At 39.7% G+C, this 144,179-nt stretch overlaps 1 pseudogene; it reads left to right on the top strand.

Moving 5' to 3' along the window:
• The first annotated feature begins 41,940 nt into the window (after nt 1–41,940).
• On the top strand, nt 41,941–94,252 carry LOC136377155 (ADP/ATP translocase 2-like; annotated as a pseudogene).
• The last annotated feature ends 49,927 nt before the right edge of the window (nt 94,253–144,179 follow it).

Here is a 144,179-nt window from a genome sequence, read left to right as displayed (position 1 = left end):
GTAAATACAATCATATCTTTTGGCCAGTGTAATCTAAAAAGAAAACACACTCTTTTGCCTCCCTCTTTCAAACAGATTCACACACTTTTGTAGCACAATATTTATCAATGGAACCTACTGAATTCTGTTTTAAATATCAATGTGCTTTTTAATTATTTTTCATGTGAATATATTTTTATTTTTTATAATTTTTTCCAATTATACTTAATATTAAATATTATATTAGCATCAGGTATACAGTATAGTGGTTAGACATTTATATAAAGTGCCCCTCCCAATATTTGCAATACCCACCTGGTACCATATATAGTTATTAAAGTGTTATTGACTATATTTCCTATACCATGCTTTATATCCCTGTGACTACAATGGCTTTATAAAGAGTAATTTTGCATGCTAGTTTCCTTCTTTGTCACATGTTTATGGAATGAGTTTTGATTCACTGTAAACTTTTAGAATTTCATCATCACATTGATATTTGCTATAAATATATGCCAATTACCTCCAGGCAAGGAAACGTGCCAGAGGTCGTAGTTCTCATAATAAACTGGCCGTTTTCTTCCTCCCACATTCACAGCGTCCCTCAATTCTTAGAACTACTGAGACCCCTTACAAAGGAAGCCAGAATTCTAACTGTGCTCTTAAACCAGAGACCCTTAAAAACATCAATTACCATTTCTTAAGTGTTGTGATGGTCAATTGGCTGACCTTCTCTGATCTCTGGGCCTTGTTGACTTCTGTGGACTGCACAACTCTGCCAGGCTCTGAGCCGTTGGTTCTCAGTTCATTTTGGCCAGTGGGACTATCTAGAGGAGAGAAGAAGGCAGTGGGAGAGAGGTCAGAAATTTCTACTCTGTCCCCATCCTGCTCCAGGCAAAGACTGGCAGCAGTGCCTCCTTCCAGGGCCACAGCCTTCCCACAGTCCAAACCAGTGGTGGGATTCAAATAATTTAACAACTGGTTCTCTGCCCTAATGACCATTTTAAGTATATTAAAAAGAAGCACCAAAAGGTAGTTTATTGATTCATGCATTTAATACTTAAATAAGAACAATAAAAGAGGTACACAAAACTAGATTATAAGAAATTTTATATATATAATTTTATATATAATTTAAAAATATTAAATAATACCTGAGAAAAAACAATAAAACTGTTATTTAAGATACGTCCATATTGCTTCTTTTTTTTTTTTTTTTTTTTTTTATATATAATTTTATTTTTTTAATGGGGTGACATCAATAAATCAGGATACATATATTCAAAGATAACAAGTCCAGGTTATCTTGTCGTTCAATTATGTTGCATACCCACCACCCAAAGTCAGATTGTCCTCTGTCACCTTCTATCTTGTTTTCTTTGTGCCCCTCCCCACCCCCTTTCCCTCTCCCATTCCCCCCTACCCCCCGTAACGACCACACTCTTATCAATGTCTCTTAGTTTCACTATTATGTCCCACCTACGTATGGAATAATACAGTTCCTGGTTTTTTCTGATTTACTTATTTCGCTTCGTATCATGTTATCAAGATCCCACCATTTTGCTGTAAATGTTCCGATGTCATCATTTCTTATGGCTGAGTAGTATTCCATAGTGTATATGTGCCACATCTTCTTTATCCAGTCATCTATTGATGGGCTTTTTGGTTGTTTCCATGTCCTGGCCACTGTGAACAATGCTGCAATAAACATGGGGCTGCATGTGTCTTTACGTATCAATGTTTCTGAGTTTTTGGGATATATACCCAGTAGAGGGATTGCTGGGTCATAAGGTAGTTCTATTTTCAGTTTTTTGAGGAACCACCATACTTTCTTCCATAATGGTTGTACTACTTTACATTCCCACCAACAGTGTATGAGGGTTCCTTTTTCTCCACAGCCTCTCCAACATTTGCTATTACCTGACTTGCTAATAACAGCTAATCGAACAGGTGTGAGGTCGTATCTCATTGCCGTTTTGATTTGCATTTCTCTAATAGCTAAAGAAGATGAGCATCTTTTCATATATCTGTTGGCCATTTGTATTTCTTCCTGGGAGAAGTGTCTATTCATATCCTCTTCCCATTTTTTTATTGGATTGTTTGTTTGTTTGTTGTTGAGTTTTATGAGTTCTTTGTATATTTTGGATATTAGGCCCTTATCTGAGCTGTTGTTTGAAAATATCATTTCCCATTTAGTTGGCTTTCTGTTTATTTTGTTATCAGTTTCTCTTGCTGAGCAAAAACTTCTTAGTCTGATGTAGTCCCATTCATTAATTTTTGCCTTCACTTCTCTTGCCTGTGGAGTCAAATTCATAAAATGCTCTTTAAAACCCAGGTCCATGAGTTGAGTACCTATGTCTTCTTCTATGTACTTAATTGTTTCAGGTCTTATGTTTAGATCTTTGATCCATTTTGAGTTAATTTTTGTACAGGGGGAGAGACTGTAGTCCAGTTTCATTCTTTTGCATGTGGCTTTCCAGTTTTCCCAGCACCATTTATTGAAGAGGCTTTCTTTTCTCCATTGTGTGTTGTTGGCCCCTTTATCAAAAATTATTTGACTATATATATGTGGTTTTATTTCTGGACTTTCTATTCTGTTCCATTGGTCTGATTGTCTATTTTTCTGCCAATACCATGCTGTTTTCATTGTCGTGGCCCTATAATAGAGTTTGAAGTCAGGTATTGTAATGCCCCCAGCTTCATTCTTTTTCTTTAGGATTGCTTTGGCTATTCGGGGTTTTTTATAGTTCCATATAAATCTGATGATTTTTTGCTCTATTTCTTTAAAAAACGTCATTGGAAGTTTGATGGGAATTGCATTAAATTTGTATATTGCTTTGGGTAATATAGCCATCTTGATTATATTTATTCTTCCTAGCCAAGAACAAGGTATATTCTTCCATCTCATTATATCTTTTTCGATTTCCCTTAACAATGGTTTATAGTTTTCATTATATAAGTCTTTTACATTCTTTGTTATGTTTATTCCTAAGTATTTTATTTTTTTTGTTGCAATCGTGAAGGGGATTATTCTTTTGAGTTCCTTCTCAGTTGTTTCATTGTTGGCATATAGAAAGGCTATTGACTTCTGTATGTTAATTTTGTATCCTGAGACCTTACTGTATTGGCTTATTGTTTCTAGTAGTCTTTTTGTGGATTCTTTGGGGTTTTCGATGTATAGGATCATATCATCTGCAAAAAGTGATACCTTTACTTCTTCTTTTCCGATATGGATGCCTTTTATTTCTTTGTCTTGTCTGATTGCTCTGGCTAGAACTTCTAGTACCACATTAAATAAGAGTGGAGAGAGTGGACAACCCTGTCTTGTTCCTGATTTAAGGGGGAAAGCCTTCAGTTTAGTGCCATTTAATATGATGTTAGCTGATGGTTTATCATATATGGCCTTTATCATGTTGAGATATTTTCCTTCTATACCCATTTTGTTGAGAGTCTTAAACATAAAATTGTGTTGTATTTTATCGAAAGCCTTTTCTGCGTCTATTGATAAGATCATGTGGTTTTTGTTCTTTGTTTTGTTGATATGGTGTATTACGTTAACCGTTTTGCGTATGTTGAACCATCCTTGAGATTCTGGGATGAATCCCACTTGATCATGATGTATTATTTTTTTAATATGTTGTTGTATTCGATTGGCTAGTATTTTGTTTTGTATTTTAGCATCTGTATTCATTAGAGATATTGGTCTGTAGTTTTCTTTTTTTGTGCCATCCTTGCCTGGTTTTGGTATGAGGGTTATGTTGGCCTCATAAAATGTGTTTGGAAGTATTGCTTCTTCTTCAATTTTTTGGAAGACTTTGAGTAGAATAGGAACCAAGTCTTCTTTGAATGTTTGATAAAATTCGCTTGTATAGCCGTCAGGGCCTGGACTTTTATTTTGGGGGAGGTTTTTAATGGTTTTTTCTATTTCTTCTTTACTGATAGGTCTGTTTAGGCTTTCTGCTTCTTCTTGACTCAGTCTAGGAAGGTTGTATTGTTCTAGGAATATATCCATTTCTTCTAGGTTGTTGAATTTAGTGGCATAAAGTTTTTCATAGTATTCTACAATAATTCTTTGTATATCTACGGTGTCCGTGGTGATTTCTCCTCTCTCATTTTGGATTTTGTTTATATGAGTTCTTTCTCTTTTTTCCTTGGTAAGTCTTGCCAAGGGTTTGTCAATTTTGTTGATCTTTTCAAAGAACCAGCTCCTTGTTCTATTAATTTTTTCTATAGTTTTTCTGTTCTCTAATTCATTTATTTCTGCTCTGATTTTTATTATCTCCTTTCTTCGGCTGGTTTTGGGTTGTCTTTGTTCTTCTTTTTCTAGTTCCTTAAGGTGGGAAGTTAAGTAGTTCACTTGGGCTCTCTCTTGTTTGTTCATATATGCCTGAAGTGATATGAACTTCCCTCTTATCACTGCTTTTGCTGCATCCCATAGATTCTGATATGTCGTATTGTCATTTTCATTAGTCTGTATATATCTTTTGATCTCTGCACTTATTTCTTGTTTGACCCATTCATTTTTTAAAAGTATGTTGTTTAGTTTCCACATTTTTGTGGGATTTTTTTCCTCTTTTTTGCAGTTGAATTCTAGTTTCAAGGCTTTATGATCAGAAAATATGCTTGGTACAATTTCAATTTTTCTGAATTTGCTGATGTTGTTTTTGTGGCCCAACATATGGTCAATTCTTGAGAATGATCCATGTACACTGGAGAAAAATGTATACTCAGTCACTTTGGGATGAAATGTCCTGTAGATGTCTATCATATCCAGGTGCTCTAGTGTTTTGTTTAAGGCCACTATGTCTTTGTTGATTCTCTGTTTGGATGACCGATCTAGAGCCGTCAGCAGTGTATTGAGGTCTCCAAGTATGATTGTGTTTTTGTCAGTTTTTGTTTTAAGATCAATAAGTAGCTGTCTTATATATTTTGGTGCTCCTTGGTTTGGTGCATATATATTAAGAATTGTTATGTCTTCTTGATTCAGTGTCCCCTTAGCCATTATGAAATGGCCATTTTTGTCTCTGAGTACTTTTCCTGTCTTGTAGTCAGCATTATCCAATATGAGTATTGCTACACCTGCTTTTTTTTGGATGTTATTTGCTTGGAGTATTGTTTTCCAGCCTTTCACTTTGAATTTGTTTTTATCCTTGTTACTTAGATGAGTTTCCTGTAGGCAGCATACAGTTGGATTTTCTTTTTTAATCCATTCTGCTACTCTGTGCCTTTTTATTGGTGAGTTTAATCTGTTTACATTTAGTGTAATTATTGATACTTGTGAGTTCCCTATTGCCATTTTATATCTTCCTTTCTGTTAGTTTTGTGTCTTGTTTGATCCTTCTCTTTTGTTTTTCTATCTTTTGTTTTTATTTGGTTGTATTCCATACATCTTTCCTCTGTTGCTATCTTTTCATGTGCTTCTGTGGTGGTTTTTTCAATGGTGGTTACCTTTGAGTAATGAAAAGGGTCCCTACCCTGTTCATTGTAGCGAACTATTTTGTGAGTACTTTTGCACTCCATCGTCCTTTGCTACTGTTAATCTCCATCTTCTCCCCTTGTTTCTTTTTGTTGTTGTCACAGTTTAAATTTGGTTTTATTGTGTTCTTCTTGGAGCTTTTACTTGTGGCTCTGTTTTTTTTTTGTTCTTTGTATCTGATTGGAGAACCCCCTTTAATAATTCCTGGAGTGGGGGTTTTCTGATGATAAATTCCCTCATCTTTTCTGTATCTGTGAATGTTTTTATTTCTCCTTCATATTTGAAGGATAGCTTTGATGGGTATAGTATTCGTGGCTGAAAGTTCCTCTCTTTCAGGACTTTAAATATTGGGGTCCACTCTCTTCTAGCTTGTAGAGTTTCTGCTGAGAAATCTGATGATAATCTAATGGGCCTTCCTTTATATGTTGTATTCTTCTTTTCCCTGGCTGCCTTGGGAATTTTTTCTTTGCTGTTGGTTTGTGTCAATTTCATTATGATATGCCTTGGAGTAGGTTTGTTGGGGTTAAGAAAACTCGGAGTTCTGTTTGCTTCTTGAACTTGAGGCTTTAGTTCTTTCCACAGGCTTGGGAAATTCTCATCTATTATTTGTTTGAGTATGTTCTCCATTCCATTTTCTCTCTCTTCTCCCTCTGTTACACCTATTATTCTTATGTTATTCTTTTTGATGGAGTCAGATAATTCTTGTAGGGCTATCTCATTTTTTTTAATTTTTGAGTCTCTTTCTTCTTCTCTCTGCTGTGCCTCAAGTTGCTTGTCTTCTATTTCACTAATCCTCTCTTCTTTCTGACCGGTTCTATTAGCTAAGCTTGTTACTTCATTTTTCAGCTCGTGAATTGAGTTTTTCATCTCTGTTTGATTTGTTTTTATAGTTTCAATTTCCTTGGACATATATTCTTTGTGTTCATTGAGTTGTTTTCTGAGCTCCCTAAATTGTCTTTCTGTGTTTTCTTGTATATCTCGGAGGATTTTTAGGATTTCTATCTTGAATTCTCTGTCATTTAGCTCCAAGGTTTCCAATATATTAAATTTTTTCTCCATAGATTTTTCCTCATCTAGCTGTGTTACCTCTCTTTCTTTTGTATCCATGATATTCGATATTCTCTTCCTTAATGGCATCTGAGGGTGGTTTTGTTGATAGTATTAATGAGATTTAATAAAGAATAAAAAGTTAAAAAAAATAATAAAAAAAATAAAAAATTAAAAATAGTTGTTTTTTTTTAAAAAAATTAATAATGAAATAAAGAAAAATAAAATAAAATAAAAATTTTTTAAAAAAGGAAATTATTCCCCCCCTCCTTTTTTCCTCTCCTCTCCTCTCCCCTCTTTCTTGAGAAAATCTTGTGGTGAACTGTGAATTATAACAAACAATGCCTGTGATGAAGGGCCTGAATTGGGGAAAAGTAATAAAGGGGCAAAAAAAAAAAAAAAAAAAAAAAAAAAAAAGAAAAAGAAAAACAAAATTAAAAAAAAAAGGAAAACGAGAAAAAGAATAAAAAAAAGAAAAAAAAAGAGCGTATGGACCCACAAAAAGCAAATAAGGAAAAAATTTGGGTCAAGAATAAAATGATTTGCTTTTAGGTGTTGGTTATCTAAGAGTTATGATGAGAGGAATAAGAGGAAAACGGAAAAATGGGGAGACAAATTAAAAAATTACTATTGTATTTAGTGGAACAAGAACTAGATAAAATGGAGAGCCAGGGATGGGAGCACTGCTAGTGAGTTAAAAAGGTGAAGTAAAACCCCCCCAAAATGCCACAAACATAAGTTTGAGTCCCAGATAAGATAATTTTTTTGTTATTGAGGTTTGAATGAGAGGAGATGTAAAGGAGAAAGGAAGAAACTAATATAGAGGGAGAAATGAAAGAGAGAGAGAGAAAAAAAGAGGGAACCACTAATAGAAGAAAAAAGAAAGGAGAGAGAGAGAGAGAGAGAGTTAAGGGTTTTGGAGTGCAACCCTCAGAGAGAGAAAGGAAGAGAAGAGAAAAGATAATGGGAGATGTAACACTTATGGGTAGTGTAGTTCAAGGAGAGGAGAGAGTAAGACCGGCAGAGAGTTAATCGGCCAAATTGGAGGAGGAAAAAAAGTATCAAGAATGAAGATAAGAGAAACGAACAAATATAATAAAATGGGATAGGTTATAAAGTCTGAAGATTATTCTTGATTTTGAGAGGTTATCTTCTTGCTTTTTCTTTTCTCTCCCTCTTCCTGGTCGGTGACTCTGTACCCCGGGTTCTGCCCCTTTGGCACGCTCAGGTAGAGGTTTGCAGTTGATAAGTCTCTATGGCAATGTCATGTATTGTGCTTTAGTCTCGTTGGCAGTCGAGGCTATTAGCATTTATAGGCTCCGACAGTGAGAGAGTCCGTGTTCCTGGAGCCTTTCTCCTAGTCTTTCCTTCCTCAATTAGTAGCCTGATAATCCAGCTATGGGGTTGCTGCTGCCTCTGCCTGGATAGTAAGAGGCTCAAAGAGCTGGCAACTCCCCACTCTATTTCCACTCAGCACAGGGCTCTGGGTAAGGCTCAGTCAGTCAGAGCTGCTAGCATAATCAGGCGGGCTTTCCGCCCACTCAAAGACCTCTGGTTCTGTCTGCCACTCTGTCCGGTAACACAGGCGGGCGCCCACTTCTGGGGCGCTTGGAGGAAACTCACTCACTGGCTTCGCACGCAGACCAGGATATCCGGCCAGCAGTCTCACACTCTGAGTGAAACCCCCAACCGCAGGGAAAAGTTGCAGCGTTGGAATTGAGTCTTGCTCCGTCCCCGTGTGCGGCTTTTGCAAGGCGCTGGGGCGGCCCGAGATTCCGCTTTGGCCCACACAAAGGCCCCTGACTCTGCCCCTCTGTGCGATAACATGGGCGCGCACTGCCGAGGCACTCGGAGGAATCTCTCATTCACTATCTGCGCGCGCAATCCAGGATATGAGGCCGGCCGCGTTTCCCTCTGAGTGAAACCCCCAGCAGCACGGAAAATTTCCACCCTTGGAATTAGTTCTCACTCCCTCCCATGCGTGGCTTTCCCAGGGCACTGGGGCTGCCCAGAGACTCTGCCCTCGGCCCACAGAAAGGCCTCTGACCCTGCCTCTCCGTGGGGCAACACGGGCACCCACTCTCGGGGCCTAGGAAGAAATCTCTCGCCCACTAACTGTGCACCAACCAGGAGACTGGGTAAAATGGCCACCCCGATTGTCTTTCTTTGTTTGGGTTTGGCGTGAGTGTTAGCTTGTATTGCCCGGGTTGCCACAGGATCAGTTTTTTCTCGGCTTGGATCTCCGTGCCACAGCCTGGTTCAGCCGTTTGTGCCGTGGCCTGAATCTATTCACCCCCTTTGCCCGCCTCAGTTTCTATATTCACAGTTACCAGAGAAAGCCGCCCTGTTTAGGTTAGTGAGGAAGGCGGAGCATTTCTTACTCCCTATTTCCTTCGGGGTTTGGTTATATATTTAGCCAATTTTTCACTCGACCATACCTTTGGGTGTATTGCGAAGCATCTGGAGGCTCCAAGTATAGGTTTTTCTGTTTCTGGTTGAAGATCTTGTTGAGTTTTGGGGGAGATTTATTGGAATCGCTTCCTACCCCGCCATTACTCTGACGTCATCCCATTTCTATTTTTTTTTTTGACAGAGACAGAGAGAGAGTCAGAGAGAGTGACAGACAGACAGAAAGGGAGAGAGATGAGAAGCATCAATTCTTTGTTGCGGCACCTTAGTTGTTCATTAATTGCTTTCTCATAGGTGCCTTGACTGGGGGACTACAGCAGAGTGAGTGACCTCTAGCTCAAGCCATTAACCTTGGGCTTCAAACCAGCCACATTTGGGCTTAATCTAGCGACCATGAGATCACGTCTATGATCCCACACTCAAGCCAGCAACCTCTGAGTTTCAAACCTGGATCCTCCTTGTACCAGTCCAATGCTCTATCCACTGCACCACTGCCTGGTGAGGCTCCATATTGCTCTTGATTGGTATCTACATTTGCAACTTTTTTTACCTATAGATAGAATGAACATTACTCTGGGTGCTTAAAATACGCTGTTGTGCAGATGAAAGTTAATAAAGAATAAGGAATGTGAATTTGTGATTTTCACATTGGGCAGCTGCCCAGGCACCCACCTTAGAGAATCCTAATTACAAGTGTCATTTTAACAACTGGTTCACCGCTCTCAACAAAAAGTTAGGTATTGGTTCTGGCAAACCAGTATGAACCGGCTAAATCCCACCACTGGTCCAAATCTCTGTAAGATTCTGATCATAACACCCTACTGTTGCTAGTTTCTAATTGCTTCTTTGCTCTCTTCACTCTGCCTACATGTCTGCACACAGTCTCTTTATGATCATCTATTCATTGAAATAAGTATGGTAGGCATAATTCTAAGCTGGCCAGCTATTGTGTACATTGTATATAATCCTGTCTTCTTGAGCATGGGTGGAGTCTAGCCTAATCCAGAGGGCCTTTCAAAAGAAAAGAGGGTGTAGGGCAGTGGTCCCCAACCTTTTTTGGGCCATGGAGTGGTTTAATGTCAGAAAATATTTTCACGGACCGGCCTTTAGGGTGGGACAGATAAATGTATCACATGACTGAGACAAGTGTCAAGAGTGAGTCTTAGACAGATGTAACAGAGGGAATCTGGTCATTTAAAAAAAATAAAACATCGTTCAGACTTAAATATAAATAAAACGAAAATAATGTAAGTTATTTATTCTTTCTCTGCAGACTGGTACCAAGTGACCCACTGACTGGTACTGGTCTGCGGCCGGGGGTTGGGGACCACTGGTATAGGGGCCAGAAGGAGTCAGAGAGATTCAAAGCTTCAGCAGATACTCTCCTGAGGGCCTTGAAGGACCAATCTGGCATATTACAGAAAAGACCACATGGCAGGGAACAGAAGGGGATGGCAGGCAGGCTTGAGAAGCTGATGGTGGCCCTGGCTATCAGCCAGCAGCAAAATGAAGACCCCAGTCCAACACCCACAGAGAGGAGAAGCTTGAGGGAGGTTGGTTCTTCAGCTCCAAATGGCCAATGTCATAAGTTTAGCTTTGTGAAACCTTGAGCCATAGACCTAGCTAATGCATACTCAGACTTCTGTCCTACAAAAACTAAGATAATAAATGGGTGTTTATGCCATTATTATATGAATATGTCACACCAGTTTTTAAATTAAAATGCTAATGCTTTGCTTTAATAGAGTAACTTCCTGTACTTAAAAAAAAAAATCCCTTTTCTTTTTCATACCCATTCTCATTCCAAGAAAAGATTTAAAGTTGCTAATCTAACTTTCCCCATATATTTAGTTCAAACTTTTCAAAGCTATGCACTTTTAAAGTTTGTCCACATTAGGGTACTTGTATTGTCTTGAAAACTGATTTCTTAACTTTGTTGAAATGAATTATGACTCTAAATGTTAGAAAATCTTTGTCTTCCTTAGGCACCTTGATAACTTGCAAGTTGTACTGTTCTGGTTCAATATCTTCTTTTTTTCCCCTCCTATTCCTGTCACTGTTTCAAAATTAGGTAAATGGCTGGCTAACTCCTTTCATAAATCAAATAGCATTCTTCCTGTGATTTCAATGGGGTAAGTCAAGCTTCAGAAACCAGCACAGATACTTATATAGAACCACTGTGCTGGGGACCATAAGAAATGAAAGATGTTATGAAATAGTGTTTTAAAGTACCCCAGATTTTGAAAAGTACTGTACCTCAATTAGGTGGGTTCTTGTAGAGACACCAAGTCCAAAAGTGAATTTTGAGGAGTTTTATTGATTAAGCCAGCGGCATACACAGGGGATTCTTTAGACCCAAATTTTGCAGCCCCAAGTATATTTCAGAGACTGGTTATATACCCTTTGACTAAATACAGGTTGGGGGGGGGGCATGACAGCATGACATAATCATTAACAAGATTAACATTTAACAAGATTTACATTACATTTAATAAAATTAACATTTATCTAGGGGATTTATAGAAGAAAACATTAAAACTTTCAAAGTAATACAATCAAAGACATTCACAAATCCTTTCAGTATCTACCTCTCCTTTTTTGCCTAGAGGTACATGTTAATCTCAGGATTCTAGAAGGGAGGGAGAGCTAAAACAAGTGTAGGGTGGTATGTAGATTCTGTCTCTTATTGAAAGTGAAAGGGAGTTCCTCAGGTAACCTTAATCCTTTCAGAGAACTTAAAACCAAATGACCCTAGTCATCCTTATAAGTCAGGAGATTTCTATATTCTTTTCCCTCCATTTTCCAAAGAAAGGACAAACAGAAAGCCTGAATTTTCCTTCCAAAAGGCATTGCCAATACTAAGTTTTATAGTTCTCTGGCACTTTACCACCATAGGTCTATAAAAGTCACATCCCCACTGTTGGTCAAATATGTTTGTAAATATGATATATATGTTTGCTCGCTTATAGTTTGTATTGGGTGTGGGGGACAGGCTGTAAGCAAGCCGGGTCATTATAGCCTAAGGCAGTGGTAGTCAACCTGGTTCCTACCGCCCACTAGTCGGTGTTCCTGATTTCATGGTGGGTGGTAGTAGAGCAACCAAAGTATAAATAAAAAGATAGATTTAACTATAGTAAGTTGTTTTATAAAGATTTATTCTGCCAAACTTAGCAAAAATATGACATAAAGTACTTGCTAAGTAATTATTATTATATGCTTTAACTTGCTGTAACTCTGCTTTATAAATTTTATAAAGTAAAGATACTTCCTTACTTTATAAATCACCATTACTGTGGAACCAGTGAGTAGTTAGAAAATTTTACTACTAGCAGAGATACAAAAGTGGGTGGTAGATATAAAAAGGTTGACTACCCCTGGCCTAAGGCTTAGTTTTAAGACTAAGCTTTTCCCCCGCACCCTTGACTGTTACATAATATAGCAGGGGTCCCCAAACTACAGCCTGCGGGCTGCATGCGGCCCCTTGAGGCCATTTATCCGGCCCCCACCACACTTCCAGAAGGGGCACCTCTTTCATTGGTGGTCGGTGAGAGGAGCACAAGATGTGGCGGCACCACAAAGCGTGGTGGCGGCACTTATGTACAGTACTACTTCCAGTGACGCGGGACGCACACGTCACGGCTCCGGAAGCGTGTCATATGACTTGTTATGGCTAGCAGTGACAAATATGGAACCGGACATTGACCATCTCATTAGCCAAAAGCAGGCCCATAGTTCCCATTGAAATACTGGTTAGTTTGTTGATTTAAATTTACTTGTTCTTTATTTTAAATATTGTATTTGTTCCCGTTTTGTTTTTTTACTTTAAAATAAGATATGCACACTGCACACAGGGATTTGTTCATAGTTTTTTTTATAGTTCAGCCCTCTGATGGTCTGAGGGACAGTGAACTGGCCCCCTGTGTAAAAAGTTTGGGGACCCCTTAATATAGCATGGTGCACTTTCATAAGGAATTCCATTATGCCTCAGATAAGTGACTTTGTATTAGAGACTTCCATATTTGTATATTGTATTAAGGTTTTGATTTCTACACTATAAAATGGGGCAGACTGGGAGCTTGCTCTCTCTCAGTTCCTGAGATTAGCATTGGAGAGCAGAGAGCAGATTAAGTCCACATGAAGGAGAGGAGAAGCAGCCAAGATGGCAGAGTGCTGAAAAAGAAGCCAGTTTGTGCAGAGTTTGTGCAAAGAGAAGGAGATGGAGAACTGTAAAGCCAGTATACAAGGCCACCATCACAGCTGCCTGGTCCATGCAGGTTCACATTGGATTCAGACAGTCAGTAAAGAAACAACAGAGTCAAAAACTGGTGGGCCATCTACTTTAATCCTAGCTTGCACCCAGCAGGCAAGTAAAAACCCACACTGGGCTCCAAAACCCACTCATTCAGTGCTCACAAAGCTACTTACTTATCCGAGTTTCCTAGAATCAAAGGTTTCTAGCTCACCAGACTTATTCACCTCTGTTCCCAATCTCCTTCCTTCTACCTGCACAAACTATGCACAAATTGGCCTTTCCTTCAGCACTCCACCATCTTGGCTGCTTCTCCAGGCCTCCTTCACATGGCCTTTCTCTGTTCTCCTCTCTAATGGTAATCTCAGGAACCGAGAGTGCAAGCTCCCGGTCTGCCCCACTTTATAGTGTAGAAATCAAAACCTTTAATCCAATATACAAATAAGGAAGTCTCTGATACAAAGTCACTTATCTGAGGCATAATGGGATTCCTCATGAGAGTGCACCACCCCACATCAAAAAGAGTGGGAAAGGTTTAGTCCTAAAACAAAGCCCCAGGCTACAAGGATCCTGCCTGCCCACAGCCCAACCCAACACACAATATAATCATGCCCATTTCAAGCAAGAAGGGCTTGGGTGATGGACTTCAATGTGAGCAGTGCCATCTTTAACACAGTGAGCATAATATATTTTATCTGCCCAACAAAAACAAAGGTGAATGAGACTGGTGAGGTTAGAAACCTTTGACTCTAGGAAACTCGGATAAGTCAGTAGCTTTGTGAGCACTGAATGAGTGGGTTTTGGAGCCCAGTGTGTGTTTTTACTTGCCTGCTGAATGCAAGCCAGGATTAAAGATGATGGCCCACCAGTTCTTGGCTCCATTGTTTCATTACTGTCTGTTAGAATCTAATGCGAACCCACATGGGCCAGGCGGCTGTGATGGTGGCTGTGGCCACTGGCTTTACACTCTCTCAACATAACCACCAGCTCTGCTGCAGTGGTAATCAATGGAATGTTTGAATTCTAAATTAGTCCTTCAATTATTAGAGCTGTGGTTCCTTTCCTTGATATTTTCGCTGCCCCAGAAAAATCACAGTCACTAAGGCTATTTCTTCAAAGTTCTTAAATTCTTACCATCAAAGTATTCCAGAGAACAGAAAGTTTTCATAAAGCAATGACTATTGGTGAATGCTGAGGTAAGGAATCACCTCTCTCTCTCTATGTAGTATATTCAGTTATCTCTACCCACCCCTATCATATCTTTCTCCATACAAATTTAAGCATGCTCATGTTGCTATGTTGCTTCAGTTTAAAAAAATAAATCCTCCCTCCCATCGATATAGACCTTTATCTCTTTATCATTTTACCCTTGACCCATAAATTTTGGCTCCTGCCACCATTGTTTTACTAAAAGAGTACTTGGTAAGTGTTGGGCAGATAAAACATATTATGCTCACTTTGTTAAAGATGGTGCTGCCCATATGGAAGCCTGTTGCCCAGGTGATATTAATATGTGTTGGGGGCAGGCTGTGGGCAGGCAGGATCCTTGTAGCCTGGGGCTTGGTTTTAAGACTAAGCCTTTCCCACCCTTTTTGATGTGGGGTGGTACAATCTCATCATGCCTCAGATAAGTGACTGTGTTAGAGACTTCCCTATTTTGTATATTGGATTAAAGGTTTTGATTTTTACACTATAAAATGGGGGCAGAATGGAAGCTTGCTCTCTTGGTTCCTGAGATAAGTATTAGAGAGCAGAGAGCAGAGAAAGGCCATGCTCATGTGGAGGAGGCCTGGAGAAACAGCCAAGATGGCAGAGTGCTGAAGGAAAAGCCAGTTTGTGCAGAGTTTGTGCAGGGAGAAGGAAGGAGATGGGGAACAGAGATGAATAAGTCTGGTGAGCTAGAAACCTTTGCTTCTAGGAAACTCGGATAAGTCAGTAGCTTTGTGAGCACTGAATGTGATTGGGTTTTGGAGCCCAGTGTATGTTTTTACTTGCCCACCGGGTGCAAGCTAGGATTAAAGATGAAGGCCCATCAGTTCTTGGCTCCGTTGTTTCTTTACCGACTGTCTGAATCCAATGCGAACCTGCATGGGCCAGGCTGCTGTGATGGTGGCCCTGGCCCTGGATACTGGCCTTACACTACCATTCCAGAAATATTTTTGAAATCCTCTGTTTTTGGGCTCTGAATCATTTTCTTCTGATTCTCTTCTTCCCCTTCAGTTGTAGGGTCATCTGGTCTACTATTGACAAAGTGAGAAGACTTAGACCTGATCTTTAAGACTCATCTTCAGAATCTCCCTCTTCAAGTTTTTGCTTTCCAAATAGTTTCAAATCCATCTATTCTTCCCCATCTCCATTATCATTACTTCTCATCTAACCTATAGTCATCTTTCCCTGTACTATGACAACAGTCTCTTAACTGGTCCCTCTCTAATGGACTCTTTACAATGAGACCAAAGGGATCCTTTAAATATGCAAATATGACCATGTTATCTTTTACATAAGCATTTTCATGACTTACTACTGCTTTTAAGATAAAGATCATTAAATTACCTCCACATTCCTTAAATGATCCGCATATTCACCTACTACCTATCCACTATTATCCTTCATCACCATTCTGTCTCTCCTCCTTATTTGCAATCTTATAGTTCCTTAAACAGCCAATATCTCTCCATAATCATAGTAATAGGTGAGTCCCCTGTGATGAAACTCTCCCCTCTAATCATATTCAATAATCACTTCTTCTGTGAAGCCTTCTCTGATCTGTCAGTCTAGGTCAGATTCTTTAATTATGCCTTCTGTAATTACATGCATTATCATGTATTACCTTAATTTGTATAATCTTTTGATTATTTATTTAAAAGTCTGCCTCCCCTACTGGGCTACAAGGTCCCTGGTTAAAGAAGCTGCATCCATTTAATCTGTGGTTGTGGGATCTGCAATTTGTACAGTATCTGAAATATGCTCAATAAATTTTTGAATAAATAAAAGAATAATAGTGAAGCCATGCATGGGAATTGTCAGGGCTTGACCCTACCTACTTGTTCCTCTCCTTTTAAGAAAACCATAAGAAATGATAAGGAGTTTAGTAAAATTAAGAGGCTGCTTTCTCCATCTTAAAAAGTATAATAAATAATTTACAACATCACTTTTTGCCTACTTTGCTGAATACAGTAAGGTGACCAACTTTTTTACAATGAAAAGAAGGACAAAAATAAAATGAAGAAAACAATATTGTAAATAAAAGAAACAATTTATTCATTGCAACAATAATACACTATAAAATAATAAATGCATATTAAAAACATTTGTAAAATTTTATATTGTAATTATGCTTACATGCCTATTAATTTTTAATAATAACTGTAAGACAAAAGTACTCATTTAGATACAAATACATCATATCACACGCAATGGATCGACTCTGCATCGATCAAATACGGACATTTTCAGATTAGTCTTCCAATATCAAAAAGGAGGACATGTAGGTGTAAAGCCAGGAGTCACGGCCAGGGCCACCATCAGAGCAGCCCGGCCCATGCAGGTTCACATTGGATTCGGACAGTCGGTAAAGAAACAACGGAGCCACAAACTGGTGGGCCATTGTCTTTAATCCTAGCTTGCACCCGGCAGGCAAGTAAAAATACACACTGGGCTCCAAAAGCCACTCACATTCAGTGCTCACAAAGCCACTGACTTATCCGAGTTTCCTAGAATCAAAGGTTTCTAGCTCACCAGCCTTATTCTCCTCAGTTCCCCATCTCCTTCCTTATCCCAGATACAAACACTACACAAACTGGCATCTCACTCAGCACTCCGCCATCTTGGCTGCTTCTCTTGACCTACTCCACGTGGCCTCCTTCTGCTGCTGGCTCTACTCTCTCCTCTAATGATAATCTCAGGAACCAAGCGCGCAAGCTCCCGCTCCATCCCCATTTTATATTGTAGCTTCACAACCTCTAATCCAATATATAAAATAGGGAAGTCTCTAATACAAAGTCACTTCTCTGAGGCATGATTGGATTGTACTGCCCCACATCAAAAAGGGTAGGAAAGGCTTAATCCCAAAACCAAGCCCCAGGCTACAAGGATTCTGCCTGCCTTTAGCCCACCCCAACACACATTAATATCACCTGGGCGAAGGCCTCCTCGTGTTATCTTTAATAAAGTGAGCATAATACATTTTATCTGCCCAACAGTAGAAGAACACTTTTCAAGGAAGGATGAAACTTACAAAAGAAGGAGTGTCCTCCCTAAAGGAGGACAATTGGTCACCTTAGAATACAGACCTCTTGCAAACCATCAAAACCCTACACCATAGAGCACCAACCTACACAGTCTCTATATCTGCTGAAAATTCTTTCCTTCTATCAATCCTATTCACACACTGTTAGGTAGAAAAGATATATTTTCCTCACTTTGTTAAAGATGGTACTGCCGAAGTGGATGAGCATTGCCTAGGTGATAATATTAATTGCTTTCTTGCTTGGGAAGGGGCGTGGTTATGCTAATATGTGTTGGGGGAGGGCTTTCATGCCAAAGGGTTTTAAAAAGTGGAGCTAGGAGGCCATTTGGGGAGAGTGGCTACATTCTTGTAGGGAGGAGGAGCCCAGGCTGGAGCAGGGCAGGGAGGCTGTTGGTCAAATATGTTTGTAAATATGATATATATGTTTACTCACTTTGAGTGTGGGAGATAGGTTTTAAGCTGGCAAAGTCATTATAGCGTAAGGCTTAGTTTTAAGACTAAGCCTTTCCCACCCTTTTAATACTAACATCTTTTCAAAACTAAGCTTTCCCCCACACCCTTGACTGTTACATGATGTGGGGTGGTGCACTCTTATGAGGAATCCCATTTATACCTCAGATAAGTGACTTTGTATCAGAGACTTTCTTATTTGTATATTGGCTTAAAGGTTTTGATTTCTATACTATAAAATGGGGTGGACCAGGGGCTCACTCTCTCTCAGTTCCTGCTATTAGCATTGCAGAGGAGAAGCAGCCAAGATGGCAGAGTGCTGAAGGAGAAGCCAGTTTGTTCAGAGAGAAGAAAATGGGGAACAGAGGTGAATAAGGCTGGTGAAGTAGAAACCTTTCATTCTAGAAATACTCAGGTAAGTCAGTGGCTTTGGGAGTCCTGAATAAAAAGGGAAGTGTTTTCCCACTGTGTGTATTTTCTTGCCCACTGGGTGTGAGCTAGGATTAAAGGTAATGGCCCACCAGTTCTTGGCTCTGTTGTTTCATTACTGTTGGTCAAATAAGTTTGTAAATAATGATACATATATATGTTTGCTTACTTATAGTTTGCATTGGATGTGGGGGGACAGGCTGTAAGCAGGCAGAATTCTTATAGCCTAAGGCTTTTTGATGTAGGGTGGTGCACTCTCATGAGGAGTCCCATTATGCCTCAGATAAGTGGCTTTGTATCAGAGACTTCCTTGTTTGTATATTGGATTAAAGGTTTTGATTTCTACACTATAAAGTGGGGAAGACCAGGAGCTTGCTCTCTCTCGGTTCCTGAGATTAGCATTAGAGGAGAGAGCAGAGAAAGGCCACGTGGAGGAGGCCAGGAGAAGCAGCCAAGATGGTATAGTGCTGAGGGAGAAGCCAGTTTGTGCAGAGTTTGTGTAGAGAGAAGGAGATGGGAAACAAATGAATAAGGCTGGTGAGCTACAAACCTTTGATTCTAGGAAACTCGGATAAGTCAGTGACTTTGGAAGCCCAGAATGAAAAGGGAAGTATCTTCCCACTGTGTATTTCTTGCTCGCCGGGTGCAAGCTAGGATTAAAGTAGATGGCCCACCAGTTTTTGGCTCCGTTGTTTCATTACTGTCTGTCTCAATCTTATGAGAACCTGCACAGGCCAGGGGGCTGTGATGGTGTCCGTGGCTACTGGCTTTACAATTACTGTCTGTCTAAATCAAATGAGAACTTGCATGAGCCAGGTGGCTGCATGGTGGTCGTGACTACTACACTTACAGATGCCACGTGGAGGAGGCAGACAAAATGGCAGAATGGGGAAGGAGAAGCCAGTTCGTGGAGGTGAAGGAGATGGAGAACAGAGTTGAATAAGACTAGTGAGGTAGGAATCTTTGCTTCTAGGAAACTCAGATGAGTCAGTAGCTTTATGAGTGCTGAATGAGTGGGTTTTAGAGCCCCAGGTGTGTTTTTACTTGCTTGCTGAATGCGAGTCTGGAATAAAGAAAAATGGACCACCAGTTTTCAGCTCTGTTGATTCCTTACCATCTGCCCAAATTTAATGAGAATCTGCATGTGAATGGCCATAATGGTGGTGGAGGCCCCTGGCTTTACACACACGCACACACACACATACACATACACATACACATGCCATTCACATTTCTGACTCTGAGCTTTCACTTTTGCTGCTCTCTCTCTCTTAATTGCAATCACCAACCTACCAAGATGTGGGTAGCTGAAATACTTAGCTCTTAATAGACTTGTCAACAGGCAAACCATGAAAACACCTTTGGATTCTTCTTTTCTTGAAACAGAATGTATATACAGTATATGTATATATAGTATATACGCACCCACACACACAAATGCTGTTTTAATAAATGTTTCCTGCCATGCTATCTGCTAAGTTTTTTAGTGTTTATGTAACAGATCACTCATTGACAAGTGTACCTGATAGTTTATAACAACTAATAAGGAAAATCCATAACTTACAAAATCACAGGGGTAGAAAATAAATAAATAAACACTATTAATTCCACTACTGTAGAGGAAAAACTTTTTTTGGAGGGGGAGGGATGTTTATCCATCACTATCCATCTGGTACCTTAAGCATATCTCAGCTTTCTGAACTGTGATTGTCTGAGTCACAGTCAAAAGAAAAATAATAAGTAAAGAAAAACTCTCCTAAAAAATATGAACAAAATTTTTTCTCATATTTGTACTTTATTATGAAATAAGGAAATAATAGTATATTAAAAGCTATATTTTATATCCTATTCGGATAAAAGTTTGGCTCTGTTTCTTAGAGCCAGGGACTGTACGGCAAGCAGGAAAGGAGACCCTGCAGTAAGAATTTGCCAGTTTCCACAGTGGCCCAGGAATAGAGGGCACTCTTTTTATAGCCAAACATATTCCTGGTGTATAGAGCAGCAATCTATCCTACTGGCCTAAATCTTTGTAGAGCTGCATTACCATCATCTGATCCCTTCAGTTTAAAATCCTCCATTCACTCAACAGCTCTCTATTAAGTGTTGACTTTGCATAAGACACTGTAGTACATGTAAGGTTAGGGAAGTGGGTATGAGGAATAAAATGTTCGAGGATGGTCCCTTCTAGTGGGAGAAAGAGATTCGTACACAGACAATTACAAAATGATATGATAATTTTGTTCACTGAGCCATTTGTTGATGTATAGTCTTTCTACTGAGACCCTATCAATGTGGTCCTGGTTCTTGAGCCAGGCATAACTTCTCTCACAAATTAATGAAACCATGTTCTCATTTATCAGTAAGTCTCCTGTAAATTTATCAGCATGAGTCAAGCTCCCTGTCAGGCAGATAAATTATATTTTGCTCACTTCGTTAAAGATGGCTGCTGCTTTCACATGGTGATGTTCTCACGTGATAGAGCTAGTTGCCCTTCTTGCTCAGGATGGGCTTGGTTATGCTAATGTGTGCTGGAGGAAGGGGTTGTCCCGGGGAAAAGTTTTAAAAGGGGGAGTTAGGAGGCCATTTTAGAGAGACCATGTTGTTCCAGGGAAGAGAGGAAGGCCATGTGGAGGAGAGGAGGCAGCCAAAATGGAGGCAAAGAGGTGGGAGCTTTTGATTCTAGGAAAACTCAGATGAGTTAGTGACTTTGGTAGCTCTGAATGGAAAGGGACATATTTCCTGCTGTGTGTATTTACTTGCTTCTGGGTGCAAGCTAGAATTAAAGGAAAATGGCCCACTAGATTTTGGCTCAGTTGTTTCATGACAATCGATCTGAATCAAACCTGAACCTGCATTGGGCAGGCGGCTTTGATGGCAGCAGCGAATACTGGCTTTACCCTCCCTACAGTATAGGCAAATATATCCAATTTAGTTTCTGCATATGCAAAGCAAAGTTGAGGTCCAGGCCCCAGACTCATAAAGCCTCCATTCCATAAGTCTCTGCCTGAAGCAGCCAACTGGTTATCTTTTTGACAATTAGATGCAAGGAAAATTTATAAGCAATACTTGAACCTTGCATGACGGGGCTTCTATTACACAATAACATTTCTCTAAGACATTTTCATTATAAATGTGCATGGGCTGTCAGCTTATTCTATACCTGTGATTCTCAAACTTTATTAAGTATAAGAATCCCCTAGGGAGATTATTTAAAATGCAGATTCCTGGTCCTACCTTAAGAGAATCTGTTCCAAAAAGTTTGAATAAGGGCCCAGAAATATGTTTTTTCCACCCAAACACGCTATGTGGTGCTGGTATGGTTGTATATAAGATTAAACTTTAAGAAACAATCTTCAAAAGGAAACTAAAAATGGTGTCCATAAATTTAAGGTATATGCTTTATTGTGGAAGCATTAAGTGACCTCCATAATCTTATTTTTAACAGTAATGAGAGACTCATTCTATTACAGTTTTAAAATTCAACTCAGAGCATTACAGGATAGGACCTGTTTAGTCCCACTGCTTTGCTCAGGTATTCCCCACACCTGTCATGCTCTGACACTGTGCATCCTAAGTCACACACTTACACTCCAAGAAGCCTTTCTCAAACATTCTAAACTCACAATGGCTTTTTCTTATCCTGTTCATCTCTAGCCCCTAGTGTAGTTGCATAGATTATTCCACAGAATACATGTTTGCATAAACGTTGTTTTGTTGTTGTTTTACCGTTATGCCTGATGTAGATGTTAGAAATAATATGCAAAATTATATGACAATTTTAAAATCCAAGTGCTGGTTGAGCACAGACAGAAGTGACCCGGCTCTCCCTCTGGCACGGGGTCAGAGCGGCGTCTCCACCACCGCCTCACCAGCGCTTCTCCTGCACAGCTAAACTGATCCCATGCGCATCTGCTCTGCCGCTGGTCTGGACAAAAGCAACTCTGACACCGCGAAGGGATCCCGTGACAAGATGAAGTAGTGGAACATAAAGAAGCTACCAGGTCTGAAAACTATGGAAACGTATGAGTAAGTAGTTCAGTAGAAATTATAGGAAACCTCGAGCTTCTGGATAGGAAATGTGAGAGAGAACTAAGGCTGCTGCCTCAGAAATGGTAGCATGAAGACAAAGCAGAGGACAGAGGCATCAAATTCTTCACCTTATAAAGAAATCTACAGAAAATTGCGGGCCACACACCCCGTCCATGGCTTACCAGGAGAAAACCAAACCAGTAGTGTAACCACCCCCTCCACTGATCACTCCAGCCGCCAGTCCTTCTTCCCAGCCCGACGGCAGAAGCAGAACACCACGGAAGAAGGTGGAGAACAGTCACGGTCACACTTGTGAGGAAGGGCTCCAGCTTCCCAACACCTCACTTATGAACTGACTTCCTATTTGCCCTTTGTAGGCTGCATGGTACTTGATAGTTCAGTTGAAGACATTTCCAGACATTGTACAAGGATGCTCCCCAAAAGCCAACAGTTTAATTTCAACAGGGTTTCTATCTTTGCCAGCACAGCATAGCACAGACTCAATGTTAACTCCCATAGCCTGAAATATGGTTTTCTTTTACACAGATTCTGTATCCCTGTGACTAAGTCAGACATTTAGAAGTTATTTTTACTCCTCTCTGATTCATTTAAAAAAACAAAACAAAAAACCAAGCCATATCCTGGTAAGGGTTAGTTCTGAGAGTCAAAATACCCGACATGCTTAGTACATAAATGGTGGGTCTGGTGCCATCACTCTATTGACAAACAGAGCACTGCACAGCATACCCCTTTCCCAATGTGTTGGCATAGTGATTCTTGAGGTTGGTGTAACGTCACCCCTTGAGTGAAATAAAAAAAGAATCCAATGCTTTCACTATTGCCCACAAGTAATTCAAGATAAGAGTAGAAAAGAAGCCCTGTATTTCTTCTTTGAGGTACTGGGTGGAGAAAAAGTACCCCAGATTTACTAGCCTGGCTGCTCAGAAGGAGCCTGATGAGTCAATGATTCATTCTGGATCTATCATCCATTGAATGAAAATGATGACAGTGCCATTCTGTCATCATCATCTACACATGCTGAGATGACAGGGAGACACCATTTATTTCCAGAGTTTGGAAATAAGCTGCAGCGTGTGACACAGAGTGCGCTGATGTACCAGTTCACAACTGACTGTGATTGCCATGAAAAATATGAAACTTCAAACAATGTAAAATGGAAGTGAATCTTCACCACAAAATAAAGGACGATCACTCACCTGAGCACGTCTCTGCCTTCCCACTTTCAGTAACCCAGTATGTGGACATGCCCACCACACGTTCCGTTCCCAGGCAGACCGTGATCTAGACCATGTTAGACCCCCTACCTGTCCGTATGGCAGCTGCAACACAAGGGAAAACTGCATCACACATTGGATAATCTAGATTGGGTTCATAACCGTTTTGTCACTTACCAGCTGGGTTTAAAAACTCTCCTATAGTTTTAAAAAAAAACTGTGAAAGCCTTAATTTCCTTACCTATAAAATTTGAACAATGTTTGAACTCTTTGGATTTTTAGGGAGTCTTTCTATTGAATGTGCTGGGGTGACATTGGTTAATAAAATTATTATTAATTTTATAATATATCATCTGTATATTGTATTGTGTGTTCACCACCCCAAGTCAAATCTCCTCCCATCAACATTTACCCCTTCTTTACTCTCTTCTACCTCCTCTCATCCCCTCTCCCTCTGGTAGTCACCATACTGTATCTATGAGGTTTTGCTTTTTTTAAATTCCCTTCACTGTTTTCACCAAGCCACCCAAACCACTCCCCTCTGCCAGCTGCCAGTCTGTTCTCAGTATCTGTGTTAGGGAGTTTTAAGTTAGAAAATATTCGTGGAAACATCTAGCACTGATGTTTCTGAGCACAGATGCTCAGTAATTAGTCTTCTTAAAAATCTATTTAACAGTGGTATCTTTCTAAGTTATCCTCCAGGTTGCTTGTGCTTCTTCCTCTCCACTACCTGTTGTAGCCGGGGCAAAATTTCCAGGTACAAACAAAGTGACCCTCGTCAAACAATAGAGAAACAAATCCTCTAACAGCCATTTCCTGTCTGACAATTGGTATGCATATGCTTCACCAACTTTATTATGTAGCCATGAAACCTTCATCACAAGTGTCATTTGGCTTTCACTTTGCAATAAGGTAATTATAGTACCGGGCTTATTAAACACAGACTCCATCACAGGAGACATTGACAGATGTTGGTGGAAGTTCCAACTTGACAGGCGAGCGGATGAGCAAGTGCATGGCAGAGCTCAAGACATTATATTGCAAAAGCTGTTTATTCTCTGGCAGCTATAAACTCTGCAGCAAATAACAGATTATAAAAGAGATCCAGAAATAACATTAAGCTAAAATGGAACCATCAATTATTCTCCCCTCTGTAGCTTCCAGAAGAGTTTTCCCCCCTTCACTATTGGTACGTTTTTTCTTTATCCGTTAATTGCTTTTTTTCCCCTGACTCCTCTGTTCTGCTCCAGTGCCTATAAATCATTGTAAAAAAAAAAAAAGACAAAAAAGAAAAAGAAAAGATAAAATGTTACTGTTATGAAACGAGTGTAAATGGTATTTAAATAAATTTGCTTTTACCATTGAGCTAACTTTCTCTAACCTTTAAGCGAAAGTCTAAACTTTGACTGAGACTGCTGTAAACTCTTTTCAGCAAAGTGCATGTATTCTTAGCCCTCACACTATTTTAGGTACTGGGCAGAGTCCAGATTGAAGCAGCCACTTCACAGTGAGTTTTGAGATGTAAATTTAAAATATGCTTCGGGAGGAAGTTCAAGGTTTTCCTGTAAGGAGCAATTTCGAAACATATTCATTTATGGCATTGAATCACAAAGGATGGCAGATTAGCTAGCTGCAACAGCAGAATGATAACAAATGGAGCTTAATGGAAAGAAGGAGCAGGAGAGAAGAGTGTGTAAGAACTGATTTACACCAGTTCGGTAGAACTGATACGGAACTTTTTGTTGAGTTCTGTGAACTGGTTGTTAAAATGGCACTTGTAATCAGGGTTCGCTCTAAGGTGGAACAGCCGCCCAATGTGGAAATCACAAAATTACATTCCTTACTCTTTTTAAACTTTAATTTGCACAACAGTGTATTTTCTAAGTGCCCAGAGTAATGTTCATTCCATCCATAGGTGAAAAAAATTGCAAGTGAGGACACCAATCAAGAAGCAATATGGAAATATCTTAAATAACAGTTTTATTATTTTTTCTCAGGTATTATTTAATATTTTTCATTAATATTTAAAAATTTTTTATAACAGTCTAGTTTTGTGTACCTTTTACTGTTTTATTTAAGTATTAAATACATGAAATAATAAACTACCTTTTGGTATATCTTTTTTTATACTTAAAATGGTCATTAGGGCAGAGAACCAGTTGTTAAGTTATTTGAATCCTGCCACTGGTCCCTCCCCCATATGAGGGCCCAAAGTTCACATCTACATCAACAAGTAGTTTCTGAAACTCTACACATGCCCAACATCAGGATGAACACTGCTCTTACAAATGAGTAATTCATTCAAACATTTGAAGTACCTTATATAGGTCATACATTGGAACCCAACTGTGGATAAGACAGAAATGGCCCCTGTTCTCAAGATGCTTACATTTCCTGTCAATATCTGCTCTCTAATATTCAGACTTAATCGTGAAACTCTTTTATTCTTTCCAGGATAATGGCCATTGGATATACCTATATTGCCCTTATATTGGTAATTTATTGGCAAATAACCCTTTTATTACAAAATCATTGATAAGCATATTATTGTTACAGGTAAAATAATATGGCAGAAAAAAGCCTTCAGTTACTCCAATTAAACACATCCATTCATGTGGGTCAAAGCAGAAAACTAAATGGAGTTGAATGGAGTGAGCTCACGTACACAGCTCAGCCTCATCAATGGGTTATGGAATTACTACTTAGTCGTTAACTTTATGCACAGCAGAAATCCACAAATACAAGCATACATACTACAGAACCTCTGGAGTGCAGTCCTGTATTTCAGATTCTCTAAAATTTCAAGTTTTGACTAAAAATATGACTCAGCAGTGCAAATGGCAATGGGCACTTTGCATAGTGGCCAATGTTAATCATAATCAAAGCAAAAAAGACTATCCGTCCCTCATTTACTTGCACAGCCATACACAGATCATTCATACCATGTTAAAAATAATAAACACATTTTAATGTGTTTTATTAGAGAATTTTTTTTTTTCAGAGCAAGGGATAGATAGGGACAGACAGGAACGCAGAGAGATGAGAAGCATCAATCATCAGTTTTTTGTTGCAACACTTTAGTTGTTCATTGATTGCTTTCTCATATGTGCCTTGACCATGGGCCTTCAGTAGACTGAGTAACCCCTTGCTCGAGCCAGCGACCTTGGGTCTAAGCTGGCGAGCTTTTTGCTCAAGCCAGATGAGCCCACGCTCAAGCTGGCGACCTCAGGGTCTCGAACCTAGGTCCTTCACATCCCAGTCCAATGCTCTATCCACTGTGCCACTGCCTGGTCAGGCTTATTAGAGAATTTTAAATTCCTTGCACTCTGCAGATAGCTGGAGCTCATCTCAGATGTAGCAAAACACCATGACTGGGAATCATTGCCCGCTTATCCAAGAGTGCTATGAATTACCAGGCAGTGGGAAAGGATGTGTGTTTTTTGGCTGGCTAAAGTGCCAAGGGAATGACTGGAAAGTATTTGAAACCACTGCCCATTTTCACAGTCTGTACAAATAAGATACAAGAACAGAAAACCTGGTGTACATCCATAATAGGATGAAGCCTCATTGACAAAGTACCACAAAGAAATCCCCACCAAACCAGGCCAGCACAGAGACATATCGCCATTTTTTTAACCCTGTTCACTAAAATTTTCTAAGACCATCAAATAAATTTTTGATAATTCCATTTAAATATTCTGTGGCAAGGAAAGTGAGCCTTACTAGTATAAAGCAGATGTTTCTGTTCACAGAAGGAAGGCATAGGAAAGTATTGTGTGGCATTAAGATGCAAGCTGCAGTCACTGAGTTCTCCTCAATTGTGAAAGTCTCCTAACACATCACCCCTCTAGAATGTCTACATTGGCTGCTTGCTGGCTTTGCCACTTTTCTAGAAGCGCATTTTGTCACAGATGTCTCTCCTACATCTTGAAATAAAAGTTTATTTATGACACATATTGCTGATGTGGGAAGAACACATGGACAATCCAAATCAGAAGGCTCAGATAACAATGTCACTAAGACTAAGCGGGTTTTTTGTTGTTGTTTTTTCATTTGGGATGGTTTGGGGTCTTCAACTATGAAATGAGGATAATGTCAGAATCTTCTGCCTCGGCATGTTATAAGGAATAAATGAGATATCCATGCATGGTGCCTGGCATGGCAGTTGCTATAATTACTATAACTGGTGCTGCTGAAATGTTGATCATATCTTTCCCAATAGTATAACTGATATGTATATATCAGCATATATTGTGTGTTATATTGTCTTATATTTAATACATGTGTGTTTGTGTGTGTGTACATATATGCAGAATGGGTAGGAAACAGGCTTGAAAGATGGTGAATTTTTGAAATAACCAAAGGCTGTTTTTTTAGACCCCAAATTACTTCAGAATAATTCTAAACAATCACTATCTATTCCTGCAGGTCTCCAGTGTATAGTATCCCACCCAAGCTTCCCAGGAATCCCTGGCAACCTCTTCCTTCTCCATTGGGCCAATCTAGCTGTCTTTCAAGATCTTTGTTCCTGCAGTGTTTGCGCATATCCCTGTCCACACTGTGCTGAAATGACCTCTTCCCACAGAAATTGCCCACCAAACTTTCTACTCTTGAGGACTGACCCCATGCATCCGTGAGTCCTGCAGTCCTAACACAGTGCCTTATTCCAAATTTGAAGAAAGAGGCAAGAAGAAAAGAGAGCAGAGAAAAGGGACAAGGAAAAAAAAAGGTAGGTGTAGAAGAGGCAGAATGTACACTATGACATCTCCATTACACATTTCTCGATTTTCTTCCCAGATGCCTTTGCCACCGACTGCCAGAGCCTCCTGGGGAATGCTTTGGCTCTCGGCTCTGGTCTAAATCTGAACTCTGGGACATGGTGAGTGCTACTTGTTCAACAAGTGAGAACCATGAAACCACACACACACAAAAAAAAAATCAGTGGGAAAGGAAAGCCTTCATTTAAATATCTAGATATTATCCCACTGTGTAGGGCAAGAATTTAAGAAATTATGAAATCTTGTACATTTTTAGAAACTGCTGTTTTTTCATGAAGTCTTATCATTGTTTGTTACATTTTAATTAAGCCAGGTTACTTCACTCATTTGACAAAGATTTACTGAGCACATAGTGTGCCGAGCCTTCTTCTGAGGACTAGAAATGCGTATGAAGCTTACATGCCCCAAGGGCAGAGGTGAACAAAAAAATCAATAATAAGTGATTAGGTGATAGATTGGGAGGGGGTAGGGAGAGGAGGAATAGAGGAATCAGAGTGTCTGGTCCAATTTTAAATACGCTAGTCAGGTTAGGTGACTGAAAAGGTGACATTTGAATAAAGCATACAGACAGTTGTCAAGGAGCATTGCACACAAGGAAAGCCTATGCAAGCACTCCTGGAATCCTTAAAGGGCACTGAGGAGGCCAGTGTGGACGAGTGCAGTGTGTGGGCAGGAATGAGAAAGGGATAGATGAGGGTGGGGAGGTCACAGGACAAAGAGGTGCAGATCACGTACAGCCTTGTAGCCACTGCAAAGACTATGATTTATTCTGAGCCACAGGGCAACCCACTGGAGAGCAGGACTTGGTTTACTTTTCTCTTCCTACAAGCAGCTTATTTAGGTCACCATCCTTTCACCTCACTGGACAAGGAGCTTTTTTTAATTTTTATTTTTTTAAATTCTTATTTATTTATTTATTTTTACAGAGATAGAGAGACAGTCAGAGAGAGGGATAGATAGGAACAGATAGACAGGAATGGAGAGAGATGAGAAGCATCAATCATCAGTTTTTTGTTGTGGCACTTTAGTTGTTCATTGACTGCCCTCTCACAAGTGCCCTGACCATGGGCCTTCAGCAGACCAAGCAACCCCTTGCTCGAGCCAGCGAACTCGGGTCCAAGCTGGTGAGCTTTGCTCAAACCAGATGAGCCCACGCTCAAGCTGGTGATCCTGGGGTCTCAAACCTGGGTCCTCCGCATCCCAGTCTGATGCTCTATTCACTGTGCCACCACCTGGTCAGGCTGGACAAGGATCTTTTACAGTTAACCTGCCTGCTTGTGCTTCTAATATTTTTAAAGATTTAACTACCAAGTTCAAAGTCAGTTTGATATCAAATATACTGCCCTTTGACCTGGAACCAGGCTTCTTGTCCCGGCTACAAATGTCAGTGACTTGCCCCACTCTGCCTCTCCCTGTTGCACCTTTGTTTACATGTTGAGGAGGTCATGAGGTAAGGGTTCCTGCTCACCTAGACTTGCCTCCTTTCTTCCAGAACACATTTCCCAGCCCAGGAACTTTCTGCCCAAACAAAAGACTCTAATCCCCAGGGCCTGCTCAGCCTTCATTTCCTGCCCTGCCCTCTGTAACCAGATCACAAACCCTTAGGCCAAAGATGGTCAGAGGCAGCTGTTTGCAGAAGGGCTAGAGCTTGGTCTTTCATCCTGGGAGGGGGGGCCCCAGTATTGACTCAAGAACCCCTGAGGTGTGGATGGAGTTAGATGAGGTGGGCTGGGACAGTGATCTAGTCACACTCCAGCCCCATCCCTGCAAGTGTCTAGTAGACCAGGTATTGAAGCCCTTCACCTAGAATACTGAAACTCTCCTGCCAAAAAAGTAAGAGGGAAAACTCTCCTACACCTGGTTCCCACTGCAACCAGAGGCTGTTTTGCCTTGTGGCTCCACTGTTCCTGCTCCCCTGGTTTATTTACATTATCAAAATGTATTTTCAGATCAGGGGGAGATGTGGCTTTCCACTGATCATGTCTCTCCTGGGTCCCCTTGTTTCTAGGCTGCAGTTTTCTATGAAATAAGAATCGCCTGATCAGCCCGAGGTCCTCTTTTCAGCCACAGGTTATCAGACACACCATGAAAATTGATTCTCATATTCACTCTACCTCTGAGAAAATACTGTCTATCAAAATGGTTATTGCCAGCAGCGATCACTTTCCAAGATGACTAAGCACAATGTTAACTTGAACATAACATTTTCAATAGTTAAACAGTAGCTTTCTCCATGGAAGAGTACTTCTTGTTAGATGCGCTCTCGAGAATCTATTATCTCCTTTTATTATCTTAACATCTCTGTGATGTAGGTAAGTAGTTGGAGGAAGAGAATCCCAGAGAGAGAGAGGGATTTGATCATGGCCACTGAAAAAGGTGATGCTCTTACCAAGTCTAAATCTCAATCTTAGACCAGACTCCAACAGCCCTTCCATTATACCATGCAAGTCCGGACCACTGTCTGCCTTCTGAGTGACTCCTCCCACTCACACATCTCCCGTACCTCGGCCATCTCCAACTCTCACGTGCCACTGCTTCTCTTCCAGATCTGCCCGGTGAGCGTCAGCTACTTTAGAATGAATCAGTGGAACAGGCTCTTATGTTTTCCAGTGAAACTTCATGAGTCTCTTCATTCACTCAAGGACTATTTGTTGAGTGTCCATTTTGTTCCAGGCACCATGTGTAGGGAACTCGAAATAGTCAATTCACCTGCTCTGATGGAGCATACGTACGTTCTAGTGCAGGGAAAGTCAATAAGCGGGGACACACACAAATGCAGGAGAGAGCAGCAGATGCTGTCCCTGCCTGGTTCTTCCCCTTTGCACTCACTGTTCTCGTGCACACCAGTCTAACAGCTTCCTCCTGCAAGCACCTAGGACTTCTCACCTGACATTTTCTCTGGCCTGCCTTGCCCTCATGCAGCACGGGTCTGATGTGCTATGGGCCTGTTAGCACTTAGCCAATAACAGATTCGAGTTAGTGAATAAGTTTTCAGGCAGGATAACTCTGAAGCATGCTCTTCTACACTATCACACTGGTTCCTCAGGGGCAAGGAGCTCCAATTTCCCACAACAGTCACCTGCTCACTACAGTCCCCTGCACTGGCTTCTTTTGCCTCCCATACTTACTTCTATGCTCCCCCACTTGTACCTCCAGAGATCACTTCCCAGAAAAACTGCTTAAACTCAAATTCTTGTCTGGGGTTACGTTCAATAGTGATAAATACTATGAATAAAATAAATCTGTGTAATATAAAATGGACGGAGGGAAAAACGGTGTTAGAGCAGGTGTTCAGGGAAGACTAGAGTATGAGTTAAGGCTTGAGCTGGGAAGATAGTTGAGCTGAGACTTGAGTGGCAAGGAGGAACCTGCTATTGAACCTGGGGACCTGAGGGACAGGGCAGCATTCCAAGGAGAGAGAACAGTAGGCGAGAAGACCTGGAGGCTGAACAAAGCTGGACACCCCAGGCTGGAGTGGTTGGATCAGATGAGGTCAGAGAAGGCAGGAGCAGGTCCCAGAGCCCACTGGGGCCATGATGAGGATTTCTGGATTTCACTCTACACACAACAAGAAGCTTCTAGACCACTGAGCCACATGGTAAGTGATCTCAACCACTTTTGGGAAAGGTCATTCTGGCTTGTTAGACTTTGTGTCCTCCATCCCAACACCACACAGTATGCACAAGCAGCCCCCTGCAATGGCTGAATTAGACCACACATGAAGCATACTTACAGTGAACTTCAGGGGGAAAATATCGCAATTTTAGAATTTCCCTATGGTTAGCAGAGAATTTCCCAAATCTCTAGCCCTGCACCCCACATGCCAATAGTGTGTTTATCAAGCCCCTTGTGAAGAAAGTCCTGGGGAGTACAACTGGGGAGAGACATTGTCACTCCCAAATATGTGTCAAGTAGCAATGTGCTCCAGAAATCTGCATCTCATACATAAAAGTTTAAAAATTCAATCAGTTTTCTGGTAAGTCCTTTTGAGTTAAAAAGAAAAAAATATATCTTTTGCTAATCGGAGAGAAATGAAGGTCAATATATCTGACCACTTGACCCCTGATTTGAAAAGATCATTGCTTTTAAGTACTTCCTGTTCTTAATGGTGCTGTACTAATGAATATTCCTCCTGACAGAAACAGCTTTGCCATTTTATTATTTAGTGCAGATGCTATAGGAGCAAAGGTTAGCATCTTGCACCTTTTAGGGCAGAAAGATGAGGCTAGTTAGGTTGATGCTTGACAAGCAGTCAGAATAAATTAGTTTTTCCTCCTTGCAATGGTCCTTTGTCAGTTTTAGGGATGGGGTTAGGGGAGATCAGAAACTATTTTAGCTCAGATAATGCTACTAAGAGCAAAATATCATATGAGATGCCAAGGAGTTTATTTCAAAATCTCTGCTGTGAGCTAAAGCCTCTTGTTGTCTCTCCATGTGGCTTCTGCTGGTCCATCACCCTGCCCTCCAGGGCTGATGATGCTTCTCACCACTGTTCCCAGCAGTTTTACTGGGAGGCAGATCATTTTATGGGAGAATGTCCCACTAAATTTCTTAAATCTGGGTGCCCTTGGAAAGAATTACACAGGGAAAACTTCTCTCACAATTAAGCAATAGAAAGCAATTTCTTACATGCTTTAAAGGGAAATTTTTTAAAGAGCATGAAAAATAGCAGTGCTATTCACCTTTAATTTCTGGATATTTTAGGACATTTTATATCACAGAAAAGTCACTTCTGGATTAAAATCTCTTTTGCAATTTTAACTCTTGCATCATTTTCCTCTGCAATTTGAATGTGATGTCACTAGGTAATGGCAGAAAGTCATGCACCTGAAACCTAAGAAGCAGTTGTTTTGCCACAGAGTTAAGATAGCATGTCTGTATTCCACACGAAGGTTTGAAGATGAGAACCAGTACAGTAACAAGGAAAGTTTTCTGTGAACCCTACTGCATTCAAAGTCATTGTTAGAAGACAGAGGTAACGCTTTTTAATAGATTCTGATCCCATAGCAGCAAAGCCAGAAGCTAAATTTTGATTTTGAACTTCTGCTTTTGTGTCTCATTGTATCACTATTTTTTTTCATTCTCAGAGTAGTTGTCAATGTTGCAATATTTATGTAAATAAATATTCAAATTTGTTAAGTCCATTTGTGGAATCAATTCCAGTAAAATTATTTGTTTTAATTTACCCATGTGAATAAAATAAAAACAATATTGAGCTATAATTTATACATTATTAATATACATAGGTATATTATGAACAATATGTGATATTCATTTATTCCATCATTAATTCAACAAACTTTGTGGGGTGTCTTTTTTGTACCAGGAGCTGTTCTTGGTCCTGAAAAGCAGCAGAGAACAGAAAACCCTTCACCTGTTACGTTTATATTCTAGTGAAGAAAAAGCAAACCAATCAAAAAGCCAGACATATGTATGATTATGCCAATAGCAATAAATGCTCAAGAGAAAACTAAAGCTGAGATGACAAACAGGGATGTCCACAGGAGTGGAATAGCTATTTTAAAAATTGAGGGCCATGGAAGTTTCACTGATGAGGTTACATTTCATCAGAAACTTTAAAGAGAGAAAGGAATGATTCTTAAATCCAGAAGGAAGGCTACAGGTTAAAATAATGGCAAATGCAAAGGCCTTAAAGTGAGAGAAAGCTCAAGGTGTATAAGGAGTATGAAGTAAAATGTGGCTGATACTCAGTAAGAAAGAGGAGAAACAATAGGAAATGAGGATAGAGAGATAGTAGCAGAGTCCTGGGGCAGATTAAGTAGGGCTTTGCAGGTGGTTGTATGGAACCAAGAAGTGTCTGCTACAAGCCAGGGACTGAGGTTGTGAAAGTGAATAAGACAGCTGAGGTTTCTACTATACAGAATTTATTTCTAGTAGACACATGCACAGTTAATAGGGCCCTGATTCTACCTACTTGACTAACCAATAGTTTTTACAATTTCATGCTCTGTTTTATTCCCTTCGGGGATCTTCTCTTCATAAGTGTTCTGAGTTCATTATTCTCTGCCTCTCCATCTTCCTCCCTTACTGATGCCTAGCTGATGGCTACTATTTTTATGCTAGAAGGAAGGGCAGGAATTGGGTTGAAGCCAGGTTGTTCTTCACAGCTCCTCAAGAGCAGCAGAGCACCCTCACCCTGCCCACTTGCTTTCAAGCCAGGACTCCATTGTATACAGTGACAGAGGTTAATTAATTATTGTCTCTGCCTAGTTGCCCCTTGCAGCTGGCTTTAGCTCATAACTAAATCCCAATTTTGTTAACTTATACTAGAAGAGAGATTTGATAAGAATTTAGTGCAGAAAATTAACTGGTTGTAAGACAAATTTTTTTGTTCATTAAAAACTGTAAATCCCCATCTTCTAACAGTGGTTATGTCCTCATTACTCAAGGTCACAATCGAAAAGCCCCTGATTACACCCTGTTCTCCTGTTCTATCAAATTAAAGAAGCAAACATCCAGTGGCCTTTAAACCAATCATAAGCCCCTCCTCGCAGGGCCCTGGAACAACAATCTGAACACAGACAGGAACTACATCAGGGACCTGGAGGGGGTGACAAGGCAGCTTCAGCCACTGCAGTTGTTCCTGAAACCCCCCAGCCAGCCCTCCTCCCCTTCATCCTTGGCACCAGGAAATGACGCCATGCCACTGTGAAAACCGCTGTGTCTTTTTCAGCCCATTGATTCCTCTGTATTTAAGAAAAATGGCATTTCCATCTCTGATTAAATTTTGTTCATTAAACTCTCATCTCACCTCCCAACCTGCCAAATTTTCATCAGTAGAGATCTGAGACTCAGACATCACAACCCATTAAGCACAACATCTTGAAATTTATAATTTTGCTTTGCGAAACCCTCTACAGACGATCTATCTCATATATATTAACCTAGTGAATGTTTAAATATAAATAGATGTTTTCTAGAGCATTTTGAATGTATTATTAATTGGCTTAACACTTCACAGACCAGCCTTTTTCATTTCACAGAATATTGTTAATCATAGGCAGTACACAGACTGAAGAATTCAAGTTCTTGTGTGATCTTTATTTTATTATAACTACCTAACATAACCATTTGTTAACTCTCTTTTAAATCTTTCTTAAATTTTTAACTAGTGAGGGAGGGAAATATACATGCTGTTTGAGAGCATGTTACTTAAAAGGCTTTACGTAGAACATTTGGAAAACCAAATCCTATTATGTCAGAAAACAAGAAAAGCCAGAACCCATAGGAGACAGGGCAGCCTCCTTCATCCATCAGTTCAGTTTCCTTGGTATGACCTCTATGATCAAACTAGTCTTGTCATAGAGGCAGTATTAAATAGTTCTAGGAGATAGCTGGGCAACATCAAGCCTTATAGGTCAGTCTTCACCCTTTCTTATGTAAGGTATCACCGGCAAAGTACTGGGCCAGGGAGACCATGTAGGACTACCCTGCCTCAGATGCCAGAAGTAGGATAGACCTCCTCACCCCCTCTCCCACTTCTTTGTGAGAAAAGCAAGCAAGTCAGGAGAATAAAGTTCTGCCCCCAGAGACAGGAAGACGCCCAGAGGTAGGGGAGCAGAGAAAGGTCCTAAGCCTAGAAACCTCGATCCAAACAAAGAAGGGTTTAACAGTGGGAAGAAGCAGATTTAGCAGTTATACAATAATCTCTAAGCCTCAAGAGCCTAATGCAGGGCCGTCCTCTGAAGGAAGGCATACAAGAGTTTAAATATTTAAGACTTACATTCTAATGTAGGAGTTACTCACATCAAAGATTTAAAAAAAAAAAATCCAGCAACAATTTCTCAACATTCCTTGACCAGGTTGTTCTACAATGTGATTAGCACTGTGATCACAATAAAAATGTTTTATTTAGTGAATAATTCTCTGTACTGGTGTCTACCATTTCCAAATGTCTCCTTTTATTATCCTTGTTCAAGAAAGTCTTAATATTTAGGTGATTTACTGATCACTTAAAATGCCAGCCTCATCATTAGGAGGTATACTCACTATACATTGCTTAATTTTATAGTACATTATTTCTTTATAAACAGATACATTTCTGTAAAACATTAATTAAACCTTTTCCCTGTTATGCATTACATTTTGAGGACAACAGTGTTACCAAGTGTTGGCTTGATTGATGTGCCTATGACTTTGTTTCTTGGCTCATAAGGAAGCATGCTCCCCAAGAAGTTATGCTACTGGGACTCCAGGATTAGGCAAGAGACAGCTCTGATTTGTGAAAGACGTTCTTCATGAATAATGCATGGCAGATGCGCTTCAACAACCCAATTTGCTAAACTATTTAGCATCAATAACCTAGCTATAATAGAAACAGAAGGCCTTTTAGAGCTAGGTTATGAGAAGAGTTTTAATAAAATGATATCACTCTAATCATATGCATCACATTTGCATTTAGTAGAACCTGGTGTTTGGATTGGTATAAAAGGCAAACTTTTGGAGTCATTTTTTTTTGTAAGCTCTCACTCAGAAATATGTTGGCATATGGGTGCTGTGCCAGGACCAGCCACTGGGGACGGATTTGAAGAAACACACAGCAAGGTCTTCTCCCTCCAAATCAAACAGTAGTAAAACGGCTAAACTCTGATTTCAGAAAACCTTTCTGGTTATGAAATAATTGTAGTAAGAAGTGCAAAACTACAAGCAAATGTCTTATTTGCTTTGAAACCGAATGACAGGTATCATATTAAGATTTTCTATGGAATAACATATTTTCTTTTTCTTTCTTTCTTTCTTTTTTTTTTTTATTCAGTGAGAGGAGAGGAGGCAGAGAGACAGACACCTGCATGTGCCCCAAATGGGATCCACTCCACAAGATCACTAGAGAATGATGCTTTGCCCATCTGGGGTGTTGCTCCATTGCTCAGCAACTGAACTCTTCTTAGCACCTAAGGCCAAGACTATGAAGCCATCCTCAGTGCCCAGGGCCAATTCACTCTAATAGAGCCATAGCTGTAGGAGGGAAAGAGAGAAAAAAAACGAGAGAGGGAAGGGTGGATAAGCAGATGGGCACTTCTCCTGTGTGCACTGACTGAGAATGAACCTGGGATATCCACATGCTGGGCCAATGCTCTACCACTGAACAAACTGGCCAGGGCACCAGAATAACAGATTTCCTAACACCAATGGAAAATGGCAAGAGCAGTGTCAAGCAACTCATCTTTAGCCAATAGTTTTATATTTCCCCAATGACCCCTCATCTTCAAAATCAAGAAGAAAGAACAAAGTCCCATGATCTAATACTTGAGAAACCATAAAAATGCTGTGTGCAAGGTATCCAGTTAGAATTATTTAAATGTAAATGTATTACTTAGTACCTTCTTACAGGATAAAGTAAGAAAGGTACCACCATGTCAAATTTCCCAGCACTAACAATATACATAAGAACAGAACTAAACTTGTCAATAGGGTTTTACTGTTGCATAAGCAGCATTTATTGAGTGAACAGAGGTGAGGTCAACATTTAGTGTTAGTAGTTACATGAAAACTAAAAGAAATTTTCTAGAGAAAAAAGCTAGGATGGAGCCCATGCTGCATACAGAATGACCTAAACCATCTTCTAAAAAAAAAATACATTAAAATCCCCCCAAACTAGCTTTGTGTCCCTGGAAGTCTTGAAATTTAGTGACATCTCTTTAAGCCTAGGGGATACCAGCCTTCAAGCAGAATCTCACCTTGTTCAAGATCATTGACCATCTATGAGGCATCTCACACCAATGTCAGACCAAATGTGAAAGAAAAGTTCTGCTTCCCTAGGTGACTTAAGGAAGCACTGTTGATCACATGTGAACAGCTGAGGTCTTAGAAAAAGTCATTATAAATAAAAGAGATCAGGCTTCTTCTGAGAAGGAAACTGAGGCTTGTTGAGTCTTTGTGCTAGGTGATCCAGGCACCATCAGTAATAATTAGAAAGGACAAACATTGGAATTGACAAAAAATAAATAAAAATGAAGGTAAGTGAATGGGAGAACCAAAGTATACCATTTTGTGATGTAGTTTTGGGAGAAAGGAAGATAAACTGAAGCAAAATAAGACAGAGAAAGGCCCTACGGGGACTACATTTTGGTCTGTCTTGGAGACAGTGCTAAAGGAGCAGGTTGACAGACTCAACTCCATCCTAGTCTGGAACATTCCCGGCAGCATAAAGTCATATATTTCTGCAGAATGAAGAAGAGAATGGAAAACAGTCCACAGGCATATTTCTCCTTAGCATCCCAGACCACAGTGAGTTTTTTAAAAGACCCCAAAATTTCTCCTAAGCCAAGCATACAAATTGTTCTGCCTCATAGATGAGGCACGCTGCCATAGAAATTAATACATATTTTATCTCAATGAGTTTTGCACTTTATAGGAGACAAAACCAAGGTTTAAAAATATAAATTGTTTGTGTCATAGACTGGCTTGTGTACCAGATCTGGTTGACCCCAAAGCCCTGGAATCTCATCTCTCTGATCTGAAAAAGCTGAACATTCTGGATGCAAATTCAACAGAATTCGAACACTGTGACTGAGTCAAAGATGCTTAACTGTGCTGTGAATTAATTTTAAATTCCATCTAAAGGAGGAGGAGGAAATGCAAACATCTCTCATAGTCAACATATCCAAGAAGCAATTCATGATTTTCTCTCCCCAAAATAGCTGTTCCTATCCTGTGTTTTCTCTCTCAGTGAGTAGTACCAACACTCATCTAGTTATGTCAGCCAAGCATGTAGAAACCATTCTATACCTTTTCATTATCTCCAGACATACACACACACACACACTATCAGACCCAGCTAGTCTCCAAGATCTGCCCATTTTAGCTTCTAAATACTTGTAAGATCTATCTAATTTCCTCTGTGCCTGCTGCTACCACTCTAATCTGGGCTACCATCACCTCCCCTGGACAGGGGCAGCAGCTTCTCAACACCACTGCCTACGTCAACCATACCCTCACCCAGCTTCTTTGACTTCTGCGTATTGCGCCAGAACATTGTTTTTGGAATGTAAACCTGATGACATACCCACTCTACTTCCCCTTTCCCAGTTCTCAGAATATACTAGTAGCTTCTCATTGTTAACAAGACAGAGAACAAAACCTTACCATGACCCTGCATGGATTGACTTCCTATTCATCTCTCCCAACTCGTGTCAAATTGTTCTCCTTTCTTCTGTGTGTACCAATCCCTTATAATATTATTTGTAAAACACAGTATTATTTTTAGTCTTCAAACACTTTATGCTTCTTCTCTTCCTAAAATCTTAACTGGCACATAGAATCCACCCAGAGTATTTATCCCCACTCCCAACCAACTGGAAACTCCCATCCAACCTTCAAACCTCAGTTCAAATGCTGAATTCTGAGAGAAGCTCTTCTTAAGCTGCCAAACTAAGACAGAACCTCTTATTAGACACTCACAGAGCATCCTGTACTTTCTTTTTATGGCACTTATCAAAGTTTATAATTATACATGTATTGGCCCTGGCCAGTGGTTCAGTGGATAGAGCATCAGCCTAGCATATAAACATTCCAGGTTCGATTTCCAGTCAGTGCACACAGGAGAAGTGACCATCTAGTTCTAGTCCCTTCCCTCTCCCCCTTCTCTACCTCTTCTCCTCCCATAGCCAGTGGCTCCATTGGTTCAAGCATGGCCCTGAGCACTGAGGATAGCTCCTTTGTAGTGTATCAGCTTCAGGTGCTAAAAATAGCTCAGTTACTCAAGCATTGGCCCAAGACAAGGGTTGCCGAGTGGATCCCAGTCAGGGCGCATGTGGGAGTCTGTCTCACTATCTTCCCTTCTCTAACCTAAAAAAATAAAAATAAAAAATAAAAAATGTTTAAATAAAATAAATAATTGTACGTGTATTATATGATCATTTGATTCTGTCTCCTCCTCTCTCAGTTGCAAGCTCCCTGAAGGCAGGGCCTACTTCTGTCTATCTGCATTCTCTCCCTGGAATCCCTAATACCAAACACAATTCCATACACCTATTGGGTGCTTAGTAACTATTTGCAATGACAGAAGAAAAGATTAAAGGAAAGGAATAAAGCAGAAAAGAATGAGCATGTGAAGACAAACAACTTGAAGCCTAAGTCTCAGGGCAGACTTGAGAACTGGGCTGGGGTGATCCAGCCCAGCTGCTAAGAGCAGAAGAACTAAGAGTTTCTCCACATTCCCAGGCAATCACCTGCTTGGCCACCTTTGAGGCTGCCCCATCCAAGCCAGACTCCCCCTGATAGGATTTCTTCTAGCATTTGTGTTATTTTTATTTGAGGTGAAATCAGAGAATATGTAGGAGCTAAGAAAACGTTACTACCTGGCACTGACCTAAAACTAAAACTCTCACCACATTTATGTAAGCTGTATCTATCCAAGAAAGGTTACTGCAAAGTCAAGTCAGTGTTGTATGGCTTTTTCCCACTGAGCTGTTCAGGATTGGCATTTTCTGTATTTCTGCAACACCTGGTTACTTATACAATGTGTCACTCCTGCCTTAGAATTTCTCCTGGAGGTATTTCTTTTCCTCTTCCCTTATTTCTTATGGTGTTGGCTGTGAGCTCACTGCATCTGGCTTCACTCCTCATGCCCCATGAGCTGCGTGCGTCCTAGTGGACACCTCTTCCTCTGTGAAGCTAGCACCTGGTGGTGATTTTAGAAGTGGTGACTTGTGTAAAAGGCATAACAAGCCTCTGGGCTGCTATGTTTGCACTATGTCAATCCTGTTTATGTGCTCAAAGGAGTCCTATTGGGTTAGTTACAGTCCCAAAGCTGAAATCCTGTGTGCACCACAGACAGAAAGGGATGTCCTGGTCATGCTCAGCATCAGGTGCCCCCGAGTTCTCAGCCCTGCCTTTTTTAGGGGACCACTTGAAAAGCTACTGCCAGTGGCTACCTTGCCAGTGTGACTGTGAAGCACATTTTAGAGACTCCAAAACCCTCACGCCATTGGCACAAAGATGGTCTTTCTAGGAATCAAAGAGCAAAAGGCTTGAGTGGTGCTTGCTGTACCCACAGCCCATCACTTATCTGCGGAAAGCAGGACAAATCAGGGCTTAAAAGAGAGAAGAATGCATGCTGGTAGGGTCTATTTGATCCACCCTTTAAAGTGAAAATGAAACCTCTCATATCAAGCAGAGGTGAAGCACTCAGCCCATAAGATTATAGCACCAGTTTCCAACACCCACCAGTATGAGTTGCAGGTAGATTCCTAAGAATGAGGAGACCACCTTCAAAACTGAGCTCCCATTCCAGAAGCATTGGTTTGAACAGACAGAAAGGGAAATCGCAGATGCAGCAGCTGGAAAGATTAATGTTCCTCTTGTACCACAGGCTTTAGTATTTCCATCAGAAAGAAGACCAGATCGGAGAACTCTCAGGTGTGATTTGGGCGGGCCCCTGCTCAGTTCTGGAGGTGAAGCTGCCAGGAGAACACTGACCAAGTAAATGTGTTTCTATTCTACATTGGCTTGTAGCCTAGTGTGTACTGCATGTGGCCCCGAGAAGCAAGACTATCACAAAAAGGCAGAAGCCACACGGACAGATGTGAGTTCAATATAAGTAGGAATTAGGAGCAGCCTAAAGAGGGTGTCAGCGCCCCCTTGTGGCCATGAATTCTCTGTCAGCAGATGTCCAATCACAGGGGAGTGAGGAACGTCAAGGAAACTCTGTGGGGTGTAGCACCTTGAGTCACTCCTCCGCTGGAAGTACATCTGGAGGCAGCACCTTAGCAGAGTCACAATCAGAAAGCCATAACCAAATTGTCCAAGAGAGAAGAAAAGGAAAACACATAGAGTCAAAAGAAACAGACTCAGGGAAAGAACCGTATTCGAAGACAAAGGAAAAAGAAGCAAAAGCCAAGATACGAAGGGCAGGACGAGAAGTGAAGCCTTGTGGAAGCTCCACGGTGACCAGCAAAGGGAGGCGGCCATCTTGCTCAGGGTTCCTAAGGCCAAAGTCGGGCCATGCCCTGGAGATTCCAAGTCTAAAATGGACAACTTCTTACTGGGGTATCATAAAAGATACTCAAGCTCTGGGTACGTAGGCGGACTTCATAGGTTTCCAGCTTGAATTACTACATCCCCAAATTACATGTCATATTTTGTGACTGTGCATCCTGTGGTTTTTTCTAGAGGGTTGACTACTTTTATCAGATCACACACCACTGTTTTAAATAAACTTTAAAAGCATCTTCAAATTCTATCAGTATGTTTCATATCAAATATTTGAGTATTTAGAAATATTTACTTTCTTACTTAGTATTAGATAAGGAAAAGTTTCAAGTTGTGTTTAATATTAATTCTCGCTGTTTGGAGGCCCAATAGGAAAACAACTGACAGATGATTCTTTTACTAAATGATACTTCAGGTGGTATCTAGGCTTTGAAGTTATATGAAGACTAAGAATGAAAATGTAATGTAGCTTAATGCCTTTATATTGAGTCCAGTCTAAGAAAGGATTCATAGGGTGTATATACTGGGCATTTTCCCTTTGCCTCCCCAAACTGCTTTCCCACTTCTGAGAATTGCCTCGCTTTTTGGAGGGGATCTATCACCTCCCTGTCTCAAATAATATGATCTAGGTTGGCTCCTTCCTCAGTTGTGTGGGTGAACATCCTTTAGTCAGAGTCAGACCTTCTCTGGCTACAGTGATTAGGGTAAGGTTGGCAGGTCACCTAATCCAGTCAAGTCCTAGTGACTCTGAAGACATTTCCTGGGAATACTTGGACAAAGACCCTTGCTGTTTTACCCTAGATTTAAACCTCTGAGTTGCTGACAGGCACCTCTTAACTATGTATTTGAGGTCCCAAGATAGAGCCAACACTGAGAAGCAGATCCAAGATATCAATAAGAGGAACTAGTTCCTGGTAATGTAGCTAAAGCCACAAATCAAGGCACACACGAGGTTTTTATTACATCTCATTCATGTGTGCCAATAAATTCCCTCTTTTAAACAACCCAAGCCAGTTTGGGTTGGTTTTCTGTCACTTACAACTGAAAGAATTCTGATTGCAAGTGAAAATGCAAAACTACAGTCTGGGAGTTGCCATTGAGAGTCCCAGTAAAACAAGTCTCCATCAATTTGTATGGCTTTTTTGGAGCACATCTAAAGGTGAAAGCGTGTTTTTACCTGCTTTCCCTCTCTGTGTCTTTGCTTCCCATCCCCTCTTCTAAAGCACCACTGACATAACACAAGTTCCCCTGTGGGCTCATATTTTCATTTAAAACAAGCTCTGAAATGCAATCAGCTCTTAAAATCATTTCACAGGAACCTTAACAAGGCAAAGCGGCAAAGGGAATGGAAGATGTAATATGGCTATGGTGTGTGAACAGGGGGTGCTATCGCATAATGAGGAAACAGAGCTCCTTCCATTTTCATTTATCCCAGAAGCTAAAATCAGTGCGAAAGGTAATGTCACCTTTTTCACAGAAATAAGTTCATTTTTTTCATGGGGGAAAAATGGACTTCAAACCCTGAGACCTAATCCTCTGTTTATCATTTGTGAAATTATAATTACAATGGCAATCAGCAGATTACCAAAAACCAAACCTTGACCCCAGGAGTCTTGAAATCTCTGTATAGCTGGGGCAGAAATGAAGTCAGATAAATGGACAACTCCTTGCGTGGTGTGCTTAATGAGCTCATGGGAACTTGGTAAACCACTATGTAGCACAGGCCCTTCTGAAGTTATTTAAACCACGGACAACATCACAGTGGTAAGCCAGACACACATAGTCACACCTAATTTGAAATTAGACAACTAACCAATCAGTGAAACTACTTGCCTAGTGGAAAACCTTTTATTATAAACAATTGAAATAGCAGCAAAAGAAGCTCCGAACTGGTAAGGTACAGATTTCTGCATATTGTGAAGCTGAAATAGAAGAGAGAGTATTTGATAAACTAGCTATAAATACTGAGGAGCTCAAACACTCCTTCCAAGATGTCTTCAGCCTGAACATAATAGTTCATCAAAAATAAATGTAAGTAAACTTCTAGATGTATAAGAATTTGCCTGAGTTGAAATATTTTCCCAAACTAACTTACATACTGTCTTTCTAGAAGTAAGTAGAAATATATCTGTTCAATGGTTTGGGTTTTTTTTTTATAAATTTTATCTAGAGGCACTTATTCAGATGAAATAAAGAGTTAATTCACCCAAGTAAATTAAACTCAAAACACAGTTTTTTAAATTTCTCCAGTTCTAAAGGTTTTCTTTTGTACTATACTTAATAGCTAAACTTTTGCCTCATAAAATCAACTCACCATCCCTTTAGAAAGACTACCTGAGAGGAATACTGGGAAAACCCAGTGGCTCAAAGCCCAAAGACTTGATCAATCATAGTATTAGATTTTGCAACATCCTTGCTCTTTCCATTTCCTGTGAATTCTGAAGCATTCAAACTAATTTAATTTTAAAACTTTTTTGTGTATGTTTTTCTGAAGTGAGAAGCAGAGGGGCAGAGAGACAGACTCCCACATGCACCTGACCGAGATCCACCAGGCATGCTCACCAGGGGGCAATGCTCTGCCCATCTGGGGCATTGCTCTGTTGCAACCAGAGTCATTCTAGTGCATGAGACAGAGTCCATGGAGCCATCCTTAGTGCCCAGGCCAACTTTTGTTCCAGTGGAGCCTTGGCTGCGGGGGGGGGGGGGGGAAGAGAGAGATAGAAAGAAAGTAGAGGGGGAAGGGTGGAGAAGCAGATGGGCACTTCTCCTGTGTGCCCTGGCTGGGAATCGAACCTGGGGCTTCCACACGCCAGGCTGACGCTCTATCGCTGAGCTAGCAGGCCAGGGCCTTAAAACATTTTTATGACAGCTTTTATGATAATTGGATAGCCATACCTTGTGATCAGGAGGAGATCAATATGAGCACAAGCTTGTCAAAGCAGCTCCAATGTGCCCCACAGAGAGGCATGGTTGAGTTTGGTCTTGGGGCAAGTTCTGCCTTATTGAATGGCCAATACACTTAGAGTCAACTAATATCAAGGTATGATGGCTGAAAATAATTACTTCAAGTTTTTAAAAGATATTTAATTGTGTTTAGACTAAGTACGAAAGCTTATGAAATATTAGACAAAAAAACAAGCAGCTCTTCATATGACTCACAAATTTGCATTCCATAAGAGAATATAAAACCAACCTCTTTGTGATTTAATATGGTAATGGAAACAGGATGCTGGGAAAGAGCAACGAAAAAGCCAAATGAAAAATACAATAAACATTTAAAGCACAGAGATATGCTAATATACAAAAATGATATTTTATAAATAAGCTTTCAAACCTAAAATAAAATTGGAATGCCATGAAGAATACATTTTGAGCCTAAAACATAGTTCAGATAAAATTATTTCATAGTTCAGATAAAATTATTATTCCTTAAGTAGTTTGTTCCATGAAATAACACTCATAAAAGAAACTATCTTTTCTGGAAAACACTAATAGCTAATTAAAGCTACCAATTTACACAGCTGGAGCCTGAATTATTAATGAACGTAAGGGCTGGTAATAAGAAAGCATAAGAGGCAGCTTAGCACTCTAAAATACCACAGAAATGGGAGGACCAGGGAGGGAAAACCAGCTCTGTTGAGGAAGAGAAATAAAGCAATCTCTACACTTGCATTCAGATATTCATAAAGCAAGAAAAATGGAGATTCCTGGTGAAAGTAAGAACTGATTATATAAAAATTCTATTAATAAACAGTACTAATGAAGTTAACCAGTGTTTTAATTATTCTGCAGTCAGCACAGCAGATACAGACTTTTTAAAAAATCATTATGGCCAAATACTCATTAAAAATGTACGTGTGAAAGACTCTTTTTTAAAAGCACCATGCAAGGGTAAGCAGCAAGTGAGCCAAAAATATTAAAGCTAGCACTGAGTTACAGTTTCTTAACCCCAAAATTCCCATCTGGAACATTTTCTTTTCTTTTTTTTTTAGAAATCAGCACTCCCCAAAAGAAATTGACCAGTAGCAGCACAGAAATGGATACATAAAAAGCAAGCCAAGCCAAAAGTATAGTCAAACAGTACAGCCTGGAATCACCAAGCAAAAAAAAAAAAAAAAAGAAAGAAAGAAAGAAAGAAAGAAAAGAGAAAAGCACGAACAAAACAATAACAAAAAAATGACTGTCTTTCATCACTGTGCCACCTTCCAGAAAGTTCTCATTTGTAGAGATTTATCAGCAGTTTCCATTCATCAACTCAGCGGGGCAAAAGAAGCCAAATTTATCATCCAGGTTCTGACATCTAGTCTGTCTCCAATGTTTGACTAGAGTGTGCTTCTGTGGATCACTTAGTTGAAAATTTTAAATGAGAAAATTGGGACAGTTGACTACAGTTAGACCTTCAAGCAGGTAATTCACGAAAGCACCAGCAGGAAAGAACTAAGGTTTAATACTGCTGCATTTCTATCCTGAAATACAGAGAGTCAGTCTTCTTGAAGAGTCTTGTCTGAGAGCCTTCACTCAGTCAATTGTTACCTGCTGTAGACCTATCTTTACCCCACTCATTCTGTGAGCGTTAAAATAAGGGATGTGAACTTTGGTGGGATTCAGCTGGTTTGCACTGGTTCGGCAGAACTGATACTTAATTTTTTGTTGAGTTCAGTAAACCAGTTATTAAAATGGCATTTGTAATCAGAGTTCTCATTAAGGTGGGTGCCTGGGCAGCCACCCAATGTGGAAATCATAAATTTACATTCCTTACACTTTTTTAATATTCATCTGCACAAAAGTGTATTCTAAGCACCTGGAGTAATTTTTATTCCATCCACAGTTGAAAAAAATTGCAAGTGAGGATGCCAATCAAGAAGCAATGTGGGAGTATCTTAAATAACATTTTTATTGTTTTTTGTCAGGTATCATTTAATATTTTAAAAGTCTTATAATCTAGTTTTATGTACCTCTTTTATTGTTCTTATTTAAGTATTAAATGCATAAAATAATAAACCACCTTTTGGTATATATATTTTTATATTTAAAATGGTCATTAGGGCAGAGAACTGGTTGTTAAATTATCTGAATTCCAGCACTAACTGTAACTTTTCCCTTCCATTGTGTGTTTATAAATTTCCTAATTATTGTAGATCTTAAAATTTCATAATCCGTGGAACTGAAAAACTCAGATATCCTTGAAAAAACAATTATCTGCCTATATGGAAGTAATGTTTGACTGTGGTAATTCAATTAACATTTCATTAGTGCTTACTATGTCACATACCATGTTAACATAATGAAAGAGGACATAGAACATTTCACTCCAAGCAGCAGAATACACATTTTTTTCAAGTGCTCATGATACATTTTCTAGAATAGATCACATGTTAGGAAACAAAATAAGTCTCAGTAAATTTAAGAAGATTGAAATCATATCAAGCATGTTCTCTAATCACAATGGCATGAGACTAGACCTCAACTATGATAAAACAAAACAACTGAAAAACATCCAAATACTTAGAGGTTAAATAGCATGTTATTAAATGAAAAGTTGGTTAACAATGAGTTCAAGGAAGAAATCAAAAATGTTCTTGAAACAAATGAAAATGAACATACAACAACCCTAAATCTATGGGACACAGCAAAAGCAGTCCTGAGAGGGAAGCTCATAGCATTATAGGCATACCATAAAAAGCAAGAGCTCAAATAAACAATCTAACCCTGTATTTAAAAGAACTAGAAAGAGAACAACAAATAAACCCCAGAGGAAGTAGAAGGAAGGAAATAATAAAGATCAGAGCAAAAGTAAATGATATAGAGGCTAAAATTAAAAAATACAAAAAATCAATGAAACCAAGAGCTGGTTCTTTGAAAAGGTAAACAAGATTGACAAACCCTTAACCAGACCCATCAAGTAAAAAAGAGAGAGGACCCAAATAAAATTCAAAATGAAAGATGAGAAGTAACAACTGACATCAAAGAAATGTGAAGAATTATTAAAAAAATACAATGAAGATCTATATGCCAAACAATTGGACAACCTGCGTGAAATGGGTAAATTCTAGAAACATACAATCTTCCAAAACTGAATCTGAAAGAATCAGAAAACATGAGTAGACCGATTACAACAAATGAAATTGAAACAGTAATCAAAAACTCCCAAAAAACAAGTCTTGGAACAGATGGCTTCACAGGTGAATTTTACCAAACATTCAAACAAAAATTAACATCTATCTGTTTCAACTTACTACAAAAAAATTCAAGAGGAGGGAAGACTTCCATGCTCATTTTACAAGGCATGCATTATCTTAATTCTAAAACCAGGTAAAGACACTAACTACAAAGTAAGAGAACTATGCGGCAGTATTCCTGATGAACATAGATACTAAAATTCTCAACGAAATATTAGCAAACTGAATCCAGCAATACATTAAAAAGAATATACACCATGATCAAGTGGGATTTATTCCAGGGAGACAAGGCTGGGACAATATTCGCAAATCATTTAATGTGATTTATCACATAAAAAAATGAAAAATAAAAATCACATGATCATATCAATAGATGCAGAAAAAGCATTTGATAAAGTCCAGCACCAGCCTGACCTGTGGTGGTGCAGTGGGATAAAGCGTTGACCTGGAATGCTGAGGTTGCCAGTTCGAAACCTTGGGCTTGCCTGGTCAAGGCACATATGGGAGTTGATGCTTCCTGCTCCTCCCCCTTTTCTCTCTCTCCCTCTCTCTCTCTCTCTCTCTCTCTCTCTCTCTCCCCCCTCTCTCTAAAAATCAATAAACAAAATGTTTAAAAAAAATCCAGCACCAATTTATGATCAAAACTCTTAGCAAATTGAGAAGACAGGGAACATACTCAACAAAATAAAGGCCATCTATGACAAACTGACAGCCAATATTATACTCAATGGGCAAAGGTTAAAAGCAATCCCCTTAAGATCAGGAACAAGGCAGGGGTGCCCCCATTCACCACTCTTATTCAACATGATACTGGAAGTCTTAACGACAGCTATCAGAGAAGATAAAGAAATAAAAGTCTTCCAAATTGAAAAAGAAGAAGTAAAACTGTCGTTACTGGTGGACAACATGATACTGTAAATCAAAAACCCTAAAGTGTCTGCCAAAAAACTACTAGGGCTGATAAATTAATTTGGCAAGGTGGCAGGATATAAAATTAATATTCAGAAATTAATGGCATTTTTATACACCAATAATGAACTATCAGAAAGAGAAATTAAAGAAACAATCTTATTCACTATTGCAACAATAAAAAAAAAATAAAGTACCTAGGAGTAAATTTAACCAAGGAAATAAAAGACTTGTACTCAGTAAATTATAAGATGTTGAAAAAAAATCGAGAAAGATACAAACAAGTGGAAGTATATACATTATTGTAATGTCTCACTACCCAAAGCAATCTATAAAATTCAATGCAATTACAATTTATTAATTCAATTAAAATACCAATGGCATACTTCACAGATCTAGAACTAATATTCCAAAATTTTTTATGGAACCAAAAAAGATCCCAAATAACTTCAGCACTCTGAAAAATGAAGAACCAAGTGGGAAGCATCACACTTCCTGATATTAAGTTATACTATAAAGCCACTGTAATCAAAACAGCCTGGTACTGACATAAGAACAGGCATACAGATCAATGGAACAGAACAGAGAACCCAGAAATAAACTCACACCTTTATGGTCAATTGATATTTGACAAAGGAGATGAGAGCATACAATAGAGTAAAGACAGTCTCTTTAATAAACAGTTTAGGGAAATTGGACAAGTACATGCAAAAAAATGAAATTATACCACCAACTTACACCATTTACAAAAATAAACTCAAAATGGATAAAAGACATAAATGGAAGTTGCAAAACCATAAAAACCCTAAAAGACAACATAAGTAGTAGAACCTCAGACATCTCTCAAGGAAACATTTTTACTGATATATCTCCTCAGTCAAGTGAAATAAAAGACAAAATAAACAAATATGACCACATTAAACTAAAATCTTTTGCACAGCAAAAACCACCATTAACAAAATAAAAAGACAACTCACTCAATGGGAGAACATATTTGCTGATACATCTGATAAGAGGTTAATAACCAAAATTTATAAAGAACTTCTAGAACTCAACACCAGGAAGGTAAACAATCTAATTTAAAAACAGACAAAGGAACTCAATAGACCTTCAGATAGTCAATAGGCATATAAAAAATGCTCAATGTCACTAATCATTAGAGAAATGCAAATTAAAACCACAATGAGATATCATCTCAACCTTCCAGAATGGTGCTCATTAACAAATCAACAAACAACAAGTGCTGACTAAGGTATGGAGAAAAGGGAACCCTCCTGCACTGCTGGTGGGAATGCAGACTGGTGCAGCCACTGTGGAGAACAGTATAGCATTTCCTCAAGAAATTAAAAATGGTGCTGCCTTATGGCCCAGCTATCCCTCTTTTAGAAATATATCCTAAGAACACCAAATCACTTATTCAAAAGAAGAAATGCACCCCCATGTTTATTGCAGCATTGTTTACAATAGCCAAGATCTGGAAACAGCCTAATTGTCTGTCAGCGGATGAGTGGATAAAAAAGCTGTGGTACATATACACAATGGAATATTATGTGGCCATAAACAAAAAGAAAATCTCACCTTTTGCAACAGCATAGATGAACCTGGAGAATATTTTTATGCTAGGTAAAATAAGCCAGGTAGAAAAAGAAAAAATACTATATGGTCTACTTCTATGTGGAATCTACTGAACACAATAAACTGAGGGTCAAAACAGAAACAGAGGCAGGGTCACAGGGATCAGATGGACAGCTGTCAGAGGGAAGAGGGGAAGGGATTAAAGAAGGTGAAGGGAGTAGCCAAATTATATATACATAACACATAGATACAGAAAGCAGGGTAGCAATCCCCAGAGGGAAAGAGGGGATAGAGGCAGGGGGAATGGGGCAAAGGGGTGAAACGGGGGTGGGAAGAGACTTTGTATGGGGTATGGGGGGGCATTATGGGGTAGGTAGAGGGTGTTATATTGAGTGAGATACTTGAAAACATGTCAACTCAACAAATTAAAAATAAAAATTTAAGGAAAAAAAAGAGGCAATCACATGTTAACAGTGCTGAAACATTTTAAGTTAACATAATGAGTTATTGAAAGTATAAATTCAGGTGTCAACCAACAAATGGAAAATTTTATAAGACAATGGGCCTCTCTGCACTCCTAAAATATACTGCAGAGTAAGTCAATCTCTCTACCAAGGGATAATAATTCTCTGGAAAATATATTAAAATACTTCCTTTTCAATTGGCAATAGCGTTTGCCACACACATGTCCCCAACCTCCCTGAAACCTTCTTGCTAAGGGCTCCTGGATTTCCAAGGGGCTGAACCCTGAGACAAGTCCCCAGGAGCCTGTGAGACCTTGCTCCAGGGCCGCAGCCAGCATGCACACCAGCACATTCCCTTGTTAGGGATTGAATTGGGGCTCTAAAATAGATGTTGAAGTCCTAAACCCTAGTACCTCAGAATATGACCTTATTTGGAAACCTTGTTATAATGAAGAGGTAACGCTGTTATAATGAAATCACTATGACAGGACCTACTTTAATGACTGGTGTCCATATATTATATAAAGGGGAAATTTAAACCCAGAGACAGATACAAGGAGAAGTCATGTGCAGATGAAGGTAGAGATCAGAGTGATGCATCTATAAGCCAAAAACTCCAAAGATTGGCAGTAAAGCACCAGAGGCCAGGAGAGCAGCATGGACCAGTTCCCTCACATCCTCAGAGGGAACCAACTCTGCTGACAGCTTGGCCTCCAGAATGGGAAGACAATCACGCAGTGTTCTTTCAGCTGTCCAATTTGTGATATTTTCTTATGACTGAACTGGCAAATTAACATACCACTGCTGACTGGACCTTTCCAGGAGGTAACATCTACCTACTGGCCTTCCCATCGAACAGAAGCACAGTTCCCTCAAATCTTGGGAATATGAAAGCAAGATTGCTCTGAAGAACTCTGAATACATTCTTGCAACCCAATGAAGAGTCCAGAGCCTTTAGAAATTATGGGAAATTTCAGAATCAAAGGTTTTTTAAATAAAGAAAAACTTGGTAGCCATGGCCTCTCAAAGCCCGGGACAGTTTGATTTTCATGGTCCTGAATGAAGCCAGGTTCTATTAACAAGTATTCCTTGCAGCTTCACCTGTTCATTGTCCCTGGGTAACAGCATGGGTGACCCCTCGATTATGGGAGCAAGTCTTCTGGGACACCCAGAAAACTGGCTACAGGTAAAATAAAGATCCTCTGGAATTGTTTAAACCAAGCATGCCTCGAGGAAAATAACAAGGATGCCTCCTTTCTAAAGCTCAAGTAATGTTCACGTTCTTCAACTGGAAACCTCATGATGTAAATGAAGAATATTTGTGATAGAGCACTCAATATATCATGAATTGATCTGATACAGCCATACTTGAATTTCTCCCTTTTTTATAGGCAAAGAGGCTCAGGGGCCTTTATCCATCATGAGAAGGGTTGAAATGAGACCCTGACTTGATTTTCCATCCGTCCCCTCAACCAGTTATTAAGTACCATTATGGCCTGAGGACCCAGAGGCGAGAGCAGTGAGGAGAAGGGACATGGACATCTGAAGAATGAAGAATCAGTATAGTGAGAACATTTGGAATAGCAGCAGATGACAGAAATAGACACACAAAGAAGATGCCTTTGGGAGTGGACCTTGGAAAATAATTCAGCATTCACTAAGTCAATGTGGAGTTCAGGAAGACAGAGAGAGAAAAACCTTTCCATTCAGAACAGCAGCAAAAAAATCACAAAGTATGAAGTAAGAGATCCCAGCAGGCGAGCCTGAAGGCGCATAGGCTGCACCTGGGATGGCAGAAGACTGGGGTCTGTGTCACAGGTGGGTTGCCACTGAAGGGTTACACAGTACTTGAGCAGTTGTGTGTTTCCAAAAGCTTGCTTAGTGACAATGTTTACAATAAACTAGGACTGGAGATAGGGTGGACACAGGGACACTTATTAAATGATTATGTCAGGAGCTCAGGAGAAATAAGAGGTAGAAAATGGTGAATTGTTTCAGAAAGGGAACGGACAAACCCTAAAGTCCAATTGAACAAAAGGAAGAACTGAATGGTCGAAAATGACCCTGAAGCTCCAAGTTAAAAAAAAAGAAAAAAAAAGACAAAGACAAAGACACCAGCGGTGATGGTATTACTGGAGAAAATAAACCCAGGAGGAGCTGGTAATCCTTGGGGAACTGCGAGAAACACCAAACACTTCTCCCTGTAAGTTATTATTAGTAATGGTGTCAACAAATCAAAGGCAAATAATTCATTTTAATAAATCAGCATTTCTATTTTAAAACAAAGAAGTATAATTTAACTTCAAACAATGCATGCTTGGATGTGGGTAGGTAATCATTCAATCAATGGGAGGTCACAAGGGGAGATTTAAACATAAATGTTTAGCCTCATCCTCAAGGAACTTCTGCTCTTATTTATCATGAGTTTGAACAAAATACAGAATAACCTGACCTGTGGTGGTGCAGTGGATAAAGCGTCAACCTGGAATGCCAATGTCGCCAGTTCAAAACCTTGCCCAGTCAAGGCACATACAGGAAGCAACTTCTACAAGTTGATGTTTCCCCCTTCTCCTCTCTCTCTCTCTCTCTTCTCTCCCTCTCTCTCTCTCTCTATCATATATATCAATTTCATATATATATAATCTCAATTAAATTTTTTTAATACAGAATATACATGGGTTTATGTCCAGTAGCACTTTAAAATGTATATCAAGAGCTCTGTGAGACCAGTCATAAATACAGATTTTGAAAGTATTCACAGAAATGTCTTCATCTTTTTATTTTACACACTATCTTTAGGCCATCTCTTCTATGCAGTTGTTGTCTGATGATTCCAAATACAAGCTTGTCTCTGGCTCTAACTCTTCTTCAGCAGGGTGCCAGACCTCTCAACTCAAACTTAATATTATATAACCAAAAATGAAGTCAAATCTTTTGTCACCCTGAATCTGCTGGCATCTTCTTTCTCAAATGGAATTGTCATAAATTTACATTCCCTATATCTGTAGCTTAAAAGTCATCTAGGATTACTCATTGTAAACAGTTCAGTCTCCACATACATTTTCTAGCTTAGTCTAGCCTCTCCCCTTTCAAACACACTGCCAAGGCCATGTTTCAGGAGCCTATAGTTCTTGTTTGGACATTTGCAATATCCTTCTAATTTTTTACCCTGCCTCAAATATATAAATTTCCCACAAAGTGGTTTTTCTGAATTATAAATCTCTAGGCCCCGGCTGGTTGGCTCAGCAGTAGAGCACTGCATGGCATATAGCTGTCCCGGGTTTGATTCCCAGTCAGAGCACACAGAAGAAGTGACCATCTGCTTCTCCACCCCTACCCTCCCTCTCCTTCTTCTCTCTCTGTCTCTGTCTCTCTCTCTTCCTTTTCCACAGCCATGGCTCGATTGGTTTGAGCATAACAGTCACAAGCACTGAGGATAGCTCCATGGAGCCTCTACCTCAGGTGCTAACAATAGCTCGGTTGTAAGCATGGCCATAGCTGGGAAGAACATCATCCACAGATGGGGGTTGCTGGGTGGATCTTGTTTGGAATGCATGCAGGAGTCTTTCTCTTTGCCTCCCTGCCTCTCACTAGAAAAAAAAAAAAACTTTTATATTTTTAAATCTCTAATGTATCACCATATTTTGGGCTAAATGTGTGTTAATAACTTCTCCTTGCCTTCGGGATGACTCCAAACACATTATGCAGTAAGCAAAATAATGGTCCTCTAAAGATGCCCATGTCTTAATCCTCAGAACTAGTGATTCAGCCACAAACCACAGAATGCAGGCAATCTTTAGAAGCTAAAATAGGCCCAGAATGGATTCTCTTCTAGAGCCTCCAAAACGAATAGAGTCCTGCCAACACCTTTTTAGCCCCATAAGACCCATTTTGGACAGTCGACCTCCAGAACAGTAGAATCAGAAGTCTGTGCTGTTTTAAGCCACTAAGTCTGTAGTAATTTGTTACAAAAACAATAGAAAACTAATACTCCTTTAAATGGCCTACAGAGCCGTTTACCAGCTGGGCCCTACCTGTCCCTGGTACCATGCTTCTCCACTGAAACTCAACACAGCCAAAACAGAAACCGTATCTTTTGTCACTCCAAATGTGCTGGTACCTCCCTCCTTATTTTCTGTTCTTGGTTGATAGAATCACTCTCTATGAGTATATCTTCCAAGGTCCTACACTTTAGTCAGACCACATTTTTCTATGCCTCTGCCCATACAGATCATCCTACTTTCCACCCTCCTCCTTCATGAATCCACTAAAGTAGCACCAGTTTTGAAACCCTTTCCTGGTTGTTGAGGGGGAGCCATATGTCCCATGCTGTATTTTTCCAGTACCCTATAACTAACCCAGCTTTGTATTTAACCCAATCTTCTCCATTGGCTGCTTTGTTTGCACTTTGCATTAGTCTATTACCTACTAGAAAACAGATACTCAGTGTCAGTTCATCTCTGCATCCCCAGTAACTAACACAGTGCCTAACTATAAAGACAAATTAAATGCCATTGATGGTAAGAATAAAAATAGAACAGTTGACAAAAAGGAAAGCCAGGTTAAAATAAAGGGATTTTAGGATGGTGAGAAAATCTTTATTGTAGATAAATGGCAAAGGAGCTACTGGAGAAAAAGGGATTAGATATGTAAATTTTAAAAAAAGGAGAGAAATTTATTTTACTAGCCTGAAAGTAGTCCAAACAAGTGAGATCACTGACAAAATGGAGGCCTGTCCTTGAAAAGGAAGAATTATTTTTCTCTAAGTAAGGAAAAAGCAAAAGATTAATACACAGATATTAATTTGTTAAAAAGTTAATGTACATAGGCACAAAGGAAAGATTTGTGCTTTCACAAGATGAGGGACTTAATTTTATTTTAAGGCATCATGTTTATGTAGTTCCCTTAAATTTTTCCAAAATCTCTCAATGTAATTTTAATAATAAATCAGATAGCCAGTAGCTCTTGGGTATCAATTAGGGCATCAGACCCTTTTTCAAGTCAAGAAAGTACCTGAATGTTCCCAGCTGCATTTTCACAAAAGAAAAACATCAGGCTGTTTCCAACCAATCCAAGTTCTGCTAAACACAGCCCATAACAGATTTCTGGTAGGCCAAGTCAAAACCAGAGTTTCTGTGCCTCGATCCCTAGACCGAAGGACCTCAGCGACATCCCCTTAAATGTATTTTTCACACGCAAAACACTCTTACATTTACTAGAAAATAAATCTCCTTCTTTTTTTTTTATTTTTTTTTTTTTTATTTTTTTCTGAAGCTGGAAACAGGGAGAGACAGTCAGACAGACTCCCGCATGCGCCCGACCGGGATCCACCCGGCACGCCCACCAGGGGCGATGCTCTGTCGCGACCAGAGCCACTCTAGCGCCTGGGGCACAGGCCAAGGAGCCATCCCCAGCGCCCGGGCCATCTTTGCTCCAATGGAGCCTTGGCTGCGGGAGGGGAAGAGAGAGACAGAGAGGAAGGAGGGGGGGTGTGGAGAAGCAAATGGGCGCTTCTCCTATGTGCCCTGGCCGGGAATCGAACCCGGGTCCCCCGCACGCCAGGCCGATGCTCTACCACTGAGCCAACCGGCCAGGGCCATAAATCTCCTTCTTACTGAAGTCAGTGGTGACAAGATAACCACCAAAATGTCCCACAGATAAAGGAATATTAAGAAACCTTTACACAGTCACCCACCTTAAAGAACAATGATGGAAGGATACTATGCTGGCTGCACTCACCAGCCCACTTTTGCAGTGAAAATAAAGCCTATAATATTGACAGATTTTTATGGCATGACAGCCTTACAAAAGACTGTGCTCCAGGGGCCACTGGGTCCTGGCAGAAAGCTGCAAAGTGAGCTCAGAGTGAGAAGGAGCCCTCCTTGATTCCAGGGATCAAAGACAGCGGCTGTCCTTCCCTGCGACCCGCAAAGCAGCCTCGCCTTAGCAGAAGTGCCACCGAGGTGGCAGCTGTCAGTCTGTTTATTTGGTTTTTATCCCCAGTCACTTTCTCCAACAATCCTCACAAAGGTTTATTTTTATTCCCAAAGGAGTCAGACTTTGAAAACCTACTAAAAAGTTAAAAACCAAACAAGCAAGCAAAAGAAAAACAATGTCAGGCTTTAGGTATGGAACTAGCAAGCTGAGAATTTCAGAGTTCCCATCCCCCGTTCAGCACTTCCCCAAGCTAGTCATCTTGTCCTTTTAAGCTGAAACGTGTTACCATCTCACTTTTGTACTTACTTTCCTGGGCCCCGTACAGCGGGCAGCCACCACACTTGACATGCCCCCCTGCAAGGTTCTCTCCATTTCAGGCAGGTTAGACGCCATTTCTATGATTTCCTTTAAGAGATTATCATCTCACCTAATTCAATTAAAAAAATAAACAAAGTGTCCAGTCACACCCCATTTGTTATCTTATTCATTCAGTGGTCCCTCATCTATCACGGGGGGTGGGGTAGGGTTCCAGAGGCCACCCCCCCACCCCACCCCGCGATAGGCAAAAATCCGTGAAGTAGCGACTTTATATTTATTTTATTATTTTTACATATTTTAAGGCTTTATAAACCCTCCCTACACTCTTATAAACCTTTCCCACACTAATATTAACCTTTCCCACACTTTTTTATAGTATTTTCAATTTTTTAGGCTAAAAAATGCTTATTTTACCACAAAAATAATTAAAATAATAAATATATTAAAATACCCATATACTGCAAAATCCCACGATATAGCGAAAAATCCGCAATACAAAATTAGATATATACAAATTAAAAATCCATGATACAGTGAGACTGCGAAAAGCCAATCACAATATGGCGAGGGAGGACTAATTTATTTTAAGCCCCTTTTGCATACAAGCCCTGGCCACTCCCAGAGAGGAAGCTGCCATAAACTGAATGTTTGTGTTCTCCTAAAATTCACCTATTGAAACCTAATCTTCAATGTTGTGGTATGTGAAGGTGAGGCCCTTGGGAAGCAATGAGGAGGGGAATAGGATTAGTGCCCTTATAAAAGAGACCCCAGAGAGCTCCCTCCTCCTCCCACCATGTACAGACATAGCAAAAAGATGAATCTGTGAACCATGAAGCAGGCTGTCACTAGGCATCAAGTCAGCTGACACATTCATCTTGGACTTCAGAGCCTTCCAGAACTGCAAGAAATAAATTTTGGTTGTGCATGAGCCACCCAGCCTCAGTCTATAATATCCTGTTGTAGCAGCTAAGCTAAGACAGAAGCCAGTGGCATAAGGGACTGAACACTGTGGCTCACACTGCGCTACAGGATCAACTGGTCTTGGGGATGTCACTCCCAATTAATAAAGGTAATTACCCGAGTATCTCCTCTGTGCTCAGCACCACAGAGCTTCAGGAGGCTTATAAAACATTGTCTTTTCTGCCACAGATTTTGTGCAACAGTTATAATATCAAAACACATAAACATAAAAGAACAAGAGAAAGAATAGGAGTCAGTGGACAGCCCCTTTCAAGGCAGAGAAGAGCTGACAAAGGGAAAGGGGAACCTCAGAGAAGGCTAAACTGGACTAGATGTAGGGGGTTCGGAAGACACGCCACCTTGAGCCAAGTCTGTTCAGAACAGTTAGGTTTTGGAGTTCAGGAAATGAAAGAACGTGAGCTGGTGCTGAGTGGAGAATTTGCATAGCATTTTGAAGGCTGCCCAAAGTATTTCCCACTTTAATTCAAGAAAGTACTAAAGACATTCCCCTTGAACTAATAAAATACAGAAACTATTCGGAGGGCCAGGGTGGAGGGGACAATATGAAAAACTATTCGTGGGGCAATTCTTGGAAAGGAAATACTGGTTTCCTTTAAAGGGAAGAAGTATTAACATTATCCACTCTCATCTCATTCCATTATTTTAAGAAAACAGAAGTTTTTTGGATTTTTACTCTACTATCCTTCCACAAACTATCATAGAAAGAGAACATTCCCTTTTTATATGAGGGTGGCCATTTAAAAAAAAATGCTCCTTTAATTGGTATTTCAAATTATATTATGTGAAAATGACAATGCAAATAAAATACTCTGGCTTTTATTGAGTTGGGGCAATAAGAGACACCAGAGATCAACAAAGGCACAAAACCCCCTGCCTCAGATTGTATGAGACTTATTTTCTGGATTTTTACAATTTATCATTTCTAGAAATAGTACATAGTCTTCATAATTCACAGAATAAAAGCAGCCCCATCAGAATCCAGTGGATGTCAACATAGCAACGCTATCCCTGCCACATTTCCAGTTGAATTTATATTTCCAAAGTTGAGACATAGTTTGGGAAAAAAAAAAAATCAAGCATAAATATCACAACAAAGAAAATGAGAAAGCAGGATTCCTGTTAAAATGGTGCTGTATTACCACCTTAAAAAATGTCCCATCTCAAGGAGAATCAAAGGGGGAGAGAAAACATTGGAAATAAAGGTAATGGTTCTAAAATTTAAACTGAAACAAGAACTACCTTTCTCCTTAGAAATGGTTTTTTTCCCCCTTTTCAGATTATTTTGGAGATCTTTTATTAATCCCCTAAACTGATTTTTACCAATCTGGAAGTAATGAATAGTTTTCAAGGAAGATACTGTGTAACAGCCAAAACAAACTTCATTTTGACAGTGATCTTTGGAAAAGAAAAATTATCTTATTCAAGAACTGAATTAAAAATACTGAAAACATCTGTACCACAGCAAAGAAAGCTTGGATATATTTTCCTTGTTAAATAAAGAGAGGGCTTCACAAGATTTGACTGTATTTTTTTTAAGATTTTTTTTTTTTTTTTTTTTTTTTTAGTGATTTATGAGGGTTGGGGGGTAGAGCGAGAAGTATCAATTCATAGTTGCTTCACTTTAGTTATTCTTTGCTTGCTTGTTGCTTGTTGTATGTGACTTGGCAGTAGTTTTAAAAGAAAAGAACTGTGTTGCTTTGTACATAGAAAGTGCTCAAAATAACAGTAATAGAATTGTTTAACTAAAAATTTTAAACTAAAAAGAAACTGAATAATCAGATCAGCCCAGCTTATGCAATGAGAACAGCTCTTTTTAGATGAAATTGTTTTTCCCTCCATCATTTCCAAATTCCCACCCCACCCTTAACTTCAACCAAGTCTAGCAGGCAATTATTGCAATCACTAAACAGGAACAATGCCTTATTTACAATGACTTGTTATTGCTTTTCCTCTACAAACAAACACAAAATTTTTAATTGAATTTATTGCAGTGACATTGGTTAATAAAATTACACAGGTTTCAAGTGTACCATTCCATAATATAATATATCATCTGCATAATGTACAGGCCCATTCATCACCAAAATGGTAGCAGTGAGTCTCGATTATTTTTCATGTTTCACTAATTGGCAGGAACCTATAAAAAAGTATATGGAGAAGTAGCAGTGATAAAAAAAAAAGGCAATACAAATGCATTCTTTTATAGTTTTTTTATAAAATTGAAACAATTCTGCATGAAAGTATTTGTCTTGGAAGACACAATGAATATTCAATAAACCTAATCAAGAAAAAGATAGACTTGATACGGTAGTATTGTCAAGTGATATCTGATTATAAGCAAGCTATACTTTTTATTGTGAAATTAAATTTAACATGGTGACATTAATCAATAAAAGTCCATAGGTTTCAGATGAACATTTTCATAGTATTTGAACTGTTGATTGCATTGTGTGCCCATCACACAAAGACAAATCATTTTTTGTCACTGTATATTTGTGCCTCTTTATTCCCCTTGCCCCTGCCCTCCTCTCCCTGGTAACCATTTTACTTTTATCCATGTCTATGTGAAATCAGATAGTTCTTAGCTTTTTCTGATTTACTTATCTCACTCAGTATAATGTTCTCAAGGTCCACCCATGTTATCGTAAATGGCACTACATAATCATTTATTATGGCTGAGTAGATTCCATTGTATATATGTACCATATTTTCTATATCCAATCCTCTATTGAAGGACACTAGTTGTTTCCATGTCTTGGCTACTGTGAATAATGCTGTGATGGACATGGGGGTGCATGTGTCTTTGCATACCAATGTTTTCGAGTTTTGGGGTTAGGTAAACAGTAAAGGGATTGCTGGGTCAACTGGTAATTCTACCCTTAATTTTTTGAGGTACCATCATACTATCTTTCATAATGGTTGCACCAGTTTACATTCCCACCAGCAGTGAATGAGTGTTACTTTTTCTCCACAGCCTCTCCAGCACTTGCTATTACCTGCTTTGTTGATAACAGCCAACCTAACAAGTGTAAAGTAATATCGCACTATAGCTTTGATTTGCATTTCTCTAACAGCTAGCAAAGATGAGCATCTTTTCATATATCTGTTGGCCATTTGTATGTCTTCTTGGGAAAAGTGTCTGTTCAGGTCCTCTCCCCATTTTCTAATTGGGTTATTTGCTTGTTTTTCCTGAGCTTTGTGAGTTCTTTATTTTTATTTTTGGATATTAGCCTTATATTTTTGGGATAATAACCCCTATTGGAGCTGTTGTTTGTAAATATTATCTTTCATTGGGTTGGCTGCCTTTTTGTTTTGCTTTTGGCTTCTTTGCTGTGCAGAAGCTTTTTAGTTTGATATAGTCACATTTATTTATTTTTGCCTTTACATACCTTGCCTTTGGTATCAAATTCATAAAATGTTCTCTGTGGCCAAGGCCCATAAGTTTAGGACCTGTGGTTTTTTTCTATGTAATTTATTGTTTTAAATCTTATATTTAGGTCTTTGATCCATTTTGAATTAATTTTTGTGCAGGGGGACAAACTGTAGTCCAAGTTCAGTCTTTTGCATGTGGCTTTCCAATTTTTGCAGCACCATTTATTGAAGAGGCTTTCTTTTTACCATTGTGTGTTTTTGTCTTCTTTGTCAAAGATGATTTGTCCATATATATATATATATATGGTTTATTTCTGGGCTCTCAATTCTGTTTCATTTGTCTGTGTGTCTGTTTTTCTGCCAATACTATCCTGTTTAGATTACCATGGCTCTGTAGTATATTCTGAAGTCAGGTAGTGTGATACTTTTGGCTTCATTCTTTTTTCCTCAGCATTGCTTTGGCCATTCAGGGTCTTTTATGGTTTCACAAAAATCTGGTGACTTTTGTGTTCTATTGTTTTAAAAAAATGATATTTGGATTTTAATGGGGGTTGCATTAAATTTGTATATCGCTTTGGGTAATATGGCCATTTTAACTATGTTGATTCTTCCAATCCATGAACATGAAATGTTTTTCCATTACATTGTGTCTTTTTCAATTTCTTTTAATAATGTTTTATAGTTTTCAGTATATAGGTCTTTCACATCCTTTGTTAAGTTTATTTCTCGGTATTTTATTTTTTGTTGCAATGTAAAAGGAATTTTTTTAAATTCATTGGTTTCATTGTTGGCATATAGGTAAGCAGTAGATTTCTGTATAATTTTGTACCTGCGACTTTACTGTATTTGTTTCCTGTTTCTAATAGTTTTTCAGTGGAGTTCTTGGGATTTTCTATATATAGGATCATATCACCTGCAAAAAGTGATACCTTTAATTCTTCTTTCACCATATGGATGCCTTGCCTGATTTTATTTCTTTGTCTTGCCTGATTACTCTAGCTAGGACTTCCAATATTATATTGAATATGAGTGAAGAAAGCATTCTTGCTTGTTCCTGATTTTAGAGAAAAAACTTTCAGTTTTTCACTATGATATTGGCTGATGGTTTCCCTTATCTGGCTTTTATTATGTTGAGGCACTTTCCTTCCACATCCATTATTTGAGTGTTTTAAACATAAACGGATGTTGTAACTTATCAAATGCCTTTTTTGCATCTACTGATAGGATCATATGATTTTTGTCCTTTGTTTTATTCTGATGTGATGTATTACGTTGACCAATCTGCGTATGTTGAATGATCTTTGTGCTACTGGAATGAATCCCACTTAATCCAATTTATTATTTTTTTATTGTATTGCTGTATTCAATTTGCTAGTATTTTGTTTGGAAATTTTGCATCTGTATTTATTAGAGATAGTTGTCTGTAGTTTTCTTTGTTGTATTGTTCTTGCCAGGTTTTAGTATCAGGGTTATATTGACCTCATAAAATGTGTTAGAGAGTATTGCTTCATCTTCAATATTTTTTGAAGACTTTGAGAAGGATAGGCATCAAATTCAAGCTATACTTTAAATACTTGAAATTTCCTAGGCCCCTAAGAAACACATTTTTGGTGAATGAAACTCATTAGGTGTTGTCCTGGTCATAGTCACATTTCTGTTCCTCCTTGAGAGATATAAAAGATGAAAACAGGTCTGTTAATGTTCACAGAGTTCCCCATCTTCCTAGAAATAACAATATATATCTGCTAAATGTTGATATGTTTTCCAGTAAAGAACTATTATGCTAAAACCCTCTTACAAAATTAAATTTTCCTCAAACTGTTGAGTAATAATTACCCTTTACAATATTTATCAAAGACTTGTTTCAAGTCCAAAAATTCAGAATATATCATTTAAGAAAACTTTTTAATCAAGAGCTTAGCTCATCATTATTACTACCATTATTATTTAAATGAAGCAAAAATATTTCCAACAAATAAAAACAATATTCAATAGGGAAAATTCAAGAAAACAAAAAATTATACATAATATAAAATAATATTTGGAAAGGATATATCTAACTTTGCAGTGCTCACCATGGTAATAACATGAATGGCAAAGAAGTTAAGCATAGGTGCTTATTTCAGTAAAGCTTTTGGACTTCTTTCTGATTTAATGTAATATTTCTTTGATTACAGGAGAGTCAATGTAAACTCCATGGCTTAAGAAGAGAGCACTAAAGCCAAAAACCTATTGAACTCAGGGTATTAGAAAACTTCAGACTACTTCATATTAGGTAAATCTTCAATTTACTTAAGTGCTGACAGAGGAAAACATTTAAAATTTGGAACCTACATGAACACACACAAATGCACACAGAAACACAAACAGACATACACAGATTTACTAATACATTGTCAAAAACTTTGGAGGTCTGAGGTTTCAGCCTACTTGCACACTAAGTTAGCCTACCATTGTGTCATGGCTGCTGACAGAAGACAAAAGACAACTAGGTCAAAGACAAGAGACATTATTACATACAGCACAGCAAGCATGACCTTCACAGTCATAATAGTTCCCCTTGCCCTCCAAGTCTCACAAGAGTAATATTAAGCATCTCAGGTGGATACTGTGCACATTTGCACACTTTGGGATTTCATCACAGCCAAGGAACACCAAGCTGAAGGGAACCCAGTCTTACAAAAGACAGCAAGCAAATCTTCCCTACCTTTGCCCCAGAGGAAATAAACCTGTCCCTTCTCCAGAGGAAGCCTCTTTCTAGGCAATTCACTATACAAATCACCTTGAAAAAAATTGCCTGCATGAAAACTGGCTTTTGCTTTCAAGAGTGCAGAAGGACAAGAGATCCATGGAGATTGTATCCCAATATGACAGATATTATTGTGTGTGTGTGTGTGTGTGTGTGTGTGTGTGTGTGTACACGTATGTATAGCTTATGACCTACAAGTCACATTTTGCCAGCTTGGAGAACCTCCTATCTCTTTAGATATTTTATTTTCATATGATTTCAAGGCCCTACCTTCATTGTGAGAGAGCCTTTTGTTTCTCAGGGGCCTGACTTCCTTAATGATTCTGAGATCCCCAAAGGTCTAGACAACACAAAAGCCAATTACGGTTGTTCTCACATCTTTCCTGAATCTAGAATTCTGATTCATCCCATTAGTGCTAGATGGTTTCATGTTCTCCCCTAGGTGCTAAATACCCTAGATCACCTTATGTATTAGTTTTTTATTGCTGCCATAACACATTATCTCAAATTAAGCCTTAAACTAGTGCCCTATCTAATAGCTCACAGGTTCCATGGCTTATAATTCTGAGCAAGAATAGTTCATCTGGGCTTTGCCTAGGGTCTCACAGGACCCAAATTATGGTGTCGACAGGGCTGCATTTCTTACTGGATTCTCTGGAGGGAAAGAACACTTTCAAGCACATTCAGGAAGTTGGCAATTTTAGTTCCTTCTCATTCTTTCCACGTGGCCTTCCAGCTTCAAACCAGAAATGAAAGGCTAAGTCTTTCTCATACATGGAGTCTGACGTCTTCTTCTCTGCTCTCTGCTTTTAAGGACTCATGTACTTACATTGCAGTCACTCAGATAACCCAGGATAATCCTTTTATTTTAAAATCAATGGATTAGTAAACTTAATTATACCTGCAAAGTCTGTTGCCATGAAAAGTAACATATGCATAGTCCCAGAGATTAGGGAAGCCACAAATCTATCACACTCTGCTACACAAAGTGTTGTCCTTAGACTGGAAGCATTAACATCACCTGAGAATTCATTAGAAATTTAGAATTTCAGGATTTATCCCATACCCAATGAAATCAATGCTTATGTTTTAACAAGATCCTTAGATGATTTGAATACACGCTGAAGTCTGAGAAGCACTGGACATTTATAGGTCTAGAACCTACTTGCCAGACGCTACATGAAAGACACTTAACCCTTTGAGTAGCACAAACATTCATGTACATCTTCGTGCTTCCTGACCATCCAGAGTACAATCATACATGTGTAAGGCAACATTAAAAAAAAGGCACATGTATGTTCTTGTTTCCATAAATTGGTTATGAAACTAACATGCTTTTAAGTTAATACAACTATAACTGGAACTAATTTTAATTTAAAAAAAAACTTACTCCCAGGGGTCAGCAAGCATAAAAAAACTCACTACTCAAAGGGTTAAAATTTGGGTAGTCCATTTCTCCCTACTAATGTCAATTGTTCTAGTCCTCACTTGACAAAAATGAAAAGCTGAAGATTGATGAAAGGGGCTAAGATTCTTGTCCTGCTTATTACCACCTGCTGCTGATTAGACTCTGCTCAGGCAACAGTTTCCTCAGGTTGCAAAAGGAGGCCACTTCTTCCCTTAATGTTATCATCTTTCACGGCAAATATGCACAGTCAGTTTTCTCCACGTGCGCAGTGAAATAGTTGGTAAGAAAAAAGGTTCTCATTCTTTTCCTCATAGAACACCTGACACCATCTCTCCTTCTTAATCCCCAAGGATCTAGTAGAGCTCTCCCATCACTAGTCCAGAACTGCCTGTACATTAAAACGAGCTTTTCCTTAGGAGCCAGTACCTTCTTACAGATGATCTGGGTTGGGGCTACTTTCATTCATCAAAGATATTTTTATGCCCTGGCCAGTTGGCTCAGTGGTGGAGCATCGGCCTGGCATGCAGAGGTCCTGGGTTCGATTCCCAGCCAGGGCACACAGGAGAGGCACCTATCTGCCTCTCCACCCCTCCCCCTCTCCTTCCTCTCTGTCTCTCTCTTCCCCTCCTGCAGCCGAAGCTCCATTGGAGCAAAGATGGCCCGGGCGCTGGGGATGGCCCCTTGGCCTCTGCCCCAGGTGCTAGAGTGGCTCCAGTTGCTGCAGAGCGACGCCCTAGGGGGGCAGAGCATCACCCCCTGGTGGGCAGAGCGTCGCCCCATGGTGGGCGTGCCGGGTGGATCCCGGTTGGGCGCATGCAGGAGTCTGTCTGACTGTCTCTCCCCATTTCCAGCTTAAGAAAAATACAAAAAAAAAAAAAAAAGATATTTTTATAATTTTGAATTTCAAAAGGAATATTCGTAGCCCCTATGCAAATTTGCAAAAATAAATCTGGTTCTAATAAATCCAAGTTCCTCATTTAATGTAACTTTGTATCACTCAGTATTAATGCAGACAAGAACTAAATTAGAGTTTAGAGTCCAGGCCCCACGTCACTTTTGATTAGAATCAAAATGGCTTTGTTAACTAGTAATATTATAATGATCCTCATTTTTCAATATACAGAGAGCTAGAAGTTGCATTTAAATTAAAACTTAAAAGAGTGAAGTCATTATCATGGCAGAATAAGCACTTCCTATTCTCTTCCTTACCCCACCCCAACAAAACACTGACTTAGACAATCACCCAAGGACAGGACAGTCTTATGCAAGTCCAGGAGTCCAGCAGAGAAGTTTTAGCCCTCCAATGGAAGAAACAAAACAAAACAAAAAAAATGTGAGACTGGAAACACTGAAGAAACTGAAAAGAACAGTTTCACTTCCCCTTTATCACTCCTCCATCAAGGCTGCATAGCTGAGTGCTGAGAAGGTTTTCCTTGGCCCATAATTTTTCCCAAGGGAGAAAGTAGCACAATGGTGAGTACCTGGCTTCCCCAACTGTACAGGACACAGTCAAAGCAACCAAATGCTTTCTCGCTCCATCCAGAATACTGACTCATGAACTGTAGGACTACAGGGCAGAGAGCTGCTGGGAGAACAGCTGCCAGGGGTCAGAATAGAACAAATCAAAAGTGCATGGCCCCTATGTGAAGCGTTGTGGTGCTCATCAGCCAGATGGGGGATGAGCAGATGAGACAGCCTCAGAGGCTTGTGGACAGGCTTTCTGATGGAGTCTGTGAAGCATCCAGTAGAAGACTTGTACCTCTGCTCTGTTCTGAAAGAGAGAAGGACAGTTGAAATGGTTCTCTGTCACATACTAAAGGAAAGGACATTAAAAAGCAACCTCAACAATTGTAAATTTTTACAAAGAGTTCAAGGGCAATAAGAAAAGCTTATTTTGGAATTTATTCTAGAAGTCTATTGGAGACTATTAAGAGAGAATTGTCAGTGAAATTGTGGGTGAGCTCAGGTCACAGGCAGGGATCAGGATAACCCAAATCCTATATTTTCTGAAACAATCCCAATTGCAATTTATTCTATCTCATCATGAACTGTGTTTTGACTTTCCATGTAAAATTATAGAAACATCATGGTAAAGAGTAAGAAATAGTGTGGTTAAAACTTTCAAGATGCTTGTCATTGAAAGGAAAGTGAGCTGCAAGAACTCATACTTGGAAGGAGAGGCAAGAGAAGGTGTTTTCGGAGTGGGAGTTCTCAACCTATGTGTAAACAGTAGACAGCTGAGCATCTAGGGAAGTACGAAGCTACAGATTTGACATTAAAAAGGGGAATTATTGGCAGCACTGAGTTCCAGAAGAAGGAAGGAGGTGAGATCAATAGCACAGATGGATGGGGAAAGGTATCTCTTTAAACAGAAACAATAAAGAAGAGCCGAAGATGTGAGCTGACAGCTGTGTTCACTAGATGGAGGGATCCCTCCATGACTAATACGTGTATCAGATCATCACATTGTATCTCAAAAAGTCTGGGGGAATAAATAAAGATGAAGATATTTTTAAGAAGAAAGGAAGTGGATAAGGATGCTAGAATGTGACATCACTAAAATATAAACTCCAGGAGGTCAGGATTATAGGATCATTCTGTTTGACTGGCTTTCCATAAAGATTAGCAGAATAAAATCCATGCTCAAGGAAGCATCTTGAGCTCATAAAGGTAATGACATAGCAGAAGCTTAAAGAGAGGGACTTGGGAAAGTCTGCAGCACAAGACACTGACATAAGATAAGCATTGCCCACTGAAGGGGCCCGATGGAGATTATAGCCATAGTCGGCTTTTTGCCACCTCCAACTCTAGTCACAAGCCACCTTTACAGTAAGATCTTCCCTGGAAATTCTGTCTAAAGCTGAAAATTCTTCTCCATCTGTCTCAATCTCTTATTATTGCTCTCTCCTTAGTATTTATACTCTCTGTTGTGCTACTATGTTACTTTATTGTAATTTTATTTGTTATTGATTTCCCCTCCCCTGAATGTAAGCAAAGGCAGGGATTTTGTCTGCTTACTCAATGCTCTCTGTCCCACTCCTAGAACCAAGTACACTGAATGAACGCTGCCTCTGGATGAGAGAGTCATCAAAGTTAAGTGATTTTTTTTTTTAACAGCAGTAGCTATTGGATGATGAGGGAGAAAAAAGCAGAAAAAAAACAGAGGTAATGGCGCTCATTAACAAATCAACACACAATAAGTGCTGGCAAGGCTGTGGAGAAAAGAGAACCCTCCTGCACTGCTGGTGGGAATGCAGACTGGTGCAGCCACTGTGGAAAAACAGTATGGAAATTCCTCAAAAAATTAAAAATGGAACTGCCTTTTGACCCAGGTATCCTACATTTAGAAATATATCCTAAGAATACCAAATCACTGATTCAAAAGAAGATATGCACTGTCATGTTTATTGCAGCATTGCTTACAATAGCCAAGATCTGTAAACAGCCAAAGTGTCATCAGTGGATGAGTGGATTAAAAACCTGTGGTACAGAGACCTGAAGATAACAGCGGAGTAGGCAGATGCACAGACTCCCAGCTCACACCACCAAACTGGATTACAAACTAATTTAGGAACAATCAGCATGAAAAACCAACTCTGGACTACAAGAACAGCTCTAAAAAACCAAGGAGCAAAGAAGAAGCCACAACAAACCTGGTAGGGTGTGCCTGAATCTCCCAAACTTACAGGAACAGAGGGGGTGAGGCTGAGAGTCCAGAAGAGCTCTCACTCCAAGGAAAAGAGCAGAAAATACTGCTCACAGCCACTTGCCTGGCGACCAGGGAATGAGGTATGTTGAAAGGGCCAGCTTGTCTTCCAAAAAGAAAGGGGAGAAAGAGATACAGATGGTGAGGGGCAGAACAATGCAGGGGATGACCTGAGAAGCTGACTCATCCAGTGCTAGAGGCAGCCACAGCTGGGGGAGGGGCTGATCCTTCCACAAAACAAAAGAATAAAGTGCTTCCGGGTAACAGATCTCCAGACATCTCTCCAGCTCCAATCAGCACAACAAGACACAGTTGAAAACAAGAAGTGGGGAGGAGTGACAGTCACTGAGGTCTCCATGGAGATATGAGATACACCTCCCCCTACTGAAGCTGAGGAAACACCCTGCCCCCAGAGAGACAAACTGGCAGAAGAGGCCTTCAGAGTCTCAGGTTACACCCACCGCATTCCTAGATACAGTTTAAAATAAGCCCCCCGCTGAGATCAGTAAACAAGACTATCACCTGTTAAGAAAACAAACAAGTCAAGACTTCAAAGAAGCCCAAATCCCAAAGTGGATTACAAATAATAGATGATGCCAACCCAAGAAGACCTAGAAATAACACAATTGAAAACTGGAGGCAGACAACACCAAGGCTAGATTCAACCAGCTCTACAAACAAAACACCCACACACACAGACATAATGAGAAGACAGAGAAGTGCAATCCAAATGGAACCACAAGAGAAACCTCTAAGAAATGAACTGAGTGATATGGAAATAACCAAACTTCCGGATGCGGAGTTCAAAATAATGATTGTAAGAATGCTTAGGGATCTTAGAACAACAATGGATGGTCATTACGAATACCTAAATAAAGAAATAGCAAGTATAAAAAAGGATATTGAAATATTAAAAAAGAATCAATCGGAGATGACAAATACAATATCAGAAATGAAGACCACAATGGAAGGAATTAAAAACAGGATGTATGGAGCTGAGGATCAAATTAGCGAGTTGGAAGACAAGTGGAATGAAGGCATGAAAGCAGAGAAGAAAAAAGAAAAGAGACTCAAAAAGTCTGAGGAAACTCTTAGAGAGCTCTGTGACAACATGAAGAGAAATAACATTCGCATCATAGGGGTTCCTGAAGAAGAAGAGAAAGAATGAGGGATAGAGACCTTGTTCAATCAAATCATAGCTGAAAACTTTCCTAAATTAATGCAGGAGATACTCTCACAAGTTCAAGAAGCACAGAGAACTCCATTAAAGAGAAACCCAAAGAAACCTACACCAAGACACATCATAATTAAAATACCAAAGCTAAGTGATAAAAAGAAAATATTAAAAGCTGCTAGACAAAAAAAAAGGCTATCACCTACAAAGGAGCCTCCATAAGAAAGACATCAGACTTTCCAACAGAAACATTTGAGGCTGGAAGGGAATGGCAAGAAATATTCAAAGTAATGCAGAACAAGAACCTACAACCAAGACTACTTTATCCAGCAAAGCTATCATTTAAAATCAAAAAAGAAATAAAAAGCTTCCCAGACAAAAAAAACCTGAAGGAATTCATTACAACCAAACCAATGCTGCAGGAAATGTAAAGGGGCCTGTTGTAAACAGATCAGGGAGGGAAAAGACTATAGCAAAAGAGGAATACAGCTTTAAAGAATAAAATGGCAATAAACAACTACATATCAATAATAACCTTAAATGTAAATGGATTAAATGATCCAACCAAAAGACATAGGCTAGCTGCATGGAAAAGACAACAGGACCTGTACATATGCTGTCTACAAGAGACAAACCTTAAAACAAAAGATGCACATAGACTGAAGGTAAAGGATGAAAAAAACATTTCATGCAAATGGAAATGAAAAAAAAAGCTGGAGTAGCAATACTTATATCAGACAAAATGGACTTTAAAACAAAGGATATAGTAAGAGATAAAGAAGGCCACTACATAATGATAAAGGGAGCAATCCAACAGGAAGATATAACTATTATAAATATCTGCGCACTTAATACAGGAGCAGCTAAATATATAAAGCAGACTTTGATGGATATAAAGGGTCAGATCAACAGCAATACTATAATAGTAGGAGATTTCAATACCCCACTAACATCACTAGATAGATCCTCAAGAAAGAAAATTAACAAAGAAACAGCAGACTTAAAGGACACACTAGGTCAACTCGATTTAATTAATATCTTCAGAATATTTCACCCTAAAGTAGCAGAATATACATTCTTTTCAAGTGCACATAGTACATTCTCTAGGATAGACCACATGTTAGGGCACAAAAGTGGTCTCAATAAATTTAAGAAGATTGAAATCATATCAAGCACTATCTCTGATCATGATGGCATGAAACTAGAAATCAACCACAACAGAAAAACTCAAAAATTCTCAGCACATGGATACTAAATAGCAGATTGTTAAATACCAAATGGATTAAAAATGAGATCAAAGAAGAAATAAAAAAATGCCTAGAAACAAATGATAATGAGCATACAACAACTCAAAATTTATGGGACACAGCAAAAGCAGTACTGACAGGGAAGTTCATTGCACTACAGGCACACTTTAAGAAGCTAGAGAAAGCTCAAATAACAACTTAACCCCACATCTAAAAGAACTAGAAAAAGAACAGCAAGTAAAGACCAAATGTAGTAGAAGGAAGGAAATAATAAATATCAGAGTGGAAATAAATGACATAGAGGCTAAAGAAACAATACAGAGGATCAATGAAACTAGTAGCTGGTTCTTTGAAAAGGCAAACAAGATTGATGAACCTTTTTTTTTTTAACTTTTTTTAAAAATATTTTATTCATTATAGAGAGGAGAGAGAGAGAGAGAGAGAGAGAGAGAGAGAGAAGGGGGGGAGGAGCAGGAAGCATCAACTCCCATATGTGCCTTGACCAGGCAAGCCCAGGGTTTTGAACTGGCAACCTCAGCATTTCCAGGTTGACGCTTTATCCACTGCGCCACCACAGGTCAGGCTTAAATCAAAAAATTTTTTTTTCAGAGAGAGAGAGAGGGATAGACAGGGACAGACAGACAGGAACGGAGAGAGATGAGAAGCATCAATCATTAGTTTTTCATTGCACATTGCAACACCTTAGTTGTCCATTGATTGCTTTCTCATATGTGCCTTGACCGCGGGCCTTCAGCAGACTGAGTAACCCCTTGCTGGAGGCAGCAACCTTGGGTTCAAGGTGGTAGGCTTTTTGCTCAAACCAGATGAGCCCACGCTCAATCTGTCGACCTTGGGGTCTCGAACCTGGGTCCTCTGAATCCCAGTCCAATGCTCTATCCACTGCATCACCGCCTGGTCAGGCAAGATTGATGAACCTTTAACTAGACTCACCAAGGAAAAAGAAAGAGGACTCAAATAAATAAAATTAGAAATGAGAGTGGAAATAACAACTGACACAACAGAAATACAAAATATTATAAGAAAACACTATGAAGAACTGTATGCCAAAAAACTAGACAACCTAGATGAAATGGAAAAATTCTTTACACCATACAATCTTCCAAAAATCAATCTGGATGAATCAGAAAACCTAAACAAACTAATTACACTGAATGAGATAGAAACAGTTATCAACAAAACTCCCAACAAAGAAAAGTCCTGGGCCTGATGGCTTCACAAGTGAATTCTACCAAATATTCAAAGAAGAACTCCATTCTCAAGCTATTTCAAAAAATCCAAGAGGAAGGAAGACTTCCAAGCTCCTTTTATGAGGGGAGCATAATTCTGATTCCAAAACCAGGCAAAGACAACATAAAGAAAGAAAATTATAGGCCAATATCCCTGATGAATATAGATGCTAAAATCCTCAACAAAATATTAGCAATCCGGATCCATCAATATATGGAAAAAATCATACACCATGATCAAGTGGGATTTATTCTGGGGAGGCAAGGCTGGTACAATATTTGCAAATCAATCAATGTGATTCATTACATTAAAAAAAGGAAGGAAAAAAAATCACATGATAACTTTAATAGATGCAGAAAAAGCCTTTAATAAAATCCAGCACCCATTTATGATCAAAACTCTCAGCAAAGTGGGAATACAGGGAATATACCTCAACATGATAAAAGCCATCTATGACAAATCCACAGCCAACATCGTACTCAATGGGCAAAAATTAAAAGCAATCCCCTTAAGATCAGGAACAAAGCAGGGGTGCCCCTTTTCACCACTCTTATTCAACATAGTCCTGGAAGTCCTAGCCACGGCAATGAGACAAGAAGAAGAAATAAAAGTTACTCAAGTTGAAAGGAAGAAGAAAAACTATCATTATTTGCAGATGATATAATATTGTATATAGAAAACCCTAAAGTCTCAGTTAAAAAACTACTGGACCTTATAAATGATTTCAGCAAAGTGGCAGGATATAAAATTAATACTCAGAAATCAGAGGCATTTTTATACACCAACAATAAACAATCAGAAAGAGAAATTAAGGAAACAATTCCCTTTACTATTACAACCAAAAATATAAAGTACCTATGTATAAATTTAACCAAGGAGACTAAAGACTTGTACTCAGAAAATTATAAAACATTGATAAAAGAAATAAAGAAAGATACAAACAAGTGGAAGCATATACCATGCTCATGGTTAGAAAGAATAAACATCATTAAAATGTGTATATCACCCAAAGCAATTTATAAATTCAATGCAATACCAATTAAAATACCAATGACATACTCTAAAGATATAGATCACATATTCCAAAAATTTATATGGAACCAAAAAAGAACACGAATAGCCTCAGCAATTTTAAAAAAGAAGAATAAAGTGAGAGGTATCACACTTCCTGTTATCAAGTTATACTACAAGGCCATTGTACTCAAATAAGCTTGGTACTGGCATTAGAACAGGCATGTAGATCAATGGAACAGAACAGAGAACCCAGAAATAATCCCACATCTTATGGACAATTAATATTTTACAAAGGAAGTAAGAGCATACAATGGAGTAAAGACAAACTCTTTAATAAATGGTGTTGGGAAAACTGAACAGCTACCTGCAAAAAAAATGAAATTAGACCACCACCTTATACCTTTCACAAAAGTAAACTCAAAATAGATAAAAGACTTAAATGTAAGCCTTGAAACCATAAGCATCTTAGAAGAAAACATAGGCAGTAAGCTCTCTGATATCTCTCGAAACAATATATTTGCTGATTTATCTCCATGGGCAAGTGAAATAAAAGACAGGGATACAGCCCTGGCCGGTAGGCTCAGTGGTAGAGCGTCAGCCTAGCGTGCGGGACTCCCAGGTTCGATTCCCGGCCGGGGCACACAGGAGAGGCACCCATCTGCTTCTCCACCCCTCCCCTTCTCCTTCCTCTCTGTCTCTCTCTTCCCCTCCCGCAGCTGAGGCTCCATTGTAGCAAAGTTTGCCCGAGCGCTGAGGATGGCTCTGTGACCTCTGCCTCAGGCGCTAGAGTGACTCTGGTAGCAAGAGAGCAACACCCTAGATGGGCAGAGAATCGCCCCCTGGTGGGCGTGCTGGGTGGATCCCAGTCGGGCACATGCGGGAGTCTGTCTGACTGCCTCCCTGTTTCTGGCTTCGGAAAAATACAAAAAAAAAAAAAAAAAAAAAAGGACAGGATAAACAAATGGGACTATATCAAACTAAAAAGCTTTTGCACAGCTAAAGACAATAAGAACAGAATAAAAAGACAAACTACATAATGGGAGAACATATTTGACAATACATCTGATAAGGGGTAAATAACCAAAATTTATAAAGAGCTTGTAGATATCAACACCAGGAAGACAAAGAATCCAATCAAAAAATGGGCAAAAGAAATGAATAGACACTTCTCCAAAGAGAACATACAGATGACCAATAGGCATATGAAAAAATGCTCAACATCACTAATCATTAGAGAAATGCAATTTAAAACCACAATGAGATATCACCTCACACCAGTCAGAATGGCGCTCATCAACAAAACAACACAGAATATGTGCTGGCAAGGATGTGGAGAAAAGGGAACCCTCCTGCACTGCTAGGGAGAATGCAGACTGGTGCAGCTACTGTGGAAACAGTATGGAGATTCCTCAAGAAATTAAAAATGGAACTGCCTTATGACCCAGCTATCTCACTTTTAGGAATATACCCTAAGAACACCATAAAACTGTTCTAAAAGGAGAAATGCACCCCCATGTTTATGGCAGCATTGTTCACAATAGCGAAGATCTGGAAACAGCCCAAGTGTCTGTCAGTGGACAAGTGGATCAAAAAGCCTTGGTACATATATAGTATGGAATACTACTCAGCCATAAGAAATGATGACATCGGATTATTTACAATGACAGGGATGGACCTTGATAACATTATACGGAGTGAAATAAGTAAATCAGAAAAAACTAAGAACTATATGAATTCATACATAGATGGGAAATAAAAATGAGACTCAGAGATATGGACAAGAATGTGATGGTAATGGGGGGGCGAGGAAGGAGAGAGAGGGGGTGGGCGGAGGGGAGGGGCACAAAGAAAACCAGATAGAAGGTGACAGAAGACAATTTGACTATGGTTGAGGGGTATGCAACATAATCAAATGTCAAAATAACCTGGAGATGTTCTCTCTGAACATACGTACTCTGATTTATCAATGTCACCGCATTAAAATTAATAATAAAAAAATCATAAAATAAAAACTGTGGTACATATATGCAATGGAATAGTACACAGCCATAAAAAGAAGAAAATCTTACCTTTTGCAACAAATGGATGGACCTAGAGATTATTAGGCTAAGTGAAATAAATCAGTAGAGAAATACAAATATATCATATGTTCTCACTTATATGCAGAATCTAATGAACAAAGTGAACTGAGGAATGGAATAGAGGCAGAGTCACAGGGACTAGAGGAACAGCAGTCAGAGGGAAAGGGGGAAAGATTTAGGGGGAGGGGGGCAAAGGGGGTGTACGGGGGACATGAGGGTGTTATATTGAGTGGAATACTTGAATCCATGTTAACACAATAAAATAAAATTAGTAAGAATTTAAAATTTTAAAAAAAGTGAAATGTTCCAGAGTGAATAGTGACAGAAATCCAAAGGAAAGAGGGGTTCTGGAATGTTAACAACTCAGAAAAAGGGAGGTAACTGGGGTTGGGAAGGTGAAGTGATTAAGCATGATAATTACTACCACACCAATGTAGATAAAAATATTACTACCCTCCTAAGATGGCCACAGTGTGGTGGGGGAGTACCAAGCTTACCTATGTGAAAAATAATATTGCCTGGCATGTAGTTCAGTGCTGAGTAATGGTTAGCTGATGCTATTTTTTTTTATATTTTCCACATTGTCCTGGTCCAGTGACACTGAGGGCTAAGGCAATTTCATCATACCTAAGATTATGTCACCCTGTTGTCTGGTCAGAACGATGAGCCTACAGAAGACAGGAAAACAGTCACCTCTGCACTAATGAGGGAGTCTCAAGCACAGAATCCAATTCTACCTGGAAAATATGGATTTGCCAGGTTTGTCAAGATGTAATGAAGTCGCCCCTCTAACCATTGCTGAGTTACACTATTCTGGTCTGCACACACGCACATACACACACTCACACCCCTTTGCTAGATCAAATGTCTATTCACAACCTATAAATTATCTGACCTAAATCAGGCTCACACTCTAAAACATGCCCAACCAATGCAAAGAGGGATGAAAGGAATGCCGCTGTGCCCTTTTACACAATTCTGCTGCAGACGCACTCAGATAATAGCTGCCTCAAACCCCAAGACTGTACAACCCACTTAGCCTTTCCTTGTATCATGTTTGTATTACTGAATTATTGGCTGGTAGTTAAAACCAGGCTCTTCTGCCCCTATAGATTACCTCAATTAAGGATAGGGGAGTAGAATCATTTTTCCAACATGAAGGTCATCTGAAGTACTAAGTTAATGAATTGGCTTCCAATGCAATACATAGATCATTATTGTCATTATGCACTGAATCGTTCAAGTGAATGATGGGAGGGGTGCCAGAGATGGGAAAGCTAAGCATCAGCAAGGCTCAGTGATTTTTTCAAGGTCACATAACTTGTCAATGGTGAGACCCAAATGACTCTAACCCCAAAGCCAATGTCACCACCCAGGTTTAAGATAGATGACTCCATCAGCGTTTTCCATTACTGAATGCTGAGAATTAGATCATGGCACCACAAAATCTCAAAATGGGACAGTTTTCCTTAAAAAATTTAAGAGAAATTCTTACCCAACTCTATAAACAATATCATTCAACAGTCTGCATTCACATTTTGAAATAAGTCATATTTGTTAGTTAAAAGAAAACCTATTTCTGCACCAGATTTTTTTCAGCCAGGAGTTAATTAAAGCCTGTGTTTCAGCAAAATTTTAAGGAAAAGTACTGATTGATTAAGCAGTTTAGATCTTTTTTTTGCGCATGTTTTCAAGCTGTTGTGTATGGGATGTGAGTTTGAAATGCTATGAGATGGTTGTTACAGGTGGTTTGCTTACACACACACACACACACACACATACACTCACACACGTTTCTTCATTCTCCAGATAGGAGGAATCTTGAGCTACACAATGGAACAGAATAGAAAAAGGGAAAGACATTTGGATGTAGAAACTGCCCTCTGTTCTATCTGAGAACTTTATAAAAAATGTAGAACTTGTCATCATTGTTCATTGGCCATGGATAACATGTAGGACAGGAGGCATTGGAGGAGGACATAAAAATGTAAAAATAAGAGACCAGATGGAAAACAGAAATTAAAACATGTAGGAATAGATGTGTACATTTTCATTTGTGAAATTTTTCTTTAATTATCTCCCCAGTAACAGTTTTATGAACTATTTCTGTGTGGTAGATCCCTTTCTACCATAGCAATCTTTTGCTGCATAACAAATTATCCAAAATTTAGTGACTTAAAACAGTGAATAATTGTTTTCTTGGTTTGTAGGTCAGGAATTCGGAAGTGTCTCACCTGAGTGGTTCTGACTCCCATGGAGTTGCAAACAGGATGCTGGCAGGCGTTTCCGGCAGCTGATGGCTTGATTGGAGCTGAAGGATCCATTGCTAAGCTTGCTTGTGTGGTTGTTGGCAGGAGCTTCAGTTCTTTACTCACTGTTGGCCAGAACAACAGTTCCTTGCCACCTGGGCTGCTCCACTGGACTGCCTGAGTATCTTCTGGGCATGGCAGGTGGTCTCCCGCACAGTGAGTAAACAAAGAGTGAGTGAACCAGCAAGAGTGAACAAGGAAAAAGCTACAATGTCTTTCATGGTCTAGACTAAGAAGTTATACCAATCATTCCTGCCACACTTGATTCATCAGAAGTGGGTCATTAAGTACAGCCCACACTCAATAGGAGGGGCATTGGGCTTCACAGTTTAGAGGGAAGAATATCTGAGGGCATCTTTATTTATTTTTTTTTTATTTGAATAAATCTGACTTTTAACATTGTCTCAGTTCAAGGTATACAGCATGTTACTTAGATACATTTATGTATTATAATACAATGGCTGATGTAGTGATATTTATCACAGTACATAATTATGGTATGATATTATTGTCTATATTCATTATACTGTGCATAGATCTCTATGAATTACTTACTACTCTTCACAAGTTTTTACCCTTAAATACTATCACTCTTGCCTGACCAGGCAGTGGCACAGTGGATAGAGAATAGGACTGGGACTCAGAGGACCCAGGTTTGAAACTCCAAAGTCACCGACTTGACATGGACTCATCCGGTTTACCAGCTTAAGCACGGGATTGTTGGCTTGAGTGTGGAGTCACAGACATGAACCCATAGTCGCTGGCTAGAGTCCAAAGGTCACTGGTTTGAAGCCCACGGTGGCTGGCTTGAGCCCAAGGCCACTGACTTGAGCAAGGGGTCACTCACTCTGCTTTAGTCCCCCGGTCAAGGCACATTTGAGAAAGCAAGCAATAAACAATTAAGTGCCACAAGGAAGAACTGATGCTTCTCATCTCTCTCCCTTCCTGTCTGTCTATTCTTACCTGTCCCTCTCTCTCTCTCTCTCTCTTTCTCTCTCTCTCTCTCTCTCTCTCTCTCTCTCATACACACACACACACACACACAATCCCACACTATCACTCTGATCTCTCCCCCAACTGCCCCGGTAACCACATTTTACTCTGTTTTTTTACAGGTTGTAGGCATCTTTTTAAAACACCATCCCTCCTAACACTTATATTTTTCTGCTTCTCCCCTAACCCTTTCCCAGACTCCTGTGAATATCGGATTCCCAGGACCAGAATGAACCATATGCATATATATATGCATTTAGTTCAGAATCTATTACATGTCAGATACCATTCTACACCCAGAAATAAGTGAAACCAAAAAGTCCTTCCCTTAGAAAGCCAGGAGAAGGAAATTGACAGTTAACAGATGAATATATCTGTCAATAGTGATTTTTATCATATAAAAAAAACAATAAAACAAGCTGAGGAGCTAGAAAGTTACAAATACTCAAATAGCCCAAAACACTTAACATCCACATATCATACATTATATGGATATACTGTTTCTCAACCTTGAGAATTCAAATGACCTCAGTCATTGAAAGTCATTATCTTTGTCCTTGACACGCTTGTCCTTTTCTCCCACATTTACATAAGACCAGACATAAGATTTGCTCCTGTGATCCCTCTCCCAGTGCTGCCAGGGCTCCACGGTGGGTGTCAGGTCTTCAAAAACACCCAGAATTTCTCTCTCAGCATGTCCTCAAACAGCCATTCCTTCTTTCTTTTCCTGCTGGCTCCCCTCCATGGATACCTGGCATGCAATGCCGCCCCTTCTGGAAAAGCACAGACTGTACTGGAACCAGTGTCTGCTCCCCATCTGGGGCTCATTTATAACCAATCCTCTCCACAGCCAGGAGTGGGGAAACTGTTCTTTCTGCTGGTGGCCGCCATCTTGCCATCTTATCTCATTATCAGTTTGTCTTGCCCAGGATCCACCCCTTCTTCAAAGATCCTCAAAGCTTCCACCTCCCAACACCTCTCTAAACGATGTATAATGAAAACAGACAAAACTCCTTCAGCGTCAAGTAACACAAGGGGTCTTCTTATCATGTAACTTTGAGGTGTTTAACATATTTATAATACTTATCACCATTTGCACTTATCAGAACTCTTTTATTTGGTAAACTATGAGCTTAAGAAAGATTCTGATTGGGAGGAGACTAATTACTTGTAATGACAGATTTTAAATATTGGGCTACAGTTGAAATTTTTATTTAAAAAATAAAAGACATTGATTTCCTAAAAAGACCAAACCTCTTGCCTATGCTTTATTTATTCAGCTATGTTTTTCCTCATTCCATCAGTCCCTAAATGTTTGTTTCTATTTCATAGAACCCAAGTGGTGAAATATTGATGTAGCATATTTAGAAAACCAACCAGGTCTCTCTTTTACCCGCCCTATCACCCCAGATGGGACTGCACGTTGGCATATCACATAAGCCTTCTTGGTTACCTTCTGTTCAAAGTCACAGTGCCAGTGAAGAATATGAACATTGAAACTTTCCACCAATAGCAGAATTAGAGCATTCCAAATTTTCTGAATGGCACCAGGTTACGCTTGGCCATTTCACTGTTTTTCAGTCTGTCCTGCCGGAATCAGCCATATTGCTGTACATGAGAAAACTACTCAGCATACGTCTTGTGGAATAAAGAGAAGACGTTGCACTACCTAGCATCCCCATCAGTTTTTCCTTTTGGCATTTCCTTCCCTTGTTAAGTATATCCCAATCTTATAAGCTGTCACCACTTAGACTAGTTATAAAGGATATTGCATTGCTTAAAATAACACAGTATCTGGTAGATGACACAAATAAAACCATAAATATATGCTGATAACCATGTCCTACTTTAACCACCGACAGGAGGAAATGTAGTAATGAAATGGTCACATGAGTCTCAAAACACCTCTACCCAGAGCTCTGCCACATGACTTTTATAATGGCACCTAAACACACACACACACACACACACACAGACACACACATGCACTCATGCACGCTCAGGAAAATCCAAGCATGGCTCAATCAAGCACCAATCTTTTAGGAGTCTGAATATCTTTTCTTGGGTTTCTGTAATGAATTGTCATAGACTGAGAGCTTAAACGACAAAAAAATTTATTTCTCATAGTCCTAGATTCTGGGAAGTCTGAGATCAGGGGCAGCATGGTCGTGTTCTGCAGAAAGCTGTCTTCCTGGTTTGCAGATGCTGCCTTCTGGCTGTGTCCTCACAAGGCTGGGAGACACAGGAAGCAAGCTCCCTAAAGTCTTTTCTTATAACACTAATCCCATAATGGAGGCTCTACACCCGTAACCTACTTGCTCTCAAAGGCCCCATCTCCAAATACCGCCGCATTGTTGGTTAGGGTTTCAACACGTGAATGTGGAGGCAGACACAAACATTCTGCCCATAGTAGGTACTGAAATATCACTGGAACAAACTGAAAACATGGCACCAATTCTATCAAGTTTCCACATATAATTCTATATATAATTAATGAAATAGAAATTGGCCTCACTCTTGCCAAAATAATAACTTTAAGTGAAATTTTTTAAGTGACATTAATATGAAAAGAAACATTTCTCATTAGTATCAACTGACCTCTAACTGCGATTCCCAGTACAACCACCAGCCGCATCAGCAACCCTGAGACTGCTGACTGATGGTTACTTGAGGTCAATGTCCTCAGTCATCTAAAACCCTGAGGAAACACTACATGGCACTGTGCAGATTCCTGGAAACACTTCACTTGTCTTATTATCCAACTAATTTTAGGTGAGAGGAGGGGAGATAGTGAGGCAGCCTTCCACATGCACCCCGACTTGGATTCACCTGGCAACCCCATCTGGGGCTGATACTCAAGTACCAAGCTATTTTTAGCACATGAGGATGACACACTTGGACCATCTGAGCTATTATTACCCAAATTTTAAATGTTCACCCAATACATTGTCTTCTTTAAAAAATTATAACATAAACCTAGAAAGTAAAAAAGAATTACAGAAAAAATATTTAAAAAACCCTTTTAACACTAAATCCCCAAATAAATCATGTTTAAAATTTTTCAATGATGGCAACATTTTGGAAATTATTGATGTGCTTTTCTTCTGTTTTTTTCAGTAAGAGACCATCACTTTAATTAGCATCTGACTGAGGACAGAGGATATTTTCGCTGAAAGACTGCAAAGAGAAAAAAAATAAAATAATATTCAGCTTCTAATATGCAAAATAAAATTACACAGCCACAGATAACCTTGAATGTCAGGCATTTATTTGGAAAAACTATAATCTCTCCAGAGAACAGGTATTTTCTGGTGTGTTTACTGTTGCTTCCCTCATAAACAGAGTCCAGTATACAGCAGACCTTCAATAAATATTTAGTGGATAGATGGATGCGTTTATAAATTCCTTTATCTTCTGCTTTAACAGCAACCAAACCCTAGAGTTTTTAATTCAGCCTGGAATTGCCAAATTCAGAATTCTCCCCTCGAGTAGAAAATGTCTTTGTGATAAGGAGGGCATGTAGCTGGCTGTTCTATCAAAGGAAGGGATTGCGACGCTGGAAGGCAGGAAGGAGGTTTCACTGTTCCCTCCCCAAGGAAACTGTCAAAAAAGAGAAAAGAGGCAGCAGGATAACCTGAAGTGTATGCCCTGATTTCTGTGCATTAGGTGAGTACAGATAACACTGACAGCAGAAGAAAAATTCATTTTCTGTTTAGGGCTCCTGAGAAAGATGGTATTTGTGTGGGTCTCACACCAACCTGAAGAGCTGCCGCTGTCAGTGCAGCCTGGTCCGCTAAGGAGAGTGGCTAAAATCCAGCATTTCTGAGCAGCTTTACCTGAAAACTAGCAAGCACCCCCCACAAGACACCCCACCCCCCAGCTCCTCAACAACAGAAGTATGACTTGAGTCCTAAATCAAACAGGCTCGGCAGGTACTAATACAAAAAATCAAGGATGCACACAAGGACTCAGTTAAGCAGTAAGTAATGATAATCCAGACACCAATCCAAGACATGGCACAGGGTCACAGGACACGTACTGCTTCCTTAACAGCTATGAATAATAATATCACAACACACAGTCTTGAGTTGCTTTCAGGAACCAGATGGGAGCCTTTGACAACAACTGCAGGCAACATTTCCGCTAGCAGATTCAGATGTATCTTTTAGTTTGTCTGTGATAGAATGTCAAAAACAGATACACTTAGATGTGTTTGACCTTGTTTGGTAACCACTTAGGTACTTGATTAACTTGATTAAAAGACTAGGTATTCTCAAATTTAGCTTTTAGTTAGACTTGTTATATTAGTCCTCTAAAGAGTTGTGACTACTCTGTGAAGGGAAGCGGGATGTGCCATCCCAAGATATGCGTTTCTGAATATTCATTTTAAATTGACTATTGAGAAATAAAAGACCTAGCCCTGGCCGGTTGGCTCAGTGGTAGAGCGTCAGCCTGGCGTGCGGAAGTCCCGGGTTCGATTCCCGGCCAGGGCACACAGGAGAAGCGCCCATCTGCTTCTCCACCCCTCCCCCTCTCCTTCCTCTCTGTTTCTCTCTTCCCCTCCCACAGCCAAAGCTCCATTGGAGCAAAAGAGGGCCCGGGCGCTGGGGATGGCTCCTTGGCCTCTGCCCCAGGCACTAGAGTGGCTCTGGTCATGACAGAGCGACGCCCCGGATGGGCAGAGCATCGCCCCCTGGTGGGCGTGCCAGGTAGATCCTGGTCGGGCGCATGCGGGAGTCTGTCTGACTGCCTCCCCGTTTCCAGCTTTGGAAAAAAGACAAAAAAAAAAAAAAAAAGAAAGAAAAAGAAAGAAATAAAATACCTAGAAAAAATTTTAACCTTCTTCCCTTAACTATATAAAAGGAGGTGTTGTTCTGGGTTTTTTTTTTTGGTGGGGGGGGTTGTTTTTATTTTGTTTTATTTATTTATTTATTTTTATTTAGTGCTTAATCCCTTCATCTTTTCCATGGACCTGCTTTGGGCCATTTATATAAAGATGGCCCAGCAAACCACTATCTACCAAACATCTATTCTTCCATTGCTATGTGAATGGCTTTCGTACCCTTATAAAGTCTCAAATCACAACTCCCCTTTGTCCCTAGTTTCAGAATGGAATATAAACCTCAACTACTCAATATTTCTTTGGGTCTCTATTCTTACAGCCCCTGAGTACATACACATTTGTAAAACAGACCTTGCACATTTTCAACTGTTAATCTGTTTCTGTTCATTTGATTATTAGCCCAGCTAGGGGAACTTAAAAAAATACTTTTTCCCCCACAACTGGCTGCCATGATTTCTAGTTGAAGATTAGGAGAGAACATGGCCATGTCCAGGAGCCTGGAATCCTGTGTATAAAACAGGTTCAGGCAGTATATTGCTTGAGATAAGAAAAAGATGTAGTCTGCTAAGTATACACAACCCATGATCCTGAACCCCAGACTCATGATATTTTTCCCTTTCCCCTTCTTTTTCCCCTAAAAGACCCAGATCATAAACCATTGGGGAGTTCAGGTCTTTGATCATTCTCTGCCATTCTCAATTCAGCAGTACCTTTGAAATATGTGTTCTCCTCTCTTTCACTGCTACCTGTTGTCAGTTTATTTGGTTATCTAAGTACCAGACAAACAAATCCCACTTCAGAGTTGACAAGATAACTGGTTCTCTTGTGGCACAGGTAAGACACAGAAGCAGGTGAAGAGTAGCCAAGGAGACTGGCAGAAAGGGCAACATGGTGGGGACAACATGGTCCTGAGGCAAGGGCTGCAGAGCAGGAGGGCAGGTCCCAGCTGACTGAGAGGCAGCACTAATGTAAGAGACAGGAGACCGCTGGTGGAGAGTAGATCTTTTCATGTGTATTAGTTTTCCATTGTCACACAACAAATTACCATGGATTTAGCAGCTTAATACAATACACGTTTCATGCCCAGTTTCTGGAGTCAGGAGTTGAGGCATCACTTAACTGGTTCCTCTGTACAGGGTCTCCCAAGGCTGCCATCAAGGTGTTGACAGGTTGCTTTTTTTCATTCCAAGGCTCAAGGAATCATCTCCCCACTTCATTCAAGTTGTTGGCAAAATTTATTTCATCATGGCTGTAGGGCCCTGAATTTTTGTTGGCTATTAGCTTGAGGCCGCCTTCAGATCTAGGGACCACCCACAGTTCCTTGCTGCATGGGCATCAGCAGCATGGCTGCTTATTTCATCAAATCCACAAGGCAAGTCTCCACTGCTTGGAATCTCTGACCCCAGGGAGGGCTAGTCCTCCTTTTAAGGGCTTCTACCTGGTTAAATCAGGCTCACCCTGGATAATTTTCCTTTTGATTTACGAAAAACCAACTGACTTCAGATCTTGACAATAAAATCCCTTAACCCTTGCGATCTAATGTAATGTACCTACAGGCGTGGCATCCCATCACCTTTGCTATACTCTATTGGTTAGAAGTAACTCACAGGTCTCAGCCCAAATCAAGGGGAGGGGATTACACAAACACACAAACACTGGAATTATCGGAAGTCCCCCTAGGGTCATTAGTCCCCCCTAGGAGAACTAGTATGGAGGTCCCTCTACCCTTCAGGGGAGAAAAAACAAGTCATGTGGGGCAGACAGCATCCAGGGTGATAATGGCGATATCATCCCAGAGACCACAGTGTGTGACCACCATCCCACACATGGTCACACCTCACTTTCCTCTCCTCAAACATCCAGAAACAGTCTCTAAAGGTCACAAGGAAGGAGAAAGGGATGGAAATCTGAAAGATAAGCCACTTTTTGCACTCCCATGTTTATCACAGCACTATTCACAGTGGTCAAGATAGGAAACAACTAAAGTGTCCCTCAATAGAGGATTGGATAAAGAAGATGTGGTGCATCTATACAATGGAATACTACTCAGACATAAGAAATGATGACATAGTATCATTTATGACAACATGGATGGACCTTGATAACATTATACTAAATGAAATAAGTAAATCAGAAAAAGCTAAAAACTGTACAATTCCACACATAGGTGGGATATAAAATTGAGAGTGATGGACATAGTAAAAGTGCAGTGGTTACCAGAGGAAGAGGGATGTGGCAGAGCGGGGATGGGAAAGGGGTTGGGGAGGGAGTATATAAAGAGGGACAAATATAAGGTAACAGAGGATGATTTGACTTTGGGTGACGGATACACAACATAATCGACTATCCAAATGATGTGGAGATGTTTGCTCAAAAAATATGTACTCTTGATCAATGTCACCCTGTTAAATTTAATTTTCTAAATAAATAAAATTTTTAAAAAACATTTTTTACTTCTAAAAATGAAGCTGTACCTAAACAAACTAAATCTTGAGGGCAGAGTAGAATCATATCTAGCTAGTTTTTTTTTTTTTAACTGTTCAGGATCAGATTAACTAGAGACAAAACAAAGGGCAATACTTTCATCCCCCATCTCAGAGGCATATGTAATAAAAAATCATTTTGATTTGCTCCACACAGGGTGGGGCAAAAGTAGGTTTACAGTTATTCATATGGAAAACAATATAATAATTAATGGACAAGAATAAAGTCTGAGCGTCACGAACTCACAACTCTAAACCTACTTTTAACACCCCCTACCCCCTGTACATTCTTATGAAGATTCTGTAACCAAATGCCAGTAAGGTATCTCTGTGCTTGGTGAATATGACTAATGCTACCCACTAATAAATGATAAAACACAGAGACCATTTTTAAAAAATATATTTGTAAGACCATATTTATTCATTTTAGAGAGGAGAGAGAAAGAGAGAGAGAAGGGGGAGGACCAAATGTGCCTTGACCAAGCAAGCCCAGGGTTTCGAACCAGTGACCTCAGCATTCCAGGTCAATGCTTTATCCCCTGTTGCCACCACAGGTCAGGCCTGAGACACCATTTTAAATAAATTTAAATGTTGTATGATATTCAGTGCATATAAAAATCCTCAAATTTTGAACAGAAAAAGCAAGGTATATGATTTTTGCTAAGACACAGCCAGCTTTTGCTAACAGGAAGTCCGGTTTTCCTTTTCCCTGAGAAAGAATGCCCATTGAAATTGCTATAAAGGAACAAGCCAGTGCCACACACCTACATGGCTCAAGCCAGGCTTCCATGGCAGCATGTGCATGCAGCTGGAAGAGAAATCTCTGTCAGTCATTTGTTAGAAATTAGAATACACTTTACCACATTAACCACTAATTCAACCATTTATTATGTTAGGCACTATGCTTAGTGCTTTGTACACATAAAATTTCAGCAAATCATCAACATGCTATGAGTAATAATGTAATTGTACCCTTTCTACAGAGGCAAGAACTGAGGCATTGAAAGGTCAGTGATTTGCTCAAGGTCACACAAGGAAGAAGTGCTCCCGCAGGAACTTAAAGTCAGATCCACATAAGGTCTAAAGGCCATACGTGGAGTCCTTGTACTGTCCTATCAGACTTGTCTACAGAAGCCTATTATTCAGCTACAGAAGGTAGCTGCATACAACATTGTAGTTGTACCTACAGCTTTCAGAAATGGTACAACAGGAAACCGTGTTTCAATGCAAAAGCCCTCCTCCCTGCTCTGCAGCCCTGCAAGGGTGAGGGTGAGGGTGGCGCCTCTCCCCACACACCACAGCTCCCTGCCTCTGGGATGGAAAGGAATGTCTCCAGCTCCAAGTGCGTGCTTCTTGCCATTCTCACAAACTGAGGCAGCGAGTGATGGACACTTTCAGGGTCTAGAGCAGGTGAGCCTGACAGTGTGCAGTTTTCCATCACATTAAAGCCTCAGGTCACTCCTCAGCCTGGGCTGTCTCCTGTCACCTTTTACTTTTCCTCCTCAGGCCCCAGAGATTGGCCCATCATCTTTCTTCCCACTATTATTTGTTCCCTTTTCTAATCTGCAAAATTCAAGCTGGTTCTTGAGTCTTCTGAGTTTTTAACCTTCTTATCACAGAAAAGGAAACCAAAAGTTCCTCACTCATCCTACTCTTCCTCTGCCATGTGGAAGCTCACATTTGCATGTCATTGCCAGTGACAAGACTGAGAGACTCAGGGGAAAAGGAGGTGCACATAACCAGTTGCTATGACAACAGCAAGATGTAAAATGGCCTAGAAATTCATGGGACAAGCCTTCAAATTACATAAATTTGAATTATAAGAAATTATTCAAAACTATTCATCCAGGGTGGGGGCAAAAGTAGGTTTACAGTCATGAGTACGTGAAACACAGAGTTTATTTTGATGTCATTTATTAATTATTGTATTATTTTCCACACAAACAACTGTAAACCTACTCCTGCCTCCCTTATATAAAAATGACTGGCCAATTGAAAAAATAACGTATGCCACAGAAATAAACCTCCTTGAATAAGTCAGGCAATTAAAGTTATATATACAATTTTAATTCTCCAAAGACTATGAGATAAAGTGAAGTGGTTACCAGACGAGGGGAGTAAAAGTGGCCAAATATATGGTGATGGAAAGTGTTTTGACTTTGGGTGTTGAGTATACAGCACAATGAATAGTTTCCACACAATCGAAATGTATGCCTGAAACCTATGTGCTCCTACTGACGAGTATCAACCAGTTAAATTTCATTTCTATCCTGACCAGGTGGTGGCATACTGGATAGAGCATCAACCTGGAATGCTGAGGACTCAGGTTTGAAACCCCCAAATCGCCGGCTTGAGTGCAGGCTCATAGACATGACCCCATGGTCACTGGCTTGACCCCAAAGGTCACTGGCTTAATGCCTAGGGTCACTGGTTTGAGCCCAAAGTCACTGACTTGAGCAAAGGGTCACTCACTCTGCTGGAACCCCCCAGTTAAAGCACATATGAGAAAGCAATCATTGAACAACTAAGATGCCACAATGAAGAATTTATGCTTCTCGTCTCTTTCCCTTCCAACCTGTGTGTCCCTCCATCTCTCTTTCTCTCTCTTTTGCTAAAATAATAATAATAATAATTTATTTCTAAATATATAATTGTAATAAATTTTTTTAAAGAGAGAGACTATAAGAAAGAGGAAGGAAGGATTACTCAGAATTCTAGCAACTGTCAAAGTTACTTGTCAATCAGACTGATCCAGTTGCATTTATGTTAAAAATTTCAATGCCTATCACAATTCTAAGAATTAAGTAACAACTGAATTAAAAGCTCAACAGCATGAAAAAGAATTATGTGCTTTCATCATTTAACATTTAACATTTTCTCTCCACTGATTTTCTAACACTGCACTCGTTTACAGCTTTCCTTGTTCTCAGATTGTTCCTCTGCTCCTCTTTCTGGTTTCCCCAAGGTTTTGTAGATGGTGTTTATCCCTTTAGTAATTGTTACCTCTTGTCTGATGACTCAAATCCACACCTCTGCTCCCAAACCTACATTCTAGCTGCATGAAGAAATCTTTATTTGCATGTCCCAGCAGCATCTCAAAATCGACACTCCTATATTTAAGCTTAAAGATCATTTCTCCTACTTCTGGATTCTCCAATGAGATTAATGGCACCAACATCTTTCAGCAATTCAGGCAAAAACATTTTTTAGCCATTGTCTTTCCTTTGTCTTTAATATCCAGGCCCTCAGTCTAGTCATTCTCCTTCTGTCATAGCTCTTGAAGTTGTCTGCTCCAGTACCATAAATAAGGGTGCCCCCAAGTCTGCAACTGTCCATTATCTTTCATTCAAACTATAGCAATGGGCTCCCGACTTCCCTCCCTGCTTTCAGGCTTTCCTGATTTTAGTGTTGCCCACACAGTCCTGATCAGAAGGATCACATGAGTTGTTGTCTTTTAATACAGGTATCCAGGTCTTGCCCAGTGGTAGGATTCAGCCAGTTCACAGTGGGTCAGCAGATCCAATTACTAATTTTTTGTTGAGTTCAGCGAACCAGGTGTTAAAATGGCATTTATAATCAGGGTTCTCTTTAAGGTGGGCACCTGGGCAGCTGCCCAATATGGAAATCACAAATTCACATTCCTTACTCTCTGTTTTTTTAGTTTTTTTATTTATTCATTTTATAGAGAGATAAAAGGGGAGGGGAGCAGGAGGCATCAACTCCCATATGTGCCTTGACCAGGCAAGCCCGGGTTTTCAAACCGGTGACCTCAGTGTTTCAGGTTGCTGCTTCATCCACTGCGCCATCACAGGTCAGGCTCCTTACTCTTTTTTAATGTTCATCTGTGTAACAGCTTATTCTAAGCTCCCGGAGTAATGTTTATTCCATCCATATCTATAGGTGAAAAAAATTGCCAGTGAGGATGCCAATAAGAATCAATATGGAAATATCTTAAATAACAGTTTTATTGTTTTTTGTCGAGTATTATTTAATATTTTTTCATTAATATTTAAAAACTCTTATAACATATTCTAGTTTTATGTGCCTCTTTTATTGTTCTTATTTACATGCATGAAATAATAAACTACCTCTCAGTATATTGTTGTTTTATACTTAAAACGGTCATTAGGGCAGAGAACCGGTTGTTATTTTAATCTTACCTCTGGTCTTGCCCAAGACCTACTGAATCCGAATGCACAGCAGAGGGCCTTGCGATCTTATGTTTTCCTGAGTACTTACAGATGATTCCTCTGATCAGACAAATATAGTTTACTCAGTACTACTAGACCGAATTAATTCACAGCCCTTGACCAAAATGTTCCATGGCTCCCACTGCTGGTAAAATCAAGTCCGAATTCCAAGGAAGACATTTAAAGCCCTCCATAATCTAGTCTACACACATTCTTCCAATCATTACTGCTTTTCACATACACTGTTCAAACATCACACTATGGGTCATGGCAGACCTTTATCGGCATTTTTCCACCATATGTTTCTGTTCACATAGTTCCCTTAAGCCAGACTTCCCTAGACTCGTGTTTGTGTTCAAACCCTATCCACTCTTTGAATTTCATCTTAGCTTCATTAATGCCTCTTTTTTTTTTTTATTAATTTTACTAGGGTGACATCAATAAATTAGAGTACATAAGTTCAAAGAAAACAGGTCCAGGTTATCTTGTCAATCAGTTATGTTGCATACCCATCACCCAAAGTCAGATTGTCCTCCATCACCTTCTATCTAGTTTTTTTCTGTGCCCCTTCCCCTCCCCCTTCCCTCTCCCTCCCCCCACCCCGTAACCACCACACTCTTGTCAATGTCTCTTAGTCTCGTTTTTATGTCCCACCTACGTATGGAATAATGCAGTTCTTGTTTTTTTTCTGATTTACTTATTTCATACTATATAATGTTATTAAGATCCCACTATTTTGTTGTAAATGATTCGATGTCATCATTTCTTATGGCTGAGTAGTATTCCATAGTGTATATGTGCCACATCTTCTTTATCCAGTCCTCTATTGAAGGGCTTTTTCAATGTTTCCATGTCTTGGCCACTGTGAACAATCATGCCCCTTTTTTTGTAGACTCACCACAGATATACCTGTTGCTGGCTCTTATATTGCTGTTTTGGTATGCATGCCTGCCTCTATTAGATGGAGCTCTCCAAGGAAGATGACTATGCCATTATTCACCTTTGTGTCCTTAGAGTGCTTGTGATAAGCAACACAGAGCTGGTGATCAAATGTCTAAATAAATAAGTGAAATACAGCAATGACAATTAGAACCTACTGCTTGGGGCAAGTCAGTCATCCATTATTTCCCCTGTTTACCTACATAGTCCATATCATTGCCACTGCCTGAATGTTCTGCTCTTTTCTTCCCCTGTACTAGTCAAGTCCTACAGTCTTTAAGACACTGTCTTTCAAAGTATGGGTCACCAACTACTTACATCAGAATGTCTTGGGTTGCTTGTTAAAATGCATACTCCCAGGTTACTGCTCCCAGATTTGAATTACAACCTCTCGGAGAAGGAGCACCATGATCTGCATTTCTACCAGCACTCCCAAGTGGTTCTTTCATACAAGGTTGTTAAGAAAATGTTTTTAAACCTGGTTCAAGGCCCACTCCTTCTCGCAAATCCAGCCATTTGAGTCCTTACTCTGGGCTTGATGCCATGCCACTGCACTATAACTTTGTATACTGTTGGCTTACATTTTTATTTCATTTGATAAGCTATCAAATAATTATGAGCTTTATGAGTCACAGATACTAAACATTGCTATAGAGAAAATGTAAAACACATATAGATTAAGGGTTAAAAGTGTGCCCCTAGAATCAGCCTGCCTCCCAGTGCTACCACTTACTAGCTACATGACCTTGGGATGGTTAGTTAACCCCCATGCCTCTACTTTCCCATCTATAAAATGGAATTACAATGTAGTATAGGACACTTGTAAAGATTATATTGACAGAGCCTCAGGGTTCCAGCCAGTCTCACAGTTGCCCTCCTCTTCTTTCTTTTCAACCTGACAGCTGCCACTGCATCCTTTGCCAAGGACTTCCTGGCAGGTGGAGTGGCCAAGTAGCATCCATCCAGAGGTCAAGCTGCTGCTGCAGGTGTACACACCAGCAAGCAAATCACTGCAGATAAGCAGTACAAGGGCCTTACACACTGTGTAGTTCCTATTCCCAAGGAGCAGGAGTCCTGTCCTTCTGGCTGGTAACCCAGCAATGTCATCAGACACTTCTCCACCCAAGCTCTCAAAAGACAAATACCTCCAAATTGTCAAAAGACAATTGCCTCCAAAGACAAATACAAGCAGATCCTCCTGGGTGGTATGGACAAGACAACACAGGTTTGGAGCTACTTTGCAAGGAATCTGGCATCAGTTGTTATTGCTGGGGCCACCTCATTGTGTTTTGTGTATGCTCTTAATTTTGCCTACACTGCTCTGATGTGGGCAAAGCTGAAACTGAAAGGGAATTCAAAGGCTTTGGTGAAAGCCCGGTTCAGATCTACAAATCTCATGGGATTAAAAGCTCGTACCAAGGCTTTCCTGTGTCTGTGCAGGGTATTTCTATCTACTGAGCTGCCTTCTTCAGTATCTATGACACTGCAAAGGGAACGCATCCCATCTCAGATTACTCACCATTCACCAGCTGGATGATGGTACAGTCCCTGTCAGTGATGACTGGGTTGACTTCCTATCCATCTGACAGTATTCATCACCTGCTGATGATGCAGTCAAGGCTCAGAGGAACTGATGGCATGTACACAGGCACACTCAACGGCTGGGGGAGGATTGTGATGAAGGAGGCAAAGCTTTTTTCAAGGATGCATGGCCCAGTGTTCTCAGAGGCATGGGCGGTGCTTTTGCGCTTGTCCTGTATGATGAAATCAAGAAGTTCACATACATTATTTCCTGGTCTTCCTTTACCCCCCCCCCCATGTGCTGTGAACAGGCATGTTGTATTATGTAACATATCTTGAGCATTCTTGACAAATTGTTGGCTATTTATCAATGATAATTATATACTGGTTAGAAAGTAGGAAGTAATATTCACCTGACCAATTTCCTCTTAAAGCCATTTTCATGATGCTGATGGGACTAAATTATATTTTTTATTTCAATCACTCCTGATAAACAACAAATTTGAAGAAATAAAAATATCTGAAATATTAAAAAAAGATTATATAGAATAATTCATAGAAAATACAAGCAGAGTGCCCCAAGAAATGTCAGTCACTATTACTACATCACTTTCATTATCACTTTCCAAAAACCTTTCCATTCTACTTGGGCAAATAAGACACAAAACTAAAGAATACTAGTCATAAATTCTTTAGAGCTCTTTGTCTTTTCCATCTGTTTACCTCACAGTACAGAATGACCTTATACATAAAATAGTAATAAAAAGCTATTAGACACCCAGGAAAGGGCTCCAGATTTAGAAGGGTCCAATACCAAAACATCATACACAACTCTAATGTTTAGGACCTTATTCCAAGAAGTACAGTCTACCCTGTGCTTCTAGATCTAAACAGTATAGAAGCAATTTCTATCTAACATATGACAGTTGTCAAGAACTGAGATTCATGTTATTGTAAATGATCCGATATGGATGGACCTTGATAACATTATACTGAGTGAAAGAAGTAAATCAGAAAAAACTAAGAACTATATGATTCCATACATAGATGGGACATAAAAACGAGACTCAGAGACATGGACAAGAGTGTGATGGTTACCAAGGGGTTGGGGGGAGGTGGGAGGAAGGAGAGAGAGGGGGTGGGGGGAGGGGAGGGGCACAAAGAAAATCAGATAGAAGGTGACAGAAGACAATTTGACTTTGGGTAAGGGGTATGCAGCATAATCAAATGTCAAAATAACCTGGAGATGTTTTCTCTGAACATATGTACCCTGATTTATCAATGTCACCCCATTAAAACTAATAAAAAATGTTTAAAAAATGGTAGAAAAAAAAAAAGAACTGAGATTCGTTTTCCGTTTAGAGATTATACTAGCAAATCTCACATCCCAATGGGAGAGCAGTCACTTCTCGGCTTATGATTTCCATACTGGGATATTCTGATCTCTCTTCAGAGGTCTACCCAGGCTCGCCCTGCACCCAGTTCATTGCTTTGTCTCCCTCTTGTCCCCTCGCCTATTACTCAAATGCAGAGAACACTCGAGGAAATATATGATCAGAAAGGTCCCTTTGTGACCTTTCATGAAAGGCTTGGTGGGGATTACCTCTTCCCAGTATACTTTTTTGCTTTCTTGTGGAAAGATGAAGGAGGTAAATTATATTATACTCTTACTTGGGCCTTAAGGCTCCACTTGACCAATCATCATTGGTCAAGTGGTTTTGTCCAAAACATGATTTCTGGATTCAATTTCTTTGTCTAGTCAATATTTTAGGTCAAGACATATGCACTAACAAAGATTCTCTGGGGACCAGCACTTGCTGTGTCTAACAGTGAAAAATGCTCTCACAATTTTCTGTATTAAAAGCCAGCCCCAGCCAAGGAGGTATATTGTCTTGTAATTTATTTTTGATGGCTATATGTTTGCTTTTCTGCACATTTAAAGGGCAAGTTTTGTTTTCTGAAAGCTATTATCTTCCAATTCTAATAGTCTTTTTGTTTGTTTGTTTGTTTTTGTTTTTTTAATTAATTTTAATGGGGTGACATTGATAAATCAGGGTGTCTAATAGTCTTTTGATAACAGCTTTATTGAGGTCTAATTCACATATAATAAAATTCAACCTTCTAAAGCAGGGGTCTCAAACTCACGGCCCACGGGCCGCATGGGGCCCGCCGAACAATTTTGTGCGGCCTGCAGACTAATCTACGAAGTTCAAAATATTTTGGATAAAATTAAGTAAGCCTAGGGGCCTACTTGTATTTTTCATTTCTCTAGCATCCTAGCTAGATATTAGCTTAGTGAACAGCAGTTGTGATGCGAACTACAGTTTCTGGTCGTTTTGTGGCACTGAGTAAACTGCATGTACGATTGTGCTTGTTGTACTGATTTTTTTTTGTTTTCAACTGCAATGAGAAAAGTGTTGCGTAACAGTTGCCTTTTGTAGACCTAGTGCGGCCCGCCGAACACTGTGATCTTGCTCTGCGGCCCACATGCTGAGTTGAGTTTGAGACCCCTGTTCTAAAGGGTACAATTCAGTAGTTTTTTAATATATTATTCAGAGTCGTGAAATATATTTAATAAATATATTTAATAAATTTATTAAATTATATTTAATAAATATATTCAGAGTCGTGAAAAGATCACTAATTTTAGAGCATATTTATCACCCCCCCAAAAAAATCTGTTCTCATTAACAGCCTCTTTCCATGTCCCCTCCCCAACTGCAGCCTCTAGGAAACATTAATCTAATTTCTGTCTATGTGAATTTGCCTGTTCTGGTCATGTCATACAAATAAAAATATATAATATGTGGTTTTTTATGACAGATTTCTTCCACTCAGCATATTTTAAAATTTTATTCATATTGTAGGATGTTTCCATACTCATTATTTTTTGTTGCTGAATAATATTACACTGTATGGATATATACATTTTGTTTATCCATCAGTGGATGGACATTTGGGTGATGTTCACTTTGTCATTATTATGAATAATGCTGCTATGACAATGTGTCTATAAGTTTTTGTCCAGTTATGTTTTCATTTCTCTTGGGAATATGGCTGGGGGCGGAATTGCTGAGTCATATGGTAACATTATGTTTAACATTTTGAAAACCCACAAAACTGTTTTCCAAAATGAATGCACCACTTCACAATCCTTCCAGCAAGGAAGGTTCCAGTTTCTCCACCCTTTAACCAACACTTGTAATTTTCACTTTTTACCTTTTGGTTGTTGTTGTGATAGCTACCCTACTGGATATGAAGTGGTTTCTCATTGGGACTTTGATTTGCATATCTCTAATGACTTATAAAGTTAAGCTTCATTTTATGTGATTATTGACCATTTGTATATCATCTTTGGAGAAATGTTTATTATGGTATTATTCAAATTTTTGCCCATAGTTTAATAGCATTCTTTGTTTAAGTTTTGAGTTGTAAGTGTGTTTTATATTTTTTGGATACAAGTCTTTAATCAGATAAATGATTTGCAAATATCTTATGAAATTCTGTGCCCTGTCTTTTGCCTTTCTTTATGATGTCAAGAAAGTTTTTAATTTTAATGAAGTTTAATCTACTTATTTTTTTCTTTTGCCATTTGTCATTGCCTAACTTATGAAGTCATTGAGATGACCATGCTTTCTTCTAAGAGTTTTATACTTTTAGCTCTGACACTTAAGCCTATGATTCATTTTCAATTAATTTTTGGCTATTGTTGTTAATTAGGAGTCTAACCTTATTTTTTACTTGTGAATATCTAATTGTTCCAGGATCATATATGTATTGAAACTATTCTTTACTCATTGAATTGTCTTGGCACAACTTGTGGAAAATCACTTTGTCATAAATGTAAGGATTCAATTCTGGACTCAATCATATTCCAGCATCTTATATATTTTTATGCCAATACTAAACACTGCTTTGACTACTGTAGGTTTGCCACAATTTTTAAGTAAAGAATTATGAGTCCTTCAAATCTATCCATCTTTTTCAAATTATTTTGACTATTCTGAGTTGTTTGTATTTCAGATCAGCCTATCAATTTCTGTAATAAAGGCAGCTGGGGTTTTATAGGGATTATATTGAATCTGTAGGTCAATTTGAAAAGCATTTGCACCTTAACAGTATTGTCTACCAATCAATGAACCTAGAATGCCATTCTATTTATTTAGGTCTCCTTTATTTTTTTCTCCTTAGTGCTACAGTGTGTGTGTGTGTGTGTGTTCCTCAGAATTTTCTGTAGATAAGATTATGACACCCTTGTCATCTGCAAATAGAGACAGTTTTACTCTTTTTCAATCTGCATGCTTTTTATTTTTTTTTACTTACTTAATTGTCTTGACTAAAACCTCCAGTACAATGTGGAATAGAAATGATAAGAGTGGACATTCGTGACTTGTTCCTTAAGTAGAGGGAAATTTTTCAGTTTTTCAATATTGACAATAATGTTATCTGTTGGTTTATTCATAAACTACCTTTATAAGGCTAAAGAAGATCCCTTCTATTCTTAATTTGTTGTGTTGTTATCATGAAAGAGTGTTGAATTTTGTTGATGTGTTCCTGTGTCTACTGAGATAATAGGTAGTTTTTGTCCTTTATTCTGCTATTATATGACATTGATTGATTTTCCTTATTTACAGCTTTACTGAGGTATAATTGATATACAAAATACTGTACATATTCAATGTGTACAATTTGATGAGTTAGACATATGCATACACCAGTGATACAGTCACCATAATCGAGATAATAAATTTATTTACCACCTCCAAAAGCCTTTTTATGCTTCTTTGTTGTTTGTTTTGAGAGAGTTGTGTTTTGGGGGAAAGTTGTAGTCTCTGGTAAGAACATTTACTATGAAATATACCCTCTTAAAAAATTTTTAAGTATACAGCACTGTGTTGTTAATTGTCGGCACTGTGTTGTACAGTAGATTTCTAGAGCTTATCTTGTATAACTATCTTTTTTTTTTTTGTATTTTTCCGAAGCTGGAAACGGGGAGAGACAGTCAGACAGACTCCCGCATGCGCCCAACCGGGATCCACCCGGCATGCCCACCAGGGGGCGACGCTCTGCCCACCAGGGGGCGATGCTCTGCCCCTCCGGGGCCTCGCTCTGTTGCGACCAGAGCCACTCCAGCGCCTGGGGCAGAGGCCGAGGAGCCATCCCCAGCGCCCGGGCCATCTTTGCTCCAATGGAGCCTCGCTGTGGGAGGGGAAGAGAGAGACAGAGAGGAAGGAGAGGGGGGAGGGGTGGAGAAGCAGATGGGCGCTTCTCCTGTGTGCCCTGGCCGGGAATCGAACCCAGGACTCCTTGCACGCCAGGCCGACGCTCTACCACTGAGCCAACCGGCCAGAGCTTGTATAACTATCTTTATACTCATTGAACAACTCCCATTTCTTTCTCTCAACCCTTTGCAAAACATTATTGTTTATATAAGCATGACTGTTTTAGATACTTCATATAAATGTATGTATTGCAGTATTTGTCCTTCTGTGACTGATTTATTTAACATAGCACATTCCAAGTCCATTCAGGTTGTTGCAAATAGTAATAATTTTCTCTATTTTAAGGATGAATATTTTGTTGTATGTATGTACCATATTTTATTTATCCATCTATTTGTTGATGACATGGGTTGTTTTCATATCTTAGCTATTATAAATAATGTGATGAACATGAGAATGCAGATAACTTTTTGAAATCCTAATTCCAATTATTTTGGATATAAATTCCCAGAAATAGAATTCATGGACTATATGTTAGTTATATTTTTAATTTTTTGTGGAAACTTCATGCTTTTTTCTTAGAGCCTGTACCATTTTACATTCCCATAAACAATGTACACATGTTCAAACTTCTCCATAACTTTGCTATCTTAAAAAAAATAACCATCCCAAATAACATGATGTGATATTTCACAGTAGTTTTGATTTGCATTTCCTTGATGATTAGTGATGTTTAGTAGCTTTTCATATACCAGTCAGCCATTTGTATGTCTTCTTTGGAGAAATGTCTATTCAAATCCTTTGCACAGTTTTGATCAGGTTATTTGGGGATCTTTTGCTATTGATTTATAACAGTTCCTTACAAATTTTTGAGATATACTCTCTATCAGGTATATGGTTTGCAAATACATTCTCCCATTCTAAAGTTTGCCTTTTCATTCTGCTGACTCTTTCCTTTGAATAATTTTCATATGTTAAGCAGCTTTGCAATTCTGGAATAAATCCCACTTGGTCATGGTATATTATCCTCTTTATATGTTATTGGATTTGATTTGCTAGTATTTTGTTGAAAATTTTACATCTATATTTATAAGGGCTATTGATCTGTAGTTCTCTTTTCTTATTATATCTTTGTCTGTTACTCAGATACACAAATTGGCCTCATAGAATGAGCTGGAAAGTGATTTTCTTCTATATTTTTGGAAGAGACTATGATGTGCATATATCCTCTAACATTCATAGAACTCACCAGTGAAGCCTCTGAGTATTAATGACACCAGTTGTATGGCCTAACAAATGGACTCTCTGTAAATGTTCCTTGTACACTTGAGAAGAACTTGTATTCTACTTTTTGAGGTAGAGTATTTTGTATATCTCTCTTAGGTCTAGTTCATTTATATATAGTGTTGAATTTCTACTGACTCCTTTTTCTATGACTGGGTAGCAGTTCTCTGTTTTTTGTTTGTGTCATCTATTTTTGTTGAAAATGAGACATTTTATTTTTTCTTATAACTAGTGAAAGTTATTTTAAAAATTACTTTATTTTTCTCATGTATTCACTTTATCTCTTGCTTTACAAATGTAATATGGCAACTCTGCAAGTAAGATTCCCCAACCCTTGCCAGAGTATTTTACTTTTGCTATTTATTTTTGCTACTACGGTTTGTTTAGTGACTTCCCTGAATGGTGGATTCTATAAAGTCTGCATCTTTTGCTGTGTGCAACCACTGATGTTTCCTTTTGTTTAACTTAGTTAGTGGTCAGCTAGTAATTAAAAAAAAATTCCTTGAATGCCTTGAGTCTTCACACCTTTGCTGAAGGACTCTGTGTGTGTGTGTTGGAACATGAGTTCAATGCTCTTGCAATTTGAAAATCTACCTCAGCCTTTACTTCCTGCTTGGGCAAAGTCTCAAGGTCAAATAGAGATGAGAAATTAGGAAGTCCCCTGGTCTTTCTGGGTTACTGCAAAGCCTGGCACATGAACATAGCCTGTTACAACTCGGAATTAGGTCCAGGTCTTCCCAAGTCACAAACTATGTTACTATTAAGTTTTTTGGCCAGTTTGTTGGCCCTATTTGGTATTATTATCTCAGGCAGCTGTGCATTAAACAAGTGCTGCTGATTATTATTTTTTTGACAAGCATCCAAGGGAAAGGGCTTTTGCTTTTAAGTGAGCTCTAAGTCAATCAGAAACAACCTCTGTGAAGTGGTCTTTTCCAGTGTTTGACATGAGCTGCCAGACATGTCAACTCCTGACAATTCCCTGAGGATGGGGTTTATATGAGAGCTCCAAATAGATTCTTCCTATTCAGTGACTGGCAGGAGGCTTGTTTCACTGACTGCCACATATGCGAGGCTGTTAGTTCTAGGGCTACCGCAAAGCTTGGAAGGGGGATGGGAAGAGAGCAAGATAAAACTCCATACCTGAGACCTGTATTATTATGTTAACCAGAAACCCAATAAATTCAATTAAATAAATAAATAAAATACCACAATGCTTGCTGTTCTTCCAGAGATTGTCATTTTGCTTAAATAAATGACCCTCAGATTGTTGCAAGTCTTTGGTTGTCAGAGTTCTAAAAAGGTTGATTTTCACAATTGTCACTGTTGTTCTCATTGCTTTTATGGAAAAGAAGATTTTTGGAGGTCTTATTACACCTTTACCAAAGTGCATCGCTCTAATGGCCTATTTAGAAAAGCAGAGTCTTAAAGGATTCATACACCTATACATAAAAATAACTCTCAAACCTCAATAATTTTAAAAAATCCAATTTTTAAAAATGGGAAAGAACTTGAACAGACACTTCATCACAAAATATATAGAGAAGGCAAAAATGCACATGAAAAGGTATTCAACATCTTTAGTCACTGTGGAAATACAAATTTAAACCCCAAGGAAATACTATTACACACCTACTACAATGTCTAAAATGTAAAAAAAGAAAGGAAAAATTTTAAACTGACAATGCTAAGTGCAGGTGAGGACACAGAGCTACTAGATCCCTCAGACATTGCTGGCAGTTATAATGAATGACACAGCTTGTGTGGAAAAGTTTGGCAGTTCTTTATCAAGTTAAAAATACAGCAATCTTACTCCTAAATTTTTGCCCCAAAATAATAAAAATATATGTCCATATTAAAACTTGTATGCAATGTTTTTAACAGCTTTATTCATGATCGCTAAAAACTAGAAACAACTCAGTGTCCATCAACTGGTGAATGAAATAAAAAAGAGCAAACTACTGGCACAATGTGCAGTGATGTGGATGGATAGCAACTGTGTCAGCTACATGTACCTCGATATAGGTTAGTCTCCAACTTCCCTCTACCCTTAGGTAATTTCTAACGATTATTTATTTGGCAGACTACCCAGAGTTAAATTTATTCTTCATGAAGCATCTAACAATGTCATTACATCATAAGTTATATTCATACAAAATATGTAAGAGAATTTGATAAGAGAGAGAAAAACTTAATTTTTACAACCTATCTAGTTAAAAGGTATAACTACAAGGAGATTCAACACAGAAGTTTTATAATAACAGAAGGACAAAAACATAAATGCCAATGAATAGCTGATTGGCTAAATGGTAGTATAAAACCATACCATAGACTATGCAGCTATTCAAATAATTATATACTTGTAGATCAATATTTATAAATGTGAAAAGATATCAATAAAATTTTTAAGGTAAAGCAAGTTATTAAATACTATCCTAGTATGATACTTTGTTTTGGAAATGCCTGGGAAAATACCCACCAAAATGTAAGTTTTGGATATCTCTTGGTAGGGTGACTATAGGTAGGTTAGATTTCCCTCTTGGTTTATGATAGACATATATGGATAACTCTACTACTTGTCTCAAGACCTATCAGCCTGAGTCTGGAGTTGTCTGCATAAGTGATCCCATCCTGTTTCATAGCTCTTAATTCTGGAAAGCCAGAAATCCCAGCTGTAAGGGCCCAGGTAGCCTAAGGTGATGAATAAGCATTGAGTTCAAGCCTAAGTGTATACTTTTTAACACCATCATGAACGAGATGCACCTGGCTCAGATGAGCCTTCCCTGCTCATGACCAAACTATTTATGTAGTACTGCTCCAGCTTCAGGTATAAAAGGCTGGGCACAGAAAGAAGCACTAAGAATCCAAAAGTTTCAGTGTAACTGACAGTCACTTGACCTTCTCATCGACAACAGCGTATCTGTGGGGGGAGGTCTTTTCTAAGTGACCTGGAAACTTATACCTCCATCTCTCATTGGACAATGTTTTTATGACCTCTTTCTTTAAACTCTAGAAAAATCAACCTTGTTTGATTTACCCAAATATGACTTGTGTCTCATCAATCTGAATCTACTGTAACTACCTTTGTTAACTCAGCTAATTTCTATGTGTAAAAAAATAAAAGAAACCCTATTTAGTGACTCTGTAATATCATTCATAAAAAATAAGATGAAAAATATGGCCCTAGCAGGTTGGCTCAGTGGTAGAGTATCGGCCTGGCATGTGGAAGTCCCAGATTTGATTCCCAGTCAGGGCACACAGAAGAAGTGCCCATTTGCTTCTCCACCCTTCCCCCTCTCCTTCTTCTCTATCTCTCTCTTCCCCTCCCACAGCCAAGGCTCCATGGGAGCAAAGTTGGCTCGGGCACTGAGGATGGCTCCATGGCTTCCACCTTAGGTGCTAGAATGGCTCCAGTTGCAGTGGAGCAATGCCCCAGATAGGAAGAGCATTGACCCCTAGTGGGCATGCTGAGTGGATCCTGGTCAGGCACATGTGGGAGTATGGGAGTCTGTCTGCTGCCCCCCCGCCAGCCACTTCTCACTTTGGAAAAATACCAAAAAAAAAAAAAAGGTGAAAAATACATAATAGGAACCAATTACACTTGAATCTATGTAAGCACAAATTAAAATCATAAATAAAAAGAAAATGAGAAATACATAATAAAAGTCCATATAGTATTAAGTTAAAAATGACACTCCTCTTTGAACTATGGATTCTGAATTCCTTCAAAGCTATACCTCAGTTTATTATCTATCTGGTATAATTCATTATATTTTTAAATGGAGAATGTATTGTTATACAAAATTTGTCTAACAAAAGAACTTGTACTATATACAATAATCTTTAGAGAAAATATTTTTTCTAAGCCATTCTGAAAGAAAAGTATCACTTAAAAGTGGATGTAGAAGACTGGTTATAAAATTAGCAACCAAAAAGCCACTGAAAGGATTACCATAACTCAGTTGAGAACGGGGAGAAATCCTAGGTGTAGCAACTACCTACGTCCATACCCTGTGCCATCAGTGTAGGAAGAAAGTCATCTTCTCTTTCAGTGTCTGCTTATTCAAGTAAGTATAGGGAGGGAAACGAAAAACACACAAACATCTGCATAAAAACAAACACAAAACCCAATTATAGATGCCTACCTAATTACATTTACTAGTGGAGCTGAAGAGTAATCAACTCTAATCAAATAATTAGGAATATAGGACGTATATAAAACATGCTGAATTTGTCTGGATCTCAGATCCAGCTCCTTTTAAAATGCAGACATGATTACTTCCTCATTTGCATATTGTGAGTCATATTACGGACTGAACAGGAGCCCTGAAAAACTGAGTGATTACTCCATTGAAATTTGAGTGCATATGGTGTTTGACAAAGGCAACATGAATACCGTGCCCCTTCACATAGAGTCACACTTGAAAAGACTCTTTGTCTCAATTAAGAGTACTTTCCAGCTTTTATTTGCCTAGCATTCATCATACCTAACATTTTAGGCATGACAATGATATATCCAAGATTTTCAAAACATGTCTGATTTTGAGTTACACTATTACAAACTGTATGTCCCCATGTATAAGATGCACCCTTTTTCGAAAAAATTTTGGGTCTAAAAACTGGGTGCATCTTATACAGTGATTGTAGATTTTTTACTTGCATTTCCCACTTTTTTGCGCTTGTTTTTGCACTCATTGTTGAAGACAGTGTGATTCCTCACAAGACAGAGATGAGGACAAGCTAATGTCAGTGATGAATTTTATGATGAATAAAACTTGAGCTCAGGAGGATGACGTCAGAGTAATGGCGGGGTAGGAAGCGATACCGATAAATCTCCCCCAAAACTCAACAAGATCTTCAACCAGAAACAGAAAAACCTATACTTGGAGCTTCCAGATGCTTCGCAATACACCCAAAGGTATGATTGAGTGAAAAATTGGCTAAATATATAACCAAACCCCGAAGGAAATAGGGAGTAAGAAATGCTCCGCCTTCCTCACTAACCTAAACAGGGCAGCTTTCTCTGGTAACTGTGAATATAGAAACTGAGGCGGGCAAAGGGGGTGAATACAAACGGCCGAACCAGGCTGTGGCACGGAGATCCAAGCCGAGGAAAATCTGATCCTGTGGCAACCCGGGCAATACAAGCTAACACTCGCGCCAAACCCAAACAAAGAAAGACAAGCGGCGCGGCCATTTTACCCGGTCTCCTGGTTGGTGCGCAGTTAGTGGGCGAGAGATTTCTTCCTAGGCCCCGGGAGTCAGTACCCGTGTTGCCCCACGGAGAGGCAGGGTCAGAGGCCTTTCTGTGGGCCGAGGGCAGAGTCTCTGGGCAGCCCCAGCGCCCTGGGAAAGCCACGCACGGGAGGGAGTGAGAACTAATTCCAATGGTGGAGATTTTCCTTGCCGAGGGTGTTTCACTCAGAGGGAAAGCGGCCGGCCTCATATCCTGGTTTGCGCGCGCAGATAAGGAGTGAGTGATTCCTCCGAGTGCCTCGGCAGTGCGCGCCCGTGTCATCGCACAGAGGAGCAGAGTCAGGGGCCTTTGTGTGGGCCAAAGCGGAATCTCGGGCCGCCCCAGCGCCTTGCAAAAGCCGCGCACGGGGACGGAGCGAGACTCAATTCCAACGCTGCAACTTTTCCCTGCGATCGGGGGTTTCACTCAGAGCGTGAGACTGCTGGCCAGATATCCTGGTCTGCGCGCGCAGCCAGTGAGTGAGAGTTTTCTCCAAGCGCCCCGGAAGTGGGCACCCGCTTGTGTTACCGGACAGAGTGGCAGAGCCAGAGGTCTGTGAGTGGGTGGAAAGCCCACCTGATTATGCTAGCAGCTCTGACTGACTGAGCCTTACCCAGAGCCCTGTGCTGAGTGGAAATAGAGTGGGGAGTTGCCAGCTCTTTGAGCCTCTTACTATCCAGGCAGAGGCAGCAGCAACCCCATAGCTGGATTATCAGGCTACTAATTGAGGAAGGAAAGACTAGGAGAAAGGCTCCAGGAACACGGACTCTCTCACTGTCGGAGCCTATAAATGCTAATAGCCTCGACTGCCAACGAGACTAAAGCACAATACATGACATTGCCATAGAGACTTATCAACTGCAAACCTCCACCTGAGCATGGCAAAGGGGCAAAACCCGGGGTACAGAGTCACCGACCAGGAAGAGGGAGAGAAAAGAAAAAGCAAGAAGATAACCTCTCAAAATCAAGAATAATCTGCAGACTTTATAACCTATCCCATTTTATTATATTTGTTCGTTTGTTTCTATTATCTTCATTCTTGATACTTTTTTTTTTCCTCCTCCAATTTGGCCGATTAACTCTCTACCGGTCTTACTCTCTCCTCTCCTTGAACTACACTACCCATAAGTGTTACATCTCCCATTATCTTTTCTCTTCTCTTCCTTTCTCTCTATGAGGGTTGCACTCCAAAACCCTTAACTCTCTCTCTCTCTCTCTCCTTTCTTTTTTCTTCTTTTAGTGGTTCCCTCTTTTTTTTCTCTCTCTCTCTCTCTCTTTCTTTTCTCCCTCTATATTAGTTTCTTCCTTTTTCCTTTACATCTCCTCTCATTCAAACCTCAATAACAAACAAATTATCTTATCTGGGACTCAAACTTATGTTTGTGGCATTTTGGGGGGTTTTTACTTCACCTTTTTAACTCACTAGCAGTGCTCCCATCCCTGGCTCTCCATATTATCTAGTTCTTGTTCCACTAAATACAATAGTAATTTTTTAATTTGTCCCCCCATTTTTCCGTTTTCCTCTTAATCCTCTCATCATAACTCTTAGACAACCAACACCTAAAAGCAAATCATTTTACTCTTGACACAAATTTTTTCCTTATTTGCTTTTTGTGGGTCCATACGCTCTTTTTTTTCTTTTTTCTTTCTTTTTTTTTTTTTTTTTTTTGCCCCTTTATTACTTTTCCCCAATTCAGGCCCTCCATCACAGGCATTGTTTGTTATAATTCACAGTCCACCACAAGATTTTATCAAGAAAGAGGGGAGAGGAGAGGAGAGGAAAAAAGGAGGGGGGGAATAATTTCCTTTTTTTGTTTTTTTTTGTTTTTTTTTTTTTAAATTTTTATTTTATTTTATTTTTCTTTATTTCATTATTAATTTTTTTTTTTAAAAACAACTCTTTTCGATTTTTTTTTATTATTTTTTTAAACTTTTTTTCTTTATTAAATCTCATTAATACTATCAACAAAACCACCCTCAGATGCCATTAAGGAAGAGAAAATCGAATATCATGGATACAAAAGAAAGAGAGGTAACACAGCTAGATGAGGAAAAATCTATGGAGAAAAAATTTAATATATTGGAAACCTTGGAGCTAAATGACAGAGAATTCAAGATAGAAATCCTAAAAATCCTTCGAGATATACAAGGAAACACAGAAAGGCAATTTAGGGAGCTCAGAAAACAACTCAATGAACACAAAGAATATATGTCCAAGGAAATTGAAACTATAAAAACAAATCAAACAGAGATGAAAAACTCAATTCACGAGCTGAAAAACGAAGTAACAAGCTTAGCTAATAGAACAGGTCAGATAGAAGAGAGGATTAGTGAAATAGAAGACAAGCAACTTGAGGCACAACAGAGAGAAGAAGAAAGAGACTCAAAAATTAAAAAAAATGAGATAGCCCTACAAGAATTATCTGACTCCATCAAAAAGAATAACATAAGAATAATAGGTATATCAGAGGGAGAAGAGAGAGAAAATGGAATGGAGAACATACTCAAACAAATAATAGATGAGAACTTCCCAAGCCTGTGGAAAGAACTAAAGCCTCAAGTTCAAGAAGCAAACAGAACTCCAAGTTTTCTTAACCCCAACAAACCTACTCCAAGGCATATCATAATGAAATTGACACAAACCAACAGCAAAGAAAAAATTCTCAAGGCAGCCAGGGAAAAGAAGAATACAATATATAAAGGAAGGCCCATTAGATTATCATCAGATTTCTCAGCAGAAACTCTACAAGCTAGAAGAGAGTGGACCCCAATATTTAAAGTCCTGAAAGAGAGGAACTTTCAGCCACGAATACTATACCCATCAAAGCTATCCTTCAAATATGAAGGAGAAATAAAAACATTCACAGATACAGAAAAGATGAGGGAATTTATCATCAGAAAACCCCCACTCCAGGAATTACTAAAGGGGGTTCTCCAATCAGATACAAAGAACAAAAGAAAACAGAGCCACAAGTAAAAGCTCCAAGAAGAACACAATAAAACCAAATTTAAACTGTGACAACAACAAAAAGAAAGAGGGGGAGAAGATGGAGATTAACAGTAGCAAAGGACGATGGAGTGCAAAAGTACTCACAAAATAGTTCGCTACAATGAACAGGGTAGGGACCCTTTTCATTATTCAAAGGTAACCACCATTGAAAAAACCACCACAGAAGCACATGGGATAAAAAAGATAGCAACAGTGGAAAGATGTATGGAATACAACCAAATAAAAACAAAAGATAGAAAAACAAAAGAGAAGGATCAAACAAGACACAAAACTAACAGAAAGCAAGATATAAAATGGCAATAGGGAACTCACAAGTATCAATAATTACACTAAATGTAAACGGATTAAACTCACCAATAAAAAGGCACAGAGTAGCAGAATGGATTAAAAAAGAAAATCCAACTGTATGCTGCCTACAGGAAACTCATCTAAGTAACAAGGATAAAAACAAATTCAAAGTGAAAGGCTGGAAAACAATACTCCAAGCAAATAACATCCAAAAAAAAGCAGGTGTAGCAATACTCATATCAGATAATGCTGACTACAAGACAGGAAAAGTACTCAGAGACAAAAATGGCCATTTCATAATGGCTAAGGGGACACTGAATCAAGAAGACATAACAATTCTTAATATATATGCACCAAACCAAGGAGCACCAAAATATATAAGACAGCTACTTATTGATCTTAAAACAAAAACTGACAAAAACACAATCATACTTGGAGACCTCAATACACCGCTGACGGCTCTAGATCGGTCATCCAAACAGAGAATCAACAAAGACATAGTGGCCTTAAACAAAACACTAGAGCACCTGGATATGATAGACATCTACAGGACATTTCATCCCAAAGTGACTGAGTATACATTTTTCTCCAGTGTACATGGATCATTCTCAAGAATTGACCATATGTTGGGCCACAAAAACAACATCAGCAAATTCAGAAAAATTGAAGTTGTACCAAGCATATTTTCTGATCATAAAGCCTTGAAACTAGAATTCAACTGCAAAAAAGAGGAAAAAAATCCCACAAAAATGTGGAAACTAAACAACATACTTTTAAAAAATGAATGGGTCAAAGAAGAAATAAGTGCAGAGATCAAAAGATATATACAGACTAATGAAAATGACAATACGACATATCAGAATCTATGGGATGCAGCAAAAGCAGTGATAAGAGGGAAGTTCATATCATTTTAGGCATATATGAACAAACAAGAGAGAGCCCAAGTGAACCACTTAACTTCCCACCTTAAGGAACTAGAAAAAGAAGAACAAAGACAACCCAAAACCAGCCGAAGAAAGGAGATAATAAAAATCAGAGCAGAAATAAATGAATTAGAGAACAGAAAAACTATAGAAAAAATTAATAGAACAAGGAGCTGGTTCTTTGAAAAGATCAACAAAATTGACAAACCCTTGGCAAGACTTACCAAGGAAAAAAGAGAAAGAACTCATATAAACAAAATCCAAAATGAAAGAGGAGAAATCACCACGGACACCGTAGATATACAAAGAATTATTGTAGAATACTATGAAAAACTTTATGCTACTAAATTCAACAACCTAGAAGAAATGGATAAATTCCTAGAACAATACAACCTTCTTAGACTGAGTCAAGAAGAAGCAGAAAGCCTAAACAGACCTATCAGTAGAGAAGAAATAGAAAAAACCATTAAAAACCTCCCCAAAAATAAAAGTCCAGGCCCTGACGGCTATACCAGCGAATTTTATCAAACATTCAAAGAAGACTTGGTTCCTATTCTACTCAAAGTCTTCCAAAAAATTGAAGAAGAAGCAATACTTCCAAACACATTTTACGAAGCCAACATAACCCTCATACCAAAACCAGGCAAGGATGGCACAAAAAAAGAAAACTACAGACCAATATCTCTAATGAATACAGATGCTAAAATACTAAACAAAATACTAGCAAATCGAATACAACAACATATTAAAAAAATAATACATCATGATCAAGTGGGATTCATCCCAGAATCTCAAGGATGGTTCAACATACGTAAAACGGTTAATGTAATACACCATATCAACAAAACAAAGAACAAAAACCACATGATCTTATCAATAGACGCAGAAAAGGCTTTCGATAAAATACAACACAATTTTATGTTTAAGACTCTCAACAAAATGGGTATAGAAGGAAAATATCTCAACATGATAAAGGCCATATATGATAAACCATCAGCTAACATCATATTAAATGGCACTAAACTGAAGGCTTTCCCCCTTAAATCAGGAACAAGACAGGGTTGTCCACTCTCTCCACTCTTATTTAATGTGGTACTAGAGGTTCTAGCCAGAGCAATCAGACAAGACAAAGAAATAAAAGGCATCCATATCGGAAAAGAAGTAAAGGTATCACTTTTTGCAGATGATATGATACTATACATCGAAAACCCCAAAGAATCCACAAAAAGACTACTAGAAACAATAAGCCAATACAGTAAGGTCGCAGGATACAAAATTAACATACAGAAGTCAATAGCCTTTCTATATGCCAACAATGAAACAATTGAGAAGGAACTCAAAAGAATAATCCCCTTCACGATTGCAACAAAAAAAATAAAATACTTAGGAATAAACATAACAAAGAATGTAAAGGACTTATATAATGAAAACTATAAACCATTGTTAAGGGAAATCGAAAAAGATATAATTAGATGGAAGAATATACCTTGTTCTTGGCTAGGAAGAATAAATATAATCAAGATGGCTATATTACCCAAAGCAATATACAAATTTAATGCAATTCCCATCAAACTTCCAATGACATTTTTTAAAGAAATAGAGCAAAAAATCATCAGATTTATATGGAACTATAAAAAACCCCGAATAGCCAAAGCAATCCTAAAGAAAAAGAATGAAGCTGGGGGCATTTCAATACCTGACTTCAAACTCTATTATAGGGCCACGACAATCAAAACAGCATGGTATTGGCAGAAAAATAGACACTCAGACCAATGGAACAGAATAGAAAGTCCAGAAATAAAACCACATATATATAGTCAAATAATTTTTGATAAAGGGGCCAACAACACACAATGGAGAAAAGAAAGCCTCTTCAATAAATGGTGCTGGGAAAACTGGAAAGCCACATGCAAAAGAATGAAACTGGACTACAGTCTCTCCCCCTGTACAAAAATTAACTCAAAATGGATCAAAGATCTAAACATAAGACCTGAAACAATTAAGTACATAGAAGAAGACATAGGTACTCAACTCAGGGACCTGGGTTTTAAAGAGCATTTTATGAATTTGACTCCAATGGCAAGAGAAGTGAAGGCAAAAATTAATGAATGGGACTACATCAGACTAAGAAGTTTTTGCTCAGCAAGAGAAACTGATAACAAAATAAACAGAAAGCCAACTAAATGGGAAATGATTTTTTCAAACGACAGCTCAGATAAGGGCCTAATATCCAAAATATACAAAGAACTCATAAAACTCAACAACAAACAAACAAACAATCCAATAAAAAAATGGGAAGAGGATATGAATAGACACTTCTCCCAGGAAGAAATACAAATGGCCAACAGATATATGAAAAGATGCTCATCTTCTTTAGCTATTAGAGAAATGCAAATCAAAACGGCAATGAGATACCACCTCACACCTGTTCGATTAGCTGTTATTAGCAAGTCAGGTAACAGCAAATGTTGGAGAGGCTGTGGAGAAAAAGGAACCCTCATCCACTGTTGGTGGGAATGTAAAGTAGTACAACCATTATGGAAGAAAGTATGGTGGTTCCTCAAAAAACTGAAAATAGAACTACCTTATGACCCAGCAATCCCTCTACTGGGTATATATCCCAAAAACTCAGAAACATTGATACGTAAAGACACATGCAGCCCCATGTTTATTGCAGCATTGTTCACAGTGGCCAGGACATGGAAACAACCAAAAAGCCCATCAATAGATGACTGGATAAAGAAGATGTGGCACATATACACTATGGAATACTACTCAGCCATAAGAAATGATGACATCGGAACATTTACAGCAAAATGGTGGGATCTTGATAACATGATACGAAGCGAAATAAGTAAATCAGAAAAAAACAGGAACTGTATTATTCCATACGTAGGTGGGACATAATAGTGAAACTAAGAGACATTTATAAGAGTGTGGTGGTTACGGGGGGGAGGGGGGAATGGGAGAGGGATAGGGGGTGGGGAGGGGCACAAAGAAAACAAGATAGAAGGTGACAGAGGACAATCTGACTTTGGGTGGTGGGTATGCAACATAATTGAACGACAAGATAACCTGGACTTGTTATCTTTGAATATATGTATCCTGATTTATTGATGTCACCCCATTAAAAAAATAAAATTATATAAAAAAAAAAACACACAAAAAAAAAACTTGAGCTCAATAACTATGTAATACATTTTTTTTCAAAGTTGGGGCCCCAGAATTAAGGGGCATCTTATACATGGGAGCATCTTATACATAGGGAAATACAGTAACTTGCCCTGCTTTTTAGACTGAAAATTATTGTCTTCCTAATGATAGCAAAAAATAAAAATAAAATGCGGGGCGGAGGGAGACTGATGCTGGCAAAGGAGCCTCTTAGGAAGACCAGAATCACATAGCCGAACAGTAAAAGCAGTTAGAGAAGTAAATGTAAGTGATTCGGTACCTGGAAGCTCAGAGGAACAATAATCACCCCAGCCTCATTGTAGTCAAGGCTTCCTAACATGCTTGTAACATTCTCTAATAAAACTGAGAGTTGTAATCAAAGTATCTTAATAACTTGAAGTAGATGTTGGAAGATTGAAAAGCACGCTTGAGTATTATTGTTACAGAAATAATCAAGAGCAGTGGTCTCCAAACGTTTTAGCCACATACATATGCATCCCCTGGAGAAAAAAATTTGGAGTACTCACTCTCAATGTATATTTATTTACTTACAATATATACATGTACTACTGCTCTTCCCTATTATGATTTGGCATAATATGTACTTGGAATGAGACTGGTCATTACCAATTGTAAATTAGTAGTTTATTTTTTAAACTCTTCTTGATGGTTGCAAACTGTGATTGCTTTGTGACATGATTGAAAAAGAGTTAAAATTATGACTTAGGAGTGTCAGCTTTGTGATTTTCCTGTAATTCTCAGCATTACTAGTTTATCTTCAAACCAAAATTCTTTGGTTAGAGTCTTTTTAAACCTCAAGGACTATACTATATAGATCTTGTAACCAAGTGTATGTGGACTGCAAAACATCACATGCTGGGCATAAGCACTCACCAGACCATGGAGCCCCCATGTCTCACATATCATGGTTTGTGACACATGACATGTGACATATCTGCTGAGGAAAGAAGCCAATGCCAATCTGCATATTAACTATTAGTAAAGCTTTTCAATATTCATTCTATATGCACCCTAACAAATGGTCTTGTTTAACCACTCCCCCTCCCACAACATAACTTTCAACATAAGAATTGAAATAACCAATATACTAAAATTAATATTAACTAATTTATGTTGCATTTCATGTAAGTATTATGAAGAAAGGGCAGGTCACCACATTACCTGAGATCAAAGAACAAAACAAAAAGACTCAAGTACCTGAGAACTAGTCTCTATATGAAGTCCAAAAGACCCATCATCCTGGTGTCTACTCTTTATACTTTCCAGAACTATTCTACAGAAAACATAGTAATGACCTTCTACAGTATTGTCCTCAGTTACATCTCAATATTTTTATTTACCTTTATCACTTTTAATTTTTTCCATTGGTATCATGTTCTTCCTAAACAATGAATATTTGAAAAATCCATTTGTCAGCTAATAAAATCCTAATGTAGTACACTTTAGGACACTCTCCAAGATCACTCTTATATACTCCCCATCCAACCTCAGCCCTAGGTCATCTCGAGTCATACAAGGATCTGTCTAAAGAAGATCACTTATTACTGTCTAAATTTAGATCCATCAAATTCCTCTGACTTTTCCCATTTCCCTCAGTTCTTTATACTCTTCAGACAGGTCATCTTACTGCTTAAACAAACTAAAAGAGACACAGCCACTCAGCCTTACCTTCACATCCAATCCTGGGCATCACCACATGCCATCGGCCTCAGAAAGGATCTTTTCTCTTGCATCACTGTCTATGCACAGTATGGACTATAATTATACAGACTCCAATGCCTGCTTTGGCTAACTTTCAAACAGTTGAAGCTGTACCACAGTCACTGCTGTTTCTTATTTTTTTCCAGCATTATTGAGGTATAATTGACAAAATTTGTACATATTTCAGGTGTACAAACAATGGGATGATCTAGTATATGTATACATTGTGAAATAATCACCACAATCAAGTCGATAAACACATTCATCATCTCACACAGTTACCTTTGTGAATGTGTAGTGAGAACACTTAAGATCTACTCTCTTTTAGCCAGTTTCAAGTATACAATACAGTATTGTTAACTATAGCACCCTTCTGTACATTAGATCATCAGAATTTATTCATCTTGTAACTAAACATTTGTATCCTTTGACCAGCACCTCTCATTTCCTTCCACTCTCCAGCTCCTGGAAACCAACATTCTACACTCTGTTTCTATCAGTTCAACTTTTTTAGATTCCATCTATAAGTGAGAGCATACAGTATTTGTCTTTATCTGTCTGGGTCTTCTCACTTAACATAATATCCTCTAAATTAATTCATATTGTTGCAAATGAAAGGATTTTCTTATTTTTTATGACTGGATAATATGTGTGTGTATATATATATATTATATATTTATATACTATATTGCATTTTCTTCATCCATTCACTTATCAATGGATATTTACATTGTTTCATTCTTTGCTGCTGTGAATAATGCTGCAATAACCATAAAAGCGCAGATGTCTCTTCAAGGTATTGATTTCATTTTGTTTGCATATATGCCCAGAAGTGGGATTGCTGGATCATATGGTTGTGATATTTTAAATTTTTTGATAAAACTCCATATTGTTTTTCATAATAGCTGTACCAATTTGCATATCATACATGCTATGAAATGTTCTTGACTTTCTCTATCACTGCTACACTTTAGCTAACCCTGTGGAAGTTTCCTGAGGTTCTCCTTCCCAAAAATATGATGAATAAAAAAACAAAACAAAACAAAACAAAAAAAGAACTAATTAACACAGACAACAGTGTGGTGTTTGCCAGCATGGGGGAGGGGAAATGGTGATGGGTATAGGGGGATAAATGGTGATAAATGAAGACTTGACTGGGATGGGGGGATAAAAACACAATACAATGTACAGAGATATTTGTAGAATTAAGCAGCTGAAACCTATATAATTATGTTAACCAGTGTCACCCCAATAAAATCAATTTTTAAAAAAGAAAAACTTTATCAAAAGGCATATGTGGCCTGACCAAGCAGTGGTGCAGTGGATAAAGCATCAGCCTGGAATGCAGAGGACCCAGGTTCAAAACACTGAGGTTGCCAGCTTGAGTGCAGGCTCATCTGGCTAGAATGAAGACTTACTAGCACAGGGTCACTGGCTTGAGCATGGGATCATAGACATGACCCCATGGGCACTGGCTTTAGCCCAGGGTCGCTAGCTTGAGCAAAGGGTCATTGCCTTGGCTGTAGTCCCCCTGGCCAAGGCATATATGAGAAAGTAATCAATGAACAACTAAAGTGCCACAACAAAGAATTGATGCTTCTCATTTCTTTCCTTTCCTATCTGTCTCTCCCTATCTGTGGACAAGGCCCACCAGGGGTGAGGAAGACAGAGATGCAGAGACCTGACTCCAGGGACCAGGTTCAGGGACGCAGATCCAATTTATTCAGGAAGTAAACTAGCTTATATACACAGGTTCGGCCTATAGGGTGTTACAGTGTGTCCTTCACAGCCAATGGCTGAAAAGGTCAGGGAGCTGCTCGGTTGGCACTGAGTCACTTCCCTTATAGTGGGTGAGCTCCCTCCTGGGTGTGCCTAGGAGGGTTTCAGGTGCTAGAGTGTTCTCACAGCATTGCATCAGCCACCGTTGCTAGGAATGTGTTCTGCACTCTACCCACACCTATCTGTTCCTCTTTGTCTCTCTCTCTTTCTTAAAAAGAAAAAAAAGGAATATTTGGCTTCTAATGAATAAGGACAATTTTAACTTTAAATACCTGAAAATATGGCCCTGGCCTGTCACCCAGTGGATACAGTGTGGGCACAGTATATAAATGACCTGGGTTCAATTCCTGGTCCAGGCACACAGGAGAAGTGACATCCGTTTCTCTTGCCCTCTCTCCCTCTCTCCCTCTTCCCTTCTCATGGTCAGTGGCTCAATTGGTTCAAGTGTGGCCTTGGGCACTGAGGATAGCTTGGTGGGTCCAAGGGGATCAGCCTCAGATGCTAAAATTAGCTCGGTACTTGAGCATTGGCCCCAAATGAGGTTGCTGGGTGGATACCAGTCAGGGTGCATATAGGAGTCTGTCTTGCCATCTCCCCTCTTCTCACTTACATAGATAGATAAGTAGGTATGTAGGTAGGTAGATAGATGCCTGAAAATAACTGAGATAAATCAAATGTCATGATAAACTAAACATAAAAAATGCTGGGTACTGCTTTTTTTCACAGGAAAAAAAATACTGTTCTTTAAAGCCTGCACAATATGGAGCATGAAGCTATTATGCCATGATTTGGAGAAGTTGCTGTTGAAGTGGTGCACAAAGTGGGGTGAAGCCTTTCCTGGCCTGACTTGAGGAAGAAAATGACTGTTCTCATCCACAAAGGTTTTAATTGTCTCTCTTAGCCCCTCAGCACAGAAAACTCTTATCTTACATAAAGAAAACAAAGACATCGGAGAGAATACAGTAAGGAGGAGCCAAATCTCCCTGAGTTGTTTTCATTTACAAGTAAAGCGGTTTGGTTTTTTCATAGAAGGGAAGCAAAGTCTTCTGCAGGAATAAATTGATTAACAAATGATTCATCCATGTTTAAAGAAAGACCAGGAAATAGTGATAAGGGCCCTGAAGCAAGAGGTGGATGTCCAGGGTAGACAAGCCAGGACATTCCGGGCACAGACGGAAGCATCTGAACAACATAAAAGAAACTATATTTTTGCCCTGGCCGGTTGGCTCAGTGGTAGAGCATCGGCCTGGCGTGCAGGAGTCCCTGGTTCGATTCCTGGCCAGGGCACACAGGAGAAGTGCCCATCTGCTTCTCCACCCCTCTCCCTCTCCTTCCTCTCTGTCTCTCTCTTCCCCTCCCACAGCCAGGGCTCCATTGGAGCAAAGTTGGCCCAGGCGCTGGGGGTGGCTCTATGGCCTCTGCCTCAGGTGCTAGAATGGCTCTGGTTGCAACAGAACGACGCCCCAGATGGGCAGAGCATCGCCCCCTGGTGGGCGTGCCAGGTGGATCCCGGTCTGGTGCATGCGGGAGTCTGTCTGACTGCCTCCCCATTTCCAACTTCAGAAAAATACAAAAACAAAAAACAAAAAAACCCCTGTATTTTTAACTGTGGTTTTCATGAGGAAGAAGCTGGGAATCTCTTTCAAAAACACTATCTGACCTTACACTATATCATATATAAATGTCATAGTAGACTATTTATGGATCACATTAAGGCAGTCAGTCTTGAAAAATGTTTTATTACCTGATTTAAAGACAGACATGATGATCCACAGAGTCTTATAGTAGAGGGCTTTCTGCAAGCTCTCTCCAGTGGGCAAACCCTATGAAGGAGAACCCTTAACAAACCCTGTCTTAAGCAGGCTGAATTTCGTCTATGTGCTACACTTAGAAAAATAACTTTCGGTAAATAAATAGCAAGTGTAAATAAAAAACCAGTACACAAGTATTTAACATGAGAAAATGTTTTGACAGTGGTTTGAAAAATGTATTTTTAAGTAGCACCCTCTACCCTCAGGAGGTGGCAGGAAAAAAATTTATTTCATATGTTATAAATTATATAAATATAAATATATTGCTCAACCTGAACTAAGTAAAAGTGATCATATTTGTTTCAATTGAAATAAAGACATCTATTTAAATTTGAGATCAGAGCCATTGTTCTTTCAGAAGAAATAAAAAATCAAGAAACAAACCAGACCTTGACTTTCCACTAGCTATGGGAGACCTCCTTCAGTAGAAAGGGACAGTCTTACTTATTCGGTCCTCAGAATGGTGAGTCCAAGGTATTGGGAACCAGCAGTGTAACTTATTGTGAGACCCCTTCTTCTCTGAGGCTTTCCTGGGCCATCGTGCTCCACCAGCTACCCTCAGCTATGGCAACGCTAGAACTTTCTTCACCCTACCTGCACCTAATGCAACAGAAAGCTTCAAGAAATGAAAACTCTCCAATTTAAAAGAAAATATGCAATCATTGTGATTTAATGATTCGGTAATTTAATGGCTTAATGATTTAATGTCAGAATTTAATTTAATGTCTAAGGCAAGTTATAAAAGTGGACCTTAGATGAAAGAGATTTTCAATGTACCCTAGTTGGCACTAAACACAGAAGCAAAATACACGAGACGATGTTTGCTATAACATGTTGTGTTAAAGTGAAACACATGAATACTTCTAACTAGAAATTATTTCTAAAGAAAGCTGAACTACCAAGCCTTCTACATTGATATAAACAATTTGAAAGATATGTTGTTAAATCCCTACTGTCTTCTGAAAATAGCTTTAAAGACTGTACCTGATTTAGAACTCTTTTGGTTACAAGAGGGAAAAACAAGCCAGGTGAGGTAGATCAGCTAATGAAATCAATCTCTCCCTCTCCTCCTCCTCCTCCTCCTCCTCCTCCTCCTCCTCCTCCTCTTCCTCCTCCTCCTCCTCCTCCTCCTCCTCCTCCTCCTCTTCCTCCTCCTCCTCCTCCTCCTCCTCCTCTTCCTTCTCCTCTTCCTCCTCCTCCTCCTCCTCCTCCTCCTTCTCTTCCTCCTCCTCCTCTCTTTCTCCCCTACCCTTGCTCCTGAATTCCCTCTCACAGCTACTGACATGTCCAAGTAGCAAGTTCTGGGCAGCATTCATGGTCAACTCTTATGAATTCCTACGACATTAACTACCAGAGAAAGAACACCACACCACCTCTCACTTTGCAATTTTAAAACCCCAAGAAGGACGAAATGGCCAAACTAGGGTCAGGAGACCAAATCTGGGCAGAGATTTTGGAAGCATATCACACCTACCACAGGATTTTGTCCTGAGAAAAGAGGAGTTCCTGAGACAGAGAGGGTGACAAGAAGACTAAAAATAGCACAAGTCCACTACTGCCAAATTCTATTATAAAAATCAAAGGAGCTTTTGAGAGAAAGTTCACGTTATTTTTTTTAACCTCATGATATTTTTTAATTGCTTTGCTTTAATTTTCTCAGGTCTGAATCCAAATCTTTGATAGCTCTTTGTCCTTTGTTTTATGGGTTCAATCAAAACTAATGATTGACATTTTAAAAATTAAATTTATCCTATTTTCACCTACTTGAAATCACAGTTCTTGCTTTGTTTGGGAGATGAGAAAAATTGCTTTATCAAAGGGAAAAAATAATCAAACAAGTTACTTCCAGAAACTGACATGATTTAGTTTTTTTTTTAAAAAAAATAAAGCACCAGAGGGAGAAAAACACAATTAAAACACATAATAAATAAGTCATATTTCTACATGGAATGTTTGTGAGGCAAAATGGGTCAACAGATGCTCTAAAATCCACAGTCAACTAGCCCACCTGTCAGTGGCTTGTGTGCTCGCTTGAGCAATTCTCTCCCTCACTTGTTCTCTCTCTCTCTCTGAGACAGGCTAAATAAACACATATACTAGAAATTCTCTGCAACTAGAAATCCTTGATGTATTATCTTTTTTATTATTATTGAGAGGCAGAGAGGCAAAGAAACAGACTCCCACATGAGCCCAGATCAGGTTCCACCTGGCAAGACCTTACCAGCGAGGTTCTGCCCATCTGGGGCTGCTGCTCCATTGCTCAGCAACCAAGCTAGTTTAGCACCTGAGGCAAGGTCATGGAGGCATCCTCAGCACCTGGGACCAACTTGCTTGAACCACTCGAGCCATGGCTGTGGGAAGGGTGAAGAAAGAGAGAGAAGGGGGAGGGGCAGAGAAGTAGATGGTCACTTCTCCTGTGTGCCCTGACTGGGAATTGAACCCAGGAGTTCCACACGCTGGACCAATGCTCTACAGCTGAGCCAAATGGCCAGGGCCAATGTATTCTCTATTACAATAATAATACTCAGAAAATACACTAAGATAGATAAAAATTTTCCTCATTCATTTGTATTGATTTTCTATACCTTCACTTTTAATCAATTATTACATATATTATATGTAATAATAAATGGCCAAGTGGCATTTATTTACCTGACATCTTCAATGATATGTGGGAATGTGTGGTGAGTGGCTTGCAAGACTCCCCTTCAGTTGGCTCTTCACATGCTGACAACCTAGATGGGCCAGTGAGTCTGAGACATAACAAGAGAGGACAATAAACTGGAAGCACTAGCCTGTGCCTCACCTGGGCTGCGCTCAAGTGACATGAGCACAAGTCCTCAAGGAAACAGCCCACTCAGCCAGAACAACACTCAATAAGTTAAAAACTACTCCAGTATTTTTTATACTACACAGCCACCAAAGGGACCTGTGAAGTAGGCTCTTTTCCTCAGTTGCAGCCACACTAACCACAATTCATTCTGATGACTTTGCACTGCCAACAGTCACACATATCTGATTATGCCCTAGATATTGATCAACTGAAGATTGAAAAAGCATCCCTTCTAATAGAGTAATTAATAAGAAACAAGAATGACCTTTCTTGAATACAGTGGTGGTTACAATGCAAACGTTAATAATGAGCCTGATCAGAAATTGTCGGACACCAATGTAAAGCCAGATGATCCCCACATAATTACAGCCTCCCATCCCAAGAACAACCTGTCTAGGATTGTAAGCAATGGCCAAGCCTGATAGTGTAACAAACTTAAGTATAAAATCCTTCAAGATAGAAGCAGAAGGTTTTCTTTTCTATTTTGTGAATGGTGTGTAGCATTCACAGCCTGACCATTCAATGCAGGTGTCAGTTTGACTGGGCTAAGGGATGCCAAGATAGCTGGCAAAACATTATTTCCAGGTGTATCTCTGGGTGTTTCTGGAAGAGATCAGTATTTGAATCAGTACACTGAATAAAGAAGATGCCCTCACCAATGTAGGTGGGCATGATCTAATCTGTTGAGGACCTAAATGGAATAGAAAGGCAGAAGGGGAGAATTCGCTCTTTGCTGGAGATGGGACATCCATCTTTTGCCCTTGCCATTAACACTTCTAAGTCTCAGACTCACACTAGGCCTTGCATCATCAGCTTCCCTGGTTCTTAGGCCTTCAGACTCACAATGATTTACACCACCAGTTGTCCTGGTGTTTCTTGCTTCAAGCAGCAGACTGTGGAGCTTCTCAGGTTCTATAATACCGTAAGCCAATTTCTATTAAAAATCTATAGATATATAGATATATATAGGTTCTGTTCCTCTGAAGAATGCTCACTAATACACATAGTGTTCAGATCTATTAAGTAACATTGAGGCAACAAATAATTGAGAAATTATGCTTTTTCCCCAGCAATGTTTAAATTAAATTAATTCACTCTAGTGGTCGGCAAACTCATTAGTCAACAGAGCCAAATATGAACAATACAACGATTGAAATTTCTTTTGAGAGCCAAATTTTTTAAACTTAAACTATATAGGTAGGTATATTGTTATGAACTTAATTAGGATCTCCTAAGCTGGCTAAAGAGCCTCACTCAAAGGGCCACACTCATGTGGCTCACGAGCCGCGGTTTGCCAACCACTGCATTAGACTGTTTCACTAAGAAAAAATGTATGGCAAGTATTCAATATAGATCACCAGCACAAATGCAGGCAAGGCAGAAAGGGGAGGATGTGTTTCATAATTAAGGCTCTCCAACAGAGATTTTTCACATTTCTGAGGGAAAGTAGACAAGAATAAATGGGTATTTCCAAATAACTCTTTAAAAATCTAAGCAATGGGGTAGAGAGGTGGGGGAGGGAGCACTCATTAGCAGATGCCTGAACCATTTCTGCATGGCTTTGTCAGACTCAGAGGAAGAAACATTTCAAGAACAAAACCAACACGTATTTCTCATCCACATACCAATTATGTAGTTTTTAGACTTGTGAGTCTAGAGATCCCTTGACATGTAGCACTATTACTGCACCAAGAGCAGATTTTCCCCACAGTCACTGTTAAGGAGACTGCCAATTACCAACCTTCTTCAAGTACCCTTATGACCACAGAGAAATTAGCAACTAAGCAGGAAGGTGCAAGATAGGGAGATTGAGGACCCCACCAGCCCAGGAACCAAGCACACTGGCAAGAGAAAGAATGAGTCTGCAGTATGACTGATGCAAAAAGTTTAAATGGAGGCTTTCCACACTTTAATATCAGGGAACTTAAAAGCTTTGGCATTCAGTTTCAGTTCAAAGCAATATTCTATAACAGTGCTATCCAACAGAAATATAATGCAAGTCACACATGGAATTTAAATTGTTTGTAAGTCATGCTTAAAGAGATAAAAAGAAACATAAAATTAATTTTAACATTACATTTTATTTAATTCCATATGTCCAACATAGTATCATTGAAACATTGCAGTAAATAGAAAAAATTTTTAATGAAGGATTTTTTTTCATACTAAGTCTTTGAAATCTAATGTGTATTTTACATTGATAGCAGATCTGCACTTGGGCTAGTCACAGTTCAAGTGTTCACTAGCTACAAGTGGCTAGTGGCTACAGCATTAGACATAGCTCGATAGCCACTCCCAAAACAATTATTCATACATTTAAATTAATATTAATGAGTGCCTACTCTGTGCTGAATGCTGTGCCAGGCATTAAGGATATGACAGTGAAAAGAATTAACACAACTCTGCTCAAACAGAGATTGGAGTTTGTCATCTTGGCAGGAACACAGATGTTAAACAAATGATTATCCAAATGCTTATGGTAAAGTATGATAGAGAAATGTACAAAATGCTGTGAGAGTATATTATAGGGTGAGCCAAACCATAAGGGAGTGGTGGCCAAGAAAATTTTCCTGAAGAAAGGAACATCTAATCTGAGATTAGAAGGATGAATAGATGTTCATCAAACTTGGGAGATGGAAGAAGGGTAGAGACAGAGAGAAAAGTAGCCCTGGCAGCCCTTAAGAACCAGATGAGGGTAAGAAACTGAATGAATGTCCAAACGCTGAAAGCATAATGCATAAAGGTGCCGGGGTCCAGCCCTGGGGGAAAGGATCCTGGGGTCCCACAGGAAGAGACGGCGTCGGCACGAATCGAGTGAGAGAGCCGAATTCTTTTCTTTCTCTTTATTCTCCAGTTAGCATTTACTGCCAGGCATCTCTGCCAAATGCTGGTCTAGCTTTCTTTTTATGCACACACACTAAGTTACAATCACATGGTATTCAGAATACATTGATCAATCATTGTTTTTGTATCACTATGCTTACATTTTTTAGGTAACTATAAATCAGGTGGTAAATCATTCAAAGTACAGTTATACAATCACTTGAACAGCAATAACAATGTTGGTACAGACTTCTAAAAGGTCAGTACTGAATAACAACTCTACCTTACCTATGATGCTATTGTCTAATCAAATTTTATTTATTACTATATTCATACACTAATTAAGTTCTAACTTTACTTTTCTCAGAATGTTCCACCACCTGCAGGTCAGGTATGCAAGAAGAATGGAAAGTTTCTTTACTCTACCACATGAGAAGGCTAGGGAGGAAAAGTGATGAATTAAGTGAAGGCTGAAAGGTGCTCTGTGTATAGTTACTGTTTCCTACCTATTCATAAGTCACAATCTATTCTTTCTAACATGATTAATAAGAAGAAATTCTCCTACCAACTTAACCCTTTATGAGGGATATCATAGCCAGCCTCTTATGTCTATGAGCCCAGTTCAAGGGGCTTACAGGCTTTTCTGTGGAACTCACACCCTCTGTCTCATTTCCAAAGAAATTACTATGAATCTACAGGGAAAGTACGGTACTATTATCCCTGTGCCATAAATGATAGCACACACCCAGAAAAGGGGGGATATAAGGCCAGATTAATTTAAAAAGGTCTAAAGGGGGAAGTATAGTTGTGCCTTTCCTTTGCGGTGACTTTGTCAACCCGCAGCTGTTAGTCTTCACTGCGGTGATTTTATTAACCAGCAGCCATTGGTCTTCTTCTGCTGTGACTTTGTCAACCAGCAGTTGTGGATCTTCTTCTGCTGTGACCTTGTTAGCCAGCACTAGTGGATTGGCTCCCGACATAAAGGGAGAGTAGCAAACAATGATGTCCAAGAGGCATGAGGAATCCAGTCCATCAAGGATGGCTTCTGTCATAAGTGCCAATGGCAAGCTCAGGGATAATGTTAGAGAGAGATGTGACATAATCAGATTGCACATTAAGAAGATAACACTGGGCCCTGGCTGGTTAGCTCAGAGGTAGAGCTTGGCCCAGTGTGTGAATGTCCTAGTTCCATTCCTGGTCAGGGCACATAGGAGAAGCAACCATCTGCATCTGCTTTGCCACCCGTTTTCCTTCTCCTTCTCTCTCTCTCTCTCTCTCTCTCTCATTCTCTCTCCTCCTCACCACAGCCACAGTTCAATAGGTTCAAGGTGAGTTGGCCCCCCATCACTGAGTATGGCTCCCTGATCTCTGCCTCAGGTGCTAAATTATATGGCTGATTGCTGAGCAACAACCCAAGATGGACAGAGCATTGCCCCCTGGTGGGCATGCCAGGTGGATCCCCGTAGGTGCATGCAGGAGTCTGTCTCTCTGCTTCCCCTGCTCTCACTTCATAAAAATAAATACAGTGATACCTCGGTTTTTGTCAATAATCTGTTGGAAAACAGTCGGCAAAATCCAAAACCGAGGCAATTATTTCTATATGAATCAATGTAAATCCAATTACTGTATTAGCACTCACAATCAATAAAAAAAATCACAAAAAAACACTGGAAAGCAATGGAATTGTTTAGCTAGATGTGCAGGGTGATGCTCACAGAATGAGAAACAATGCCACACTGAGCAGGAGAATAGTTGGGTCGCCTTTTGTTTTCACAAAATTAGCAGTGAGGTCACATGGGCATGCTGATGAAATCCAAGGCAACCAACAAAAACAAACAAATTTTTCTCAGAAAAAATTGATAAAAACTGAAACTGATGATAACAGAAGTCAAGGAAAACCAAAGTATTACTGTAAATAAATAAATAAATAAATAAACAAATAAATAAGAAGATAAAACTGGAGGTCCAGTCAAGGTTCTGAAGTGGAAGCCATACTCACCTCCTCACATACCACATCAAAATTACAACTAAATTATAGAACAACCAACCATCTGAAGACTAGCTGAATAGAAATCCTATAGATAAGGATGTACAGAAGAAGCCATGTTGAGACTGGTAAGAGAGGTGGAGATACAAAACAAGTTGGCCTCACACCCCCATGTGGTGGTTGAGAGTCCAGACGGATATCTAACCTTCAGAAGTCCCCTCTGTGGAGCCAGGGGTCTCAGTCACATGCCAGGCTCCCCAGCCTGGAGCACCACATGACAGCAAAGATATCTGGCTATGAAAATCAGCAGGGATTTCATACACTCTAGTGACACAGAGGCTGTTGTAAATCCAGCAGTCCTCTTAAAAGGCCAGCATAGGAACTCTCACTCACAGGCACTCAACTTGTGCTCTAGTGGAGGGGCAGCAGCTCAGGGGGTGCCAGAGACATATAGGGAGAAACTGAGTTGTGTAGCTTTGGGCCAAAAGCTAGAGAAACAACCACCAATATTCTTGTGCTGAGCCATCCTCCAGTGTCAAAGACACAGGCCATTTTTTCTGGGTTGTGCCTCATGAGGCCAAATCTGAATTTACATTAGCTTGGTGAGCTCCACTAGCTTCATGCTGACAACTTTCTGAAACCACACCCTACCCAACACACACATGACCCAGGATCCTGTAAGTGGCAACAACATGGTCCCACATTGCAGTCTTTTAAGAAAAAACTCTCAAGAAATTCTTTCAAGTTCAGGCATGGCCAGAGACAGACTAGGAGAAACTAAATTGTGTGGCCCCAGGGCGAGGGCTAGAGGGACAGCTGCCATCATCCCCTGTTCAGCCCTTCCCTAGCATGACCAACCCTGAATCTACATTAGCCTGGGGAACTCTACTGGATCCACCTTTCTGACTCCTTGAAGCTGTGCATAACCTCGAGGTTCCACTGGCCCCCAGAGGGTGGTGTCTGACCTCTGTGTTCCCTGAGACACCTGCTGAGTGGCCTCGGGCCTGGCACTGCTGCCAAATCTGAACCTGTTGACCTGGTGCACCCCACTCACCTTACCCCTGTGGCTCCCTGAGGTCCTGCCTCACCCAACTTTCATACCAACTTTCAGCCTTCTTCTCGGCAGGTGAGCTTTATGAGCAGGTGGCAGGAGACAGATCTCAAGGTGTGTTGGGTCGTTTGTTGACTGGAACTGGTGGCAGCAGAACTCAGTTCACAGTACGGTCTCTCCCATGTACATCAAGGCCCAGGACAGAAAGCTACCAACTGCAGATCACTTTGTACCTCCTAACAGGCAGCCCCAGGTCAGTCATACACAACACCTGACATTAATCTGCATCAAAGTCCCTCCCAGCAGCCCCAGGTCAGTCATACACAACACCTGACATTAATCTGCATCGAAGTCCCTCCCAAAAGACTCCAATGAATCGGTGGCCAGATTCAGACCACAGCAGAGCACCACCCGATTAGCTCCACAAGTGGCACATCCAAAGGAGGGTTTCAGCGGGCACCAGACCCCCCTGGGGTGAATCCCACTCTATGAGGTCAGCCCTCATATAACATCTCATATACTGTGTTCATGGCCGATCTTCACATCCAGCCAGCCTAAGGATCAGTCCCTCCCACTGGTGTGCCAGTGCAGTCAGGGCTTAACTACAGTCCAAGGGCACATACAACACACATAAGGGGCCCTAGAGCACCAGGCTCAAGAGGTCAGGAGACACATGAGACACCTAAGAGATAGGGCCACCCTGTCAAGACTGGAAAGAGTAGCAGATAAACCTAATACATGGACAGAAACAGAGAGGCAGCCAAAATAGAAAGGGAAGCATGTCCCAAGATAAAGAACAGGAGAAATCCCCAGAAAAAAAAATGCTAAATAAAATGGAGGCAAGCAACTTACCCGATACAGAGTTCAAAACACTGGTTATGAGGATGTTCAAGTAACTTAGGGGAAGAATGGATAAACTCAGTGAGAATTTCAACAGAGATAATAAGCATTATAAAGGACATAAAACCATGAAAAATAAAAAAGCAACCAGTCAGAAATGAAGAATATAATAAGTGATATGAGTCTTACACTAGGAAAAATCAACAGCAGATTACACGAAACAGGATCAAATCAGTCATTTAAAATACAAGGTAGTAATTGGTCTTGGCCGGTTGGCTCAGTAGCAGAGCATCACCCTAGTGTGTGGAAGTCCTGGGTTCAATTCTTGGTCAGGGCACAGAGGAGAAATGACCATCTGCTTCTCCACCCCTCCTTCTCCCCTTTCTCTCTCTCTCTTTCTCTCTCTCTCTCTTTCTCTTCCCCTCCCACAGGCAATGGCTCAATTAATTCCAGCACATCAGCCCTGAGTACTGAGGATGACTCCATAAAGCCTCTGCCTCAGATGCTCAAAAGAGCTCAGTTGCAAGCATTGGCCCCAGCTAGGCAGAGCATAGGCCCCAGAGAAAGGTTGTTGAGTGGATCCCAGTCAGGGTGCATGCGGGAGTCTGTCTCTCTATCTCTCCTCCTCTCACTTAAGAAACAAAACAGCCTTCATAACAAGAAAAGTCATCAGTGGTTTCAATAGATTCAAGAAGAGAGAGAGAGGGATGACTAGGTGGGGCATGGGGGGCTTGGGGGAGGGCTGTGATACTATTCAGTATGATTCAATAATGTGGATGCATGACATCTTGCATGTGTCAAAGCTCATAGAATTACACAACACAGAGTGAACCCTAATGTCAACTATGGACGTTAGTTGATAATAATGTAACAGTTTTGGTTCATCAGTTGTAACAAATGGAGCATATTAACTCCAGCTGTTAATAGTAAGGGACACATATGGGGAAGGCAAAGGCATGTAGGTAAACTCTGTGTCTCCAGACTGCAATCAGTGCTGCCCACCCGCCCCAGTGCCTGTACACATGAAATCACTTTCTGTTTTGGAGCAAAAGTTAGGGAAAACTGTTTTCTAGAACTTGCTGGTCTCCTTTTCCCCAGCCCAACAAACCTGCTCTGGTTCCTAGGTACCTGTTTACCTTAGAAACGGAACATCCTGCAAGGTTTTAAGTGGTCAGTTGTGGCTGACATGACACTGGCACTCTGAGACAGAGCTGTGAACCCAGCCAGCCGTAGAGAGACTGCTGTCTGTCGCCGAATTCACCTTCCTGCAAACAGTTCCTGGAGCACTGGCAGTGCTCTCTCTGCTGGTGATTTCTGAAAACTTGAGACAGGTCCCAGGACCCCCTGTGTTCCCTCTGGGGATCCTGGTACATGATAGGAAAGAGAGAGCATCTAAAAAGTACAAAGGTCGTAGGCAAAAGGTGCTCTACCTGCCACGAAGTCTATGGGAAATGTAGTGAGAATACTGAACCAGTGACAGAAGCTGATGACTCGCTGAGGACACCAACGGCGGAGGCCAGTCCTCCCACATTACAGACCTTGTGCTGGTTGGCACTGAATACACACCTGAGCAGGTCATTACTTCAGGACATGGTCTCCATCCTGGAAAAGGCATGGAAGAGCCAGTCTCCTAAACTTTCCCAGTTGAATGATGAAAAAACCCATCTCAAAAACATCACACATCAATGCAGAACAACTTTTGAAGAAAATAAAGGTTTCAATGAAAACACTCATTCTTCAGAAAGTCTACAACTATTGCACCAAGAAATTATAAGACAAAGGCAGAGAGACCAGGAAAAGGAGGCAAAGAAACGAAGGCTCTCAGTTGACAACAGGAATGAAGCAGGTCCCGAAACGTAAAATCATCCATTTCTAAAAACCTGCTGCAGACCATTACTTTGCCTGACTTCCTTGGAGGTCACTTAGATCAGTGATTTTCAACCTTTTTTGAGCCACAGCACATTTTTTACATTTACAAAATCCTGGGGCACATCACCTACCAAAATGACACAAAATGACACTCTAACACAGTACATATTATACATATAGTTAATAATATAGTTTCTAAATGTATTTATACTCACTTAGTGTGAAACCTGGGCCTGTTTTGATGAACACAAAAGGGATATCCTGGCAGGAATGGTAGAAAGACACACACGAAGCTCTTCCTCAACAGTTCTCAGTCTCTCTCTGTTTTTAGTTTTTATCGCAGTCAAGCTTGAGAAGCTCAGCTCACATAGATATGTGGTTGAAAACGGGAGCAATGTCAAAATAGCTTTGTTGGCCAGAATGGGGAACTTCTTGGCAACAGATAACCAAAAACTGTCCAAAGAAAGATCAGCAAATTTTAGCTTTAAACCACGATCTTGTTTCAGTTCAATGGGTTCCTCTTGCTTTAAAGTCATGTCCTTTCCAGCAACAGATACTGAGCTGTATGGGTCCCTAACCCAGTCAAGGCATTCTGTGAAGGCTGAAGAGAAATAAAATGTTAACGTCTTCTCAAGAGTTTTCAAATGTCTGCCAATCACCTCGCACATTGCAGCAGTGTTGCCATCATGCTGTTTCTTGGTGAGCGGGAACATCTCAAGGTTGCCACACTGCACATGTTGTTGCCAGAGCTGCACTTTTAAACGGAATCCATTCATTTTATCAGTGTTTGTAAGCAGGTTTTCATTTTGGCCTTGCATCCATGTGTTCAGTTCATTCAGATAATGAAATATATCAGCCAGGTATGCCAGCTTTGCACACCACTCATCACTTGCAAGCAGCTTTGAGTAATCGGACCTCTTGTTTGCCAGAAATACTTTAAGTTCCTCTCGCAACTCATACACACAGGCCAGCACTTTGCTTTGAGACAGCCACCGGACCTCCATGTGGAGCAATAAGATTTTATGTTCCGCTCCCATTTCTTTACACAAAGACGCAAATAAGTGACATCTCAAAGGTCGCGTCTTCACAAAGTTCACTATACTCACAAAATCATCCAACTAGATCTGCTGGTAAGGTCTTTGCAATGAGGGCCTCACAGTGCAAAAAACAGTGCGTAACAATAACATCTGGGTTTCTTTTTTTGACCCTACTTACAAAGCCTTTGATTCGCCCGACCATGGCTGCGGCTCCATCAGCGCAGACACCTGTGCAGTTTTCCCATGTAAGCCCACTTTTATCAAGATATTCCGACATGATCCGAAATATTTCCTCTCCTGTTGATTTTTCTCACAGTGCCTTGAAAAATAGGAAGTTTTCTTTAATGGCTTCTCCATCCACAAAACGCACGTTGGCCAAGAGCTGACAATGTCCACTAATATCCGTCGACTCATCAAGTTGCAAGGCAAATTTCTTACTGATGCGCACCTTTTCCAAAACAACAGTTTCAATGTCCACAGACATATCATCAATACGTCTGGCAATTGTGTTATCTGAGAGAGGCACTTTAGCTATCTCTTTGGCCATGGTAGGGCCAAGCATCTCATTTACAATGGCTTTACAAGCTGGCAGTATTAATGTTTCTGCCACAGTGTGGGACTTTTTTGATTTAGCTACGAGTTCAGCAACAAGGTAGCTAGCTTTCTATTTTTTTTTTTTAGTTTTTATTGCAATCAAGCTTGAGAAGCTCAGCTCACATAGATATGTGGTTAAAAACGGGAGCAATGTCAAAATAGCTTTGTTGGCCAGAATGGGGAACTCCTTGGCAACAGATAACCAAAAACTGTCCAAAGGAAGATCAGCAAACTTTAGCTTTAAAGTTAGATAACATTGTGATGCATTGTATATCACCCTCTGCGGGGGGCCTCTTTTAAAAAGATAAAGGTCAAATATCTATATACACCATCAGGATAGACATAACCAGCTGAGGCTGGGGTTTCATCTAGTGGTGGCAACATTTACCTCCAGTCCTGACCAGGATTAAAAATTGGGACTATGGGGAGGAGTAGCAGCTTCAACTACTCCCCGTGGCCACACAATGACAAGTGCACGGCAGCCAGAGTGGGGACCTTCCTGGGTGTGGATGAGAGGCAGCCTACTATTGGTTCATCGCTAGTGGTCGGGATGAATCCTAGAAGGTGATTGGTCAGTGAGCATTCCCTCTGCCTCCATTCTTCCTGTCGCTGATAGCTGGAGGGATTGTGAGGAGAATGTTTATGTTCGGATGGAGGCGGCCGGATAAATAGCCTCTGCGGGCCGTATCCAGCACATGGGCTGTAGTTTGGGGACCCATGTTTAATTTCCCCACGGCACACCTGACCATGTCTCACAGCACACTAGTGTGTCACTGCACACTGGTTGAAAAACACTGACTTAGATCAAGTCAAGTGGCAGGTTGAACAACAGAGGGAAACAGAAAATGGCAATCACCCTGTCCTTTGGTCACAAGTTGACCTGAAGGTGTCCCTGACATTCCTGACTTCAAGGTGTCCCTTCAAATTCCTGAAGAGGAATATCACAAAATGGCCAGACAATTGTGGGAAGAAAAGCAAGCAAATGAAGAACTTACAGGACTAATAACACGTCTGAAAAAATAAGAGGCTTCTCTGCAGCGTGAAAATTCAAACCGAGAAAGTGAGGTTCAGCACCTAAAGTTGAAACTTCAAATTCTGCCTGAATCATGTGAAGATCCCTTAATGCAACTTCAGAAAAAAAATTGTTTGAAGACGAAGTAAACTGATCAGAAAGGGGGGAAAAAACTTCTTAACCTGTGTAGAAACATGAACTCCACCCATCAGATTCACAACCTCTACAGGAAGATGGCCGCAGACCTGGGCAAGAAACTGGAGAGAAGCACTTCTTACTGTTGAACAAATACCACTTTCTATGCAAAAAGGGCTCAAGAAATCTGGTGGCAGCTGTGTCAACTGAGAGAAAACTCAAGAAGCTAAGGAAAGAAAATGATTGTCACATAGTCCTGGTCAGTTTGCTCAGTGGTAGAGCATTGGCCCGGCATGTGGAAGTCCTGGGTTTGATTCCAGTCAGGGCACACAGGAGAAGTGACCATTTGCTTCTGCCCCCCCCCTTTCCTTTTTCTCTCTCTCCCACTCCTACAGCTGTGGCTCCATTGGTTAGAATGCATCAGCCCCAGGAACTGAGGATGGTTCTGTGGAGCCTCTGCCGAAGGCACTAAAAATAGCTCCATTGCGAGGAGCATTGCCCAGACAGGGGTTGCCAGGTGACTCCCAGTTGGAATGCATGTGGGAGTTTGTCTCACTATCTCCCCTCTGCTCACTTGGAAGAGAAAAGAAAAGAGGCCCTGGCCGGTTGGCTCAGCGGTAGAGTGTCGGCCTGGTGTGCGGGGGACCCGGGTTCAATTCCCGGCCAGGGCACATAGGAGAAGCGCCCATTTGCTTCTCCACCCTCCCCTCCTTCCTCTCTGTCTCTCTCTTCCCCTCCCGCAGCCAAGGCTCCATTGGAGCAAAGATGGCCTGGGCACTGGGGATGGCTCCTTGGCCTCTGCCCCAGGCGCTAGAGTGGCTCTGGTCGCGGCAGAGTGACGCCCCAGAGGGGCAGAGCATCGCCCCCTGGTGGGCAGAGCGTCGCTCTTGGTGGGCGTGCCGGGTGGATCCTGGTCGGGCGCATGCGGGAGTCTGTCTGTCTCTCCCCATTTCCAGCTTCAGAAAAATACAAAAAAAAAAAAAAGGAAAAAGAAAAGAAAAGAAAAGAAAAGGGAGGGCAGGGGAGGGGAGGGGAGGGAAGAAAGGGAAGGGAAGGGAAGGGAAGGGAAGGAAAGGAAAGGAAAGGAAAGGAAAGGAAAGGAAAGGAAAGGAAAGGAAAGGAAAGGAAAGGAAAGGAAAGGAAAGGAAAGGAAAGGAAAGGAAAGGAAAGGAAAGGAGGAAAGGAAAGGAAAGGAAAGGAAAGGAAAGGAAAGGAAAGGAAAGGAAAGGAAAGGAAAGGAAAGGAAAGGAAAGGAAAGGAAAGGAAAGGAAAGGAAAGGAAAGGAAAGGAAAGGAAAGGAAAGGAAAAGGCTGGCCACAGTTAAGCCCAAGTTGCAGCCTTTCCCAAGTGGCTCTTTTGCTCCTGCTGCTTCACTCACAGCCCACAGAGACCTAGAAGTATCAGCAGATCCCTTTGGTCATCAGGCTCCCCAGAAAAAAAGGAGGGTCGTGCAGTAAGAACTCAAGAATTCACAGTCACCTGCAGGTTTGACTCAGTTTCCACAGCAGCTGGGTCATGAACACCCACAACCTGGCAGAATGTCTGCATTGCTTTCTCTTTACAGTACATTTGACCTCTCTCTCTTGTTTAGCTACTGTCATTTAATATCTAGGATATAGACTCAATAGGATGTGATCGTAATGACTCAATTGGATGTGAGTAGTGAGGGAAAGGATGTCAACTAAGCATGAGCAACCAAGTAAAGAGTAGGACCATTTGATGAGCTGACTATGGGATGGAAGAGCAAGCTGGAGGTAGAGGAGTATAAATTCCATTTTGAAAATGTTCGTGTTGAGGTTCCCATACCATATTTCCCCATGTATAAAATGCACCCCTTTTTGAAAATTTGGGGTCTAAAAATTGGGTGCGTCTTATACACTGGTTGTAGTTTTTTTACTTGCATTTCCCACTTTTTTGAGCTTGTTGTCTTTGCGCTCATTGTTTTGCGCTTGTTACCGGTCTATTGCAGTAGTTTACATTTTGCCACGTTCTGCTCAGAAATGGCTCAGATAAGATCTGCATACACTGCTGAATTCAAGTTAAAATCAATCCAGTTTGCAAAAGTGAATGGAAATCGTGCTGCTGAATGTAAGTTTGGTTGTTCTCCTACTGAGAAATCAATCTGAGACTGGCTGCGGGAAGAAGAAACCCTACTGAAAACGCCATGGCATAAGAAGGCCATGAGAGGCAAGTCAGCAAAATGGTCTGATTTAGGGAGGGAATTGAGGATATGGATTAAAGAGCAAAAGGCAATTGGAATTCTTGTGTCCACAAAGATGGTTCAGCATGAGGCAAGAAGAATTGCTGATGAAAAAAAGTTACTGTTCAAAGAAGGACACAATTAATGCTCCAGGTTCATGAAATGGAATAGACTAAGCATGCATACATGCACCATATTTGCCCAAAAGATGCCTGAAAGCTATGTGCAGAAGGTCCTTGAATTTTATCATTTCGTTATTCAGTGTCAGAAGACACATCAGTTTGAATTGGGAAAGATTGCAAATATGGAGAAAGTCCCCCTTCAATTTGATGTCCCAAGTAACAGAACTATTGACAAGAAGGGGGTAAAAACTATAACTGTGAAGACAAGTGGACATGAAAAGAGCCATTATACAGTTGTTCCAGCTTGTTGTGCTGATGGAATCAAGCTGTCTCCTATGCCAATTTTCAAATGCAAAACAATGCCAAAAGAAGACATACCTCAAGGAGTGATTGTCCACATTCATGACAAGGGTTGGGTGAATCAGAATGAGATGAAGATCTGGTTTGAGAAAGTTTGGAAAAGGAGAACAGGTGGTCCCTTATGCAAACCTGCCCTACTGGTGCTATGAAATATGAATGGAATCAATGGATGAAGTCTTCTAGGGACAATTTGACACCAGCAGGAAGAGTGAAGAAACTAACTGTAGGAGAAGTTTGTGCCTGGGTGAAAGATCCTGGGATAATATCAAGATTGAGATCATTGTCAAGTCATTTAAGAAGTGAAGTATGGCATTTCAAATGCCATAGATGAGACTGAGGATGAGGCAGTATATGAAGACAGTGATTTGTCATCAGACACAGATTAGGACAAGCTAATGGATGGGAGTCTTGACAGTGATGAGGAATTGTATGAATTTATGATGAATAAAACTTGAGTTCAATAACTTACGTTATACATTTTTTTTCTTCAAATTTTGGGTCGCAAAATTAAGATGCATCTTATACATGGGGAAATATGGCACATGTCCAAAAAGGAATATCATTTAGAACTGGACCTGGAAAGAGGCTCTGGCTACAAGTTTAACTCTAGGGGACTTTGGAAGAAAGATCTGAAGTTTCAGAAACAGATGAAATCACTTAGAACTCAAATGTCAAGTGGAAATAATCAAGGGCTGAGTCCTGAAAATCTTCATCCCATAAATATTGACAGCAAAGAAGAATGCCAAGATAGCAAAGAGGTGTTCAGGGAAGTCAGAGGACAAAAATAGAGAACATCAACAGGACAGGGAAGCCAAGAAAAGAGTTTGTTCTTGGAAGCAATGAGTAGGGAATATGTGAACAGCTCACAAAAAAGATCAGTGATAGAAGCAGAAATAATTGTATCTTGGACACATAAACAAGACAACTTTGTATGAGCAGTTTCAATGGAGTGATGGAGACAACTGGATCAGAAAGTGGAGACAGCATACATGAACAACTCTGACAATCTGGTTATGATAGGAAGGTAAGAGTCAAGGCAGCAGTAGCCTTACCTCTATCCTCCATCCTTTGTAATCATGCTTCTGTCAATGTCTGACCTACCATAAAATCCAATCGACACAGAAATTGTTACAGCTAAACACAAAAGGTCCTTCTGTAGCTAAAGCCAGACAAACATAATAACCACAGTGGGGAAGAAAATTAAATATTATGTGGTGATTGTCTGTTATCAGAAAATAAATTCTTTTTGAGAAACTCTCAAGTGTAAAAGAACTGGCACTTGGTCAAGAGATTTTCCTAAAACATCCTTCTGTTGCTAAGAAACTTACACATGTAAGTATACTCCTAGCATATGGTGATCTTCATTATTCCCTATTTTCCTACATTCAGAACCACTGGGAGGAAATGCCCTGGGCAGGTCAGGGAGATATTATAGATGATAAAGAAAGAGAGATGGAATAAAACTAAACCATTGGTTTGGGAACTGAAGGGCAACCCATCAACTCATTTTTCAGATCCTTAGCAGATTGTCTGTAGTCAGAAAAAGATAGATTTTTCACAGATTTCAAAACCTCAGAAGACAACATGGTGGGGAAAAAAAAAGCTGGAACTCAGATCTGCCAGGATTTAAACTCTGGTGGCCTGACCTACTATTGCATGTTCTTGGGAAAATCACCATCATGGGTGAGCCTCAATTTTCTTGGCCAAAGAAAGGGTCTGCTATCTCTCTTTGAGTTTTGAGGTGGAAATTACATGGGATAACACTTAGGATGAAAAGTGCTCAGCGAGCTGTAGGGCATTTAATAGTTATAGACAATCAATAAAAATTTTCTTCCCACAAGAGGCTTCTGATCCTTCTTGATTCTTTGATCAAAATGCCCTTTCAGTGTGAACTAAAGGGCAGCTATAGGAGTATTTACTAGCACTTACTGCCTCAGCAAAAGAATCTATATGAAATTAGAAGATGTGCAACAACCAAGCAAGTTAATATATCAACATATTCTGAAGGAGTTAGAGAAACCCTGAAATTGCAGCAGTGATTATTGCCTGATGAATGGGTGAATAAAACAGACACTATCATTTCACTATCTTTTCTAGAAAAGAATGAGGTCTAGTACCCTCTAGTATAGTTCCCTCCCCACACACACAAAAAATTGTCATTAATATCTTCCTTAACACAAGAAGAACCAACAGGATTTTCCAACCTCTCCATGTTCAACTTTAGAACCACAGATAAATACTGCTTGAGAAAAAAAAAAAGGATTTACTATTATAGAAAACATTTTTAAAGTTTTATTTTAGTCAACAATTCAGGGATTAATGGGACTGTATTCGGCTTTCTTATCCATTACCCTAGATTTTGAACTACTGGCTTGAGCATGGGATCATAGACGTGAACCCATGGTCACTAGCTTGAGCCCAAAGGTCCCTGGCTTAAGCCCAAGATTGCTGGCTCAAGCAAGAGGTCACTCATTCTGCTGTAGCCCCCAGTCAAGGCACATATGAGAAAGCAATCAGTGAACAACTAAGTTGTCGCAACAAAGAATTAATTGACGCTTCTCATCTCTCTCCCTGTCTGTCCCTATCTGTCCCTCTCTGTGACTGTCTCTATCAAAAAATGAATAAATAAAAGTTTCATTACAAAAAATATCAACTAGACAGAAAAGAAAGCAGGAAAGCAGTAACCGAGGAACAAAAAAAAAGTTAGGCATAAAAAATTGTAAGGCATATAAAAAACAAATAGCAGATGACAAGCCCCTCATTATATTGGGGAACAAATTTTTTCCATTTTCTGTTGTATGAGGTTTTAGAACTGTTTCTATATATTTGTGCATCACTGATTCCAAATCTGAAATCCATTTTTTAGTGCATGCTCTAGTTTTTATGCAATTTTAATTTCTTTTTGTTATAGTTAATGGATGCATTAGTTTTTAAATTGGAGTTAAAGGGCAATGACTCTTCGATTGAACATAACCACAAGACAATTAATGTTTTACAAACATCATTTTTACATAATTGTAGTTGTTTTAAATGTAAAAAATTATTTTCTGATAAAAACGCCTTCTTATTTTGTTTTAAGATTGAATCATGGCTTTTTCGAGTAGATGTAAATATAAGAATAGTCTTGACACCTTCTGTTATATATGTGGCTGTTACACACTTCAACATCAAAGGCGCAATATTTCATCATTTGTGACACATGCATATGTTGCCTATTTTCAAGTTCCTCTTGGCAATCAAGACAAGAATTGGGCTCCTCATATTGTGTGTCATAATTGTGAGGAAATGTTTCATGACAGGACAAAAGGAAAATGCAAAGGAATGCCTTTTGGTATTCCCATGGTTTGGTGTGAACCTAAGAACCACAGCAGTGATTGTTATTTCTGTCTGATCCATACAAAGGACATTGGCAAGTAAAAACAGCATATGATAGCATATCCTAATATTCCTTCAGCAGTATGACCTATTCCACACTCTGAGACATTCTCGTTTCCAGTTTTCAATGGTTTTATTTCTTCTAAGGATGAAGAAAGTGAACATGGTGATCAAGTGTATTTTGATAAGATGCATAAGGAAATGGTTGTAGAATCTGAAGGGTCTTCTTCTGATGTCAAGCAGTCATTAACCCCTCAGCAGTTTAGCCAACCCGAATTGAATGACTTAGTAAGAGATTTGGGCCTATCAAAGAAAACTGAGCAGCAGAGCAATGCCCCAGATGGGCAAAGCACAGTCCTGTAGGGCATTTGCCAGGTGGATCCCAGTCAGGGCGTTAGTGCTAGCAGGAGTCTGTCTCTGCCTTTCCTCCTCTCATTTAATAATAATAAAAAGAGTATTTGAATGAAGAGTGGGAGGAGCTGACAGCCCTGCTCTTGTTGTTCTTTGCTTTTCAGCATTTTGTTCTATATCACAGTTTACATGTGCCCAAATAAGTAGATGCATAGATTGTATTATCTGGTTTTATCAAACTAATATTCACCAAATGCTCTGTTGGCTTTCAGTTATTTCTGCAAAGAAGCCAACACTGCAGCGATGCAAATAAAATTAAAAATACGAGAAGATGACAATGAAGAGCTGACACTCTTCCCGCTTTTGGCACATACTCCTGTCACTTTCATACTTCATTTGCTCTTTCCAGGTAAATTAGATGTTATAACAATAAGCAAGAGAGCAACTGCTTTTCAAAAGAAATTTATGTATGGAAAGCACATTGTAAAAAATGAAATGTTTGGAAATCTTTTCATCATTACTTGACTTTGGTAAAGAAAACACTGAGTATACCACTATACACAATTTCCTATCTAAAGGCTGTTTTTAAATCATCAAAATGTAGATTTTCAGTGGGTTTTGAATGCCTTTGTTAAAAACACTAAACTGCACTCTCTTTAAATTAATTTTGCAGGAACATCTTATTAAGTTTACAGAAGATGGAAATTTGCTAGCAAAATTTGAACAAAAACCATTGCAAGATGACTTAGGAGTTGAAAATTGACTTACATAACTAAGTGGTGTTTGCGATGCATATGTACTTAAATACTTTTGAGTAATATTTTTCAACTGTGACAATAATTGAAACCCAAGTCTCAAGATAAACTTGAATTTGAAACATACCTTCTAATTGTTTCATCAAAAAATCTAAATACTAAAAAAAAAAAATCTAAATACTAATAGTCTAAATACTATTTGTGAGGTCAGTTGCCAATGGGGGAGGTCACATGAGGAACCACCCACACCCATGCCCACCAAAAGAAACGGCCATACCCAAGCCTGCCAAAAGAAATGGCCATGGTGGCCCTGGCCGATTGGCTCAGTGGTAGAGCGTCGGCCTGGCGTGCAGGAGTCCCGGGTTTGATTCCTGGCCAGGGCACACAGGAGAGGCACCCATCTGCTTCTCCACCCCTCCTCCCTCCTTCCTCTCTGTCTCTCTCTTCCCCTCCTGCAGCCAAGGCTCCACTGGAGAAAAGTTGGCCCGGGCGCTGAGGATGGCTCTGTGGCTTCTGCCTCAGGCGCTAGAATGGCTCTGGTTGAGACAGAGCGATGCCCCAGATGGGAAGAGCATTGCCCCCTGGTGGGCATGCCGGGTGGATCCTGGTCGGGCGCATGCAGGAGTCTGTCTGACTGCCTCCCCGTTTCCAGCTTCAGAAAAATACAAAAAAAAAAAGAAAGAAAGAAATGGCCATGGAGCATTTTGAAAAAGAACAACTGTCTGTCATCCAATGAAATTTCACCACCCTACCAATGCTATAAATTTCCCCTGGATGGAAGAAGCTGCATGACTTCCCTGGCCCCTGTCTTGCAGACCAGTGAACCTCGCCCAGGAGCACTCTAAATAAAGCTTTTGTTTGTCCACACTTGGTGGTTACGTCCTTCTTTCTTCCTTGGTGGAAAACACCTTACACTATTAAAGCATATTTAAGTACATGGTTCTTAATTAAAATTGTAATATTAAAATGGTAATATTTTAAGAAGAGCAAAACTATCTGTAACTGCGAACAAAATGTCATTTAAAAATCTTTATTTTGTATTTATTTTGTCCTTTTCAATTTCTTTAACTGTATATTTATAACAAACATGTGTGGCTATTATACTGCATGTATAGAAAATTAGCCTAGAGGTCTTAGATTGCCCTTTCCTTTGTGCTTAGTAATAAGCAAAAGAAAAGGATGTTCTGACCAATTTAGCCCTTTCTCCATGTCAGCAAAATGGCCATTAATCATTCTTCCCTTATTGCCTGATCTCCCTCCCCTATAATCCTGTTACCTCTGTTCTGCTTCTGATAGTAAAAGCTGAGGGAGAAGGAGATTCAGGAGGTCTTCTTTGCCTCCCTTGGTAGGCCTCTCTCTCTCTTTCTGTTGACATAAGTTTGAGTCTTGAGTAAGTTTTTTCCAAGCAACACTGGTAGTTTCCAGCAGGCTGGAGTACTATAACCAAATAGTAGATACTCCTTGTTAGTTAAGTAAGGGAGCAATAAAAACATAGAATAGGCCCTGGCCAGTTGGCTCAGTGGTAGAGCGTCGGCCTGGCGTGTGGAAGTCCCGGGTTTGATTCCCGGCCAGGGCACACAGGAGAGGCGCCCATCTGCTTCTCCACCCCTCCCCCTCTCCTTCCTCTCTGTCTCTCTCTTCCCCTCCCTCAGCCGAGGCTCCATTGGAGCAAAGATGGCCCGGGCGCTGGGAATGGCTCCTTGGCCTCTGCCCCAGGCACTAGAGTGGCTCTGGTAGCAACAGAGCGACGCTCCAGAGGGGCAGAGCATCGCCCCCTGGTGGGCAGAGCATCGCCCCCTGGTGGCCATGCCGGGTGGATCCTGGTCAGGTGCATGTGGGAGTCTGTCTGTCTCTCCCCATTTCTAGCTTCAGAAAAATACAAAAAAAAAAAAATTGAAAAAAGTTTCAGTTTGCAACAATATGGATGAATCTTGAAAGTATCATGTTAAGTCAAAAAAATCAGATGGAAAAGAACAAGAACAATATAATTTCAGTAATATGTGAGCTATAAAACAGAAAGTAACAAACAAACAACAAACTCATAGACTCGGACAACAGTATGGTGGTTACCATGGTTACCAGAGGTGAAGGTGTTGGGGGAAGATGAAGAGGTTAAAGGTGGTCAAATACATGGTGATAGGAAGAGACTAGACCGGGGTCGAGAACCTATGGCTCACAAGCCAGGTGTGGCTCTTTTGATGGCTACATCTGGCTTGCAGACAAATCTTTAATAAAAAAAAATAATGTTAAAAATATAAAATATTCTCATGTATTACAATCCATTCATTTCCTACCGCTCATGTTCATGGTTGCAGGTGACTGGAGCCAATCACAGCTGTCCTCTAGGACAACACCAAATTTTTATTGAATAATGCGTAACATACACAGGTTGTTGTGATGTCAGGAAATAAACTTCCCTCCTTTTAATCAAGTAGTCAGCTAGCTAATTGCAGAAACCCTTTTGATGAAGAAGATGGCTAAAAGAAAAAAGATGAGGAGTATCGTAATTTTCAGCAGGAATAGACAAATTTGCCTTTGTGGAAAGAGCAGGTTCTGCAGTGTGTCTTATATGCAATGATAAAGTTGCATTGATGAAACAGTCAAATATAAAGTGACACTTTGACACATGCCATACTACATTTGCTTCAAAATATCCAGTGGGGGACAGCAGGAAGAAAGCATGTCAAGAGCTACTGTGCAGAGTACAAGCTAGTCAGCAGCAACTCCGTGTTTGGACTCAACAAAGTGACTGGAATTCGGCTAGCTTTGCTGGTGCTGTAGCAATTGTGAGAAACAGAAAGCCATTCACAGATGGGGGGTATGCCAAAATATTCATGCTTGATATTGCCAATGAACTTTGTGATGACTTTTCGGATAAAGACAAGATAATCAAATGAATAAAAGACACGCCTCTGTTGGCAAGAACTGTTCACAATTGTACCATCATGATTACAAATCAAATTGAGGCAACACAAGTGAAGGACATAAATGCAGCACCATTCTTTTCTCTTGTTTTGGATGAGTCAACAGACGTAAGCCATTTATCCCAGTTCAGCATGATTGCAAGGTATATTGTTGGTGACACACTACATGAGGAAAGTCTTGCTGTTTTGCCTATGAAAGAGACAAGAAGAGGAGAGGATTTATTCAAGTCTTTCACTGAGTTAGCTAAAGAAAAAAAAAATCTACCAATGGATAAACTTATTTTGGTGTGTACTGATGGTGCTTCATGCATGGTGGGGAAAAACAGAGGATTTGTAGCTCTTCTTTGTGAACATGAAAAGAGACCCATCCTAACTTTGTACTGCATCCTCCATCAGGAGGTGTTTTGTGCTCAGATGTGTGGCAAGCAGCTTGTTGAGGTGATGTCGCTGGTCATTCAGGTGGTCAACTTTATTGTTGCCCGAGCTTTAAATGATTGCCTGTTTAAAACACTGCTGGATGAAGTTGGGAATAATTATTCTGGTCTGCTTCTGCACAGCAATGAGTGTTGGTTGTCAAGAGGGAAGGTCCTCAGCCATTTCGCAGCTTGTCTGAGCAAAATGCGGACTTTTCTTGAAATGAAAAACGTCGAGCATCCTGAGTTAGCTAACACTGAGTGGCTCCTGAAGTTCTACTATCTCGTGGACATGACTGAACATTTGAACCAGCTCAATGTGAAAATGCAAGGCATTGGAAATACAGTCTTACCCATTCAACAAGCAGTGTTTGCATTTGAAAACAAGCGGAACTCTTCATTGCAGACATTGAAACAGGTTGTTTACTACACTTTGGAAAACTGGGAGAGTTTAAAGATGCATGCACAGCTAGTGACCCTGCTCAACATCTTGATCTCCAGCAGCTAGTGGGCTTCACATCTAATCTCCTGCAGTCATTCAAAGTGCTCTTTGGAGAATTTTGTGAGTGCATTCGTCTTTTTAAGTTTATCACCCATCCACAAGAGTGTGCAGTGGACAGTGCCGACCTGAGTTACATCCCTGGTGTCTCCATCAGAGATTTTGAGTTACAAGCTGCTGACCTGAAGGCCTCAGACATGTGGGTGAATAAGTTCAAGTCACTGAATGAATATTTGGAAAGACTTGCATGACAACAAGCAGAGTTGGCAAGCAAACACAAGTGGGGAGAAATGAATAAACTTCAACCCATGGACCAGCTGATTGTCAAAACTTGGAATGCACTTCCTGTCACATACTACACACTGCAGCATGTGAGTATTGCTGTACTGACAATGTTTGGCTGTACATATGCATGTGAGCAGTCTTTGTCACATCCAAAGAACGTTAAGACCAAATTAGGATCATCTTTAACGGATGGAAGCCTCAACGCTTGCATGAAGCTTAACCTCACCATGTATCAACCAGACTACAAAGCCATAGCAAAACCATGCAGCACCAGAAGTCGCATTAATGGTAAGAAGTACTTTATTCATCATTGGTTAACAACAGCATAATAACATTATTAGAAAGAAT

This window comes from Saccopteryx leptura, chromosome 6 (genome assembly GCF_036850995.1).
Source record: "Saccopteryx leptura isolate mSacLep1 chromosome 6, mSacLep1_pri_phased_curated, whole genome shotgun sequence".
NCBI classification, from domain to species: domain Eukaryota; kingdom Metazoa; phylum Chordata; class Mammalia; order Chiroptera; family Emballonuridae; genus Saccopteryx; species Saccopteryx leptura.
The sequence above is the reverse complement of the archived record's forward strand: the minus strand, read 5'-3'. Positions and strand labels throughout refer to the sequence as shown.